The following is a 144,179-nucleotide window of genomic DNA, read 5'->3' on the forward strand; positions in this document are numbered from 1 at the left end:
TTTGAATGACCAGCTAAAAATTTGAGTTTCTACAACTCCATCCTCAGGTTTCAGGTTTGATAATTTATTATGGTGGCTCATAAGCTCAGGGAAACATTTTACTTTCATTGACTGGTTTATTATAAACAGTGTTTCAAAGGATACAGAAGAGGAGTCAGTAGGAGGAGATGTAAAGGGTAAGCCATTGGGAACAGGAACAGAGCTTCCATGCTCTTTCAGGGGCATTATCCTCCTGGATTTCCAAGTGTTCAGCAAGTTCTCTGAACACCATCCTTTAGGACTTTCATGGAGGCATCATTATGCAGGCACAGTCTAGTTTGCCACTTGCCACTGGCAGACAACTCAACTTCAGTTCCACTTCCTACACTGGAAGTAAGAGAGAGGAACTGCAAATTCCAATGCTTTAATCACAATGCTGGTTTCCTTGACAACAACAGCTCCCACCCTACTCTGAATCTACCAGGATTGCCTCTTCAGAACAAAAGATGTTCCAATCATTCAGACAATTCCAAGGGATTCAAGGGATTTAGGAACTATACGTCAGGAATCAAGATCATGATGAAATATTAGAATAAAAGATTCTCCTAGTGCCCGCATCTATAAATGTTTTAGGAGATCTATACTTGATCTGTACTTTATACAGGAAGTACACTTGCTGGTGTCTACTGGAGAAAAATATCTATATTTGTTACCAGCAGTCAAGGGGCATATATACATATGTGGGAAAGTGCCCTCAAATTTTAAATACATGTCTATTTATATAATAAGATATATATGAGATAAATATTTATTTTAAACCATAATATGGATATTGGATTTCTGGACAAATAGATACATATGAAAAATTTAAGGATTATCAGAGCCCTGCATTGGCTGGGAGGAGGGTAGTAAAGTTTATTTTTTAAAGGATCCAATTTTTTTCAGGTAACTGCATCATAGAGAATGTGCAACTGCCAAACAAATGCAAGGAAAAAAAAAGACTGACAGAGTGTTTATGGAATTCCAAAGAAGGAAAGAACAGAAAGCACAATGACAATAATAATAATAATAATAATAATAATAATAATAATAATAATAATAAACAAGTTGAAAGTGTACAAAAAAATAGTACATTTGGAGCCATGTACAAAGGTAATGATCTATCTTGAAAAAACACACCAAGTTCCACATCCAGTCTTTGCCATTTATTAACTGTTTGCTCTTTAATAAATGTCTTAACATTTCTAAGCATTAGATTTTCATCTGTAAAGCTGGGTATAATATTATCTATCCCACAGAGTGGCTGTGAGGTTTAAGGAGATAACAGATGCACAGTTTTTATCATCAGACACACAGAAAGTATTCAATAAATGGCAGGTCAGAATTTTATGTTTAGCAGGTACTCCAAAACAGGGTTTTTTTTTTCCCCTACCAGACCATTTTACAAATAATGAGAAATAAATAAAGAACATACCAAAATTGAAGGTCTTAAATTTTGGTGTAATGGAAGGGTAAACAGTCAAGTGAACAGAGTGAAGGAATGGGGCTGGTGAAACACAAAGTTGAAGTTGTACAGGAAAAGAAATGGAATCAGCAGGGGTAAGTAATTGGGAGGAAAAGACAGAAGAAGACTTGGTGGAATGAAGAACAGGTGGCAGGACAATTAGGGTATACATGAGCTGGAAGGAAAAATGATCTGAGCTTGGGAAATTATAGTTTAAGATGTCTTAAGTGGTTCAATGCTGAGAAATGAGGAGCTTCTTTGTGGGATCATGGAAAGGAACTGCAAAAAGGGAATAAAAGTCACCAAGGCCAAGGGTCCAAAGAATCCTATTTTTGCAAGAATCTTCTATTCAAATCCGCACAATTTATTTTAGCAAGCTGGAGATACAGTGCAAAATGAAGAAATTTGAACAATATAACTTGTTCAAATATTTTAACAAATATCAATTGTTCAGATATCTTGTACAGTGTCACATAGCTGCTGAAGGGCAGATACAGTATTCAAAATCAAATAGCCTGGTTTTAGATTTCTTATATTTTTTTACCATGGTGTTATTACTCTTTTGATTAAAATTTACCATTATTATTTCTTAAAAGCTACAAAATGATTTGAAAATTGCACACACACACATACACACAGCAATTACTTATTAAAATACCAATTTTAAGTGAATGTATTTTATTGAATAGTATTTTGTATAATATTGAAAGCATTGCACATATTCAATGTAATTTATGACTTAGCCAATCAGTAAAATGTCATCTTTCCCCAAAACTCTAAGAAAAATTTTTAAATTTTTACATCAGAAACAAAGATATATTGCTGAGAATATTTTTACGTCAGGAAAAGAAAAAAAATATACATCCATATTATAGTATTCAATACTTTCAAGCAAATCTGAAACATAATTTGCAAAATCATAAGATTATTTTCTATAAATTCGTATTTATTGTTCTACCTTTGGAAAAAATATCAGTTTCCTGTGAAATTCAGCTTGGTGAACAATTCTAGTGAAGAAAGACTCATTAAGTTCTTAAAAGTTTCTGAGGACAAGTTAAAAATGTCCTGGGAAAAGATCAGAACAGTAATATGACTTGCAGGACTGTTATTTTGCAAAATCCATCAGAAAAGTTATCCGTCATGTATGTTACAGTGCCAGGTTTGTATTCAAGGGGACAAAAGCCCTGCCATGTTTTTCATTCTCTGGCCTATTGCTCGCATTACAAATGATATAACAAAGCTGTTGCTTAGTGAGAGCATAAACCTAGGACATTACTCAGATTCAGAGGGAGAGATACTGCCTTTAGAGAAATAGAAAGAGAAATGGAAGAAACATTGTTTCTACATTAATACAAGCTCCTTCTGCAAATTTATTTTATATACAATGTCTTCATGTAGTTAGGGAGACAGGAACAGAAAATGATTTGAGTGACTTTAGTACCACCAATGCACTAAAGTCAAGAATGGTGTAGTATAATTAGGAAGAGAGCAGAGAATACAGACATACCTATACAAGATACAGATATACCTATCAAAAATATTTAAATGAAATTTTTTTTATAGAAATTTCTGGTGTTTACCTATACCATTTTTCTATTTCACAGGCAATTAGAGGAAGAGACCACCATCCTCTAGAAGGAAAGCAAAGAAACCATAATATAAGCTCTGGCCATTTTGCAATTAGCATTGCATGGGCATGGCTCTCTTTTCCCTTTCACTGCTGTGGGACAGAGAGACCTGCGTTTTCCAAGTTCAGGAAGGTAGTCAGCCTGCTATTCTATCAATCCAGCTCTCTGGAAGATTATATGGGGGAGAGAATTTTGGTTTTCCTATTAAGCCAATGAAATTGTCTTATTGTTATTATAGCATCATAGACTATCCTGAATGGTTCATTCATACCTTTTATCAGCAACATAAATTAATAAATTCAAAACATTTATACAATCAGCATATCATTTGTAATTTAATTTTAAATTTCTATCTAAATCGTACATGGGCTTGGTAAAAATCAAATAGCTAGGATAAGCTCCCAGTGAGAATAATGATTTAGTACATCAGTTTTTCTATCTGAATCTAACTGTCTGGAAAGAATCTCTTTCAATATTTACTGCTTTAAATTTTCTTGTAGTTTTATATGGCAAACACTATGTTTTTTTAAAAGTATTTTTTAGCTGTCGATGGACCTTTATTTTTGTTTATTTGTATGCAGTGCTGAGAATCAACCCCAGTGTGCCTCACATATGCTAGGCAAGCCCTCTACCATTGAACTCTAACCCCAGCAAACAATGTTTTTATCTCTCTTGGCTTGCAATTTTAAGTAACTTATATCGAACTCTATTACAGAAGATATATATATATATATATATATATATATATATATCTTGTGTTTTGGTAGCAAATACCTTATTACCTCTATTTTTTAACTTAGTTAATAAACGTTGAGAAGTGAAACCTTTTTATTTGTTGAAATTTCATGAGGTTGCCTCAGCTTTTCTCTATGTATTGATGATGTCATTAACATTCTACCGCTTTATGAGGACCTCTCAGCTTTTCTCTGTGTGTGATGAGGTCATTAATATTCTACCTCTTTTTTCTACCTTGTCATTTTTTTTATCAGATACAACTTTAGTTTCATGGTCAAATTTGCTCCAATGTATACTATCTTAAATCATGTTGAAATGTATACCAGTTCATACTCTTATACCATGAATTACATTTTCCAGGCATTTTATGTAAACCAATCTTAAATACAAAAGTCAACAAAAGGACAGTTTACGGTATGATGAGTCTATCAATATTATCCCCATCCCAGGTTCAAATAAGAGACAGTCTTCACCTTTTCTATATCCAATCTATAGCAAATATTGAAGTGAAACCTTGCCCTGATTCACCGCTGAAATCTTGTTTCTGTCATCCTGAAGAAAGGGCGTGAAATCTGTCATCCGCAGTTGATGTCATTCTCAATTCTTTTTGCTGTTCCTATTTATTCCTTTTCAAAATTTTTCAAATGACCTCAGCAGGATACTAGGAGAAATCATACATGGACTCGGTAAAAATCAAATAGCTAGGATAAGCTAAAAATTTAATGTCATATAGGTGTTAGAAATCTTCCACTGGAGTACCTACTTGGGGCCTGGATGAGGAGGGAGAATGTGTGGGGAAGTGCTAAGCAGTGGAGAGTTGAGAATGGAGGTATGTGGGTAATCCAACAGAACTGCTGCATGAAGGGAAAGGTGTCATTTAGGGTCCCCTGGGCCACTTGACTGAGAAGACTAAAACTAAATGATTTTTAACTACATTTAGATTTGCATCTGTAGAGGTAGGCATTCATTTTATGTTTCAAAGATCAATATCCTTTAGTGAATATTGCTTTTATGCTTTTAGCAACATCTCATTACTTCACCTGGTCTATATGAGCAACACTGCTAGAATGTCCCATTGATGATACTCAATGAACACTCCTGTACCTCCTCTCCCTATGCTTTTATTCTCTATATGCCTAATCACTCTTCTTCCCTTTAATTACAAGATTGTGTTCTTCAAGTAAATATTAAATTTACCTTGTTGTTTCCTCCTCTTTTTCCTTCAAATCGTCAATGCCAAACAATACATACTCAATTATCACCGTTTTCCAAATTTGTGGAATTTCTATTTTTTTTTCTATTTTCAATACGAATTTCTATTTTCAGAATACAAATTTCTTTGATATGGTGGGTGCATTAGTTTAATCTGGTTGCCATGAAGCAATACCACAAGTTGGGTGTCTTAAAAAACACAAGTTTATTTTTTCACACTGCTGGAGATTGGGAAACCTAAGGTCAAGTGCAGTTTCTCCCGAGGCCATTCTCCACAGCTTGTGTGTAGCTGCCTTCTCACTGTTTCTTCCCAAGGCCTTTCCTCTGTGTGCACCATGGAGTCTCTCAGCAGTAACATATCATCTTCTTATAAGGATGCCTGTCAGGTTGGATTAGCCCTATCCTAAAGAACTACTTTCAACTTAACATAGAAGATTGAACTTCAACATATGAATTTTAGGTATGCAGTTCATCCCATAACAGTAGCCATGTTTGAATATGTCCCACCCAAAATTTAGGTTCTGAAACATAATGGTCAACTGATAGCATTAAGAGAGGAGATTAGGCCACAAGGACTCTTCCCTAGTGAAGAGGATTATGATCCTCATAAAAGAAGCTGCACACAGCTAAACAGTCATCCAAGTTTCAGCTTTTGGCATGTTGAGGACACAATGTTCCTCCCCTCAGGGGATGCAGCCAGAGGACTCCAGTTAGCAGCAGAAAGAATGGGACCTCACCAGCTGGCATCTTGTTCTTGGACATCTGGCCTCCAGAACTGTAAGAATGAAGTCCTGTTCTTTGTAAATTATCCGATCTTAGGTTATAGCAGCACAAATGGACTAAAGTAGCATTTGAAATATGAGATTCCCTTTTCTTACTTGATTAAGTATATTATTGAGAAATTAGTAAAAATATATGATAATAGATTATACATGTGGCTTCCTCACATTTTGCAGGACAATCTGCAGCATTAATTGCTATATCTTTAGGAGTGAGCCAATTGGTTCTTTAAAAATGGCTTAAATGTGAGACATCTCAAATAAAGGAAACCACCATAACTACTAAGTTCAAGCCCCAGTTATTAGCCTTACAAAATATATCAAACTGTAAGTATAAACATGCATAATTTCTGCTAGAAATGAGACTGAGTGAAGTGTTGTATAAAACTGGTTCATTGCCCATGAAAATAGAAGCTTTTTTTGCTGTGGACCTCAGAAATAAGCCTTACAAAGAATGAGTGATCAGATAAATTCTCAGCAATACAAAATGACCAAGATAGCTCAACAACTTCTAAATTATTTGACAGAATCATTTGGTTCCAAAGAACAATTCCAAATGTTCAGTAAAAGATCTCAACAGAATAAAATGAGAATTGCCACATCAAAGCTTCTATGTTTGTAAAAGAAACAGCTGTGACTAAGAGGCCTGAGGGCAATGTATTAATATTCAAAGTCATTATTCTGAAATGGAGTTAAGAATTTGAATATGTTTGCAAAAATATAATAAGCTCACTCCTATTTGAAATGATCTTTACAGATGCCATGTAAATATGTACCAATCAGCTTTGCAATTAAACACTACATAATGAATTCAGCAACTTCATGCCAAAAGTATGTTGTAATTCCACTTGGTTTAAATTGTGCACCGTGGTAAATGAGAATGAATATTTCAGAATATTAACCCATTTAGCATGTTCCCTTATTTGAGTGTGCTTGCACATGTGTGTGCACGTGTACACACACACACACACACACACACACACACACAGAATAAAACAATGTGAATCTGGAAAAAATTATACCATCTCTTTATTGGCAAGCCCAAAGAAAAAGATCAGGAGAAAAATAGTTTTACATTTAGTTTCTCTTATGCACACAAGAAAAAAAAATGTTGGCAAAAAAATTGTTTCTTTGTATCATTTGTTACAAGCCTAAAATTGCTTACTCTACAATAATATGGCAGAGATGTCCAAATTTTATTCCTCTCTCTGTTTTACTAAATACAAGCATTTTGATTCCAGATGGTACATATTATGTAATATCATTTATCAAATGTCACATGACTCCAGGCACCTAAAACTCTTTTGCAGAGAAACATCAAGGCTCTGGGGTTTCTTTTTCTCTTTTCTCCCCCTATCTTTTTTGGGGGGTGTTGGAAATGGTATTCATTTCTGGCAGTGAACAAATTCCATTAAAAGTGTCCTTGAAAATAATAAATATTCAAAGACAATTAATCTTTTCTTCCTAGGTGGAAAGTCAGCCCCTTTACTCACAATTCTTTCACTAAGCATTTATTGATCTATAAACTTTCTCTAGATCAATGTGAAAGGCTTTGAAACATAGTAGCTAAAATAATCACCAATATGCCAAGGATAGTAAAGAAAGAAGTTGATCTAATTTGAATAGAAATTAGTATATCAAAAATTTGATGTCATATCTATATGAAATTTTAAAAAATAAAAAATTAGAACCTGAAGTGCTACTAGAATTCTGGATCCTAATAGATCAATTTCATGTAATCAATCAGCTTGTTGTCTGAGAGGATGATTTAGTCACTGAGGTTATAAATAAGATCAAGAAGAAAAATACTTTTAAAGAAAAAGTGTGGGGTTTTAATCACCTAATGTAAATTGTACAGTATGTAGATAATATTGTATGTACATACATATATAATACAAATTGACCAGAAAATAGTAGTAGCAGTTTTAACTTCATAAATAGCCCAATAAAATAATTATAAGTAGGACATTAAATATTGTTTCTAGTGTGAAAACAGACATAGAGATTGAAGAATAAGCTAAGGCAAAGAGGTTTCAGACACTTGAACATCTAGCTTATTTCACCTCCAGGGGACATGCTATAGTTGGTACCAATACAGCCACATCACTGATCTCTTACACAATTCCAAGCTACTGGATTTTAATTTTCTCATTTTAAAAATGTGATTAATAATCAGTTCTTTAGAGGAAATGGTCATTTGCCTATATCCAAAATTATTCTCCAGTTGCATTTTAAATTTCTCACTTCTCTATAGAGACTGCAAAGGCTAACTCCTTATTTTCAAATTCTGCCTTTGTCCTAATTCTATTATCCATAAATCAGATTTTGAGACAATTATTTGGGTGTGAGTAATTCATGGAAGTTATTCCAGAAAAAAAAAAAAAAACTAAAAAGTAAGTGAGGCAGGAAAGCCAATACATGATGTGGTAATGAACAAATTCCATTGTGGGCAACTGGGAATGAATTGCCATGGGGAATGTAAGAGAGTACAAGGTACATCTCATGGTAATTCTCAGGGAGGGGTGAGGAAGCTGAGGTTTCTGTATCACTCCTCCCACTTCTACAATTTAATGTTTCTTCTCTATAAAATGGGCAACTGAGCATTACTGCATCACAACCATTGGATATACAGGCATTGCTTGAAAATGTTGTGTTAAAATATGTCCTTATTCAGTTCTGTGATCTTTTTTTTTTTTTTTGTATCAGGAATTGAACTCAGGAGCACTTAACCACTGAGCCACATCCTCAGCTCAATTTTGTATTTTATTACAGACAGGGTCTCACTGAGTTGCTTAGCACCTCTCCGTTGTTGAGGCTGGCTTTGAACTCTCAATCCTCCCGTCTCAGCCTCCCAAATTTAACCTTGTATTTAAAAAACCCACAAAATTAGATTGGAAGATTTTTATCTCATCCTGGCCTTCCTAAGAGCTAATAGCAAAATGGAATAGTCTCTCTATCTTGGACTTAGAGTTTTGTCATTTGAGAAAGCTTGAATCATTGAAGAATCCAAATATTCTTCCAGTTCTAAGTTCCACGGGTCTTTAATTAAATATAATTTATGAGGTTTATAATAATTCTATTCTTATTTTCATTAGATCCTAAAAACTTAATGTCACATTGACTTTTTTATCATTAAGTAGAAAAGAGAGTGTCTTTCCAAGGTCAGAAAACCATCTGTAAAGTGAATAAATTAACATGGCTAAAATAAAATCTCTCAACGGGAGAAATCAAATGATCTGTTAAAGTGATTGGACAAAGCTCACACATTTTCATGATAGTGTATATAGTACCAGAATATTGCCTCCAGACTGGCAAAGAGGTTTGTCGATGCTTCTTTTTAAAAGAGAGAGAGTTGAAGGAAGGAATGACACCATGTGTAAGTAATAAAAATGCAATCCCAAACACACCAGATCCTCAAAAACCTTATGATCAAAATTGCTTCCCGAACTACCCTCTTATTGATGCCAGATGTTAATCATGAAAACAGAAGATAAAGAACTTATGCTGAGAGAAAGCCCCCTTTTAAACAGTAAAAAGTTAACTTAGGGAAAGAAAGAGACTGTGTACTTCTGGTTAGGCAATAAACCTTCCTTTGGAACCACGTTAAAACATTTTTCCATTGACGACCATAGTTTATATAGTTAAAATCCATTCTGCAAAATGAAATTCATAATTTTTGGATAAATTCTTAGACTGATAGAGGTTAGCAGCCATATGATTAAAGAAAAAAGCATTACATTTTAAAAGATCATTTTAAAAGATTTCTGAGAGCTTTTCCCTTTTGCATGTTTTATTTTTCTACTCTGAAATTAGTTCCATCTATGACCTCTAGCTACATTTCTAAATCCTGCCTCTCTCTCATAATCCAAAAGCACATTTTATAGATATTATAATATCTTGACCTAACTGCTACTTTAATACCCAAAGCTAAGTACACCCAAACCTAACTTCCTTTTCCTGAAAATTCTTTCCTCTGTTTTCTTTCAATCATTCCTTCATTAATTTAATCATCTGTTTACTCAATGGACATTTAAGAGTCTAACAGAAGACTGATGTATTGGATTGGAGCTAAAGTAGATACAAAGAAGAATACAACATAGAGCCTGGTCTTGAGGTTTCTAGCAAAGAAATGTCCTTTAGAGTGGGTGAAACACAGTGAAGACATGCTATCATTGGTGTTCATCAAACCCAGAGCTTTTCTCCCACTCCAAAAATTCCCAAGAAGGTGGTTCAAGTACAGTCACATGATTCAAATCCTGAAAATGTGTGAATGGTCCCAGGCCACAAAGTAAAGTCGTAATACAGCACAAGTAAAGTCAGAGATGAAAAAATGGGCGGTGCACCGTATCAAACTCTAGATCCATATTTCAGAGTCCATGTTCATTTATCCCCATTCTTTGTAAATTGAATATCTATTGTATTTTAATATATTAGACTACTCAGAAAAATATTATGATTTTACTTTAATGTCAGATATAATTTTAAATAAAGACAATTAAATATTGCTTTCTGCTTATCTCCACATTTATCATTTCTGGGGTTCAACATTTCTTCCTTCACTTTCAAATATTTCTTCATTCTGAAAACTTCTTTCACCACTTCTTACAGTAACATTCTACTGATCCCAAAACCCCTTTTGTATTTATTGATCTGTTTTTATTTTATCTTTATTTAAAAAAATTGTTTTGCTGGACATAAATTTCATAGTAAATATCCTTTCAGCACTTTAAAGATGTCACTTCAACACCAGCTAATCTCTATTGGTATTATGTCAGCTGTTACTTGGATTGCTTAATCCTTATAAGTAATGTATAATTTTTTTCCATCTATATTTTGGATACTTTTTAGCTTTGATGACCAACAGTTTTACTGTGCCCAAACTGTGCTTCTTCTTTGTATTTATCTTGCTTGAAGTTTGCTGAGAATGTCAAATATGTTTGTAGATCTCTGTTACCACATTTGGGAAAATTTGGGCCATTTATGTTAACTAGCTTTGGTTTCTTCAAACTTCATATGAAGAAGTTAACTTAGCTCCCAGTATAACTCACTTTGTAGAAAAGGTCTATGGATAATAAAGCTTAAGTGATGAAATAGTTTTGGATCCTTAATTCAATAGAAGCCAACTCCTAATGAAAGAGATACACCAGAGATCTCTCTCCCCCTATATGCATAGAGAAGAGGCCATGTGAGGACAAAGCATGAAGATGGCTTTCCATAGCCCAGAGGAGACGCCTCACCAGAAACCACCCCTGACAGTATCTTGATCTTGGACATCTAGTCTCTAAAATTGTGAGAAAATGAATTTCTGTTGTTCAAACCACCAATCTGGTATTCTGTTAAGGTAGCCCAACAAGTGTAACATACCCTCCAATTGTATAATATATGCCTGTTATTTCTATTATTTCTCTTTATCTTTATGGATTCTATTACATGTATCTTGGGTTTTTTGATATATTCTCTATGGTCACTGAGAATCTTTCTATTCTAGTTGAATATTTTCTTTTCATCTGTCCTCAAACTTACTTTACCATACGCAGGGACATTTTAATAGTAAATATTGTTTTTCTCAGTTGTAATATTTCCATTGAGTCATTTTATTTTTTATTTTTTATGTCAATCCATAACATTTTAGAGTTTTCATTTCTCTGCTGAAATTCCTTATCTGTCTATTCACTATGTATATGTTTTTTTTCCTAAAGAGTATTGATTTGTTATTCTCATAGGAATTAAATTGCATTGATTCAGATTCAAACTTATGGCTCCACTGAAGAGGAAATCAACTGAAACTATGCATCCCTCACAGTCTTCCGGATGTCACTTCTCACTGAGTTCTTTGAAGTTTCTCCTACCTAGGAAAAAATTATTTTAATGGTGTTTATGTAGAGATTTGGGGCTCTTCTTTCCACAATTTCCTCGTATAGAATCTCCTTACTATCCCCAACCTTGTAAAATTTTGGCTGTGTACTGACTTGAGTGCAGCACGAAATGAAAAGTAGATGCAGTTTCCTTCTTTGTGGGTTTACTCCATCTAGCTCCTGCCTGCTGTGGTCACTCTATTTTATCTGAATATTTTATCCAGGGTTTACAAAGTTGTTATCTGCATGAGGGTCAGTAATACACAAGTTACTCTGCCATTACTGGCATTAGGGTTTGTAGGAAGGTTTTTAATAATAGATTACATTGTATTTTAAATAGATATTGGACATATTAGATGCTCTGTTCCTTTCTCTCTCTGCCATCTTTTCTAAGATGTATTTTGTAAATATGTGTTCATTTCATAGCTTTTTGATACTTATTGGCACAGATCCTGGTCATTTAGTTATACTATTGAGCAACAGATCATAGATAATGGTATCTGCCTTATCTCTGGGCTCTTAGTTGTGAATTCTCTATTACTGTCTTAGCAACTATTTCTTTGTGTCTGAATTTTTTGTATTCCAAAGCCATTTTGATTAAATATTATAAATTTAATGGCTGGTATGAGTTAAATCACTAAGATCCAGTATTTGACATAATTCACTTTTTTTTACACATTGCCATCAAATCAATTCTTTCACATAAAAATAGCAATTTCCTTATTTCAAATGTTTCCATAACTAGCATTAATCTATACAGAATTATTCAAGTTATTGCCAAGTAACATGGGAAATAATATCAGGGTATGAATGGATAGAAGGGAAATATGAGCCTAAGACAGGAAACCAGGTCTGAGGAATAATGGAATCCGCTGTAGTACCCAGCCTCACAGAGATGGGAATTCCATTCTAAGCAGCTCTGGGTAGTTCAGTAATGAGCATTTTTAATGTGTTGTTTACTGTCTTCCAAACATCTGCTCTTCAGCCTTTTCCCAATCTATGTTCATAATAGCTTCTGCTTCCTCCTAAATTTGCTTTCCTTATGCTTCTTCACACCTTTCTTATGTTATGCACAGCCCCTGTCTTTGTTTATTTTAGGCTTCAGATACCTTTGCCTATTAATACATATACTCTGTTTAACTGAGATTCTGTTAATTACCGCTAATAAATATCAAAACAAATTAGTGTAAAGAGAAAACATAATTAGGTGATTTACAAAACTGATAATTAAGTTTACTATTGAATTTGGAAATGTTTTTTGCAGGCTTATAATATTTCCCTCCTGCCTCCCTCCCTCTCTCTCTCTCACTCCCCGTCTCTCCCTGTCTCTCAGACCAGCCTTTTCCAATTATGTGCCATAATGACATTATCAGTTCTCAAGTTACATCTCATCTTAACGATCTAATTGGAAGATAACATATATTCCAATAGGCCCAACATAATCCCTCCAAAGAGAACAGTGATGGCCTTTAATTGGAATAGTTTCATTAAAAGCCCGTTTCTACATTAATCTTTGTGTTTTACCTATGGCAGGAACAGTGCCAAGCTTTCTGAACTATGTCTAACAGGTTTTTCATAAATCAGATCATTCTGTTACTAGGTGAAGTGTGGAAAGAAGTACTGGTTATTAATACAAAGAAAAGTAGATAATTATATTCTGTAGCTCCTGGTTCAGATAATGACAAAGAGTATATTGTAATGCAGAGCATCTTCCTCTGAGCATTCTCATCCACTGGCATATATATATATATATATATATATATATATATATATATATATATATATATATATATATATATACTTTTCTGGGATGTAGCATTCAGTCATGGTCTAGCAGTCAGTGTTTATGTGTGCTATCACATTGTAAAACCTAACTGTAGAGGGTAGTCCAGTCATAAAAGTGCTCAGTGAAACACTTCCTTAAAAATGTCTCTGGGCTTGGCAGGAGTCATAATTATCACATCTAGCTACATAATTATTATTTCAAAATAAAGTTAGTTGGTTAGATTTCCTATATAAACTGTATATTTGTCATTATATTTAACATGACAATAAATCTGAGCCTTAACACTTATTACAATGGAAGATAAAAGAGGTTGGTATTTTTGTAATTTGGCAATATCATATATATACCTCTGTTTGATAAGGCTTAATTATTTAGATGGATTGGAGAAGCAAGATGAGAGTTGTAACCAACAAATGTTTCTATAGAGGAACTATTTAAAGCCTTGATTTAACTGTAATTCATTCTTTAAAATTAAACAATTCCAGAAGTTATAAATCATTATTGAAACCAAAGATAATATTTATGTAAGAATCACCAGTTAGACATCTAATATGACAAAATAAATCCCAACCAGAAGGGTGTCTATTTTACTAAAGCCCAATGTGCCCTGAAATTCTGAATGACCTCATAATTGCATATTTTACTGTTTATAAAAAAGTCAATATTTTAAAAAAATTAGCTAATATTTACTGGATACATAAATATCTTGAACCTAGTCCTGGGTACCATCACACAGTAGAAGAAAGGCACACAAAGAGTAAAAAGAAAAGGCAATATTTTATTATCTGCTTTTAATATAAGATAAGATACCAAGTGGGTATAATTGTGCTTCATACTTTCAAATACTTTCAGTCCAACAACGGGATAACAGATGACTTGAGTGTGAAGCCATATAAAAAGTAATATTATATTCAGAAAACAAAACACAAAACAGAGTGAATATTTCTTTCTGTCTCTAAGCCCAGGAAAGGCTTAAGTTTGAAATCTAAATTCTAAATTATATCTTTAATAATTCTAAATGTTTCCTAGTAAAATTAAAAGGAAATTCTTTATCCTTAACTAAAAATCCTTTTGCATTCCTCACGGTAAAGAGATATGACTGGACTGATCTACTTACTTATCACAAACACCTGTGTAAACACAGTATATTTCATAAAGTTCATAAAATGTGAACTCTACTTCCCAATCCTATTCCACATGTTAGAAGTATTCCATGTTTCTTACCTTCCTTGAGAAATAACCGCAGAGGAATCAAAGTGTCACTATAAATATTCTCCATAGTGCTTTTAATTTGGCTGTGTTTAGTACAAGTCTTTGAAAACAGCAGTAGCGCCAATTCTTAAGTATAATATTTGCAAAGTATTCATCTAAATTTTATGTATCATTCCCTTCCACAAATGAGAAATGAATAGTGATTATTGAATGGACCATGAGGCTCCCAACAGGTGGCCTCTGCTGTATTGGCAAACCCAAAGGTAACATCTGTGATATAAATGGTTTTTACTTTAGCCACGATCTTCAACTTCATTTTATTTTATAAGCCTAGTTTTAGAAATTAAGAAATATGAGATCTTCCAAATCTAGACAGGAATATCTGTGCATACATTAGTTTATATTCACTCATTTTATATTTTATATTTGTGAATGTATAAATGCATTTTTTGAGAATTTAGAAAAAATTAATTCAATACTTTATAAATAAATAAAATTAATAAAATATTGCTGGTTCATAAAATTGCGTAGTATTTAAAGCTCACCCTGTACTTCTGACCCTTTAGCTACTTTTTCCCTTATAGTGAGATTTCTTGAATATTTGTTCTTACTACCATGTCACTGCAACTTTTTGCCAGTTATCACCAGGAACATCTTTGTTGCTAGTTTCAGTCATTTACTTAACCCCCACATCCATGTTAATCTTATTCCCAATATCCACAGTCTACCTCTGTACTAACAGAATTGCAATTTTCTTTGATGTAGCAATGCCTTAGCCTAAACACACACACACACACACACACACACACACACACACACGAAATGCACACACACGTACACACCAAATTCCCTAGCATTCAAAGAAGCAAAGTTTGTTCTTGTGACATGACTGTCCAGTGAGACATAAATTAAAGATTACAGGAGATTTCAAATCATGTTTAGATTTATCCATATAATCATCGTATCCATCTTATTTTGTTGCCTCTTCTTCTTTCTGTTTGTAAAATCAACAGTTAGAGGTGGATAACTTTTTTATTTTCTATATTGACAAGAAGGGATTTTTTAGCATGTCATATAATATAACCAGTCCTTCACTGGTAGTACATCTTTGCTTTATTTATCTTTGATCATGTTATTTTTATGGAATCTTCATTTCTTTAGTTTTGCAACATGTTAATACTCCTCTATTGTTTTCATTCCTCTCTGTTCCTGCTTGCTGTTGGAGTATTTTCTTTTGCAGTGTCTTCATTCATGTACTGATATTATTTTATTTGTATTTTCCTGAGCTCTGATGAATCATGTGACAGATTTTCTGTTGTCTGTTTCTTCCTTCAGCACCCATAATTCTGCTTAGCTTTGTGAATTAAGTGGAATTAGGACAAAATACTACATTTTTAATTACTTAATCTCTCTAAGCCTTAGGTTTTTTTTATTTTTAAAATAGTAATAATGAAATACATTATAAGAGATTTAGAGAGAACTAAATATGTGAATACACTTATACAATTGTAGAAGTCAGGTTTTCTAGAGGAACAGAACCAATAGCCTGTGCAGGTAATTATAAGATGGGATGTACAAGACTGGTTTACAGGATCAGAGAGTGAAGAGACCCACAGTGGTCATCTGTTGGCTGAGAACTGGGGGAACCAGTAGCTGCTTGGTCCAAAGGGCTGGAGCCTGAGATAAAAGGGCACAAATGCCACAGCTCCTGTCTGAGGCTGAAGGTGTGGGAGCTCCCTGCAGAGGTGCTGCTGGTTCTTTGAGTCCCTGTGTTCAAAAGTTGAAGAATCTGATGTCCAATGTTCTGGGCAATGCAATAGCAAAAAAATCCCACTCACTTAAGAAGAGATCTTGTGTGGGGGTGAGCTTCAGTCTTCTTCTTCTGTCTGTTCTATGCAGGTCTCCAGAATGGTGGACTGTGTGGCCAAAATTCCTGGCCAGTCTCCCCCACCTGAGTTCCCTGATGTGTATGCAGTTGTCTCCAGAAACACCTTCATGGACACAACTAAAGGTGTGCTTTACCAATTTTCCAGGTGTGTCACTCCAGTCATGTTGACAACCAAGGTGCCATCTCAATCCAAATATTAGAAGGACTGGCACAAAATAGGCATTCAGGAAATGATATTTATTAGCACTTTATTAAGCTGATGGCTTCTTTCATATTTTAGATATTTTTATAGAAATATAATCAACAAGAGAAAATAATGTAGTGAAGACAAATTAAGACATAAGGTGTCTTCCTAAAGCTCAATTGGAGACAATGCAAGAAAGTTGAGGTAAAAGGGTCAGAGTTGTAACCCAGTCAGTGGATTAATTTCCTGATACAGATTAACTGAGTGATAACTGAAGACAAGTTGTGTGTGTGGCTGGAAGGGATAGGTCATTGGGGGCATGACTTTGGGGTTCATATTTTGCCCCTGATGAGTAGAGTGTGTTCTCTCTCTCTCTCTCTCTCTCTCTCTCTCTCCTGTTTGTCATGGCCTGAGCTTTTTTCTCTCCTCCATGTTCTTCTGCCATGATGTTCTGCCTCACCTTAGGCCCACAGAAATGGAGTCAGCTGTCTACCGACTGAGACCTTGGAAACCTTGAGTGCCAAATAAACTCTAAAATTGTTCTTGTCAGGTCTTTTTGTCTCACACAACAATGAGAAATCTGACTAAAACAAACCATTTGTATGTTTTCTTCAGGTTAAATTGTTTAGTCAGCTAATTTCCCTCTGAATGACTTTATATCCCATGGTTTTAGGCATGAAGTATTTTTCTATAACTGAGTTAAATTCTTTTCCCATTTTCATTTTATTCTTTTTTGATCTATGAGTTATTTAGAAATTTATTTCCTAGTTTCTAATTACCTTATAATATTTTTTATTGACTTGCAGCTTACTTCTTCTGGTCAACAAATATACTCCACACGATTTTATCCCTTTAAAATGTGTGGTGATGTATTTACAGCTCAAAAATAATCAATTTTTGTAAACATTACATATGAAATTAAAAATGACATGTAGGCTGCTGTTTTGGGGATACTGTATTTGTTCTGCATTTGTTGAGTTTATGGAAGACTTTGCAACAAGCCCCAATTCTCTGCATCTCCCTTGTTTCCATCTTTGCCATGACCTCATAATAGAGTGTATCTTTCGCCCATGTGATTTTCTTTGGTATATAGTACATGTGCATAACTGAGAATGTACAAGTTTGGAGGTTAGGTTTTTAGAAGTTTCCACTGGTTCTGTACACTTTTTCCATTGGCATAAGATGAACACAGAGCAGCTAAATGATTAATACCGGGTGAAACAGTCACTCTGGAGTTACTCCAGGTAACCACTGTTCCATGAGAATAAATAACTGATTCTAAAAGATCCTGAATTCTTGGTGGACAGCAATTTTGTCCACATCCTCTTTATTCCTATTAATATTTATCTTTTTTTCTTAATCAATTTACAAAAATGCATTTAGTCATTACAAAAATTAGCAATTTTTGTCAATCATTATAGATTTTGTGTTGACCCCCATATTACTTTTTATTACAAAGAATTCCAGATATACTGAAAAGTTCAAAGAATTTCACACTAAATATTCTTATACTCACCAGAATTATTTTAAAATTAACACTCTAATCTATTTTCAATTGTGAAATATTTATCAAATATACTTTCTAGCCATCCTTCAACCATTTTATTATTTAATACTTCTGAAAATAAATTGCAGATATAGTGTACTGCTATCAATATTTTATTAGTATATACATAATAATTTGTTGCATTCATAATAATACATATGTGTTATATATATTATAATAGTGTTGCCTAGAGTTCAATTTTTAGTTTTGTCTTTTGGCTAAAATTTGTTTATAGTGAAACACACATACCTGTGCATCAAATTCTTACCAAGATATATAGAATATTAATATTAGTCCAGAAAACGTATTTGTGTACTTCTGAGTCTTTCTTCTCAATCCTTTTTGACTCTCCACTCTTCTGAACCTTTTCAGGATTAATTTGTATTATAGTCTGAATGTGTCTTCCAAATTTAATGTGTGAAAACTTAATCACCAGTGTGGAAGTGCTGAGGTGGGGCCCTCATTGATGGCCCTCATGGATGGGATAAGTGACCTTGTAAAAAGGGATTCGGGTAGTAGATGCTACTCTCTACCTCCTCCCATCTTTTTTGCCATGGGACAAAGTGGCATTTGTCCCCCACCCTGGAGGCTAGAGGCCAGAATATACAATACCAAGACCTCATCTTGGAAGAAGTGACCAGAACCTCAGGGAAACCGGGATTTTGGACTTCCAGGCTCCAGACAGTGAGAAATAAATTTTTGTTGTTTATAGATTACCCAGTCTCAAGTATTTTGCTATAGCAGCACAAATATTAGTTTTCCTCTTCTAAAATTTGATATGAATAAATTCATAGAGTATATATCCTTTCTATAAGGCTTCTTTCATTCAGCATAATGACTTTTAGGTTCATCTACATTTCATGTCAATAATTTATTTTAATTATTATGCAGTATTGTCTTTTAAAAATATATCTATTTTGATCACTTCCACATTTGCTTATTATATGTTTAATCCACTAGCAATTTATGGAATGGTCAATATGCTTAGTTTTAGATCTAATCATTTTATTATTTATTTAGTTTTTGCTTCTCTGTTCTTTATTTTTTTATTGTTACTTTAGTATGTTTAAGATTTTTGTTTTAAGTTGAGTGCAGTGGCACATGCCTTTAATCCCAGCAACTCAGGAGGCTGAGGTAGGTAGCAAGGCCCTAAGCAACTCAGCGAGACTCTGTCTCTAATAAAGTTTAATAAATAAATAAATAAATATATTTTTAAAAATTTCTGTTTTATCTATTTATTTAGTTATATATATCTCCTCCTTGCAATGTTTAGGGGTTGCTCCAATGAATTAGAATATGCAACCTACAATTTTCTTCAATAATTCTGAGTTTATATTATATTTTCTCTATTTCAATAACTCATGTTTGAATTAAATATTTTCAGTTAGCCTAATTATTTGAAAGAGTTTTTTTCCAAAGGATGGGCCAATGTTATATTCCAAGTTGGTGGAGAATGTTTTTATACTCTAGATTTCTGTGTGTGAGAAGTTTATTAGCTCTTACTTCTCCAAAAATATTGAGGTCAGGAACTGGCATGCAACTCACAGTGATGTGAATAGTCTCTCATCTCCCCTTCGACTGATGTGCAGTGTGGGTTTTATGTATGATTTTCCATCTTCTTCTTCTCAAAACCAATCCAAACCCAAGGAAGTTCTCTCCTTCTCTATGAAGATTTTTTTTCAAACAACAGCCAGTTGTTTTCGAATCTTAGGATTATGCCATCTACTTAAAAATAAGCAGTGTTTATGGCTTTTTCATTGAACACTCAAATCACAGGTATATTAAATGATAATTTTCCTCATCCATATTAAAATAAATAATTCACTCTTCCAGTAATTCATTTCCTTTTTCTTTACCTATTTCATTTTCTTTATAGGACCAACTTGGAAGTGCACTCAATGACTGCCTCAACTGTGCCTGTACCACGGTGCATAAAACCATTTCTGACACTTTTGACAAGTTTGTTGTGATAATGGGAATTCAGAAAATACCTGTATAAAACTAACCTTTTCACCTACATAAAACTAGTTTTTCTTTAAAGTATGTTATGCTTCCAATTGGTTGAATGAGGTATAGGTTTAGACAGCTCACACAGATTTAAATTTTATTTTTAATATGTACACATGTGCACACACAATAACAGCATCCATGATTTCACAGAAATCATTATATATGTATATGTATTTGTATGTATATATGTGTATATATGTATATATATAGTTAAAGTTTTAGAATAATCAATTTGCATTTGATTCAATAAAATATTAAGAAGTAGTATGGTTTTATACAGATATGATATAAATCACTAAAATGGTTTGGGTATAATAACAGTTTGTCAAATTCTTCTTTGATTCATATATTTAAGCAAGACATCACTGGGTCACATCAGACTGGGTCTATAAAATGAAATGTTATTATACAAATTGCAAGACTCTGATCTCCTGCCTGCCCAGACATTCCTTTCCCAGCACTTCTGTTCCCAGATATTCCTGATTGAGATCTTTTCCTGCTGTCTTCCTCACTGAATAGGAGCTCATGCATCTCAACCAGGCAGAGCACAATTGTTGAAGTAGCAGGGTACAGGCAGGGGAAAGGAGGCAGATGTTCTCAGTACTCTCTTGTTTTAGTTGAATTTAGTTTCTTTTTAGTAGGGGTGGCAGGCTTAAGAAAGATAGGCAGAGATGAGATAGATTTTGAATAAATTCTAATTTTCTCTTTTTCCCCTGCTTTTCCTCATCCATAGGTTCTCTTTCCCCTGCTGGAACTGCTTCCAGACAGCTCTGTTAAAGGCATGTAATTAAAGCTCCCCTACACCTTACTCCATATTTCCTCCTCTCCCACTCCAAAAGATAAATTAAGTATATGAATGTTCACATTTCAGAATAACTGCTATGCTCCAATGACTTATTAATATGCCAGGAGATAGAGTAGTTAATAATGAAGTTGTACTTAAATTCTTACTTCTTAATGTTCCTTGTATGTGAAGCTCCCTTAGAAAACCTACCAGGAAGAGGAATATTGGTCAAGATAGAGTGTTAGCATTCCTAGGACATCTACCTAAATAACTCAGAGAGCAACAAAAATTTAAACACAAGTCTTTGTAAATTACAGAATAATAACAATACCTATCAATATTAACAAAACTATTATTTGACAAATACTCCCTGTGCATTGGAATCTGTGCTACATACTTTTTTATCCAATAGATCACTCAAATATTCAATCCTCATGTTCATCACAACAAGGGGTATTATTTTGTCTATTTTACAGAAAAAAAAGGTCTGAGATAAAAAGAAATTAAGTGAACTTTTCAAGATTTCATAATCAGGAACATTGAACTCAGAGGTCACCTAACTTCCTAGCAGAGGTTCTTCACCCTTTGTTAAGAATGATATGCTTTGAAACTTTCAAATGAATAGGAGTTAAAAAGGTTAACTTTATGTGTCAACTTGGTTGGATTGTGGTGCACAGTAGTTTTGACAAATAAGAGTTCTGATATTGTGGTGAAGGAGTTTTGTAGATGGAATTGACATCTATAGTCAATTGACTTTACATAAAGGAGATTACCTTCAATAATGTAGATAGGTTTTATCCAATCAGCTAATGAAAAACTCTGGTGTGCCAGGGAAAAGAGAATTCTGTCTCAAGACACTAATATAGAAATTCTGCTTGAGTTGCCAGCCTGCCAGCCTGCCCGAAAACTTTCAGACTTAAAGATGAACCAACTTCTGCCTGAATTTCCAGTTTACTAATCAGATCTAAAATTTTAAACTTGAAGCCCTCACAGTTGCATGAGACAATTCCTTAAAGTGAGTTTCTAAAGACTATATATGTACACACATATATTTCATTTGATTTGCTTCCCTGGAGAACAATTACTGGCATAAGGGGGCATTCACAACTACCCTCAGTTACATCATGTACTTAGCTACTTGTAAGGTATTATGTTGGTCATAAAGCTGCTCAAAATAGATTTAGCTGTAACAGAACCTACAAATGTCTTCCTGTGTTACACAGTGACCATGTGGACCATTATAAACTAAATTCTTCACATGCACTTTTCAGAAGTTCTAATTTCTTCTATGATTTAAAACTATACTTATCTTTAAATTTTAAGCAACATCAAGGATATCACCTTACGTTACAAAAGATTAGAACATTTCTCCCAGCCCACTGCTGGTCTCCAAAAGCTCCATGTTCCTGCTCTCAAATTCTCCTTGATAAAGTTAGATTTATTAGCTCTAATGAAAAAACTGCATACACCTTAAGAGGTATTTAGTACTACACATTTTACATTCTTCGTTGAAATGTAAATTCCCTATGACTGTAGAGTTTCCAAGATGCGACGTGCAATCTTGGTAAAATTTGTTGGTGTGCAAAATGATCCACTCTTCTTCTTTCCTGTTCAAATTCTGAATCAATTAGTGTTGGCAGTAAATTCCAAGATGCTCAGTTAACTTAAATGAATAATTCATTAGTGCAAATGTGTCCCAAATATTGCACAGAACATACAATCAAATAAATTGTCATTTATTTGTAGTATGAATTTTACTAGTTATGCTATATTCTATATGCTAAGACTGGAAATACTTAATAGTAATTATTGATAAATACAATTACATTGTATATAAAACAGGAGAGCAGAATATCACATTTGCTATTGATATGGTAGCCAGTAATATGGATGAAATAATTAATTCTTACCAGAGAGTTTTGGTTTTAACACTGAAATGAATAGCATAATAAATTCTCATAAAGATGATTTAAGAGCTCTGTTTTCCAGGTGGTACAATTGAATAGATAATTTATTCAGATATAGTGAGGGTTGACAGTCAATAACATTTTTAACTTAAGAACTAAATATTATTTTAAAATAAAAACTGTATAAAATAAATAAAAATGGTATTACATGTAATTAAAACACTTATAGATGAACATTATTGATATCTGGGTATATTTACTTCCAGCCTTCTTTGTAGTCTGTTTGTATATATATTTACACAGAATGAGATACATATATACATGTGCAGATTGAAGAATTGATATCTTATTCTCTCTGCTGCCTTCTGTCAATCTCTCCAGCTCTGAAGCTTATCATGTTCCTTTATTTTTGACCCCCTAATAATGATCATAACATGCCTGATATGTCAACATTCAGTAAAATCTTCTTGAGTGAAAGATGGATTATTATGAAATGATGAGTAGGAGGAAAAGTTAGTTAAACTTACTCACTCACTGAGTGGCTAGAATGGTACTTCATACAACCAAGTGTTCAGCAAATGGTACCAGCTTGAGGAATGACATAAGATGTACTGAATTAAAAAATAAAAAATACAGCAGGATACTATGAAGGAAAATAATAGGAAACCTATTTCGATTTTGAGGAGTCATGAAAGCTTCACTGAGACAAATGATTAATGGGAATATTTTTTTAAGAAGGAGAAGCGACACATAAAAACAAAGGGAAGGACACAAATGAAGAATGTGAGATGGAAAAGAATTTGTTCATTGGACTGGTGTGACTTGATATGTGTGGGAAATGAAGCATGTGACTGGTCAAGATGGAGTGGGCAGGGCAGGAGGCCATCACAGAAACATAACTATGGCTGCATTAAGGAGTTCATGTTTAAGTCTAAGTACAAGAAAGAATCAGTGCTTATTGTAAATGGCCAATGAACACCAATAGAAAACTTAAAAAATAACTATAGTATAAAATTATGCACTTCAGATAATTTAAGGAAGTTAAAACCATATGCAACACATTAAGTAAAAATATAAAATTTTATAATTCTTTTCAGTGAAAAGTTTCCCGGTTGTTATAAACTGAATGTCTAAATTTTCTCACATAAAGCAGAAGCACCTTTGATTCCTGAGATGTTTATTTGGTGACGTAAATTATAAGAAAGATGAAGTTGGTCTTTATATGTGGTATCTACATTAACCAAATTCCATACCCTCACTTTTTCAAATATTTTGTTAATTACTAATAAACCTAGTACATAAAATCACTTTCAAACTCCTTTTCTATGGTATATTTGTTTTTAATATGTAACTATAATTTTCATTAACAATTATGAGATGATATGATATTTTTAAAAATTGAAAGATTATTATAAGATTATTTATAAGATAAAATAAGGAGAGACCAAATTTATTAGCAACTTGTAAAAAAATATACTAAATATCATCTCAATTTACAAACTGAGTAAACTTAATAGATGAGGCATACAAAGTGTAAAGTTTAGATGTTTAGAATCTGGAGGTAAATAGTTTATTCACCTCCACCAGCAGTGAACACCATGCTGAAGATGTATCATTTTGTAAGCAAATCAATAAATTAACTTTAAAATTTAGAACAAATGTTTTAACCAAGTTAGACAGCATAAAGAACCTTCAGTTAAAAGAAGACCAGATATTAATTATAACAGAACCAACAGACATTGCAGTTAGAAAGCGTGGGAGTAAATCTTTAGGACTGTTGACATTTACATGCATGTGTAGACCTTGAAAGTCAGAAGTCAAAGAATATTCTGTAGCAAGAACATCATGAATGTACTCTGTGATACAGTTTTCCTGCTTTGGCACAAACCTCTTTTGATTTAAAATGTTTTCCTTAACAAGAAAAAAAATATTTGCTAAAGGATACAAAATTTATTGGGTTTATGCATAAGGCACACAGTGTGTGGTTATACTTGTGGACTAATGCAGAAACCCTACATTAACCAGAAGTAGTGACAGTGGGAGTCATAGTAACCTTAACAATCACTTCATAGTCTACCCTTAGCCCAGTATAATCCTTTATATATAATCTATGTTCTAACTCTACCCTGAAAGCTTCATGAGGGTTCGTGTCTCTAGTACAGTTCCTGTGATAACAGTAGGAACTTAAAAATAAAAGCAAATTAGTGAACAAATGAATACACTAATTTGTGTTTTTGATATAAAGTAATGATACTAAAAAAAATAGAAGTTTTAGACCTAGAAAAAATAAATCAGGTAATACTAAGATCCTCCTGAACATACTTCTCCTATTACTGCCTTGCTTTAGTATGGAACATTTGTTTTAATGAAGGAATCACTGTTACGAAGTCCTCTGTTTACGTTTCAATTCACTACTTTTGTTGTATCATTCTATGGGTTTTGACAAGGGCAGAATGTCCTGTATTCACCACTACAGTATTATATGTCCGTATCAATGTCTTAAAATCCCCTCTGCTTCACCTATTCATGCACAACCACCCTTTCCAAACTGTTGTTCTGGCAACTGTTGATATTTTACTGCGTCATAATTTTGCTTTTTCATAATATGATATGGTTGGAATCATATAATATGTAGACTTTTCAAAGTGGCTTTTCTTTATCAACGTGCATTTAATGTTTCTCTAAGTATTTGTGACTTGATTGCTAAATTTGGCTTTAATTTCTGAATAATTCTCTAACTACATAAAAATACTACTATTTATTCATTAACCTATTAAAGAATGTCTTGATTGCTTCTAGTCTTGGACAATATTGACTAAAACTGATAAAAAGAGTATTCCAAATTTCTTTCCCCATCCCTTATATCATTGATGTCATTCATTTAATTTATTTTTTTAATCTTTTAGTTGTTAATGGACCTTTATTTTATTTATTTTTATGTGGTGCTGAGAATCAAACCCAATGCCTCACACATGCTAGGCAGGTGCTCTGCCACTGAGCCACAGCTTTCATTTCATGTATTTATACAGTATAATCACCCAATATATTTTTGCTATCATTATTTTGAATAAACTATTTGTTAGATAAATTATGAGTAAGACAAATAATATTATTTTATCATCATTTATTCCTCCTTTAAGGATCCTTCTTCCAAACCGTTGTTCTGGCAACTGTTGATATTTTACTGTGTCATAATTTTGCTTTTTCATAATATGATATGGTTGGAATCATATAATATGTAGACTTTTCAAAGCTCTAAGTTTCTGACCTATGTCATTCTCTCTCTTTAAAGAACTTTTAAAATTTCTTGCAAGGCAGATTTATTAGGGGCACATTTCATCAATTTACAATTGTTTAAAAAAGTCTTTATTTTTTCATCACTTTTGAATGATAACATCAGTGAATACGTAAGTACATCTTGCCTAGTTTTTCAAACACAAAAAAAATGCTATCCTTAAAGGCAAGAAAAACCACTTTGAGGAGACAAATTAGGCATCAGAATAAGATTCAGGTATGACACATATTTTGAATTATTAAAGAGAGGATGTAAAACAATTATATTTAATTTGTGAAGAATGTTCATGGAAAAGTTGACATCATGCAAGCAGATTGATAATGGAAGGAAATTCTTAAAAAAAAAAAAGATATTTCCAGGAATCTAGGATTTGTGCTTCCCCCCAACACCAACAGGTTATATATTTTACTCTCTCCTTGCTTTTGTGGTTTCTATTTAAAAGTTTCATGCAATTCCTATTCTTAATCCTTTAAAGATAGGCTTCTTCACTGTTTAATTTTTTCAAGATCTTTCAAAGATTTTTTTTTGTCTTTGATTTTGTGCATATAAGATATACCTAGGTATAGACATTTTTGGTATTTATCCTACTTGATTGTCTGAGTTTCCTGGATATGCAGTTTGGCATCTGTCAATATTTTTTAAAAAACTGTAATTATTACTTCAAATATTTCTTCTCTTTCTTTCTATATTTCTTATATTTCTGGTATTTTAATTATTTATATGTTACATCTTTTATAATTGTTCTACTGTTTTTGGATAATCTATTCCTTTTTAATTCTTTCCCTCTATATATTTCACTTTTTAAAGTTTCTATTGATGGATCTTCAAGCTTGCTGATTATTTCCTTGGCCATATTCAGTCTACTGATGGGCCCATCAGACATATTTATTTCTACTACAGTGTCTTTGATTTCTAGAATGTCCTTCTATTACAAATATGTTGGTGCATGTTAGATACTTTTTTATTAGTGTTTCCAACATATTAACAATAATTGTTTTAAATTCTCTGATATTTGAAAATATGTGTTTCTGAGTTTTATTGGGATCCTAGTTTGTTTCTTCAAACTGTTCTTGATTTCTACAATGCCTTGTAATTTTTTGTTGAATATCAAAATTTTGGTATGATGTATTTAGTTATAGTCACTGAAATAGTCAAGCTTTCAGTGTAAGGCTTTATGTAAATCTGGTGAGGAGTTGGGCTATGTTTAGTGTTGGGTTTCCCTAAGAATCCCACATTAAATAGAGTCTGTCTGGAAGCTCTATCAATTGTAATCTCTTATTTTCATACCAAAGTCTTGTTGATGTTGGTGTTAGATGGTAAGGAGAGCAAGTACTCTATGTACACATGATTAAATCTCAGATTTTAGTACACCTAAGTTCCTAGGCTACAATCTCAGAGTATCCCCTAGACCTTTCTTTTTTCCCCTCCCCTTATGTGAGACAGGAAGGCTAGAGTGGACTGGTGTTGGCTGATTCTATTTCTTCCATGTCAGATAGGGCTCTGTTAGGGGTAGATTTTCATGGCGTGAAGCTTGTTGTTATTTTTTCTTGGACATATTTCAAAATGTTTACTAAATATAATAGAAGAATGAAAGGATCAAGAAAACCCAGAAAATAATTAAATTTCCTGGAGTGAAAAATCATGGCAATGAAAAAAAGGAAAACGAGTTTCAAGGATACTATTATTTCAGAAAAAAGATCATTTAAACACAAATAATAATTTAAAAGTATAATAGGAATTCACTGAAATTAAAAATAATAATATGCAAATAAAATGGAACTTTATTCTTTAGAAGAAACTTATAAGAAAAATAAAGGCCAAGTAATCAATTGGTGATGTTATCAAAGTTAGAGTTCTCAAAAACACCTTATGAGGCAGAGGAAAAACAAATATCTTAAACAGTGGAAAACAATTAGCAGGACTTTAGAAATTTTCAGTCCAGAACTGCCAGTAGACAATGAAGCAATGTCTCCCAATGTTCTAAGGAAAATGTGAGTCAAGAATATCCTACCAAACAATTTGTCCTTAGAATAAAAAGGTCACAGATATTTTGAACATGCAGGGACTCAGAAAATAGCACATAAGAGTTTGGTAAAATCTGGAAATAAAAAGAGCTAAAAAAAAAAAAAGAAAAGTCTCAAAATTATACTGAGCTTATGTGGAAAAAAATCAATATTAAATATCACTGGGCCCATATCTAAAGTCAAAAATCAATGACACAGTATTGTATAATGGGACAAAGATAATGGTATAGATCCACAGCCAGAGTTTTATACTATAATTTAAATTATGAAACATTGTAGTTATGTAATCTTGAAGAAACTAACAACTTTTACACATTATATACAGTTATTGTGAAGATTAAAGGTGTCAAAACAGCCACACACTAGACTTTAAAAAGCCTCAAAATATTTCAAAGCACATAAACAGTGTTCATCCAGATATAGGAAAAAAACTGTCATCAATCCCTGCAAACTAAAAATATAACAAAAATTGAAAATAGGATGAATACAAATGTAAATAAGTACTTCTAAATATGAAATACTTAAAAATAGTTTCACTTTTCCTTAAAAAATTTAAAGGGATATTTTTGAACTAACATTTTTGTGATGAAGTATCTATGTGATTTTCATCACTTTCTTCAGTTAATTAAAATTCAACATTTTAAGTAAAATAACATATCATATTTTATAATGTTTTGTAAAATTAATCTGGCTGTCAGCATTATGTCTCTTTTACCTATAAATATGCAGACATAATATTCTGGGTGCATTTACATAGTGATTACTTCCTTTTACCAAAACAATTAAAATACTTGAATTTTTATAATGAGAATTATATAAAAACAAGAGTTTTTTTTTTTAACTGCAACATAACAAAATTAAAAAGGAACATTTTGAAACAAAATCATACTGGTAAAGTGAGCATTGATGAGAGATTACAATAATTGTCATTTTATTTATTAATAAAGCATGAATAATATAAAATGTTATATGGAAAATATAATGTACCATAAGCTAACCATGAAGCAGAACTTTCAGCAAAAGAGACAATAGCTCAGCCAAAATAGCTTCCAGATAGCATCTGTGATCAGGTGCAAAGAGCTATTTCACTCCAGATTCTTTGGCTCTTTTTTTCTATTCCCTGCTGTGAGTTGCTCTCCATTCTTTATTCAGTCCACTGAAGATTATGGAATAAAAGCTTTTGGCCTAAGCCCTGAAGCAGTTTATTTATTTGAAAATATTTTTTTTTATTGAATGCCTTCACTGTATTGTAGGCTGGCACTACAGCATTTATCAAAATCAAGTAAAATAAGTTTTCATGGAGATAACATTTGGATGAAGGAGATAACTGATAATTTGTGCAATGATGTCAGATAGTTTTAGATGTTATAAAGAAGTCAGTCCTATTTTAAATAGAATGGCAGGGATTAAGTAAGAAGAGGTCCCACCTAAGTAGAGCTTGGAATGAGGTGGGATGTCAGCCAATTAGAACATTAAGTTCTACCAATGCCTTTTATAAAAAAAGAAAATTTCAGTGATGTGTATGTGGTTTGTTTAGAACCAGTAACATAAAGGGAAATATTTGGAGGGTGTCTAGAATGAAGACTGTCCCTTTTTCCTGGTGGATTTTAACTTGAAAATATGTCAGACATAGAACAGCTGTAGCCATCTATTCCACTTGGAAGCTAAGCTCTGGGTAGTACCAAGGAAGATCCATGGAAAGAGAAGCCTCTGCTTTACTGTTATTTAGGAGAATGAATTCCCCTTTTCCTTACCCAATTTTATGTTTGGTTTTCTTTACTTTTAACCAGAAGGAGAAGTAAATGGTAAAGAAACATCACAAGTCCATGTCATTTATCTTTGTATATAACACACACACACACACACACACACACACACACACACACACACACACACACACAAAGACTTAGCAGCAAATAAAAGTAAAGACTTTCTTCAAGAAATCCATAATCAATAGCTTGCAAAGTATCTCTGGACAGCTTGACAGTTAGTTAGAACAGAAAAATATTCATTAAATACAAACAGAAAAAGTAATTTTAGTCAAGTACTTTAGTCAAGAACCAGCTATTGCTACTTAAGTAAAGGTAACCCTTTGTAGCCCAAGAAATTTATAGCTGTGATTAAGTAATCATTTACTAACTCATTAATGGAGCCAAGCATTTATTGATAGATCAATTCAAAGAACCCCGAGCATGGATTGTGACTCAAAGACTATTTTGGGCACTAAGGACACAACTGTGAATTTGACCAATAAGATTTATATATTATGGAGTTTCTGTCCACTTTGGATAGACCTGTGCTATATACAAACAGAGAAAGATAGGCACAGACTGTGGCAAGTACTATGAGGAAACAAATGTGATGTGAAGGGAGAGGGTCTCTTTGCATGTACATGCTCTGGTTAAGCCTCTTTACGGTGATATTTATGCAAAAACTTACTTAGATTTAGAAGTGAGGCAGTCATTACAAAATAAAGAAGAAATACTTAAATTTACCCTGCTAAGAAAGCAATGATCTGTCATTATTCCTAAACAGAAAGAGCATCTATAAGTCTGCGGCCCAGCAATGGAGGCAGAGGCGCCTGATCTCAGCTTGAAATAGAAGGCAGGTCAAAGCAGCAAGGGACCTCTTCAGATCATGGCTCAGTAATCTTAATTTAACAAAAAGAAGTATGAAATAATTGAACATTTTTTTTTAAAAAATTAGTTTTTGTGTATTTACATTTTCATAAATTCTCTGGATGGTATTTGGATAATGCATGATAGAAACACAGGAGGAGGAGCAGACAGTTGCAGTAATATGTTTTCATTGTTATTGTTTGGATATTCCAGATGGGAGATGGTGGTGGAAAGAGATGCATTTGTAGTAGAACTGATTTATTTTGACGGATTGAATGAGGGAGGAAATTAATAATAACTTTTTGCTTTGGGATAGAGCCAACTAGGCAGATGTGATATCACTTAAAATGCAAAAGGCAGGAGAAGAACCAAGTTCAGGATGAGGCATTTCAGGCACATTGTGATTTTCCAATCAGATGTTGCTATGGTTTGAATGTCCGTGTTGAAATTTAACCCTCACTGGGAACCATGAAGAGGGTGGAAATTTAATCTGAGTATAGCCTTTGGAGGTGAGACCTTTGGGAGGTAATCAAGGTTAAATGAGAACAAAAGACTGGTTCCCTATATAATGGGACCCTGGCTTTATAAGGAACAGATAAACCTGAATTAAGACTTTTTGTCTTGCCATGTGATTCTCTAGACCACAGTGGTCCAGGGAATAGGGTCCCAACCAGCACAAAGGACCTCACTAAACTGGGGACATTAGTGCCTGTCTGTAATTCCAGCTATCTGAAAGGCTGAGAGGGTCACAGTGAGCCTGGGCATCTTAGTGAGACTGTCTCACAATAAAATAAAAGGGATTGAGAGTAAATAACATGTCAGTGGTAGAGTGCACCTGGGTATCCCTAGTACTGAAAAATTAAAAACAAAAGTTTTCAAAAGCACACTCCATTTTCTCAAACATGCCTGTTTTCAGAATATGAACTTTATAACCTTTTCTTCTTTATAAATAACTTAGTTGGTGGTATTCTACTATAGCAGCAGAAAATAGATTAAGACAATGAATATCCCAGTGAAGATACCAAATTCCAAGTAGTCAATGGTATAGAGGAGTCTGCGGTTGAGAGTGCAATATGGGGACAGGGATGTAAATATGGAAGATTTAAACAGAAAATGACAGTTTGGTGCTGTGGTTAAGAACCTCAGCTCTGCTGCCAGACGGTCTCAGCTTTGATTTTGGCTCCATCTCTAACTTGTTGAAATCACTTAATTTCCCTAGACCTTAGTTTCCTCTTGCATAAATGAGGCTAATAAACAGTGACAGGCTCATAGTAAGTATTCAAAATGTTAGTTTTCATTAACACAGTAATTGTTTTTGCTATAATTATACCATGGAATCAAATGAGATCACCCAAGAAGAAAGGATAAACAGAAAAGATTAATCAAAAGACTAAAACCTGAGGCACTCTAAAATTCAGAAGCCAGATAATGGAGATGGCAAATGAAGGAAGTGAGAAGGCATAGCCAATGAGGTAAGGAAAAAAAAAATTAAAGCCAACATAGGCATCTGAGACACTAAGACAAACCAAGGAACTTCAGAGGGATGAAGGGGAAATGGAATCACAGGAGGGGAAACAGCCTATGAACAGCACTTATTGGGAATTTTTTTTTTCTGTAAAAGGAGACACAGACATAGTATAGTTGTAGAATAAAAATTTGGAGTCAAAGAACATTATTTAAAAAAAATGCATAATTCCAGAAGCCAAAATCATTTAATGATTTGGAGGCTAAACCAAGTCAATAGAGAACATTTTAAAAATACTACTGTGTTTTAAAATAATTTGATTTTAAATTCCTTTAGATTTAGTATGTGATTCTGCTTCTACCATGTTCTATTGACCCGGGGTCAGTTCACTTGTTTTACATAGTGACAGGAGTACACCAGACCCTGAGCCCAAAAGAATATATCTGATTTCACAGAACTGATCTAGTGGAGGGGGGAATACTGAGAAAGAGGAGACCCTGAGAAAATGAAAGAGAATAAAATCCCAAGCATCATTTGGAGAATAAATATTTTTAAATTTCTGCACAAGTACAGAAGGGAAGTCAAAGAAGAGGCATATTTAGTGAAGGTGGTTTGAGTAGTAGAAAGTCAACTGTTTCTTTGATGGCTTCTCCATTTTTAGTGTTGAGGGCAAAACTCAAGTCATAAAATAGTCATCTTTGTGTTAGGGAATCAACATCAGAAACAAAGTAGATCTACCACAATATGAAGCTTATCTCCAAGAATTTAAAATGAAACCATCCACTACTATGTGTGAATTTCACCATTAATATAAATAGCTTCTCAGATGTAGGAGGGAAGAAAATTGAGAGTTGCATTCAGTCAAGACTGAGGTTTTCCCAAGTGAGTAGGACTGAAGGAAAAAGAAGAAAGGGCAGCAAGTGTTTGGCAGCGTCTATGAAGTGAAGATCTCCTGAGATAGAAAAAGGAACAGTTTCAGCACCACCTTAGTAAGGTTGTGGAATGCCTGGTAAGGATACTCTAGAGGGTGTGGCAATGAAGGCAGGTAGCAAAATAGAAATGTGCTAATTTCACCATACATGAAAGATAGAAGACCCTGGCCACCATAATGGATAGATCATGCACTTGGAGTGTCTCATCACTGGGGAGAATAGAAGCTGTGTTTGTAGAGGGGATGAATGAGCAGGGTCCAAGTATCATCAACAAGAAGAAGGCTTGTCAAACAGAGGCCAAACAGCCAATGACAGGGATGACACTGGGGGTAACAAAGCCACATTTCATGACTTCCAAGATGACTTCACTCTTCCAAGATGACTTCCAAGAGTAAAGAGAAGATATCCCTTGGAAGAGAAAATATTGAGAAGAAAAATCTCCACATGCTTGAGCTAGGTGAATGAGAAGGAGCAAACAGACACAGCTTTAAAAGAAGTGCAGAGGAAAGTTTTTGTCAGGAGGCAGCCAGATTCTCTCAAAGTCAAGGAAGTGCAGTAATGATTTCCTAAAGAAACTGAGGACAAGGTGAGTTTTTTGATTGCATACCAGGTTTGAATGATTCCAGGAGGAGATGACTGGGTTAAATGAAGTGGCACAGGCCACACAGCACATGTGGGTTTGCAGTGATGATGGAGGCCTGGAGGTTTGGGCCACCTGGTGAGTGGGCCTCCAAGGTAAAATGGAGTCACCCTAAAAGTCTCTTTAAGAAGGAAAATGAACATTGCAAGCAGCCATTTTATTACTTATCATCATTAGGGTGGGATTTGTCTACACCTCCTGCAGTTCTAAATGATGTGGTGTTTTGGGGGCAGGGACAAGGGCAGGAAGAAGTTGGCTCTCTCAGCATGACTGTTGCTCTTTGCTCATCCCTGCTCCAGAAGAGAAAGAAGAATCATTAGCAGAAAACTGTTCTGTTTACAATTAATTTTGTTGCAGCAAATGAGACAGTTTTACAGGAATTTTGTAAAGAGGTGCAACCAAAAGATTTTGTAAAACATTTGGGAACTTAAAAGGAAAATAATAAATAAAAAGAGACAAGAAAACCATAGATAATACTACTAGTCATAATAACTGATCCCCTGAGGGTTTTCATAACCATGCTTGGGCTCTAGTAAGAAAATTATCATGTGAAGGGAAGATATTTACCAGGGACAAAATAAGCTGGAACTTGTCATTAATCCTTCTTTACCACTCAGTAGAGATGAGGTCCTCATGAGATTGTTGGAACCTTGAGCTCTCCCAGTTCAAAATAGATTTTAAAATGTTGGAGAGAGCCCAAGTAAGACCAAGAGAAATGATGTAAGAAGTTATCATTTTGCATAAAGAAAGGTGAAAGTCTTATTTAGTTGGAAGAACAAAAGTTTGAAGAATTATAATTTGTTTTCATCTTTTAATAAGACAAGTAGTTTGACTTTTAAATTGACATGAAAATGGGACGTCAACTTCATTAGTAGATAGTGTTTCAAAGCCTAAGGAAGACATCATTTCAACACCAAAAATTCAACAAAGGATAGTAGGAAATATTTCTGGAAATAATTTTATAGGATAAACTAGAGCCTTGCAAAAAGCAAATGGGACATGTCATATATCCCACTTCTCTGTCACCTGAAAGTATGCATAAAGAATTAGATTAGTGAAAGAGGAAAGAAAAATAAGTGTCAGGTATTTCAGGGATATTCTATTAGATGTTTTTATTATAAACTATCAAAAACTCCTAAAAGCTAGTGACAGGTAAACAAGCCTTGAAATAGAATCCAAGAAGCCAAGAGCTACCAGAACCTTTATTAGTCACCATATCCCTCATATGGGGATTCAACCCACAGAAAACTCAACTTGGCTTTTACATTGTGTCACATGTAATTCTGGATCATTTAAAATCAGAGTCTCAGTTTTACAATCTGTGAATAGTGATTCTGCTTAAGAATGTGTTGAGAAAAATAACAATAATATATGAAGTCACTTAACTCAATGTGAGAGCTTGTTGTTACTTAGAACTGGCTAATTTAGGAACACAGATTTAGGGCTCTTTCCAGCAATGCTTCTAACAGTGGCTTGTGTATGATGTGGTGAGAACTTAAAAATGTCAGGATGAAGTCCCTGCCTCCAGGACCTCCTTGTTACTTTTTTGAGATGTCTGGTAAGCCTCAAGCCCTATTCACTATCACTAGTTTCCATTCTAAATAAAATTGGTCCCCCAAACACTAATGCACACTGAGAACTGATCATTTGGAAGCAGGATTCATTGATGGGTATCAATGAATCAGAGTGTTAGAATAGACCAAATAGATAAAGATGTTTTGGGGACATGAAAAGTTGGAAGAGAAGTAGAAAAGGGAGTGAGAGAATCCAGAAGACCAACTTTTTCTCACCCAACACTTTGTGGAGAACCAAACTTGCTTTCAAAATTCAATGTACTTACTCATTGTGGTCCTGGGGGAATGATTCTTGATGCACAGTAAGTACCTGAATCCTAGATTTATATAAAATACACCAGAATATATGATACAGATTTCATTTTTCTCTAGAACAGTGTAAAAGTGAACAATAGAAATGCAATACACATTTTTCCTTCTCCATAACTGTAATAAAACTCAGTTTCACAAACCACAGTAGGTATCAAGAACCTATAACAAGTCTTGAATTCAGAGAGGAAATTTTTTTATGTAATTTGATTTGTTTGGCTCTGGTAGATAAAAGAGTGAAGAAAAAAGAGCCTTTCTTTCCCCTCAGAACACTGGGATCATATTTAGCCTTTATTTCTACACATTTTGAGAATTTTATGCAAAAGGTTCATTGTTCATTGCTATCAAAGCATTCCAGGCAATCAAACTAATTTAGATTATCTTTTTTTACATACCCAAAATTAAACAGGTAAAGCTTTTGTAACATTTACTGAATTTCAACTAACATTAATGAAAAGTGAAGAAGGTAACTGAAAACATGCAAGGTTTAAGAAAATTATTTCTCATTAGAACATTTATGAAATGCTTATCTATAGTACCCCTACATATATTAACTTCCTTTCATAATTGTTGAATTCGTTATAGATGAGACATATTAAAACCAACGTTTTCCACTTAAATTTTAAAAGGTAAAACATGGGCATTATAACTTAATTAGCATAATTTTGGGAGCTTTATATACTATGTAATTTGGATTCTGCTGCTTAGTTTGGGTGACTATAAACTAATTTGGGGTTTTTAAAGACTGAGAGGGATTTCTCAAGGTTAGCTTTTCCAAACAGAAAGTTGAGTGTTATATTCCACCTCCCACAGACCAGAATTCACATCCATTGGTCAGGGGCAAATACCACTGGCTCTACATCTTCAGTCACTCTGCCATTTCACCAAGTGGGAGCCAAAGGTAAGTTTTCACACTTGCTTTCTTCTTGAGTTAGAGACTTTTTCCCCTTGCTATAACAACCTTTAAAAAATAATTAACCTTGTTTTAATATCTCCTTGTAAACTCTGATCCAATGAATATGGTTTTGTTTTGCTGTTGATGTTATATTTATATTATTCTTGGAAAATCCAAAATTATGAATTAGGTTAGGAATTAATAACATGGGGAAAATTGTTTACCTTAATACTTATAACAGATGCCAATAAAATTCTAGTAGTTTCCAATGTATGCCTTAAATCAAGAGCTCTGACATAGACCACAACTTTTGGCAGTAGATACAGGCACTATTGATTAATATTGATTGAAATATTATGCAAAGGGAGAAAGCAATGATAATTCAGGTGTTGAAGATATTCTTGTGATCATATAGCATTATGTATTTAGAATGACTTTTTAAATTAAATATTCTAAATCTTTAAATAAGCATAGATTTTCAAATTAGTCTGGAATGGTTCAAATTGAACAACAAATTCAAATTTCCAACTAAGAAACTACATTAAGTATTAATGTAGTTTTTAAAATAAACAAATAGATGCCCTTCACATATTTAAGGTTCACCCAGATAGCCTTATTGCTGATAGTTTTATGAGACAGATGAAATGCAAGTAAACTCTGATATTCAGCCTTTTATAATTACACATAGAGTATGAAATGATATCAGTAAGTGCATGATTTCTTTGAACAATGGAAGTTGCCAGAAATATACAAGGAAAATATTGTTTCAGGTTAGTGGCTACTATTAGTGCTTCCTACTTGAATACTAGAGAAGAGTTCATGGAAGATTTGTAAATCATACTGTTTTATTAAGTAGGACTTTGTTGGTAATCACTGAACAGTGCCAAATCTGCAATCCTGCAAAAGCCAGTGAAATAGAGGCTGAGTTTATCCAGTGTGAGTAAAAAAAAAAATATTTGAAGAAAGTATAGGAGGGATAAAAAGGAGCTCCTTGTACTGCTTCTTATTCTCAGAGGAATTTCATATCCTTCTGCCTAAACCTGCTTCATAAAGACTTTCTTTCAAGTCACTGAAGGTCAATTTGTCTGCCAATGCATTCAAGTTTAAAAGTAATATTTATCATGAATTCCCTTTTATATGCATGCATGGTACTAACACCACATGCACTGTTCTCACAGTGAACTCAAGAAGTGTATCCAAAATACAAACTCTTTAAAACTAAGACATGACTGAAAAAAGTTTTACAATATTTTGCCTGCTGAATAATTGATCATAGGTAACATGTTTGATAGACCCAACTGAAATGTTTAAAATGAAGCCTGAACTAAATGCATTCAAAGGACTACATACAGAACTAAAATAATTAAAATTATTAAATCTTGATTGAATCCCCCTGAAAAAAATTTTAACATTCATGTTATCATGGAAGATAAAAATAGTGCTTACTAAAGAATTTTAAAAAGGATTTTTCTAATCCTATGTGTGTGCAGATCCTTCTCTAAGGGAATGTTGCCAAATAGTGCATTTAGACATGTATTCCAATTGATTCCACATTTAAACCTTTGATAGCTACTAAGAATTTAAATAAAATACTAAGGACAGCAGGAAAAAATAATTTTCTGCTCCATTTAGTTAAGAACATTTTGAAAGCTATTGCATTAAATATTAATTTATGTATTTAGATACGCAGAATCAACAGAGAATAAGTGAAAGTTTTCTTACTATTTTGTTTTGGAGCAAGATTTAGACTCAAATGTACAAGAAAGAGTTCTTCATTGTATATCTGTAGACTACTATGCCTCATTTTCCTCAACTGTCAATGATGTGACCATTGTAGTCATCATCATTATCTTCATCATCAACTCTATATCCCAGAGTTGAGGAGTCTTAATGCTTATGAAATTATAAAACTCTTGAGATACTGTAAAGTATTTAATGAATAAGTGTCTCACAATCTTTCTCCATCCTATTTTCTCCATATCTTAAAATCAGTTTTTCTAAAATTGAAAAAATCTACTGTGAAAATGTAATTTTTTGAATTAATTTGAACAGCTGGTACCAGTGGTCCTCCAAAGCCATCCAATTTCATGTATTATGTTTATAAATTGTTTATAAATTATCCATATAAAGAAAGCAACCAGCTTGAGCTCCTTGATGCTGACATTGATTTATCATTTCTATTTGGTAAAAAACCCTTTCAAAGCTATTATCAATTAAATATTTATGCATTTTAATATTTTATGACTAGGAAAATTTAAAAGATGAAAATGTTAGCAAGATTTGTTCTGGGACTTGTCATCTTTGATGTTGCTGTGCCTGCCCCAACTCCAGAGCCCATCAACTATGACTCAGAAACCTATGATGCCACTTTGGAAGACCTGGAAACCTCATACAATTATGAACACCTTCCTATTGATCAAGTAGAGGTAATTGATTGTTCCCACCCTTGAGACTTGTAAAGGCATCAAATGAGGGATGATTGAGTTTTGTTCTCTTCAAATAGATTTGTGCTAATTTTTAAGTGGAGAAGTTTTATCTTAATAATTTCATAGGAATATTTTCTACAGAATATATTCACTCTTTTAGGATTAGCACTGGGACAGTCTTATTTTCTTGCAATTTACTCTCTTTTCTTCAAATCTTCTCACTAAATATTTTTTAAAAAGGAGTTTCTGTCACATTATAACAGAACAAATTGGAAGAAAAGATAGTAAGCCAGGGTAAGAAGGGTTACAATAACATACATGCAGTTTAGAGGATAGTTTGGAGCAAAGAAGTTGTGAGACTAAAACAAATGAGAAAATAAAAAGAAAACAGAGAAAGGCCCATGGTTTGGAACTACACTGCCTCCCAGGAGTATGTGCTTCCCTGAATGACTGACCATCTCCCCCCAAATCTTGTAGGTACTAGCTAGGCTGCAACCCACTGTGCAAATCTGATGTGACATGTTATAATTAAATTCTGGACTTTTTGCATAACTGAAGGATACAGGATAATTATTGTGAATCAGAAAGCAAACAGACCTTGAAATCCTGGAGTATGATTAATGTACAGCATTGACAAAAACTATCATTAAACAACAAGGAAAATTACATTACCTTTAAAGAATCATAACACAATGTGGGCAGTTTTTCAAGTGTACATCTTAGAAAAATTACTTTTAATAACATGGGATAAAATATTTTTTAAAAATCATCATGTTTAACTTACACAGAACTTAGATTTATCTTTATAAAAGAGATAATACGGATTTTCAACATTGTTTATATTGCCTTGTAAAGTGAGTCAGATTTTCACAATATGATGATCTTATGAGTCATCTTATTTTTCTTTTCTCTCCCTCTCTCTCTTTCTCTTCCTCCTTCTCTGTTCCTTTCATTCTGATTATTATTGCTCCTACCCAATCTTTATCTCTTAGGTCTGTTTCCTCTTCTTAATAAAACTTTACATTCAAAAATAGATCAATTTTCATCTGTATATTTGATTGTGATTCTTTTTTTCCCCTAAATATTTATTAATACTCCTCCCTGTTGAATTCACTTCACCATTTGGTTTCTCTTATGTCAATGTGCTTTATGAGATTTATGGTCATTACCACCAATCTTTCTCTATGTGGCTTCTATATCTCTAATCTAAGACATCAATGTGGAGTCAATGTAGTCAACTCATCTGTTTTGCTCCTTTATAATTATTCATTTAAAAAACCCTTCAGTGCATGTATGCATTTATTGACCACATTAAATATTTTACTTCCAATTTATTTACCATTCTATAGAAAAAGTAAGCAATAAGTTCAAAGTGGTTTGTTTGATGGTTACTATTAATGGATCCTTTGAGTAGAGATGAGAAGTGGATTCAAGGTTTCTATTTGTTTGTTTCAGTAGACCAAATGCACAATAGAAGAAATACTGCTTGGGACCAAAGTTTTCTAGTCAAAATTGGGGAGCAGTTGAGCTTTGCCTTTAGAACTTTTTAACCCGTTCCTTGCCTTGCTATCAAGATCAATTTTATTGCCCATGAAGCCTCAGATATTCTCAGGAGGTACTGTTGTTTTTGTTGCTATCAAAAAATTGAAGCTAATAAACATATCTATACAAAGAAAATTATTATAGGCCTTTTCCTTGGAATTTGCATATTCTGAAATAACAAATTCCTGCAGGATACTAAATATGTGGCAGTGTATCATTATATGCCCCAGCCAATACCCTGTACAAACATTCCTAAATTGGCACAGAATTCTTCCTAGAAAATCCTAGCTCTAGTAAAATTTAGTATCCTTAATAGTTGAGGGCTCCAGACCGTCATAATAATTTCTATGGCTAAACAAAATATATTATTTATTCTTGACTTAATCCCTTATGGTGAATTCATCAACAGAAAACTTGTTTATAGAAAAATGATGACCTAGATCTAGATATGAATATACAAATACTATAATAAAAAATAATGTATTTTTTAAAAAAAACTATACATAAGTTTTTAAATGGAAACTCGAATTTTAAAAATCTTGCAAAAAGTAACCAAACCTCTCACCCACTACCTATGGAAAACAATAGAAAAGCAATATGTCAGAGGTACGTAAATGACTTGCAGAACAAAATTTAGAACTTCAGTTTATATATTGACAAAGTATTAATATATATTGTTTTGTAGGCAAAGAGCTAGTATAAAATTCCATATGGAAGACTGTGAAATAAAGCCAATGTATGTAATCATATGGATAGATTCTAGAACCTAGAATTCCTATCATGAATTTCTTGAATCTAGTCTTAGAAATCCATTTTTCTGTCTCCCAGAAAGCTAATTTATCTCATCTTTAGGAATTAAGGCTATTTGTTTCACATATTCTTGATCCTATACGAAACTTCTGCCTCAATATGACAATATGCCCATATTCGGTACAGTTGGTGAAGAAAGTCATGGTAAATAAAGCACATGGGAAATGATGGGATTATCATATTGTTTTGTTTTTATCCTCAATGTCAAAGGTATATTTCTGCCTATTTTAGCCTTGAATTTATCTTATCTATAGAAAATGAACCTTATGTGCTAAAATTGTTAATGGGATAACTAAAAAATGCTTCTAAAATATATTCCAGTTTTTTTCTTATACATTATAAGACTTGATATCTCAGGCCAAAGTAGTAGGTAGGCCCTTTGGTTTAGGCATTGGCTGATTAATCTTTAAGACCTTTGAAATATATCATAGGCAGAATTCTAAGATGTCCCTTAAGAAAGCACATCCTATGGTGTGTCTATTCCTTATATAGTACTTAGCATCATGGAAACATTGAGATTTACAACTTGTAATTAGGATATGTTCATGTTGGAGTTGAATTTAAGAAACAGAGATTACCTAGGTGGGCCTGACATATCCATGAGCCCTTTAAGCAAGCACCTGATATCAGGGACAAAATCCAAAGCACAAAAAGACATTATTTCTGGCTTTGGAGATGGATAGATTGAGGATAAAAGGTAAGGAGAGCAGAAGGCTTTTAGATGTTTGAATAAAATTGATACGCAGCCAACTTATCTAGACCATAGTTCTAGAGATAGAGGAAAGATAGAGAATTCGACATATCATCCCAGCCATGGACATCAAGTTAATTTGGGCCTTTTGAGATCCTGAACAGGCCAGCCCTAGACTTCTGACCCATAGAAATTGTGAGCTAAAAAAATGGATATAGTTGTATGTTGCTGAATTTATAGCAATTTGTTATGCAGTAGTAGAAAATTAATATACCATATAATAACTTAAATTTTTCTCAAAATCAAATTTTAATTATACTGCTCCAAGTTTGTTGTTTGAGAGCCCAGTAATTTAAACTAGTCAATAGGACAAAAACCTATTAGCACCAAAGAACCACTGTTAGAATCTCAATTGAGGTTTTCTGATTTCTGCTGGTAGTGGTATATTCATTACCATATCAGTTGGCAGGAAAAGCCAGTTAAGTATTACATTCTTTAAAAATTGTATGCAGCAATAGTATGCAGACTACTTAATGATTTCTAATAAAATCATGGATCCATTGAATTATTGGTTAAATTCCAGCTTTAGAATCAACAATTCCATTATAGTGCTGTATACTACCCAGTGGATAAATTTACTGGTATGCAGGAATTGGTTACAGATGATATGATCAAAATATGAACTTTTTTTCTGACAAACAATCCTGAGTGAACATTTATTACGTGTTAGGTACTATTGGGCATTTGCATGTTATCTCATTTATTTATCACATAAAATTAATAGTGCTGCCATTATTCCCTTAGAATGAGGATATTTAAAATAAGAGGAATTAAGTAACTTAACTAAGATTAAACATAAATGATATACAGTCATGATGATACAGCCTTCTTATATCAAAGCATAATTTCCCAGCAGGGTAATGAAAGCTGCATTATCCTCCCTCCAATTTCTACCATTTCAAATTGCTCTTTTAACTTGAAATTTTTTTTAATTGAACTGAATGCCATGTAGTCTAACATTCCTTAAAAGAGAAAGAAGAGCATTCTGCTTCTGCTCTGTGTGTATAATATGAACTAGAAGTAACCTTTTCAGATAACTGACACTATTATCTAATTATTATAAGGAGGAATGACTTAAGACTACTTCATTATGAATAATTATGAATAATTCTCCAAGATACATTTAAGTTCTGGAAAATGGCCTAAGTGATCTAAGGAAACACTATTTTTTTCTATTTGTCTTAAGGGGTTTGTCAAAAGTCATATTTTTCAAAAGTCAATAATCTTTGAGTGGTTTAAGTTGAGATTGTGCTTTTGATGGAGGAGATTCTCTGCTGATTCCATTTTTTTTTTCGTTTAGCTTATGGGATGTTGATAGTCTATTTCTCTTAGGTTGGAGATGGCTCCAAATTGTTTACTAAGAAAACCACTGGATGTGCCCATGAGTAGTGTCTTTTCCCAGCAGTGTGCTCAATGCCAATATTAAAACTTATGAAGCTCTTCTGAGAGATGTGCACTAACATTTCTCCAGAACAATTTCCTTGACTCCATACAATGAAACTTCTCCTCAACCATACTACATTAACCTAGCCTTATATAGTTACTTTTACTTAATTTCACCTATAGTATTCCTACATCTTCAATAAATATCAAGAAATGTTCTACTATGGAGCCCTATGGAGCACTCAATTATATGCATGGTAATGGAGGTAGAGGATGTTTGTTTTGGGGGCTCTGTATTATGTAACTGATTGTGCTTGTCGTTTTACCTTGCCTTTTCAGGAATCTGGAGCCCAATTTTTACTTCATTCTTTCCTGGTTTCATACAAAGTCCTCCACTTTTGTTTTCTTACCACCCTCAGTTCTCATGAATAGTTTTTGAAGTATTATCTTAAGTTATTTTATAACTGATGCATGTACTTCCTAGAATGTGATAGGGTATGCATTCACAAGTAAATAACAATAATGATATATAAAGGAACTTTAATAAAAAAATTGCTATAGGAAATTTATTGCATGAGGGATGTTTTTCTGGCTGATACCCCTCCACTGATCTTCAAATTGAGGCCAAAGTTTCTTCTTCATGAAGAGAACAAGTGAATAGATTGTGTAAAACTGTCCTTATAAAAAAATTACATTTGAAAAAATACCACTGGGATATGATGAAGCTATGCAAGTTTCTTCAAAGGGATGCAAATGAATTTGACACAGTTTTAAGAATGGGAGAGAACTCAATGAAATCCATTGTACAACCAACAACTGAGAAATGGTCCCTTTTTTTTTCCTGTGATCATTGTAATGTGGTATCACTGAAATGATCTTATTGGTTCACTGTAATACCAGAAATTGCTTAAGAAGAATCAAGCTAATTCTGGAATATTTATAATTACAAAGTTCATTTTACATGATTACATATAAAAGGATCTTCACTCGAGATTTTATGAATGTAATAAATTCATATAGAGCTTTATTAAAATTAAATCACAATATCAACACTTATCTCTATGCTTTAAGAACAGAAGTACTTAAATAACTAATATTTCTACTATTTTTTCCTGGGTGACAAAGGTTATATAGTACTTTTATTTAGAATTATATCTCACTTTGGCCAGTGTGTACAGTGTATTTTAATATCAAAATATGGTTTGCATGTCAGGCACCTCGTAATGGAGGGAGAAATTTTAACTCTTATCAATCTGTATTAAATATTGTTTTCTGAATACAGTGAAAAATAAAAGCTAATCTCTCATCATTAAAGATACTGTGGAGGGGGCTGGGGATGTGGCTCAAGCGGTAGCGCGCTCGCCTGGCATGCGTGCGGCCCGGGTTCGATCCTCAGCACCGCATACCAACAAAGATGTTGTGTCCGCCAAGAACTAAAAAATAAATATTAAAAATTCTCTCTCTCTCTCTCTCTCTCTCCCCTCTCACACTCTCTCTTTAAAAAAAAAAAAAGATACTGTGGAGGAAGTGAGAAAAGAATTTTGTTGATGCACTTTTTTTTTTTTTTAAAGAGAGAGGGAGAGAAGGAGAGAGAGAGAATTTTTTAATATTTTTTTTTTTTTTTTTTTTTTTTAGTTTTCGGCAGACACAACATCTTTGTTTGTATGTGGTGCTGAGGATTGAACCCTGGCCGCACGCATGCCAGGCGAGCTCTATACTTCTTGAGCCACATCCCCAGCCCCTGTTGATGCACTTTTAATGTTGCTTTCTGATAGACCTTCCATGTGACTGTTTTAAAACCATTTGATTCTTATTTTAAACTATTTGAAAACTCTAAAATGAAGCAACAAAGAGCATACTATAATGAGGGCCCATTGGGAGGGACACTGAAAACTTTTTCAGTGACCTCTTTGTATTTGTATTATATGTTATTTATGAGAAAATAATCATAAGTGAATTCACACTAACCCTGGAAAGAAGATATTATTTACCCAGTTATTAAGAATGAATGAGGACCATAACTTTATTCAAGGTTATTCAGCTAGTCAGTTTCACAGTAAAATTTAGGCCAGATATTTTTTTTTTTCACTCCAAAGCAGACTTTGACATTTAAAGCCTCCGTTATTTTTCTGCCTTTCTTTCCTGTAATTTTGACATCTCTTAACTGTCTCTAATATTAAGATTTATTTTCTCTGAAATTATGCAATATAATTTCTAGCAATCAGAAAACAGCAATTTTCAAGTGATTTTAATTGATACAATATGGAAAGATCCTTTAGCTGTCAGACTATTTGAGAGGTAAGATGGTCATTCAAAACTTTGTGGTTTTGTCAGAAATAGGGCACAATCTTTGCCAAACACATTCTTTTCCTCCATTTTCAAGATAAAATAGAAAATAAAATACAACTTTTATGGCTAGGTGTTCATGGCCACATACTTTTAAATCGCTAATATAGATCACTCAAATAAATTTGAGCACCACTTTCATGTTTAAAGCAGAATTCCATGTGCTTAACATAATTACATGCCACATGCAAAACTCATAAGAGTACACCTTTAGTAACCTTGGCTGAATAGTATAGAGCCTTTTAACAGCTTCAAAGCCAATTGTTGATACAATGGTAACAATGAGGAATAGTTTCGAGACTTATTCAACTGGGTAAAACAATTTGGAAAAACAGTTAAATTCAAAATTTCATTACTTTAAGAAAAACCTTGGTCTGTACTTAAGTTAACCTGCAAATGATACAAAGGGTTTCAAATACTTTCTCCCCAATAATAAATAAATACAATGGAAAACAGACCTCTAATTTATTTATTTAAGTACTTATTTATTTATTCATTTTTTTAATGTTACCTGCTAAAGACTTGAGCATACTGGTCAGGAATTTTACTGGCATGATGGTTGTCCTCAACTAAATAAGTAGGTGAAGATATTTGTTTCTAAATCTGACTTTGCCTGGGCAAGCAGACTGTTAACGTGTACAATGTACAGAATGGCAGGAAAAACAATCGCATTGGGGTGTAATCCATTTCTTTGTTGGAAATCTTCTGTCACAGTGCTGAGTAACACAGGCTCTGGAATCAGAGTCCATAAATGTGGGTCCAAGCGGATCACACCAACCATGTGACCTCAGACAAGTCATACAACCACTTTGAGCCTTCGCTTCCTATTTATAACACACTTTTTAAGGATTAAATAAGATAAGCATGCTAGCTGTTTAATATAGGGCTTGCTTTAATATGTAAGTAACTTTCCAGAGGAATCATTCAATTAACAGCCACTGAAGCTTACACACTGGTGATGACAAATGCCTTAATGGATGGGGTGGGATTTTAGCCACCATGAAAGAGAACCTCCCTTTGTGTTTAGGTTCAGTTTAGAATTTAGCAATCTCCTGCTGAGAGCCAGGATTTGGGGTGGATTCATTAGATCAAGTCCCTCTTATTATTCTCTACTCTCAGTCTATTAGTCTTTGTTTTAATACAATGGAGGAAATGGGAAAATGATACATGTAAAATGCACATATACAAGCAAGATATAATTATGTATTGGAATGTTTATAAGGGTTCACTCAAAATATGCATGCTGGGGAATTGTGTCCCTGAATCTCTCATTAGTCAAAGACATGATATCTAATCTGAGACATGAAGAATTTTGCTTGTGTGTTTATCTCCCACCTTCTCTAAATATAGCATTCAAGGGCACTTTGCAGAAACACATTTTGTAATATATACACATATACATAAAGATAAAAATATAAATATGAATGCAATGGATCTATTACAAAAACAACAGAGAAAGTATAATACTATAGACCATATTGTATTATATCTCAAAAATATAATAATTTACATTATATATTACATGTTATATCACTTCATGATGACAAAAAAGAAATTAATTATGAAAGAAAAGCAAGGGAAAATAAAATTTGGGACTATAACATGAAGCCAATAGTCAGGCACATATTAAAATGCATACTGTTTTATATTGTGACCCATAGATATATATATATAATATTGAAGTTTTTCTAAGAAATAAGTGTTAGACTTTAAGGGACACACTTCAGCTATGCCTTGCCTCATTTCAGGATTGTTTGAGATGAATGAAACTTAGACAAATAGATCTCAAAATATACCCCTTAATATTGATAAAGGCTAGCTTGAAATATATGACATAAGTGCAAAGCAAGTATGGACTTCTCAATAGAAATCTCCAAGAAATCAAACTCTCATCAGTGGGAGAAAGTGTTGAGCAACCTGGGTCTCAGGACAAAACCTGTCCCAGTAAATCTACTACATGGGATGTGTTCTTGGCAGGCAGGCAATTTGCCCAAAAAGGAAGATGAACAGAATAATCATTCTTTTTCCTTGATGCCCTATTCTCCAGGACAATGTTTTATCAAGGCATTAGGCTCAGCCACTAAGTCCAGAGGGGCTTTCCCTTCCAAAAGAGGAAATCAGACCATTTTTAGGATAGTCATGTTCCCACATTCATTGACCTAGGCCCATACCCATCACAATTCTTAAGTATGTACATTTTGATTCCAGAAGATTTTGAAATAGATCACAGAACATGTCAATGAATCTATCTCAAAGTCCTCTCTGTCCACAAAATTGAGATTTCACTCTTTCAGTGTAAGTTCTACATACAATTATATTGAGACAAAAAGAGCCCATGAGAAGTTCTGCAATGAAGTAAAATGCTAAACAACGATTTTTCATTATAATTTCAGAAATGGAAAGATAACACAAATTTATAAATTAACCCCTACCTCTATGAAGTTTTTGAGGAGAGACTAAAGACTACAGATTAATGCCTGTCATGGTTTGAGTGTATCCTCAAAAGAGTTCCTGTGTTGATAGCTGCATGAGACACTTTAAAGAGGTGAGGCCCAGAGGAGGACAGTTAGATCACTGAAGGTGCTGCCCTCAGAAGGAACTGATCCAGTCCTTGTGAGATCTTGGTTAGTTGTCACAAGAAAATTTTTATAAAAATGCATGATATGTTCCTTCGTGGTCTCTCTGGCTTCCTGACTCACCATGTGATCTCTTTCTTTTGCACATGCTCCAAGTTCAGTACCATTCAACCTCCTGGACTTCACCAGAGATTAAGGATAAAGGGTCTCTTATTCTTGAACTTTCAACCTCCAAAACTGTGAACTAAATAAACCTTGCTTCTTTAATATCACTCAACCTCAAGTATTTTGTTATAGCAATGAAAAATAGACTAATACATCTTGCAAATATACTAATTTTGTACAAATCTTAAAGGATTTGGGCAAAAAATTAGATTTCTTGCCTTATACTTCTTGCTTATATAATTCCTCTTCCTCAATTCCTTTGCTTCATCTCAGTTGGATGGATCCTTAGTGCTTAGGTCAAGCTGGATTCTTTTAGTAACTACTATCTGAGTAGATTCCTACAGTTATAGTTTATTCAATGGTACACAAATTGTATTACTTCATTACCAAGTTGTCTATAACCTTCATATTTGAAGCCTTAACCATACACACAATATTACCATAACATGAACCCTACCCTCATCATTATAAAGGACAAATTATTCTTTATTCCCTAAAATAGTTATATTTAGGCAAAATTATATTCCCAGAAACCAGTAGATAGTATAGCCAGAGAATCAAGAAGAGACTTTATGAAACCTGAAGAAAGTCAGAAGACACACACAAAAAATCTCAGTTTAGCTTCATTCAGATGTTGATAAGTTCATATCCATTGCCTTTGTCCACAACCCATACACTCAGGAAACTTTGGTTAAATACAATGTCATCATTTATTTTGACTTTCCCAAAGTTTGTTGAGTGTATGGGTTTTGGACAGAGGCAATGCTCTTTAAGTGTCATCCTTGACCAGGAAGACCTGCATTACCTGAGAGCTAGTTAGGAGTGCCAAAACTCAGGTCCCACTGCAGACCAAGGAATGAAGCTGGAGATGGTACCCAGTGACCAGCGATTTACCAAGGGCTCCAGGTCTTTTTGATCAACCCTAATTGAAAAACACTGAACTAGGAACCCCTATCCTGATTTGACAACATTATTTCTCTTCTTTTAGAGTAGCACTCGAGATCTTCCTGATTTCTAACAGTGTATAAATATATAATGGTGACAATCCAGTCACCAGATCTTACCTGAAGATTCTTTTTCTTTCTGCACATCCCAAGTCTTTGAATTCCCAATTTCCTGGTAAGTCCTGTGTTTCTGGCACCTGAGGCTGCATTGAGTGTGTATTCTATCAGGTGACAGACTCATGGTCAAGAACTTTCAGCCAAGAGCATTCTCTAGATGGACATGATGGCTTTCACACTTGCCTCCTGTGATGGAACTCAAGAATTCTACCTACCAAAAATGTACTCCATTTTTCATGTTTTCTTTTTCTTTTTTTTTTCAGCTAGGGATTCAACCTCAGTAGATTCCTGAATAAAGATGCTGTTGGTATTTCTAAAGCCAGTGCCTTGGGGAGAACAATGAAAAACAACCCTCTACCACATTCTCATCAAGTCTTTTCTAAGAATTTCTATGTCCCAACATTTAATTAGCATTTCTACCTCCCCCCCCCATCCTATTCTGTAGAATAAGTCACTTCTCTGTTGTAATTATTCTCTTCCTTGGCTACATATTTGAATCACTTTTAGAGCATTTAGGAATATGAAGGCCTAATCCACATCCCAGAACACTGAAACCAGAATATTTCTGGATGAGACCCAGGTTTGTGTTTGATTTCCTACAGTTGTTCTTTTAGTGTCACTTAACTGGACTTTTACAAATTCCTAAGATGCATCTTAATTCAGACATTTACTTTTCTAGTACTGTTTGCTAGGTAGGAGCCTTCCTTTCTTTCATTTTCTCTTGTGTTGTTGGCCAACACCTTTGTTCTTCTAATAAAGTCCTTTAGATGTTGTCTTGTGGCACCTTCTCTAGAGAAAGTATAGTTGAGAATATGCCAAAAGTTTTGTTATTAAAAAATAGGAAATTCTTATATCCCTAAGTAAGATAATTCTTCTCCTATGTATTTTCTCATTGGTCTAATTTCTAGTCCAGGATTGGACTACCATTGTCCTGCCTAGTCCTCCATTAATCTGAGCAATTTCCATTGAATCTGCCTTATTCACCAAATTCTTCTTCTTACATCCCTAGGGCAAGTTCTAGTAAATCTTGCCTTGAGTTTCCTAAAGACAGTGAGACTTATCCTGTGTTGTTTAAGATTCACATCTTTACAAAGGTATTGAAATAACTCAAAAAATTATTGCTTGGTGATGGTTTTTATCTCTCAAGTTGTATAATTTTTGGATTGTAATATCAAGATGGCCAATGAGAGATGCAGAAGGGTGAACCAAAAAAGAAAATAACAGTGCTATCATACTAATCTCCCTTTTAATGTTCAAGGTGGGTTATAAAGAGTTAAAAGGTATTCATGCAAATATATAGTATATACTCCATTCCTTGACACATTTCACACACAAACACAAAACAAAACAAAACAACAAAAACCCAACAAAATAAAAACAAGGAACATGCATCTAAAAGGTAGTAAGAAGGGTAGATGAATCCTTTCAAATGTATTCTCCTTGGAGTTATGATATAAAACTCTGATTAAAGACATAAACTGAAAACAAATCAAGGCTAATGCATTAAGGATATTTAAAAAAAATATCTTCCAGTATAACTACATTGAATCTGAAACAAATATAGAGAGAAAATAGAGAATAAAGGGATTAGTAAATTTAGGTACCAGAAAGAAAAATGGAAGGTCTCAGAGGCTAATGTTGTCAAAGCCAATAAATCACTATTCAGCAATCTTCATTCATTGGTAGGATGATTTCTTTCATGCTAACGACTGCAAAAATTTCTAATAGTCAATAAATGAGGAGATTCTGATCCCTTTGTAAAATAACCCTTCTTTTGCCTCATGGTATCATAGGACTGATTATTATCTAGAGTACCTTCTTTGTTCTGTTATACTTAGTGCCTCAGTAAAGGCTATGTCAGGAGGAACAATTTGCTTTGTGTTAGAGTTGGAAAGATTGAAACTTAAAATGTTTTTAAATTACACCATCAGAAATAAGAGTTGAAGTTTGGAAATTTCCAAATACATTGGTTTTTCAGTCCAACTTTTTGTTTTTAATTACTGTGACTGACTCCTTCCTTTACCCCTATCTTAATGAGGTTACTGATTTTAGCCTACAATAAATTGTCTAAATTGTCCTTTTGGCATCCTTACTTGAGGAACAAGGGCAGTAAGGGGACAAGGGAATATGATCTACCTCTACTATTAGATAATTTTTCTAAAGCATTTGCCAAAGTGCCCTACTGATATTCTTTGGAGACATTCAATTAGAAATAGATAATATAATTTGAGAAAACTAAGATATTAGTAACATTTTAAATTTCTAGAGCCTAAAGAGATGATGGTGAATGGAGTGTTGAAAAATCTGGGATTAAAGTGAAGTTGAAAATGTTCTGGGCAATTAAAAATGGAATATTGCCATTTTCTGACAGCAATGAAAAGGAATAAGAAACACACACACACACACACACACACACACACACACACACACACACAATACTGAGGTCCCAAAGAGATCAAAATTAGAGGATATGAGTAAATGAAACCTTTAAGTGAGCTATTATTTCTGAATTGAATTTTTCACTCAAACACCACATTTAATACAAAGAAGTATTACATTTTATATTTACAAATTTATGAAGAATATCCATAAATTAAGATAGATTGAAGAAAAAACTAAAAAGAAATCATTTGTGTGTCCTAAATACATGATAATGCTAGGAAGTCAGCATCAAATATTATAATGATTTTATTCTATTTGATGTAAACAAAATCTATTAACTAATTTTTATATTCAACTTGCAGACATTTACTTTATAACTTCACTAATTTTAACTTAAGAATAATATTAATCATAAATGATAAGATTTAAGAACTAAGTTAAAATAATGGTGACTTCAACTTTATGGTATAGTATTTCAGTTAATACTACTCCAAATAGCTAGTATCATAGAACAGTACTTATAGATGAGAAATCAGAGAAGATATAGAAAAAAGAGGTACATTTGTTTTTTTCTACTGTGAATGATATATACTACATAATTCAACCCATAAAATATTAAAAATTATTCTTTCAATGTAAATAGGAGTTGGATAAGAAAAGAAAAATTAGAAGTGTCTATATTCAGACAAGTTACATTAGCACCTGTAATAACTACAAGATACCAGTGACTTACTATAATAAAATTTTATATCTTTCTAAATCATGATTATCCAGGGAAAGAAAACAGCTTTACTTTGCTTCATGTAGGCATTCAGAGATCTAAACTCCTTTTATGGTATAACTTGACGATCTTCAACTTCAGATTTCATGGTCCACTTGAAGTCCAATGGTCTAAGGGTATCTTTCACCAACAGATTTAGGGAAGGGAAGTAATGTAGAAAAAGTAAATTTGCTCTTCACTGACTTGTACCAGATATGCCATATCATTTCCTCTTTCATTCAGTTGGTTAGAACTAGCCAAATGACCTAACCTAGATTTAAAGAAAGCAGAACCTGTAATTTAGCTGAATTCTAAGATGGAATGGAATTCTCTCACCCATCACATTGAACCAAGTTGCAGTTCCATTCTGAGACAATATTCATTTCTCCTAAAAATAAGATAAAGTCATTATAGATTCTGATTGTATTTTGTAATCATCCTGGGTCAACATTAAAACATATTTTTATCATACTTTTCAATTTCAGGGAACAACCAAGTGCCTAGTGTACCATACTCCAGGGCTACATGGCCTTGGTAGGGTTTTTAGCTTTCAGGTTTAGCAACTGAATTCTATGCACACAATCAATTGTGACTGGATAAGATTGTAGGTTTATGAATAGTAACAACCAAGAATAATATTAATCATAAAATATAAACAGTAAAGTCCACTTGTGAATTTATCATGTGAATAGGCATTTCCCAAATAGGACAATGTTCACTTGTTCTCAGAATGAAGAGATATGAAAAGCTGGATTATTCAGTAGAATTTTACTTGGCTGAGTACAGAATGAATTTCAGTGAAGCCTTTCTTCTCTGTGTCAGAGACGATATCCTTAGTATATTGTTCATGTTCAATAGATTTCATATTTCTTTCCTCCAGACAGTGCTGGCCACAGTAACAAACTACTTTTCCATAAGCCAATTTTTCTAGGCTTCATTCTCTTCAGTTTACTTTTTCTTTCTTCAGCTGTGTTATCATCACTAATGCCCTAGAGACAAGCATTAAGAAATAGCTTCCAAGGGCCTGGCAAGGGTCATTTCCTTTCATGGTGTAACTCTGAGATCAATTTTCCATCATAAGAACAACTTAAATTAACTTCAGATTCTTCGGTTAGGGATGTTGGGGTGACTCTATTCTTGATCTTAAGTGTATCTACATTAAAACATACAGTATATTTCCTACTCTGATAGGAACAATTATATCCTCATTAATCAACAAATATCAAAGAATTAACAAGATTTTGGTGTATACATGATTTAATGTTCTCTGTCTTTAGGAGCTATCTGGATTGTCTAGTTTTCCAATTGTACGTACAAGCAAAGGAAAGATTAAAAGAATATTTACCATTTATGACTAAAAAAGTCAAAATTATGGGAATATGGTTGAGACAAAGAGAATATGAAGAAAACAAAGAGAAACATAGGGAAAGACTGTTAATGGGGGTATGGAGTTAGTAGGTGCTAAGGTGTCCTAAGTTGGGGTCATTACCTTAGGACATATTATACAAGTCCATTGTACCAATCCAGGGGAACATCCTTTATGTAGAAAACCTCATGAATGATGCCTCTTACAGTTGCACAATGGAGTGATTCTAATCCTAGATGTATAGTTCCATCTTTCCCTCAAAAATGCAATATACCTAATCAATATTGTTGGATCTACAGTGCATTGAAAACTAATTTTATCAAAGGAAGTCAAAGCACACCTCTAATTTGCATATGCAATGTTTGTACCTGCAATTAAGGTTCATTGGCAAATGTGGAGACACCTGAATCATAACTAATCTATTTTCACACCTGCTCTTTCATGTTCCTTTAGTTATAATATTTTCTTACTCTGATTGCAAGCAACCTTTTAACGTATTAAAAATTACATTATTTTCTGTACTGATAAGGCAATACTTATCAGGAAGTCTATAATTGCTAGGTATATTGGACTAAGAGCTGAGAATTTAATGATGAAATAGAAAAAAAATATCATATTTACCTTCTTGGAGAGATAAATGTTAATTAAATAATCACATATATATATATTATATATTCATACATATACATATATATGTATATATAGATTCTTTAACAATTAAATTTTACTGTATAACAAATAATTCTAAATTTTATTGTCTTAAAATAATTACTTAGTTCCCATTTCTATAGTTCAGCTATTCAGGCTCTTCTGTGCTTCTGGTTTTGTGGTTGCACCAAGCTCACTCATGTTTCTGCAGTCAGCTGCTGGGTGGATTCAGGGCCTGATGGACTGAGTTATCGCCCTCTGGGATATCTTTTCTCTCTATCACACCTTTTCTCACCTTCCAATATTCAGCTTTACCTTATTTCTGTGATAAATGGGAAGAAAGCAAATGGAAATTTGCAATGTTTCAAGAGGTCTCCCCTCAAAACTATCATGACTTCAATATATTCTGTTGATGAAAACAAGGATGTAAAGTAATTTTCCCAACATCTCAGAGATTAGGCTAGATTCAAATTTACTTAGTCTGTATCCTTCCTCTGAACCAAGATGTGATAGTGGTTATGCAAGGTCATTGTCACTTGTGATTATTAAGAAAAATAAAAAGGCACTGAACAATTTGCAGTGGGGTTGACATGGTCAGTTTTGTCTTTATACAGCTACATTCTCAATGTACATGGAAGAATATCCTACCTTGGTGGAAGTCACTGTTGCTGCATTCCAGGCAAGAAAGGTGGTAATTTAGATTATGGTGATACTGGCAAATGAGGTGAAGAAGAATAATGCTATTAGCATTTAGAAAATAGTAACAACAAGTAACATGGGTAATTGGTAGTTACTTAGGCATAGAGCTTTCCATAGATATTGTCTGGTTGATTAGATAATTATAAAGACAGGCAAACTTTCCATAATGTACAAATTCACTTATATATTCATAATTGTAGGAATCAAATTGGCTAACTTGAATTCCTTCTTAGTATTTTTTATCATACATACATATTGCATTTCACTGAGATCCTCACTGGGCACTGAGGTAGCGCTGCACATTAGCAGCTGAGATGAAAAAAATCAATAAAATAAGCCACATTGAGTTTTATTAATTCAAACACAATACTGAATGGCACAAGCTGTGATTGTCAATATAGGGCTTTGGTCCAACAGGAAGTCTATGTTGCAGGGACTTTCGTGAACAAAGCAGTCAGGACGAGGTGCTATTACTGCATGTGTTAGTTTTGCATAGTTTCATTCTAAAATTAAGACAAATAAATTAAGTAGGCTTATTGGTAGTGATGGGATTATGTGGATGATTTAGACATGATTTTTGCTGAGGGATAAATGGAGCCAATCAAGTTATTTTTAAACTAAAGTAATTCTAAATATTATTGTCACAAATGGTGCTGAGTACTTTTATAGGGATTCTTCTACAGAAAACATTGATTATTTAAAAAATGAAATTCTTAAATACTTTTCAGTAATATTGGTAAGAACATAAATATTGCTGATACAAATTGTGGTAGAATATGACACAAGAAATGTAACTGGATTATTTTCTATGGAAAAGTTTGTTTCTTTAGAGGACAGAAATGCAGTCTAAGACACTTCAGGGTCTTTTCAGCTTCCTTTACTGAAGATTGATCTGAGGTGTTGGACTACCTATGTGGAGTCCCAGCTGTGCATGGTACAAAAGCTGGAGGTGGGTGATGTGGGGGGCGTGGGGAGACTGAGGACTTCTTTTCTTGGCAATTAGTTCACTAGGCTTATATTTGCTGAGATCTCACTTTGCCCAGGTCACTCTCTCTGGGCTATAAGTTTCTTATTTCATGAACACATAATGTGCTCCTAAACATTCTACCCCATGACATGAATTACGTTTCTAAAGCCTGGTAAATAAGAAACTAGGAATACAACAATTTGCTGCAAACCACAAACAAATCAAACATACCTTGAGGATACCAAGTCTAATCTACAGGTGCATATTAAAGTCATATGTAGTAAGAACCTTTTTGTATGATATTTCTAAAGTTCAGAGAAATATAATGGACAGATTAAAAAGTCAATTGCATTGAAGCAATTCAGAATAAAATAAAGAGGTAAAGAAAAGAAGATAAGGAAAAGCTCAACCAATCATGATAATTTATATAAGAGGGTTAATTCTACATATATTTGAGAATTTACAATTGTAGCTTCAGAAAAAAAGGGTGGAGATGTTTTATGGTCATTTGTTTTGTGTTCAGATTTAGGTGTCTGCATAAAACAGTGTAAGCATAAAAATATGCCACATGGACAGACAGGTGGCCATGATTCCTTGGCCTGATTTGCTTTCATTGCTTCACAACTCATGTCATAGTATGAAGATTGTTAAAAGGGGAAAAGGCAGAAGCCCAAATAACTTCTATTTCATAGTAAGAATAAATGTTTCTGCAAAGCAAAAGACTCTCTAGGCACAGTACAATGGGGTTACAGTTCTGCAATTTTGCCGAACTGAAAACACATTCTTTTTCCTTGGTTTTAAAGGTTCACTTTATTTTCAAGCAAGCATGAACAGAACAGTTTCTGATAAACACAAAAGCTGTGTAGCCTCATTATGTTGGATGACAAATGAGATCTTACAGCTTCCCATCAAATCAGTGGAAAAACAATTATCTGTAGAAAGTATGTGCAAACGTTTTTCCCTACAAAGTTAAAGATTCAAGGCAACGTGTCTGGAATGTGCTTCTCCCTTTAGGCTGCCTCCACTCCTTCAAACATCTGTCTCAATTTCCGCCCTTGCTGGAGCCTCCTTTTGGTCTCTCTGCAAATCCATTCCTTCTGAATATGCCTCATCCTGACCCTGCTGATGGAAACCATGTGTCTCTGTTTAAGGAGAAGCGCCCAGTCTTCTCAGCTGGAGATTTTTGGCCAAGTTTTAGACTATCTTCATTTATGGTGTCCAAAGTATCAAATACAGCATAGTCTGCTTTTGGTTTGATTTTGTGCTTTAAATGTTTAAAAGTAACCATTCACACATTTATTGCTTTTTCTCAGCAAAATCTCTAAAGTTAAGCATAGAGCTTTGAATTAAATATATCTTGGATAAGAAATTCTTTAGAGGGCTGGGGATGTGGCTCAAGCGGTAGCACGCTCGCCTGGCATGCGTGCAGCCCGGGTTCAATCCTCAGCACCACATACAAACAAAGATGTTGTGTCCGCCGAGAACTAAAAATAAATATTAAAAATTCTCTCTATCTCTCTCTCTCCTCTCTCACTCTCTCTTAAAAAAAAATAAAATTCTTTAGAAAAATATACCTCAGTAAGTGCTTGTTGATTGCCTATCATGCTACAGCCTATAGGTACAAAGAATAAAGACACCTCAAGAGTTTGCCAGTTAGACACTCAGATATCATAAAACTGGTGGAACCATTACAATACAGGGTAGGGAAAGCTGAAATAGATTCTATGAAAGCACAAAAGGATGTTTAGTGTTTCTTTAAAAGTATTAGATTTGCCCATGTTTACAACCTCCTCCTAGTGGAAGACTTGTATTAAGAAGCCAAAGGAATAGACATCAAGATAAGTGTGTGGGGCTAGGGATGTGGCTCAAGCAGTAACGCGCTCGCCTGGCATGCGTGCGACCCGGGTTCGATCCTCAGCACCACATACCAACAAAGATGTTGTGTCCGCCGAGAACTAAAAAAATAAAAATATTAAAAATTCTCTCTCTCTCTCTCTCTCTCTCCTCTCTCACTCTATCTTTAAAAAAAAAAAAGATAAGTGTGTGTTGCTGGAAGTGAAGATTTATTCTCAATACAAACACTATTCTTTTTTTTAATTATCCTTGAGAGTAGAATGTATTTTGGCAGCATATACATAAATAAAGCATAACTTACTCTATTAGGTTCCCACGCTTGTAGTCATACATAATGTATATATATACCCCTGCCGTGTATACAAATACAATGTTAGGAAAGTTATGACCAATTAATTCTACTGTCCTTCGTATTCCCCTCCTCTCTCCTCTCCCTCTGTTACCCACTGTCCAGTTCAATCTATTTCTATTATTCCCCTCCCCAACTTCCCCTGTTTTGGGTTAGCATTGAGAAATCAGAGAAAAAATTCTGCCTTTGGTTTTAAGGGCTTGACTTATTTCACTTAGCATGATATTCCCCAGTTCCATCCATTTACTAGCAAATGCCATAATTTCATTCTTCTTTATGGCTGAGTAATATTCCATCAGGTATATGTACCACATTTTCTTTGTTCATTGATCCATTGAAGGACATCCAAGTTGTTTCCTTAGCTTGGCTATTGTGAGTTGAGCTGCTAAAAACTTAACACCAGAAAAATAAACAACCCAATCAATAAATGGGCAAAAGACTGAACAAACACTTCACAGAAGAAGAAATATGAATGGTCAAAAATATATAAAAATATAACATCTACAATATATTAAAAATATATAAAAATATAACATCTACAATAATTAGAGAAGTGCAAATTAGAACTACACTGCAATTCTCTTTAATTCCAGTTAGAATGGCAGTTATAAAGAATAACAACTAACAAATAATAATAAATAATAAATAAATGGTGAGGATGTGGGGAGAAAGGTTCACTCATGCATTGCTAGAGGAACTGCAAATTGGTGCAACCACTGTGAAAAGCAGTATAGAGATTCCTCAGGTAACAGAATGGAATCACCATTTGACCCAGTTATCCTACTCCTAGGTTTATACCCAAAGGACTTAAAATCAGCATACTATAATGGATCAGCCACATCAATGTTTATAGCAGTTCAACCTAGGCATCCTTCAACAGAGGAATGGATAAAACAAACACTATTCTTACCTGCAAGAATTCATTGCATAAAATATTCCAGTAAAGAAGGAAGTAAATAAAGCAAGTGTAATGTGAACAAAATCTAAATATTTTTGCAATTTTATACATGATGACAATTGTCAAAGATCTAAGAAAGTTCAAGTTTAATATAATAATGTTGTTTGCAGTATCTGTTATTAAAATAATATAAGGAATGTGAGAAACAGCATATCACAATCAAATCATATAGCTTTCTTGTCACTATACATTTTATTTTAGAGGAAAGAATGTTTTTAGTAAAATGTCATCAGAGGAAATATAAATTGTTAGTGAGAAAGAAAATATTTGAATCTAGGAATCGAAGAACTAAAAGGAGAAAAATATATCTCAATTTCTTATTAGGTATTATCTTCTAGAGAGTAGAATTAGGGCTGGAGAAAGAAGTGGGACTTTTGAATTTTACTTTGCACACTTCTGTATTAATCTGAATCATTCACAAGAATAATTCATTCTCATAATGCTATGTATTATTAGAAAACAAGGAAATGAGTTTTTTAAACCTACCCAATGAACAAATATAAGATATTAAAAGAAAAGAAAGAGTATGAAGAACAACAACAAAGAAAGGTATTGGAAATAATTTCTAGAATTTAAGGAACAAAATTAATTAAAAACAACACCTAGCAAAACCAAATGTGCTCTCCCAAGGAGATGGCTGGGCACAAGGCACTGAACCCCAGGACACCAGTGACATCTGGTGGCAAGGATAGACAAATCTGAAATCTGGGTCTGCATCAGGGGTGACTGGTTGCCTGATAAAATTCTGCTTTTTCACAGATTGAAAGAGTCACAGTGATGCCATCTGGGAGCAAAGAGCTCCTTACTCCGGCCCCACAGCCAGGAGAGTTCCAGGAGGAGGAAGGAGAGGAGGAATCCACCCCCAGGCTGATTGATGGCTCTTCCCCACAGGAGCCGGAGTTCACAGGGGTTCTGGGCCCTCATACCAATGAAGGTTGGGTATATCAATGCTGAATTATAATTGAGAACACTTTATCATCTCTCAAAACTGCCGAGATCCAACTTCACAGGGAGCCTGGAAGACCCAAGGACAAAGCCTGAGATAGACCAAGTTTGAAGCAAGAGTTATACATGTATTTCCTATTCAAATATAAAATATTTTTTTTATCATTCATCTCTAGCCTGAAGGAAAGGATCAAATAACAAAACACTTGGGATGGAAATATTTGTCTGGCATCATAAGTGAAAAACCTTTGTTGTGGAATGCATTTCTAAGAGTACTGGGTTAGCAAGATGAAACCTATGACTCTGAGATTAAAGTCAATGCAGTTCAGAGTGATAAGGTCACTATGATGGTGGTGATAAAAACTATAATAATAACGTTTTGCACTAATTGAACACATGTTTTCTGTAGGCCATGATGCTCAGCACTTCATATTGTCCCATTTGACTATTACTGCCTCTGTGGACATGCTGGCATAACTTATTTGAAGAAATAAGAAACTGGTAACTCAGGATAGTAACTTGCCACATGCCCCCTAGCTCTTGGTATGCTGTGTTTAAAGCCAGACTGTTGGAATTCTTTACTATTGGAAAAGAGGCTTTTTCTCCTCACTCAGTTCTAGGAAAAGACAGTGAAACATTCCATAACATGAGACACCACTTACAATGACATGGAGGTGGAACCAGACACTTTTAGTTAATGAGAAGGTTTTCCTCAAGAGAACTCACACCAGAAAGATTTTACGCAGAATTGTGTAGTGAGGGACTGTGGGAAAAAATGAGAAAGGGTTGAGGGTTTCTGTACATTAATTTTAAATGGCCACTGTTCTCACATATATGTCTGTCTAGTACAGGGAGACAAACATAAATGCTATCAAGTCTCACAAGTGTTTTGAGAAAAGCCAGTATCAAGTACACTGGGAGATGAAACGAGGGGAGGACATAATGACATAAGGCAAGATTCAAAGCAGTGCACTGAGAGTGTCTTGGAGAAATAGAATGGCCAGGTTATATGCATTCAAACCCCAGTCCTGCAACTTGTTCTATATCCAGTCTTGAGCAAGGCATTCAGTGTTTTTATGCCTTAGTTTTCTCAGTTAAAAATGGTTTAATAATAGAATTGACCTTATAGAGTTGAAGACTCTGATATATCCAGCAGTTATTAACAATATTCTTTTATTGATAGAGGGGTAGATTCATTTTTTAACTGTTAATGAATTTCTCAGTGTACAATATGGTGCTGTTAAGTACAGGTACTAGACACACAGCATATCTCTACACTTACTAATCCTATGTAAGTAAACCTTACAGCTGTTGAAAAGCTCCTCATTCCCCTCCCCTCTCCCATCAATCCCTGGTAACTACTGTACTACTCTCTGCCTCTACAAGTTTTTAACTCCTAAACACTACTTCACCAAGAATATAAAAAGTGACCATTTATCAAATGCTTCCTATATGTCAGCCACTTAAGGTGTTTTATGTACATGATCTCTTTGAAGATTTTCAGAAACACTATTTACTAGTGAATATTTAGAACATAAAAAATCTAAATATATTTTACTATTAATAATTTCTATGGTAATATTTTAAATCCATATAGGCTGAAACTGTGAGTGGAAAGACCAAAATTAAGTTATAACAGGTGTGACTATATATGAATTACCCTCAGCATTTCTTGATAAATTAGCAAGGCCAAGAAATATTTAAAAAAATCAAATGCCGTACTTTAAAAAACATGTGGTAAGTGGAAAATGTTAATGTATAATGATTGGAGAAATTAGTAGGTATCAAATATTTTACAGCTCCCCCTTGAAGGAATTTGTTCTGACTTTCCATTGTTAATTTTTTTTTAATTCCTGAGGTTATTATAAGATGTTTTTCTACCTTAAGATTACAATTCCTTCTCTTCTTGCAGGTTTCAAGCTCCATGGGGTTTCTGTCTGATGATTTATAATCTCCAGGACAACATCTGTGTAGCCTACCTCCCTCTACTCCTAGTAGAACTGAGCACCTGTCTATCCTCCCACAGTGGGAGATCTTCCCACTGTACTTTCAATACCATTCCCACTTCTCCCTCAGGATCCCTTTGATATTCCACTTCTGCTCTTTGGGAACTTTTCCTTGTAGTCCCTCCCACTTTGATCACTTCCCTGCATCCAAAGAAGCTCAAATATTTCTTACATCTACTCTCATTCCTCATCCTATACCACCATAAACATCAAGAGCATTATCTACAGTTGCTGTCACTTTTCTCTTCCCTCCAACGTCCACCTGAACAAACTACAATCTTCTTTCCAACCTCATCACTCAACATATTTTATAAAGTCTCTCATAACTACTGTAACAGCTCATCCAAGAACAATTCTCAGTCCTTAACTAAATGACATCTCAGCAGCCTTAGACTCTTGATGATTTCATTTACTTCAAACATATGTCCAGGGGGCCCCATATAGTGCCCTTCCCCAAGTTTCATCCATCCAGCTTGTCATACTTCTCTATTTCCTTAAGAAGTGAGGCCTTCTCTACACAGCTACTAAACAAACAGTGGAGGAGGGGAGACAGTGAGAGAGACAGATAGAGATAGAGATAGGTAGGCAGAGAGGGAGAGACAGACAGACATATATTGGCCAGTGTGTTGAGATATAACACAACCTAGCCATCTTCGGGTCTGTTTCCGTCCTTATAGTCACTCTTCTAAGCTACCGTCATGTTTTGTGTAGAATACAACTCTGCTCACTCTCCCATCTGCTGTGCTTCAGTCTTCCACCACACTTTCATGTAGAATGATCTCTAAACATGCAAATCAGTTTGCATAATGCCCCTGATCACCCTTAATATAAGGAATAAAACCTGCAACACAACCTACCAGGCCCCTGCATATTATGGCCTACCTATTCCCTTATTCTCTGAGCTGTGCCTACATGGACCATTTTTCAGTCTTTCCAAAGTAGAAGGACTTGGCACATGATGCTTCCTTTGCCTGGCATACTCTTCCCTCCCTTCCTGCACAGCCAATTCCTTCTCTTCCTGCAGGTTTCAAGTCAATTATCATTCCTCCAAGACCTCCTTCCATTACTCCCCACTAGGGCAAATCATCCTAGGTTTTGTTCATACATTTCATCCCATTCATTGCCATTATAATCTTGCTTGTTTGTATGATTAACATTCATCTCACATAGCAGATATAAAATAGAACTATGTCTGTGCTTACCACTATTTCACCAGCTAGAACAGTGCCACTTACACAAAAAGGATTCAATAATATGTATTGAATGAATAAATATTAATTATTATATCTTTTTTGCAGCATGTTTGTTTCAATGGGATACTTAAATATGGAATTCAAACTCTAATACAAATATTATATGTGATTTTAACTTTGTAAACTATAATCTTTATATTTTGAAGATAGAATTTCTAATAAATATAAAATTCACTGTAATTTAAAGAAATAAAAAAATAGAACATAATCATTTCCTACTCACAGCTAGAAAAGTGGACAATAAGACTTTTGGTATTCTATAAGAGAGGTCTTTAAATTTAATTTCACAAATAGTAAATATTTGGCAAATGCCCACTACCTAAAAAATACTCTTCAAAAACTCATAATTTAAAATATACTTTAAATATGTTGGGCACAGCTTTAATTGATATACTTGACTTTAATATTCCCTTTATAGAAAATTATGAGAGAAAATATAAAATGGAACATAATGGTCTGTGTGAGATTCTAATCTTGTTTACTAAATATAATTAACCACATTATTGGGGAAAAAATAGTTACTTTCATATAATTATTTACCTTTACCTTTTAGACTTTCCAACCTGCCTTCTGTGTACCTGTATAAGCACCACAGTGTACTGTGATGACCATGAACTTGATGCTATTCCTCCACTGCCCAGGAAGACTGCCTATTTCTACTCTCGATTTAACAGAATTAAAAAGATCAACAAAAATGACTTTGCAAGCCTAAGTATGGATGACAGCATTAATGTCCTTCTTTTCTTTTCAGACTTCCCTGATGATTTTGATAATATCAAATGTAGGCATGGAGAATGAAAGTTGAATGCCAAAATATGACTCATAGTCAATTATTTTTCCCATTTAAATATTTGAGAGATTAATAATGATAATAAAAATGAATAACTAATGGCTATTATAAAACTATATAGTTGTTAATATTTTCAAGTGAGCCATTTTCAACTAAATATAAATCATGAGTAATCATATTTATGTGCTAGAATGTATTTCATTGTGACATTAAAATAAAATGTCATGGCTGTGTATTTACGAAGATTTGGTGGTTTTGGCAAAGCTTCCATAAAAGCATAGTAGTGATGAATGCAAGCCAAAATTCTGACTTTACGGTTGTTGCCAACTTAGAAGAATTTCCGTACTTGTCGTTGTAAAACATTTTAATCACTTGAAGATTTTTTTCAATGCCTGTATTTTTGGCTATTAGAATATCTGATACTCTTCACTGAGAAAAACATCATTAGTAGTAAAATCCAAAGTTTTTGAAGAGTAAAGATATAGAAAAGTTATTTTAAATATAACATGTAAATCTCATTGCTAAAGTTAAAATTTCTTATAAGCACATGAATACACATTGTGTTTGGAGGAAACAAACAAGTTTTATAAAATAAGTAGAGAGATAATTATGTTTTTAACTCTCTATTACTAATTAAATTCACATTTACATTTTGGGGGGCGGGTGCTGGGGGTTGAACTCAGGGACATTTAATCACTGAGTTACATCCCCAGCCCTGTTTTGTATTTTATTTAGTGATGGGGTCTCACTGAGTTACTTAGAGCCTCACTTATGCTAAGGCTGGTTTTGAATTTGAAAACCTTCTCCTGCCTCAGGCTCTGGAGCCGCTGGGATTAGATGCCTGCACCACCGTGATCAGCTCATATTTACATTTTTAATATGTGGGAAATTTTACATTCATATTTTACTTGAGGAAAATATATTCAAGATAATTTGATTACTTCCTTCTTTCTTTTCATCTAGATGATTTAAAAAGGATTGATCTAACATCAAATTTAATATCTGAGATTGATGAAGATGCATTCCGAAAGCTGCCTCAACTGAGAGAACTTGTCCTGCGTGACAACAAAATAAGGCAGCTCCCAGAACTGCCAACCACTTTGACATTTATTGATATTAGCAACAATAGACTTGGAAGGAAAGGGATCAAGCAAGAAGCATTTAAAGTAAGTTTTAGGTTTCATATGAAGAACTTTTATTTTCCCAACTCATTTGCTGTCAATTAATATCTTTTTTATTCCTATAAGAGTTGAAATCAGTTGGCCTGTGTGGTGGTGCCTCAGCTCTTCAAGGGTGTTTGGCTGGAGGAGATGAAATATTGTCTAAGTTTTGGGCTTGTGTTGGAGAGAAATGCTATTTCTCCATGCCTATAAAATCAAGACAAGTCTTTCTGTGTCTCAAAGTCTTACTGTAGAATGTCTTCCATGGGAATCACTACCTTGCTTAAATTGAGAAAAGCAGACAACAGAGAGAGGTTCTTCCTAGAGATAGAGAAACACTTTCAATTTTCATAAAGAAATCTTTGCTCACAGCCAATTTTTCTAAAATTTGACTGGATCTCCTACCACCTCAGCTAACAAGGCCTGAATAGGCAAAATGCTATTTTAGCAACAGTTGCCTGGAGAGGGAATGAAGGGTACAGCTGTGACACTATTAATTTCTACTAAGTCTCTTTGTTTGGACTGTTTTCAGGATATGTATGAACTCCACCATCTCTACCTCACTGATAACAACTTGGACCACATTCCTCTACCACTTCCAGAAAACCTGCGAGCCCTTCATCTCCAGGTAGGCTTCTGACAGTAAGGTGAGCCTCAAAGCTCCATGGAGAAAATCAAATAGAAGGAAGTCAGGACACAAAAATCTGTCCCAAATGGCCTGTTGACATACTCTGATGATTTTTTTTAACTATTTTTTTTTCTAGAGAGCACAATTAGAGAAAAAAAGTGTGTCCTACATCTGAACACAAAGTATTTATACATCCATGGTCCTATCTATCCCATTTGATTTCTATGTGGTCCTACTGCTGCTCCTTCTTCTCCTCCTCCTCTTTCTTTTTCCCCAGTACTAAAGCTTGAACCCAAGGATATTTTATCACTGAGCTAAATCTCAGCCTTTTGTTGTTGTTATTATTATTATTTTAAATTTTGAGACAAGGTCTCATTACATTGCTGAGGTTGACCTTGAACAAAGAAATGTGTAAGGATTAGATATGGAAGAGAAAAGAGAGAAAGAAAAATTGAACCTGACTTCTATTTTTCAGGAAAAATGTGAACTTTAGCTTTTAAGTTTAATATCTTATATTAAATACAATCCTGAGGCATTCCCACACACTCAGAAATCACAAACATCCATTTCTCTGCATAAAAAAGAATAGTTGGTTCTTTTCTTTCATTTTTAACTAACGTAATTAAAAGTTTGGATTATTTTTACTCCCATTAAGTTATATTTGATCTTTGAAGGGATGAGTGAAAACACATTTTTAAAACATTATGATCTAATAGTTTCTAAATATATTTCATTTTCATCTAAGTGATTAAAATTTTCTATAATGAAACATTTTTGGTTAAAAATAAATTATTTCTTATTCACATATGACTTCTACTCTACAGTATAATCAACACTCTTTCATAATTTCATCTGTTCCATAGGATAAATGTGCAGAGGAGACATCCATTAAGTGCTCAAATAAATGTCATAGTCCAATATTATAAATTTTTAGCACAAAAAGCATAAACCACTCCAAGTAGAGATTTTGCTATGCAAGAATAAGTGTCTAGTTCTTGTGTTTTACTCTATGGATTCTATAAATATTTACTTCCATTTCTTTCTTTTTTTCCTATTAATGAATGTTATATATTATATATGTGTGTTATATATCATATACATATATACTTACATAATCTTTCCACATTTTAGGGTATTTGTGCATATCTGTCTTGGTATTCTATATTTTTCTCTTTTGTCAGTTTGTCTAATAATTTTCTTCTGAAATTTATATCATTTAATGTATATTCTTTCTTGCCCTCATTCTGTTTCTGGATGACTGTACTTTCTTTCTTTCCTTCTTGAAAGGTGTATTTCTGTATATATTAAGAGTTCTTGCTTTGTGATAAAATGTATGATTTTTCAAGGGAAGCCTCAAAATAAATTTTGAATTTTATTTTCCAATTATTAATTAAATATTATTGCTATTGTCTGAGATGATAATGACCCTATAAAGTAATCAAAATCTCTAATGTTATATTTGAATTTAGTGTGCTTATATGTACAAGATGATATGAAGTTTTAAACTATTAGTATTTACTTTCACATTCTTATGTTTGGAAAGGTAAAAGTACACATTTTAAAATATTTCACTATAAAGACTACTTCAGCAACATCAAGAATATAGCTGTTTTTAATTTAGATTACTCTTGTGTCCAATCTACATGCACTTTTAATACTCATAAAAATTATCATTTGATGCATTTGGAAATGTTTGGTTAGCTGAAAGCATAGTAATTAAAGGTGAAGTTTCTGGCAAAAACATATTTTCTGGGTTGAATTTCAAGTACTAATACTATCTAATATCTGAATTTCTCTGCCTCTGAGTTTTGTTATCTGAAATAGAGATAATATATTGTGTAGGAAGGCTGGGTGGATTAGATAAGATAAAGTTTATAAATTGAGTATTGCAATTACTGGTACATGATTAAAACTTAAATGTGAGGCATAAGTTTTACTTACAACATGTCTATAACCTATCAAAGGGAACAGTAGAACTAACAGACACTAAATCTGTATTATTAGTCATAAATACATTATAACACAAAGTGGTTATACTAAGAAGGTATGATGAATCACACATTCACCTAACAAAAGAACCCTAAAATTCATCAAATGATATCTATCAGAAATGAAGACACAAATAGATACTTCAATATTCTACTTTCAACAATGGTAAAACCAACTATCTAGAAGATCAGTAATAAATAGAAGACTTAAGCAACACTAAAAATCAATATGACTAACAGACATTTACAGAACATTCCACCCCATAATATGCATTCTTTTAATGAGGACAAGGAATATATCCTGGGATAAAATACTAACAGACCACAAAATGAGTCTCAATGAATTGAAAAGAATTAAAAATAACACAAAGTATATTTTCTGATTCCAAAGAGTTACATTAAAAACCAATCTCATAGATAACTTGAGAATTTCAGACATCTGGATATGAAATAATATTTTCCTTAAACAATGTTTCAAAAAAGAAATCCTTAGGAAGTTAGGAAAATATCTGAGAAAATAAAAACATAAAAACAACATATTAGAACTTATGGAATGAAGTTAAAGCAGTGCATAAAGGAAAATGTTTAGCCTTGAATTATTATTAAGAAAAACCATCTCTTCCATCTGGAATAAGTAGAGGGAACTGGTCAAAAAAGATGAAAATAACAAGAATTAGAGCAGAAATAAATAAAAAACAGAAAAATAATAGAGAAAATAAACAAAACTAAAAGTTGGAAATGTTTGGTCAGCTGAAAGCATAGTAATTAAAAGTGAAGTTTCTGGCAAAAACATATTTTCTGGGTTGAATTTCAAGTACCAGTACTATCTAATATCTGAACTACAATTATCAAGAAAAATATCTCAAATTAATAAAGTTAGGAATGTAAAAGGAGACACTACTACCAATCTTACAGAAATAGAATAATAGGGAATACTATGAACAACTATAAATGTCAACAGATTGTATCAATAAAATGGAAAAACTCAAAAAAGACACAGAATTGACTAGAGAATAAACAGCAATTCTGAATCAATATATAAAAAGCAAACTATATGAACGCAGCTATTTGTGAAGATTTTCTGAGAAAAGTCCAATCACATATGATTCTGCTGATTAATTGTATCAAGTGCTTAAATAATTAATACCAATATTTTACAAACTATTCCAAATTATAAAAATGAAGAAACATTTCCTGACCCATTCTATGAGGCCAGAGTTACCTGAACAACAAAATCAGTCAAAGATATAATTGGAAAAGAAAAATATAGGCCTATATACCTTATAAATATAATACAAATATCCTCAGTAAAATATAACAAACAGAATCCACCAAGTGATAAAAATGAATACACAACAAAACTAAGTGGAATGCAAAGTAGTTTTTAAAAATGGAACTATGTAATATACCATATTGATAGAATAAAGGATAAAAGGCACATAATTATTTCAATATATGCATAAAAACCACTTGATAAACTACAGCACCCTTTTATTACAAAATCATTAAAAAACTTCTAGGAATAGAACTTCCTCAATTAAATAAAGAACATCTGTAAAAAAAATCCCACAGCTAACATTATATTTGATGGAGAAATACTGAATATATCTCCCCTAAGATTAGAAACAAGAGAAGTTTAAAATACTGTTTAATCTCTCTACTTCTATTCAACATGTACCTCGAACATGGGCTAGACCAATGAAGAAAAACATATACAAGAAATGAGTAAAATGCCATTCATATTAGAAATGAAATAGTTTTGCTATTTTCAAATAACATGACCTTTTACACAGAAAATCCTAAGGAATCCAATAAAAATTGAACTAGAAAATGAGTTCAGTAGAGTGGCAAGTTATGAGATCAACATAAAATATCAATTGTTTTTCTGTAGAGAAGCAATAAATAATCTGAAAGTGAAATTAAGAAACATCTGTTTATAATAACCACAATTTTAATTACCTAAAAATAAATATAAAAAAGAAGTACAAACCATGTCATGTTAAAATTATAACACATTGTTGGAAGTAAAATGATTCAAGTATAAATGGGCCTATATTGGTGGATCAGAGGATTTAATATTAAGATGAAAATGCTCCCCAAATTGGGCAACAGATTTTGAATTCAACAAATCCTTATAAATCTACTAAACCTTTGACAAATAAAGTATTTCTGCAACACGTTTTAAAATCTACACATACACACACACACACATACACACACACACACACACACACACATTTATTTTTAAATCTTGAAAATGTTTTTAAATTTGTTTGAAGTGGTGGTTGTGAAACTTTGTGAATATATTAAAGATCATACAAGTGAACATTTTAAGTGTAGATAATATGAAATACATTCAATAAAACTATTTTAAAAACTCAGTCCTGGGCCCTAAGCATCCTCCTGTTATTTTCTTTCCCATTCCTTTACTTACCTTCAGCCCAGCTGACTTAAAGGTAAAATGCTAAGAATAACATTCCATGCTGCCTCCTCAGGATTTTGAACTTCATATTCTCTTGAATTTCCTTTGCTTGGTTCCTCCTGTGTCTGCTAGTCATTCTATTCTCAGTTCAATTGATACTTCTGAGAATATATTTTTCTCCTTTCTTCATAGTACTCATCATTTTGGGAAAAAAACCTTTTATTTAAAAATTTGCTCTTACCTACTTATAGCATCCTTTTTAAAGTATAAGTTCCATGAGGACAAGAGAATATCTCCTTTGTTATTTGATGCATCCTCATTCCTTAGAAAGTGCTTGTATATAGTAACTGTATAATATGTACATTTTACTGAGGGAAGGAACAGAATAAAAACAAAGGTGAGGTAAAATAGACTATGATATCAATCAATACTAATAATATGCAATATATTATTTTATTTTCATCTTTTTAGAATAATAACATTCTGGAGATGCATGAAGATACCTTCTGCAATGTTAAAAATCTGACTTACACTCGTAAGGCACTAGAGGACATTCGGTTGGATGGAAACCCTATCAACCTGAGCAGAACTCCTCAGGCATACATGTGTCTACCTCGTTTGCCCATCGGGAGCCTTGTGTGATTTCAGATAATCATTATGATGCTCACCACAACAAAATATTTTTTTCTGCTTTCTTCAGAAACAAAGCTCAGCATGAAACTTTCAAATTGCATTCCAAAAGCTGATATGATTACACAAAATGCAACTCAAAGTGTTAATAAATATATGATGAAAATTTAGTAATTTAAGAAAACATCAGATAAGGAATAAACCTACAAACTATTCAGAAAGAGCAAAACTAAATGACGGAACCAATTTTATAGATATTCTTAAAAATCAATTATAACTTGCAAGTGTTAGGAATGCATATGTTAATTCAAAATTAAGTATATAATAAAGAAAATTTTTAAATTGAACATTAGCTATTTAGCTAGAATTTAGATGTTTTTTCATTAAACTCTTCTATTCCTTTTTTAGTTTTCACTAACACATACTTTCTCCTATTTTGTTAAAGAGCATAAAGAAAAATAATAAATATGTTTGAAAATTACAGTGGCCTTGTGGGAAAATAGCTGTTGTACTCCAATTATATACATAAATAATACATATAACTCCAGTTTTTGAATGATGATATTTTCATTCAAATTTTCTGTTAAGTCCTTTTAGACTTTTGCCCACATGACTGGTTATTTGGTCTATTTCTGTGTCTGCAAAAAAGTAAAATATAGAAAATGAAAAAGAGATGATAATCACACCAGGAAATAAGGAATACTTTATGAGTTGAGCTTCCATAAAATGTAGAATATAGGAACCTGTATCTGAAACACAACAAAAGGATATCTATAAAGTGTGAGCTTCCTTTCAGCTGCAAAATACTAAGTTCCACTCACTGAAAATAATGTCTTCTTGATTCCTTATAAAGTTTTCCCTGAGAAACAAAAACTTATATAGGAGTAATATCTTCATTTGTACACAAATAGATATGTGTATGTGCCACTTGAATATACATATATCCACGGCACATGTGTGTGTATGTGTGTGTGTGTGTGTGTGTGTGTGTGTGTATGAAAGCATGCATTTAAAGTACAAGAGATACTAACTACTAACTATTCTGAACCTTGTTATTTTCATTTTAAAATAGTTCTTGGTGATATTTCCATATCAGCAGGACTCTACTGATTCTGAAAACTATACATAATTCCATTACAGAAATATATGTATTTGCACTTAAAACAATCAAAACTGTCAAAATTCTCTTTGCTTAAACATAAATGATGCCGAATGCCAATGTCTTGGCTTGGCACAGAATCACCAGCCACCACACACCTTTGTAGGTTCAAACAGCTTTATTCCCACTCTCACACTGCCTCCACACAGGTCCAGGGGCAATCCCCTTCTGCTGTCTGCCCGCACAATTCACCTACTCCAGGAGGCTATCTCCAAATCCCATTTTAATCTCAATGGGAACAAGCAGCAGGAACACCCTAATCCCAGCAATAATCTTCAACCTCCAACTTCCCTAAAACCCCTTGTCTTAAACTGGCAACGCCTTAAACTCAAGGAGCCGGTTACTTCCTCAAACCTGATCAGCTCTAAACCCGGATCTGCCTTGGTCCTTGAGCAAGGTCACCTTATTAAAGCATGCATGCAATGTCCCATCAAATGTCCTCTAAGCAGCATGGGGTACTCTTGGCAAGGAAATTTCGATGCGTCATTCCTACTTGACAATGGCCCTCAGCAAATAATTTTGTGTACATGTAAGAATACATAAAGTAGAATTTGGAGTCAAATATTATTATCTTACATTTTAACAAGTGTTACTAAATTTCCTTTAAAATATTACACCCACATTTTCATCTACAGTGTGGGAATGATACCTGATTCTGTACTACCTTACTATAATAGTTTAATATCAAACTATTCTACCACTGCATAATCTATTTCTGAATTAATACATTATAGTTAAAATGAGATAATTATCAGTACCTTCAAACATTTAAAAATACCCTATTTTTTTCAATTATCTCTTTTTCAATCAATTACTTTTCAAAATCTAAATTATCTGAATTTTTTCTTATTGCTCAACATCATTTGTTGTATGTCATTATTTATAGTTACTGGAGCTAAATCCAAAATTTCTATAATGTAACAATTAGAGAATACTCCTCTAACATACATCCACTTTAGGTATATAGATATTTTTTTGATTCACTCTAAAAGTATGGTACCAATATGTGTCTAATAATGAAAAAGTATGTGATAAATTTTCTTGAGCCCTAGGGAGGAAAAGTAATCATAACTTTTTTTTAAAGAGAGAGAGAGAGAGAGAGAAGAGAGAGAGAGAATTTTTTAATATTTATTTTTCAGTTTGCGGTGGACACACATCTTTCTTTTATTTATTTTTATGTGGTGTTGAGGATCAAACCCAGCGCCTCGTGCATGCCAGGCAAGCACGTTACCGCTTGAGCCACATCCCCAGCCCAATCATGACTTTAATCAGACTTTGAATACCCCCCAAACTGAACATCTTAACCATCCAAACATCAAGTACCACAAACCAGTGACATTTAAAAACTGATTTTTTGCTTTTAGATACACATCCTCATAGCTACATTACTATGAACCATACTAAAAGGGAATTTATTTTAAATTCCGTCAAGAATTATAAATAGCAAAATTATATATATGTTATATGTTATATAACAAAAAGTACAACAAAACTCTTGGCTTAAACTACACCCATTTATTATCTGACACTTCTCTTGATTGAAGTTCCATATGACTTGCATAAGTTCTCTACTTGGGAATTTATCACACAGAAATGCAAGTGTCCTTGGCTGAGCTCTTACTTGAAGATATGGAATCAATCCACATCCAAACTCATTTAAAAGGCTGGAAGAATTTGTTCCTGTGGTTGTAGGACTGAGGTTCCTAATTCCTGGCTATCAGCCAAAGGCACTTCCCATCTTCTAGAGGACACACCCATCCCTCATTACAAGGTAACTTCCATCTTCAAAATCTAATAATAGCACTTTGAATCTTACTTGGCTTTCTAATCTCTCTGATTTGTTCTTCTTTTCTATTCAAAGACAAAATCTTTCTTTAAAGTTCTCATTTGTTAGGGTCACACCTACCTGTTTAACCTTCATACTTAAGGTCAACTGCTTTGGGACTTTATATCTGCAAAAAAAATTTTAAGAATACTTTGATGAATGTTTGAATATCAGAGTCAGGAATCCTAAATAGCCATCTTTAAAATTTTGCTTATCATATCTCCAATCCTAGTAGTAGTAGTAAGCAAATGGTAACTCCCCATGGGTGATGACTTCTTTCTCTATCCTTAAATCTTCCTAGAAATGCACAGAAAATATCAGTGGTAGCAATGTCAATAATAAGGAACATTGGTAACATTTAATGAATCAAGTTTATGTCTCTGAAGAGGAAATAGTTATTCTTTAGTCATGTCTCCATGTGGACAAGAAAACAGACAATATCACAGACTTCTAGATGGGTTGTGCCAGTGAGGGAGCCACATGGGTGATTAGATTTTGACTAATTTGCTAATGTTTAAGAAAAAGAATTACAATGATCCTTAGAAAAATAGTTACTTTAAACATATACATAAATTTTAACCAGAACTGTCTTACATGTTATTTTTGCTTGCATATATGGGAAATGCTGAGGAAAGTAATACAGGAGAAAGAAAAATCATCTGCTAGATTTAATTCATGCATTTTCATGAGTTAAATGATTAACACTGCCAGTGGTTAATAGTTTACAAGATGTCCATAGAGCTGTTATGACAACTTTGTATGATGTTATATAAAATACTAAGAGCCACAGCACATCATTACTATAAAATAGAAGATGGTAAAATACAAGAGACCATAAAAGTGATACATATTTCAGTGAATAGTGACAGAAAATCACTTTTAGATCTAGAGTTTAACTCTGAAGGATACTAAATGTTGTTTTAAAGTTAGTGCCTCTTGACCCACATTGTTATAATAGCAATCAATTATCAGATTCAACTACACGCCAGGCATTCTGCTTAAGTGTTCATCCTAAGGGTTGGGGAAAATCAAATCACAGATCAAATAAGTGTCCTGGGTCATGGTGTTACCCTTGTTTACCAGTGAGTCCTTGCTTCCCCAATGTTGAAGTATAACACCAGAGAAGCACGCAGAGGTAAGTATAGAGTGGAAAGTAGAAGCTTTATTAAGGACAGCTGAAAAGACTTCTCCTGGAGGAAGCAGGGGACCCAAGAAGTGGAATCCATGGAAAGGGGATGTCGCCCCTCTTTTATAGCTAAGGTCTTCTTTCAGCTTTCCCACATTCCTGTCCTCCTTCTGTTATCTTTCAGTGATGGAATGTAGGTGGGAAGGCCCAAAGGATGGGGCACAGGTGGGCCAAAGGAGTAATCTGGGCAGGAAGGACTTTTGGATTAGCATCTCGGCTTTTGCTGGGAACTGTTTCATTAACATTTCTTTGGGATGGGCTCTGGGCCTTGGGGATATTAACATTCCAAGAGTTGTTCTGCTTTTCCTGGACTCCATTCTCAGCATGGCCTTCATTTTACTTTGATATTAGACCCGATTTACCTAACTACACTGACTACCTGTATTTAAATCTGGCTTCAATGGGAAGCCCCCTAAATTCTGTCCGACTCCATCCCATTGTTGTGCTTAAAAACTATAGTCTCACCTTTGTCCTGTTTTATAATATTAGAAAATGGTGTACAGATTGGATGGAGCTACAAATATCAGCATGGTCTTTCTTTGTGAATGGTGACTTCCAAATTACCAAAAGCTTCCTTTGAAGCTTTTTCACAATGGAAAAACCATTTCTGGGAGCCACAGTAGTTGTGTATAATGCTGACTTCCAGAAAATCAGTAGGAAGATGGATTAACATCTTCCAGGCTCAGAGGAAGCATCTAGAAGCCTTCGTTAGCTTATTCTTTAGGCACAGTAGTACAATAGCTCACAGTAATTTCAGGGGAACAATGGAGATGTTCAATATTTTTAAAGCAAAAAGAGAACATGGAAATAATTATATTATTGTTATATATAATAATTTAATTTGGATTATACACTTTATAATAATAAACAATAAAATATATAATTATTTTATTATTTTTATAAAGGAAGAAGCCCATGGAAATCATAATGAGGCTTGGCCTGCAAAAACATTACTGATGATATCAGGTCTTCCCCCAAATGCTGCAGAATATGTTTCTATCCTCATAGCCTCATCAGTATGATATTATTACAAGATCAAGGGGATTTGTACCAAAAAATAAAATACTGGTATAAAAAGGACATTCTTATGTAAACATGACAGTGCTAGTTGACATTTACACAGGCACTGTGATTACACACTCACAAGGCTACTTTGCAGTTGCTGTTTACCAAGAACTGTAGAAGGGAGAAGTGCTTATTTAAAGCCTTGAAATGAAATGACTATATTTTAGCAATCTTTCTAACTAATCATATTTAAGTGGCCATTTCAAACATATCACATTGTTCCTTGACAGCTCTAACTTTACAACTGACCTCTAAGCAAACCACAATGTATGTGTCTTAATAATACTATTTCTTGCCCTAAATTGCTACATGTCAGTTTTCCTTTATACATTGCAGACTTTTTTCCCAAGGGGAGGAGGTGCATTCTACAGCTCTGGAATATTTTATACTTTAAAATTAAGCAAACTTGTCCAGGTTACAATTCCTATCTAATCATTACTGAGTACACGTGGTTTGAGGTGTTATAACTAGTGTAATTTTTGACAGTTCTCTGAAAATCTTGAGTGGCTGTAGGCTTACTAATATCAGAAGGTGCCAGCAAATAGTACCTACACACAGTAATATGATGAGTTTAAAATTGACCTCTTCATTTTTCTTTAAAGGTGTCAAAACACACTCTTTGTAATTATCACAAAGTTAACTTTCTCTTCAAAATTTTCTTAAAATGATTTGATGTTTCATTAGTGGGAAATATCATAATAGTGTTCCCTGATAGAAAAAACACTTCATAGTATTGCAAACTAGCCCCTCTACTTCCCAAATTAACAAGAGAAAGAAATGGGAAATTTTGAAATTCCTTAGCTTACCTTTGAAAAGCTAGAAAAACTTACTATCTTGCACCTAGTCTCTGTGACCACAAGATGGGGCCAGCTTTTTTGAAATTCCTGTATGGGGTTGTCTTTGCAGAGGAAAAAGGTAAGCCTCTGACCATGCATAATATGCTCTAATCACTTATTTATATTTGTTTCACATAGAGCAGCATTAGTTGCATAGATTGATCTAAAAATTATTTATCGAATTTCATTATCTAACAAAATATATCACTTATACCAAATTTCTTTCTGAAGAATTAGTTTCTTTCAAAGTCAAATTTAAAATGCATAAATCTAATAGGTATACCCAATTCCACTTTGCCGTAAGAATGATGATTAGTATTGTTCATATAGAATATTTAAAAAATGGAATTTGTGATAAAATTTTTCAGTGAGGAGTTCACTTCTCATAGTTTGCTTTGGGTATGATGCTTACAGACTAAATTTTGACTGAGCTACTACTGCCACCAAGTGTTTGAATTTTTTCAAGTCACATAAATGAAAAAAAAAAAGAAAAGAAAGAAAGAAAGAAAAAAAGAAAGTAAGACCACACCAAGATTATAATGTTTTTAACTTATATGAACTTAATGCTCTCTTTTGCATATCATAAAGCCTAGTATAACCTATATCAACATATAGCATTTACTGGAATTTCACAATGCCAACATTATTAAAAGTTTCCAAATAAATTGCTGATTGGGAGCTATAAAGGATATATTTTAGACATTTTACTGGATTTACTTTACATATATGGCAAACTGACTAGAAGTTCCCCCCTAATAATTTTCTGCTTTCCAGTGTTTATAACTTTGTGTTTCCCAGCAATCACCCATCCCACCTTTTGTGCTGGATTCTCTGAGCCTTCTTTTGAACCAAAAGAATGGTAAAGATGATGAATGGCATAAATGTCACATCCATGATTATGATAAACACATACACAGTATCTATGTGTGCATCTCCATCTGACGAAGAACAACTAGGGAAATACTCTTTCTGGGCTTGATGTAGTACATCTGTGTTAAAGAAGCCTATGGAAAGGAACTATGGGCAATATCAAGAATCTAACTTTGATCTCTTGTAGGTGGCCTCTGCATCTTAAAGGTGGCTTTCAGCCAACAGACAGCAAAAAGGAAGGGCCCTCATCATAGATCCACAAGTAAATGAATTCTCCTTTAACATGAATGATCTTGGGAGTAGATTTTCCCAAACTGTGCCTCTGGAAGAGAACCTGAAATAGCCAACACCTTGATTACAGCTTGTATGAGATCCTGAGTAGAGGGCTTGGCTAAGCTATTCTTGGTCCTCTGGGAAGGAAGAGATAAACAATGAATGTTGTTTTAAGCAACTAAGTTTATGGTAATTTTTAACGCAGCAACAGAAAACTAATACATAATATATATATAAAAATATAGGTCAATTAAAAGTGTGTCTTTAAAAATTCTTCAATTGGATTTCTGTTATATTTAACATACTCTGGTGGTAAACTGTGGTATAGCAGAGCATTAAAAAAAATCTGTAGTATAATCCCAATCTTACAAAAATGTAAAAACTATAAATCACATCTGATTCACATAAGAAGAGTTGAGTAAGACAATATTGATTTTAATAGGTAAAATGAATAAGAAAGATAAGCCAATATTGCATGTAGAAAAGTCAGCTGAGCAAAACATGATGCACTTAATCATCTGTAAAATCAATCATAATTGTTTTAATATTTTGTAGTTGTCAATGGATCTTTTATTTTATTTATTTAACTATCTATTTATCTATCTTTCTATTTATATTTATATGTAGGGCTGAGGATTGAACCCAGGGCCTCACACATGCCAGGCAAGCTTTCTACCACTAAGCCACAACTCCAGGCACCTAATCATCATTTTTAAAAAACAAAAAGAGAATAATGAGAATTTCATTACAGTAATATGGTCAATTTCTTAAAGGTCTCAATTAAAACTCCTATAGTATGACATATGTCCTTAGAAAAATAAGCCCAGAAACCACAATTCATTTTGAGGTAAGTAGAGCAGGTATGAGTCTGCATTTAGAAGGGGTCGCTGGAGACTACCAATGTCAGCACTCTGTATTTTGAGTCAAGAAGTTTTATCTTCAGCAAACCAAAGAGCAAGTGCAATTGAGTGAAGCCTGTGGAGTCCAGAGGTCCCAAGGTAACTCTGGACTCCTGATCCATGAACCCCCATACTGTTCTAAGTTTCCAGCCAGCAATTCATAAATAACCTTTGCAAGCTTCAGGACTTTCACATTTTGCTTCCCTGGGATTTAATGGGTAGAAGTAATCAGTTTTCTATTTTTCACGATTTTATACACTACAGAAAAGTAATAAAGGGAAGTAAATACTCTGGGTTGGTTTTCTCTAGGATTACAATTAGTGAGCCTTGATATTTCTACAAAGTGGGACAAGAAAAGAACACAGGGTGGTAGGGATGCCTATTGTTACATCATCCACAAAAATACATGTTCTTACATATACTGAAGTAGCCCTGAAGTAGTTAAGTATAGTAATGATGATAACTAAGTAATGAAGTATTTATGGATTATACGAAGTTCTTTAACGAAATACCTTATTTAATCCTTCACACAATCCTGTTAATATAACAGAACCAGACTAATGGTATGGGTAAAGAACCTGAGCCTTAGGAAGGTGAGCTGAAGTTGAATTACATCTAGCTAAATCAAAACTCATATGCTTAACGATAATACTTCTAAAGCTCCCAAAGTATGCTATAAGATCAGTGAAGAGACAAACGGAAAAGACATAATCAGAATATTCCTATTCTCAAGAACAAACCCATGAGGTAACAATGTTTCTTTAGTCAACGTATGCATATGGTATGTTACAATTAGCAAAATACTTTCCAGTACGTTTTACATTTACTTTCACAAGAATCCTATTTAAGTTGGGTTGGTAGTATAGCCATGTCATTAAGAACTCCGAGTTAAATTTAGTCTTAAATACTATCCCTGAAGTTCATTAGCCCCACAACCTGGGTAAAATACCCCTCAGTTCCCTAATCTTTGAAATGTGGTAACAATGTATCAGAAGACAAGAAGATTAAGTGCCATAAGCACACCTGCACTCAGTTCACACACTCAGTACATGTTTGTAATCTGTTCAAATATGATGAATCCCGAACCCCCAAAAGATGTAAAAATATTTATTTGTCTATACCCGAGTTCTCCCACCCTTGCCCAGGTTCAGTTGAAAGTCCATCTTCCACATCCCTGATCCGCAAGATGATACAAAAGGATCAAACAAACTCCCTAAAGTGTTGCTTGGGTTGGGCAGCATAAAACCAGTCCCAGCCTCTCTCCCCACACCCCTCAAAAACTGCGTCACAAGCCCCTTGCGAATGTTCAAGGCACACCTAGTCCAGGCCGGAACCCCGCCTCCACACGCAGGGATGGCCCTCTCGATCCCGATTGGCTGTCGTCCTGGGCAACCGAGGACGCGGTGGGCACGTGAGGGCCCCCCAGCCGGTATTTAAAGGCTGGGGCTGGCTGTGGCCTCTCAGTCCGGCCAGGACCGCGACGGTGAAGCACCTGGGTTGAGAGGGAGTGGCAAGGTAACGCGCAACCACTAGCTCCCCCGTCCCCAGCCCAGGCCTCTGCTGAGGCGGGTGTGTGTTGGGACCCGGGAGCAGCTCTCACTGCGTGTCGCCAACCAACACCTTCCTCCCCCACCATCCTTACCCAGCCCCAGTCCCACTCAACCCACCTGGGCAAGACAACCCAGGTGCGAAGGACAAGAGATATCTACGAGCAAGCGGTGAAGAGGGGGGGCCTCCTGGAAAGAGACGAAGGCAGGATTCCAGCCACAGGCATGTGGTCATCCTCAGACACAAGCTGAGGAGGTTCTTCAAACCATCGGATCTGGCCAAACTTGACAGCTTCTAGGACGCTACTATTTAGACCTCTTGGGGGCTCCCTGAACCATGACCCAGACCCTCTACAACAAGGAGGACCCTCTTAATCTGGGCGGCGGCTGGTCATCCTCTGCCCCCTTACACACCTGGTCATCCTGCCATGGAAGGCGCCGAGGCGCTCCGATTTACAAGCGGCGGTACCGCTATGGCCCCAAGGCCGAGTATGAGCCTCCCAGGAAAAAGCCCAAGCAGCACTACGGTCCAGGCCCGTGGTTCCAACCTCCCCGACGGCCCTGCTGGGCCGTGTACTCCAACTGGGGGCGTTGCGGAGGGCCCTGGTGCCCACCTCCCGCAGGATTCCGGAAGCCCCCCTACCAGATGCACATGATCCGGGTGTATGGTCTGCACCCACTCTGCCCTTGCTGCTGCTCTTGCTGGCGTGGGCCCTGGAATCCAGGCTGGGCAAGGCCTCCAGGCAGGAAGAAGCGCTGGGGCCGCAGGGGCCGCGGCCTACGCCGCCACCCTCGCCGCTCCTCCCCAAAGAGCCCGCCGGCCGATGCGAGCACTTTGCTGCGGCCTGTCAACCTGTATGGGTGGCGCGCGCCAGGTATGAGAGCGCCACGGAACACCACCCAGTTCATTATGAACCAGATCTACGAGGACATGCGGCAGCAAGAGAAGATGAAGCGCCAGCAGGAGGCGCTACGAGTGCAGCAAGCCCAGGCTGAAGGCTTGGCGTCCCCGGCCGGCTCCACCGGAAATGACGCGCCCCCTAGCGGCGGTGAGGAGGACTTGGAGCTGCAGGAAACTTTGTATAGCTTCATGCAGAATCCCTCTCTAGTCTTCAGTCCTGCCCCAGAGGAGGAAAAGCAGTCTCCCAACGCGCAGCTGGTGGAGGAAGAGGAAGAGGAAAAAATTGAGGATGAGGAGAAAATTGAGGATGAGGAGGAGTGTGATGAGGAGCTGTGTGATGGAAAGGAGGAGGAGGGTAGTGAAGAGGAGGAAGAGGAAGAGGAGGCGGAGAATGGAGAGACAGAAGAAGAGGTGGATGAGGAGGAGGTGGATGAGGCTGAACAAGGAGAGGAGGATGAAGAGGGAATGGAAGAGGAGGGCCTGGAGGAGGAGGAAGAGCAGAGAGAGGATGAAAATCACTTGCCTCTGGAAATGCCTTTGTCAATCCTAGTAGGGGAAGAAGAAGAAAGAAAGAATTTTATAGACTATACTTATTTAAGCACAGAACAGATTATTCCCAAAGTGCCACAGGAAGCTCTCTTCACGGTACAAGACATTAACCACTAGACATCTGGAAGGGAATTGAGGAATGGGATGGAACTAAATTTTGAGGCTAAGATCGATTAGCAACTTTTTAAAAACTAATTTAAAAGTGAGTTCCATTAATAAACATATCTATGTAAACCCCTTCTTTGGCCACTATAAAATGCTTAAACATTGGTGTGTTGGTGTATGACTATGGGTGGGGGTGGGGAGCTTTCAAATATTTTATTGCAAGTGATTAAAGGCCAAATATTTTATTGCTACAGTTTGAATAGTTTCATTTGCTCTTTTCTCCTCTAGACAATTGTGCTTTTGTTATGGCAATGCTGATCTGATTCATGTAATTTAATGACCTTGGTATCAACAGATATTTCGACTGTTATGTGGTTAAGCACATAAGATGGCTATTGAATGTCTACTTGTGCTCTTAAAAGACATTTTACCCTATTTTTCTACCTTCAGAGTTCACTTTTGAGGGTTGTATTTTGGTAACCCCATTTTCAGTCATTTGTGGCATTGCTCATTTATATTCCTTATTCCACAGTGCTATGGATCTTCCTCAGAAGAACATGAAGTTGCTTCTGTGGAACTGGTTATCTGCCATGGCCTCAACAATCCATAATCCATGCAGGGAGAGGATTCCCCATGGTCAGAAGTCAACTTGCACATCTAGTTAAAATCCAAGGTAACTGCAAACAATGGAACATAGCTTTGGTTTTGAAACCTTGTTCCTGGATATATTCCTTGCCTAAGTCCAGAGGAATCATAAAACTAGTTTTGTGCAGAATGGATTTATAAGAAAAGATTATTGACCTTTTGGGGGTGGAATACCTTATTTTGTTTCCCAGTTTAAAAAAAATGATGTGTAAAATGAGACTTGTATGAGCTAGATTCTGATATCTAACAATTACTTGTGAAGAATATATCATAAAGATATCTTTAGCCCAAACACTTGTAGGAAGTAACACATTTCTTCTTAGACACTTAATAAAATGTTCTATCCATAGCATATTTCCAGAATATCCCTTGATGAAGAATTTGAACCTGCCTTCTCCAAAATACCATGATGAACTATGCTGCTTAGTTGGAACCACATTTAATTGCTGGTTAAAGAGAAGACTACATTGATATTTACCAAATGTTGATTTTCATTCATATATTTCACTTTTTTGCAGCTTTCAAGATAACAAAGTAAGCTGTTGAATAAAAATAAAGTACATATTCTCATTTATTTTATCAAAAATCTATGTAGCAGTGCTTCGGTATCCAACAGGATGAACAAAAGAAATGAAATTAAAATAGGAATTTTACAATTGCACTAAATATTCCAAATTAAAGCAGTTGATGACCAGTTATATTTTCCAATGTTCAGTTTTTCAATGACAATCAAAGGTGCCTTTCTATTACTGTTAAAATATATACAAATAGAGGCAATCCAAGAATGATGCTACTGATAATACTGGTCAATAAATCCTAACAAATATTCAAAACACCAAAATAATCACTAGGTTAAATGTAAGTATGTTCTTATGAAGCCCTTTCATTTATGATTGAATTTCTTTTTCTTAACAGTCACATGTAGACAATTCAGTTTCTTTTGGCAAAAGATTCCACTTTAAAAAATGTAAAAATATAACAAAGCATTTTCGTTATTCGTTGTAAGGGATATAAACATTAACAATGCCGCAGGATTTTACACTTTTTACCATTGACCATGATTGACATATATGGAACTGCTAGGGACCAAGTACTATGAATAGTGATAAGGAAAAACGGTAAAACAACAAAATTCCTCAGGTTTTAATAAAAAGGAGAGACATTAAAATAAGACAAATTGGCTTTTGCAATAATTCTGAAGCAAACCACTATGAAAGCATAAATCACAGGGAATCCAACAATGCGTCTGGGATGTCTACTTTGTGGGAAGAGGGAGCACTGAATCTAAAGGTCAAGAGCTGGGGGAGAGTGGGGGGCATTGAGGAATTGAAGACAGAAAGACTAGAGTCTCTGGAAGGAGCAGCCAATGAAAAGAGGTAGGCAGAAGCCATATCTTCTCATTCCTGTGCTACTCATGCCTTCTGAAATAGACACTCGCAAAAATTAAAGAAATCATTGATATTGTTATGGTCCCTTTCCTGATCCTATGGAGTATGAAATGATTAAATCATGTTGAAGGGTTAAGAGTGTTTTAATCAATTTTGCATCTTTGTGATCAAAATACCTGACAAGAACAACTTGGAGGAGGAAAAGTTTATTTTGGTTCATGGCTTCAGAAGTCTCATTTCACGGTTTTTAGTTCTAAGGCAGAAGCATCATGGCAAAAGGACACCACAGAGGAAAGCTTCTCGGCTCCTGATAGCTGGGAAGCAGAGAATCTCCAAGGCCACACCTTCAGTGACCTACCTCCTCAGCCAAGACCCGCTTGCCTATAGTTTTTAAATCTCCCAGTTAATCCATTTAATTTACTAATCCATCAAATGGATTGACCTAGTGATGAGGTCAGAGCAGAGCACTCACAACTGAGTAATTTCACCTCTGAATATTGCTGCATTGCACAGCACATGAGCTTTGGGAGCACATTCCAGATCCAAATCAGAACATAGGAACTGGCATTTTAGTATCCCCATCATTACCCTTCTCAGTTACTTTCTCTCCCACTATCTTTAGGGATCCTAGGGTTTGTTGCTTAGCATGATTGGAACACTTAGTTCTTAGCTCCTAGTGAGAACTCTGCAAAGCTTATTTGGTACAAATAAGTATTAGTATGGGTTCAGGATAAACCCAGTCTTTAGTTTTAGAGGTAAGTATCCTCTTGAAGAAAGTTTTCCAAAAGAATCTTATTATTCTTAAAGTCATTCAAAAGTCGATGGTGTGGATACAGTAATACAGAGGTACCACTTAAAAAAATTATTTGTCAAATATCAAAAAATAAGGTTTAGAAGGCCTAAAATAGATAAGCAGTTTTGCTACTTATCTGAGGGTTTTTGTTTTCTTGTGACTGACAGCATTTTTTTTAAAAAAAATTTACCTTCTTTACTTTGTCTCCACAGTAACTTGCATTTTTTTTTCTGTGAAAATATTAACTCTCTAAAGATGGTAAATATAGTTGACATTTAGAGATCAAAATTGATCTCTAAATATGATTTCATAAAATTTTATAACATCTGTAAATAAAGAAGACAGTATTTCTATCTTATTTAGTGCCATTAAAATAACCTAGTCTCTTGCCAGCTATACTAACTGGCAAGAGACTCTACAAATCTGGGAAATAGATGATATAAACTTCACCTCAAAGGTAATTTTGAGTCAGACTAAGTAAGATGAAGGAAACAGTTTCCTTAAATGTTTTATGCTGTTTTAGTAGTGCATTCAGCTATGTTGTTGGATATCACACAGATTTGTATTAATGTAAAACAATTTTAATGCTTCTGAATCTCTTAGGCCTTGATTTTCAGTGTATTATCAAAATCAAAGTGTGGCTGTGTTTTAGCTACTTTGGTAATAGCATTTTTCCCCCTGTATTTCCTTAGTTTTAGATAGTTGAAAGTTCAATATCAAGGTTGGCTGATGGAAGAGAAGGATTTGATCATGTGATAGGAAGACCAGGATGTGTATTGCACTGCTGACCAAGTGCCCTGTGGCAGTAGCCAATTGCCTTAAGTCTGTTTCCTCTCACGTAACAACACTTCATTATCACTTGGGTCTGTGTCAAGACCAGATACCCAATATTGATGAAGAACTGTACTACTGACTATAAATCAGTGTTAATCATTATTTTCTGAATTGCATTTTATAATAAATTATCCCAATTAAATTTTGAGAACAAGATCAATTTAGATTCAATAACTCTGCCTAGGAAATCTCATCTCATTGCAATTCTATTGGACTGAAATATTCAGATATTTTTGTGAAAACCCTGAACTAAGCATGAACCCTGAAATTTAGTTTTATTTCTGGTAAAATTGTACAAATGCAGTCAGGGTCCTATGCTTTGATGCTTAAAGGTAAGATCCACAAACCAGCAGAATTTGTACCACCTGAGAAATTACTGAAGTTTAGGTTCACCAGACCTATTGCATTAGGATATGATTTGTAACTGTCTCTAAGAGACAGGCATGCCACTGAAGATCTAAAAAACATGATTTACAGTTAAATCTATTATAGAAATCTCATGAGAATTTAATGATTAAGATGGTAGTTTGTGCATTCAAGATTCTGTCATTTACAACCTGTGTGACCTCAAGGATATTACCCCAATTCTTTTCTTTGCATTTTGTTTTCATCTAATGTAGTATCTACAACATGAGAATAAATGAGATTATAAAAACTAAATGAGCAGATACTTACCAAGGACTCAGAAGAATAAATGAGATTATAAAAACTAAATGAGCAGATACTTACCAAGGACTCAGAAGAGTGATATTCAAGAGTTATTAGTTAAAAGTATTCAGTAAATGCACAATGATATGTGGTGCCTAAATGTTATTTGTTAGTGACTATAAATGACTATATAGCAACTATAAATGAGAAATCTCTCAAAATAATTAACACCATTACTTATGAACTCTACTGGGATAATTGCAGTCAGATACATCATTTTGAGCTACATCAAACCATGAGAAACAATTAAATTTCTAGAGCTGGACTCTTTTATGTCTTTTAAAACACCCCATCATTCTTGCCTTCAGGTCAATTAAGTGTCCTTTATTCTTTTTTTTTTTTTTAAGAGAAAGTGAGAGAGAGAGAGAGAGAGAGAGAGAGAGAGAGAGAGAGAGAGAGAGAGAGAGAGAGAAGTGTCCTTTATTCTTATAGCTGACAGCTGACATTAATGTCCTAATGGCTGGTGCTAAGAGTTATAATTTTCCCAAAATGAGCAGTGAATACTAGAATTTAGTTTTTCAAAATTGAAATGCATGCATCTATCTGTAATACTTAAAGAAATCATGTATTAGAGGTTTATATGTGCAAGTCCTAAGAAGACAATCATTGATTAATATTTATGTATATGTGTATCAATATACATATATTTGGTTGATAAAAATTCCTAAGTGGAATAAATTGGTTTAATTGTGGTACTTGTCATATATTAAAAAAAGTAAAATCAGAATTTTACGTTAGGGAAGTAATGATAAGAATTTATAGGCAATTTATAAATGCATAACTGGATATGATTAATATTACAAATTAATTAAAAATTATAATAAGATAATTATAAACATATACATATAAAGGCAAAATGATGTTAAATACCTGCCATAAGTCATCTATAGAACACTTTAAACTGTCAGAACACAGACCTTGGATTTCAAAAAAACCTCTGAGCATATACAACAAGCTTTTTGCCATACATTAACATTTTTGAAATGTATAATCACTCTGAGAACTAACTCCTTATTTACCTTTTACAAATGAAGGTTGTGGAATTTGAAGACAACTGTTTCATGACCCAAGTTCTCTATTTTTATGTCAAGGTTATAGGTTCACCATGTCATTTGAACATATCTTCCTCTGGTCTTTCTTACATAAAACAGCCTATCCAGAAAAAAAAAAAACTTCATTTATATTTGACCGGAATTCCAAGTAAGATAGAACAAGATTGTGATCCCTTCAATGTGAAATTTATAAAAGGCACTGAAAAAAGAGATACTGAAGTCCCTGTGTCATAATTCACATGCTCATATGTAAAGTTACCTCACTCTTGCCAGGCTGCTTATTTGGGATCAAATGTCTTAAAATGGGAATAGTTTTTAATGGGTGAAGAGGAGCTAAAAGTAATTTATTTGCAGCAAGCAAGACCCACAAATACAGCTTAGGATGTATTATTCTCTTTATTCATGGTTCCATTGTAATATGTAGTTGTTCTATTACTGGGGACAGGGAAGGAGTATTGGAGACCATTGCATTCCTGAAACAAACTACATTCCAATAATTTTTTAGAAATGCTGCACATGAAGAATACTTGCACTGACAAATACTTTCTATATAATAATTACATAATTTAACTTTCAGTGGCCAACTATTTTAGAAAATCTACTTACTACTTACATCTATGTATAAATACAGGTACACAGTAGAGTTCCTCCAAAAGAAAAACCCTATAGTCACAAGGATGCCCCACAGGAGGAAATGAGAGTTGCCCTCCTTGAGTAATGGGCTGATAACAGCCGATTATTCTTACCTAGAACCTATGTTCTAGGTAAGAATAGTTAGAATTTGGACCCCTAGTGCTTTTAAAGAATTTTCTAGGGCCATCTCTCCACTTGTAGAATGAATCTACATTAGTATGAGAACTGATGTCCAACTTGAAGATCATGAAAGTATTTCTAACTCTGAATTCCAACTACTGTAGAATATTAAATAAAAAAATAACTTTAAATCAAAGACTTGAAAACTTTGTATTGAAACATCATTTTATGGAAACAATATGTTAATATTTCATATGTGAAGATTCCATGTAGAAATATTTTTTACATGCTGAAAATACATGGTCCTATTTCCAGCATGAGAATTCCAATTTTAAAATTTATCAAAAATGGGCCCTTGACTACCAATTAATTCTAGTTTTTCTTTATGGGAAAATAAAGGTACTATATTTCAAACATAGGACAGAGAAGCTATGGAACTTCCTTTTGCTGAAGCACTTTTATTTATACCATTACTTCTCTTACTTGGTTTTGTACATACAATCATGCTAGGCTACTTCATTCTAAATCCTTTTTTTCTTATAATTGCTTTTTAGATTATTCTAAATTTATGTCTCCAGTCCCAGACTATAAACTCACACCTCTCCTATTTTTGATTCTTTATTTCTATTCAGCTGTGTTAAACTATAAAGCCCGTGCTATAGAAATTCAGTACTGTTATTTTTAAAACTGCAATACAATACCTAAGAGAGTTAGTACCAAAGATTGTACAAAAATTTAATGATTGCTGCCATGTTCTTTTATTTTTGTATTTCTTTGAAATTATTTTTATGGTATTTAATATCTAGAGGTGTATATTTTTCTTTAAAATTTTTGGTTGACATTAACTGGAATTTTTATCTATTATTTCTTATTAATACTGACATCTTAGATGTTTTCCAGTGACATTTGGATTTTTATTATTTACAATTCTGTTATTACACATTCATCAATGAAAATGTTTAGATTTTTAGCATGACACTTTTGGTTCTAGTAATTTAAGACTTTGAGCTGGTATTAACTTATTTCTTACAAAAACCCATTATAGATTATCTTTTCAAGTGACATTTGCCACTAAATGGTACTAATTAAACCAAAATTTTATTCCTGCCATGTATAATTTCAGGTTTTAATTTTTTTGCTGATTTTTTTATTCATTGTAGAAATTTCTTGATCTGGGACATTATAATATAGAATGAAAAGCTAAGTAAAGATTGATTTTATATGTCCTCTTCTCCACCTCTGTTTTACAAAGTCAGTGTTCATCTTTTAAAAAATTAAAATAGAATATGCAATGTTTTTATTTTCTCTTTAAAGTTCTGCACAAATATCTAAATATAAAACAAAGTAGCAAAACTACTACTAATTTCTCTTTTTTTTTGCCTTATTAATATCTAGATGCCACCTAGTGGCAAAGATAAAAAACATTTAAATGTGAAATCATAATGGCTGTGTCTGTGTTATATTTACAGTTACATTTTGGGGGGAATAAGTACACATTATTACATGTGAAAGTCTATTATGATTGTAGTGGCACAAAGAACTACAGTAAGATAATTACTTATTTATATGAATGTGTTGATATACAGCTCTCTGTTTAAAATACAGATTTTAATGACCCACAGGCCTGAGTCATAAATATAAACTGTCAAAGCATATAAAGAGGAAAAGATAGTCCCCCCTCCAAAGTCTTTGGATGTCTTTGGATTATACTATTAATTATATTTTATCTTAATGCACACCTACAACACCTACAATATTTTGAGTTCCTCTTGCCATTAATACCTCTATCCACATGGACAATATATTTAATTTGCTTTTACTAGTGACAGTACAGAAGAAAATTTGCAAATCTGTGATTTATGTTCTTAAATTTTAAATTTAAATTTTAAATTCAAATTGCTACACTAAATAATACTTAATACTTTAATCTTGAGAAACAAAAATGAGAGTGTGTATTCATTGGCCTCCATTTAAGAACAGGAGATGTGATAGCTCTGGGACTTAAACATCATTTAATTTATTAATGCCCAAAGTCATTAATTAGAGCAACAATTTATTAGGGAAAGAAACAAACCTGCTTTTTTGTGGGTCTGGGATCTAGAGAATAATTAATATTTCGATTACTGTCCTATTTCCAGATCTTTCCAGCTGCTCACCCACTAAAAATGCAAAAAACATTGGTAAAGATGGGCTCCTCCTTAACTTGAGAGGCAATTTCTGCATTTACAATTTTCTTAGTAATGCTTTCATCATAACACCTCTAGAAAGAACAGTTACTCCTACTTTGTACTTACTTAACACTTCAATTTATTGATACTATCATTATCCTTTTAAAATTATAGTTGTCTGTGATTCTTTTCTGCCTAGAAAAGTCTACAAAGAACAGTTCATCTATTTCCTGTACTGAGTCATGTACACAAGAAACTCTCCATAATTTCAATATTACAAAAAAATGAATAAAACAAAATCTATGATATAAATGGTGGTTGTTAGGTAGTTCTAACAGGATCCTATGGACTTATCCCTGTGTACTTTTCTGAAGGAATGGTTAGGGAAGAGTAGGAATGTCATATCTCTCGCACTCTGTAGTCAGGTCCTTGTGGATAGACAGCTCATCATAGAACTGAACACAGATGTCTTTAATATGACAAGCAGCTCTTGTCTCCACAGTCTTGGTCATTTCGAGGCCACAGACTCACCTTGAGTATGAACAATCTCACATAAATCTTCCTCCTTTCAAAGTATATCTTTAGCATTATTGTCTTCTACAATTTAAAGAAACTTGTTTAGAAATTTGAAACAAGCAACATTTTTTTTTCCTGTGTTCACCTTTGCTGAACTATTACCCCATTCCAGGTTCTATACTAAGCACATGTTCTTAGGTAAGTGAAAAAATGGAGACCTAGAGCTCTCCAGTAACTTGCTCAAGGTCCAGAACTAACAGATGTTGGGTTGGAAACTACACAGTATGTTTCTTTGTAATATGAACTCTGTTCTGAAATGAAGAGAGCAGGATGAAATCTTTAATTTGTTCAGATTATTCAAGGACATAATTCTGAGTCTATAATCAAAGCCAAGCTTTCATAGTCATCCTGCAAATTGAAATAGTGTCCTGAGAAAAGTGCTGAGCCTCAGTAATTGATGTCCAAAAGTTTTGTGATAAATTATTTATAGATGAGATACTTTAAACAGAGAAAAGAGGCAGAGTGCAAAACTGATAGAATATTCATATCATTAGAACAATTTTCTGGCCCCTTTCCCTTTCCTTCTAAGGTAAAAGTATAAAGGTGAGTCTGATTATAGAAATCTTCATTCTCTAAATTAGGAATCAGCTGTCATTAATGGAAGTGGACAGAGACAGAAAATTGCTGTATACTGATAGGAGAGGATCCTAAGGGCTGCCACATGGCAATCACAGTTAGAAAAAAATATGTAGTATAAAGAATAGAAGTCATAGCTACTATTCAGAGGTTGGTAGGAAAATGATGATATAGTGAAGAGTCAAAATGTAAAAGCTGAGAACGTTCTGACATAAGGAAAGCATCAAGAGTTACAGAGTAGGAAAATATAGATGACTTAAGAATTTAACTAGTAATAACTTTAAGTAAAATATATCTCCAGTATCCCCAAGGTTACCTTCATTCCCAGCAATAAGTACTGGTAAAAGACAGTTTAAATTTGGTCAGGTCTTTTTTTTTTTTTAATAGTTATTTATTGGTGCCAGGGATTGAACCTGGGGACTCTTAACCACTTAGCCACATCCCCAGTCCTTTTGGTTTGTTTGTTTGTTTCTGATACCGGGTCTTGCTGAGTTGCTCTGGGCCTTGTTAAATTGGGCCTCGTTAAATTGCTGAGGCTGAATCTGAAATCTTGATCCTCCCACCTCTAGAGCCACTGGGGATTACAGTTGTATACCACTGGGCCCAGCTACAAATTTTGCAGATCTTAATGTCCTTCTTTCTTCTTCTCATGGCCAATGGCATACCATTCTTTTAGTTCAAGATTTTGTTTATTTTGTCACTATTAGATTTAATACTTATCAAGAGAAATTAATGTCCAATGAGTATATTAGCATGAATTAATTTATCTAGTTTAACAAAGTTGTTGACCTAGAGGTAAAGAGGGACTTTAAGAAACAGAATAAGATAAAATTTGATAGAGATCTGGGTGTGAGGCCACACTGCTGACAGGAGTTGGAGAAAGGAAGATGGCTGGTCCAGGCAATGGACAGGAGGGACATCCTCTCAGATTCTGGTAAACTCTTTGAGCCAATGTATTTCAGAATGCAGAGTTTTTCAGCATTTAGGGTGTTCATTATTAGCCATTTTATGCAACTATAGAGCACTAAAGTTAAGACTTGTAGTACATCTTTATCCATCTTGAACACTAAAGATAATCAGTGCTTACTAAATTTGGCATGTTAAAGATGGACTGCAATGTAATTCAAATTGCTTTCCCAGACAGTGATGAAATGTCAGATTTACTTATTCAAGTACATAGATTCATTTCAATTCATCTAATCTTCTCTATTCCATGGCCTAAAATTTTATACAGAGAGAGAGAGAGAGAGAGAGAGAGAGAGAGAGAGAGAGAGAGAGATTAAACACAGGGGCTAGCGTATAGCTCAGAGGTGCAGCACTTGCCTAGCATGTGTGAGGTCCAGCCCGAGCACCCCCCCGCCACACACACACATACTGAGTAAACACAACCTATAGAATTCTTTGACAAATAATTCATGAAGTTTTTTTCTTCTCATGTAGATTTAGATTTTCCCCTATTCCATAATTCTTGATGCATAAAAATTTCACAATTCTGAGACATCTATTTAACCCAAAATTGTTATATTTGGAACAAATTATTTCATTTTTTTACTGACAAAATGTTAATTTAAACCCATGTAGAGATTTGTTGCTTTCTGTAAAGTTCCTATGTCTGTAACACAGCATGTAAAGATTACATAGATCATATTTCATGTGAAATATGCTTTCTGACAATGCAATGATTCTCTAAGATATTTATCAAAACATCAGAAATGAAAGCAAAGAAAAATAGCCTATTTTTAACTGAGTCAGCCAACTAAATTATCTTTCACTGTACCTCATTTTATTTGGAAACATAGTCAAGAATTCTTAAAAACAAATAATAGAGTTTAAGAGGAAATAATTTTGTTAATTTCTAAGACTTCATTCAGCTAGAAATTCTTCTACCTGTTATATTTTGGGGGGTGCTAAATTTTGGGAGGTGTTAAATAAAAGCAGTGATTGTTTTTTAAGTTAAAAAGTTGATAAAATATAAGTTTTTTAATCTCATGCTAAAATATATGTCTATTTTCTAAAAATATCTATTTCTAAAACATTTTCTAGCTGTGTAGGAAGAAAAGTAGAAGTCAATCCCTAATGCATAAACAAAGCTATATGCAGGTTTAATGTTAGGAATAAAATTGAACTATGTACAAATAACACTTTCTAGTTCCAGTAGGTAGTTTATCTTCCTCAGTAGCCCAACTCATTTGCTGAAAGTTGAACACAGTTTGTGTGTTTGTCTTCTTAAACAGGTCATTAGATTTAATGCAGAAAGTGTGGAACATTGCAGATGCTGCATGGACACCTCTCAATTTCCCCTAGGTGGCGATCTTTTCAAAGAAGCCAGGCAGGGCTCCTTTGCCTAAGAGAATTGAGCTCATAAATAAACCCTATTCTAGTTACATTTTTTAATCTCCCCAGCAGAGGAAACTTCAATTTTGAGACACAATATGATTTTAAGGTCTGTTCCCAAAGTTTTCAAAAACTGGAGAGATGGATGTTATCTACTTTAAATACTTAAATATATATTTGAGGAAAGGTATTTCAAAATCATTAGTTTGGGAATTTTGTTAATTATGGAAGCAGCTGTGAAACATTATACTCAAAAGTTAGTTTCTGGGTTAATTTTCCATAGCTCCTTTTGTAAAACCGTGAAAATGTTATTTAATGAAAATCTTCATTAGTCTATTTAGACCGACAATCACTTTTTTTTATGCTGAATCTAGCTGCTCTTTTGTAACATCTGTTACATGGGGAAGTTTCATTAGAAAATGAGGAGAGGTGACTGGGGAGGGCTGAGCCCACATACTTCTCACACTTAACTATAATATATTGAAAGAAGGAGACAGTAACAAAGAATATCAGACTACTTAGATGTAGATGAATGATACGGATTGAAAACTACCATAACAATTCAGAAATATCAGACCTTTCTTCCTTTTCCATAGTCTTCTTATTCCAACATGTAAGTCTCCTAAGATATTCACCCATACAAACCTGATATTTATATATATGTATATAAACTTAGGCTTTCTCTTTGGGACTTCACCTTTTGCTTTTTCTTTGTTTTTAAACTTTCCATTGCTTCACTCTAAGGTTTTAACCTGACAAAGACAAAGCATGATGGCAGCTTCTTTCCTAAGTGCACATAGAGAGTATTTCAAGGCATCCTATAAATACTTGAAAAGGAAAAAAAATCAAATTAAAGTAAAAATATTAATGCAGCTATTTGCAAAGAAATTTCACATTAATTATGTACTTGGTATGCACCTTGAAGCTTTCAAAGACCCTAAGCACTCGGAAAGCAGGAATTACAATTATCCCCATTTTACATATAGACCTCAAAGACACTAAGGTCTTTCATCAGGGTTAAAAAAATTCATCAGTGGAAAGGAAGATTTAAAGACTTTTCTTTTTTTTTTCTTTTGAATGATTTTTTTTTTTTTTTTTTTTTTTTTTACATATATAACTTCAAAATGAGACCCACGGCGGGCATGGTGGTGCCTGCCTACAATCTCAGGGCAGGAGGATCAGGAGCTCAAAGTCAGCTTCAGCAAAAGCAATTTAGTGACTCTGTCTCTAAATAAAATACAAAATAGGGCTGTGGATGTGGCCCTGTGATCGAATACCCCTGAGTTTAATCTCCGTCACAAAAAGAAAAAAAAAAATGAGACCCAATACTTAGTCTCCATTGCCTTGCCTTGGCCTCTACCTGCACACTCATACCAGGAGGTTTCTACTCAATTCAAAATTAGGAGCCATTTCAAATTTGAAGTAAAGTTTCTATAAATAGCTCCTTGAAAATGATTTATTGAGCCAACTTATGACAACTGATCAATTTTCTATTTGGTACCCTGAGCAGAGGCCCTCAGCAATAAAGTTAATCACTGGAGTTCAGGGCATTCACTAAAACTTTGGCCAGATTTCCATTTGGATCTTTGACAGGCTAACCTCTTTGTCTCTCACAAATGTATCCTTGGCCGCTTCTCAAAATGTGAAATTCCTCATCTCATTATCTCCCCTCCACACACATTTTCCCCTAACTTTTCACTGATGTCCTGGCTAATGGCTCACCCTCAGCCTCCTTCAATATTCCTTCTGCTCAAACCTTTGGACATCTCCAGTCAGGACTATAGCAATATAATCTATGGGTCCCAGGGCAAAAATGACAATGAAGATTTCTTTGTACAAACAACAGGGCAGAAAGCTTTGTCCTTCCTTCTGTGATTTCTCTCTAAACAATTTATGATGTTTATTTTTTTTTAAATTCCATGTTCCCTTGGGTATGGAGATATGCATCAGGTAAATACAGGCCCTCATGTCTACTTGAGTTTCACCCACAAATTCAACTGAGAGGCTTACATCCTGAGCCCATCCTTCCCCATGCCCAAGACAGAAGCAAGTAGCTGAGATTTTGTCCTGGGAAGGAGGCAAGGCAAGAGCACATGTGGGCCAAGGCTTGAGCATTGGCACATCTCCAGCATGGCTTCAGATGTCATCACTTACAAAACAAATTCAAAACAAAATTGTTTAGATTTTCAAGACAATGTTCATGGAGCATGAAGCCCCAAGTTGAGGGTCCCTTATGAAACTGAGGTCCTAGTGGAATACATTGAGAACTCAGTCCTGACTCTGGGCCAGCCCTCTTCTATGTGCTTCACCAGCCCTCACCAACGTGCTTCACCTAAGATCAGAACTGTGTCCTCATGAAATGTGGAGCTCCTAGAGGGACTTGGCTGCCTTTGAAGCTGGCTGAGCATACTCTGTTTACTTTTCATGCTCATAAGAACTAGGGTGGGAGTTGGAGGTACAATTCCTAGCTCCACAATCCCGCCTTACTTAGAAGGCATTACACAATCTCCTATAAATGATGTGTATATCATGCTTGGGGCTTCCCTACTCTTCCCATCTGTCAGTCCCTGTAGACTACCCACCTTCTATTGATGATTTTTACCATCTCTGGAGTAAAACCCTCATCTTTATCCTCAAACGATATCATCCTCTAGGCGTGTTAACTACCCATATAGCAATCTCTCTCACAGGCCCATAACTCAACCCCACTGGTTCTCAATTCCATGTAGATCCCTCCATGTTGTGGGCATGTCCTGGGCCTTTCCATAACCAGAAGCCACTAGAACAATGAAATCTTAAGTTTTGACTAGGCATTCTTTAGCATTTTCCCATTATTCTATTCTCTAACCCCCTTATAAAGTTTAACATTACCTTTTAGGGTAGAAAAATGGATTCTTTGGATGCAGTAGACATCGTTTTTATTTTCTCTTGGGGATTTTAAATTGTCACATACAAATTGTCCAATGTTGCATGCTTCGCAACTTTCACAGTTAATTTCATACACTTTTGATCGAATTATCACATTTCCAACAATTTTATATACACAAAGCACATGCACACACATATGTACTCTTCCATTCTGGGAATCTGATGCCCGGGAGAACCATCTTTCTTTTCCACTCTTTATCCTGCCAAACTTCATGTAAGCTCACTACATATTTTTCTTTAACTTCACTGAAATTATCATCCTCGAACACTCATTTTTCTTTTTCTCTGCTAAATCTTTTCTGGCTTCACTGTAATCAGTAATCTGTCTAAATTTCATGATCTATTACTAGAACTGCTTTCTTGAAAATATCTTACTAACCCTCCTCTTTCATTTGAAACAGCCCAGAAAACTATAACCCCTAGAGGTAAAAAATAATGATAAAAAAGAATACCAAACATAGTTTATTTCATATATTTCATTGTAGTTATATCTAATTTAATCTTCACAATGACTTGACTATGTAAATATAATTTATACAGTTTACATATAAAGAAAGTGAAGGTCAACATGATTCAATAATTTGTTTGCATTATTTCTTAAGTTAGAATCTGTGGTTCTCACAATTTAGTGTGTAAAAATAATCATCCAGAGATCTTTAATAAGATTTCTGGGTCAACCCCAAACATTCTGATTTGGGAAGGATTACATTTGGCACAGTTAAACAAATTCTCCAGATGACTATGAAAGCAAGAGACACTTGAGATTTCTATAGCCATCCTTTTATTTGTTCTTTATTCAAACTTCCCCTGCTAGAGGAGGGACTCTCTAAAAGGAGAAGGCAACTTGGAGAATCTATTTTATTTTAGGGGGGTCTGTTGCTCACACATAATTAACAAGACAGAAATATCACAGGCTATTTAAAAAAATATATGAGTTATTCCTACTAGTGATGTGCTTAACATATATGTTTATTTATAAGGTTTTTATATAAGACTTTGTTGTAAGAAGATTCATGTTAATCTGTTACTATTGTCATTTGACAAGCAAAGTAAGATTAGACTTACTTGTTCCAAAACCAAAGTGAATTTGAAAAATAAATCACAAAATGAATAATGTAAAATATCGGATTATACAGTTATATGAAGTAATTTTATTTAAGTTAGTGACTCAGTTTGAAAGCACAGTATCAGTTATTAGCAAGTCTAATGCTTTTTCTTATTTCTTTAGTTTTGACCACTGAAATCTTCAATAAAAATTTTTAAGTGAGCAACAGTACTGACAATACTTTTTAGTACTACACATGAACAAGAGGCACACATAGAGACAGGCACTGATTACTCTCTATAATTATTCACATTATGAGTACGAATTAGAGCACCAAGATGTCAACTCTTGTTACAAATAAAATCCTACATAAAAAATCTTACAAACAAAACAAGATTAAATATGTCACTAAATATGTTTTGTAATCCGTGATTTTTCTGGATGGTTAATTGTGATGTAGACAGTATTGCCTTTGAAAATCTGGGATCCTATGTGCCTTACAGGGACTTTCATTCTTCCATGATTTTACATTTGCATGTTAACCAGATTTAACTGCATTCATATTATTCAGAAGTCCTCAGTGTGTCTGACGAACCTCTGAAATGTTATATTCCATTCCTTTTCATTCCCTTATGTCAGTGGCTGCTTTATTAGACAGAGACAGCTGGGATAGCATATGTTTCTTTAAAAGAAACCTTTAAATTTAAAAATTGGAGAGCATATTTTAAAAATCCACCAAGATAAATTTTCTTATGAGACTTTGAGCTATCTGGAAGGATTCAGATGTCATCAAATAAGGGACTTCACGCTACACTTGAGAGTACACTGCATTAGGAGCTAAGTCCAGAGATGTTTTCACTATCTTCTGATGCAATTTGATATAAATTATTCTAATTAATGGTATGATATTTTCTCATTTAGAATTAATATTAATACTGCTTTCCCTGTTACATTAGAGTAAGATTTTAAAGACAACATGAAGCGACAAAAATAAAAGTACATTCAAATACAAGCAAGAGACAAGAGGATGTAGTGTTTACTGGGTCTTTCTTATGTTCTAGATAGGTCAAACATATCACATTTCCTATTCAGTTCTCACAATCTGCTCAGTAGAAAAGAGATACTGCCCTTATTTAAAAAAAAAAAGATACAAAAGATCTATGAAATTAAGGAGTTTTCTTGAGGCCAAGTAGAAAGTTGTGAAGCCTTGATTATCAAATTCTGTTGATTCCATCTTCCTTGTGTATCCAGGATCTAACCACTTCTAGTTGCCATCCTGAAATAAACTACCACCAGTTTTTGTCTGGACTATTGCAGTGATTTCGCTCTTACCCTATTTTTGCCTTTGTCTCACTACAGTCTGTTCTTAATACATAAGGGGGAGCTTTAAACACGTGGCAGATCATTCACACCTCTCTTCAAAACCCTCAAATGAATTCCTAACTCATTCAGAATAAATGTCAAAGTCCTTAATGTGATTTAGAGCCTCTGCTCTCTCTGGACTTCTGTCGTTGACTTTATTATTATCCTGTCCTTTGCAGGCTGTGATCCAGCCACACTGGCCAGCTGCCCCTTCTGCAATGCATCATTGGTGCTTTTGCATGATGCTGCTTTGTCCACCCAAAGTTGTCTTGCTCTAGATGTTCTCATGTATCTCCTCATCTCTTTCAAATCTTTGCTCAAAATCCACACTTATTGAAGATATCTTTAAATTGTACCATATCTTACCCTTACTCTTGAAACTTCCTCTCCTCTGCTTTAATTTTCTCTTTATGTCACCATCTGCCACAGAAATAATAGTAAAGTATTGATAGTTCTTCCTATTTCCTTACTGCTTTTGTGAGCATCATGAGGATAGGTACTCATGTATTTGTATATAACTGTACCCAATGATGATACATAGTTGAGTCCCTTTTCTGTAATTACCCTTGTCCAAAGGGGATTTGTCTCACCAAGGTGAGTTTCCTAGGAGAGATTCCATTCAGAAGTTGGTGAATGGAAGTATGAAAGTCCTGACGCCTTGCCACAATTTGAGGCAACTCTGAAGAGCCACTGAGCTCAAGAATTTCCCCAGAGATGTACTGAAGACTCTTTTCTACTGAATTATTCTTCAGCTTCTCTTGTGGCCCAGTTCTGCTTCTTTCAATTACTCCCTAATGTTCCTGTGAGCACAACTCTATGAACTTCTTACGGGCAAATCTTTACCTCATACTTTGTTACCTGGGGAACCCAGTTGAAGCTTCAACACCAGAAGAAAACATGGCACTCAGTGGTTGTTTTAATAAATGCCTTTGGGGGCTGGGGCTCAGTGGCAGAGCACTTGCCTGGCATATAGGAGACACTGAGTTCGATCCTCAGCACTGCATATAAATAAAAAATAAAGGTACATCAACTAAACTAAAAGTTAAAAATAAATAAATGCCTTTTGAAAAATGGGAGAGTGGAATGATTGAATGAATACAATAAAATAATTGTTCAAAAGAAGATAGTCCAAATGATCTGTTTTGGAATCCCCATTCTCCCTCTTACTTTTTGTGACTTAGAACAATAAACAATCAATTTTTCTAATCCATGAAAGATGTTATATTACCTTTCTCAGACAGAGTTTTTGGGGGGAATGAAGTGAGATAAATCATGAAAGCCCTTTCATACGGTTTGAAATTTAAGTTCTTAATAATATTGTTACTTTTGATGCAGATATGTGATAAAGTTTTCTATATCTAGGGTTCTTTCTTTCTTGTAGCTTAATTCAAATCTATCATCAGGTGAGAATAAGGAAGAGGAAATAAATGGATACACTTCATCATTCCTAGGAAAATATATATGAAAATAGTCATGGTAGACCCAATTTAAATAGATCAAACACAACTATTCTTACAGACTTCTGCATCAGAAGATACTAATAATGAAATTTGCTAACAAGCATTATCATTCTGGTAAAGTTAACGAGCAACAAACCCAGGCCCCAGTGTCTAGGCTGAATTTAAGCATTAAGCTCAAAGCAATTTACCATCCAAATGACTAATAGATATGAATACAGGAATGCTTCAAGATCCCCCACTGAAATTTATTCTAGTGTTTTGTCACTTGTTAAAATCAGGATATTCTCCTTTAAGAATATTTTAATCTATTTCTAGAATTCTATTTTTTTTTATCCAGTTTTGGCCAGTACACTAAAGGAGGACTACTGATCTCTGTCCTTTGAGACTTAATTTAAGTACTTTAATTAATCAAAAAGTGTTTTATTGAGCCTCACGCCAAGTGTTGGGTTGGGCTTGATGACAAGTTTTAATTCACGATCCTCCTTGGTGTTCTCTGACCTCCCTGGAGTCCCCAAGTCCCTTTCATCTTTTCTAATAGTCTTATTTTCATTTTTGTTGCTCTTCTTTGAATGAATTCCAATTTCTCCACAACTTTCATAAATACTTCAGAAAAGGCTTAATTATTGCCAAATATGGAAGAAAGATTATTGCTTATGATAAGGTAGTCAAACTCCTATTAATACATTCCAAAATATTGTTAGCTTTTAAAATAATAACTTTATGCTGCTGAATCATCTGATTTGTTTTATATTATTAGTTTAAAGCATTTCCCCTTTCCATATTTGAGCATACAACTTCTTTCTTAAAACAATTGAACTGGACTTTGTACCTCATTGGATTCTTTCATCTAAAATATATTCATCTTTCATCTAAAATATATTCAGTTCCAGTTTTGTGAAAGTCTGTTTTATTGTTTGTTTTTTAGAAATTGGAATCAAATTTTCATTCTTTTTTAAGTGAGTGATTTTTCCTATATTCCCTTCCTAGTTCAGTTCAATTTAGTTCAGTTCAATTCACTACAATATTTTGCACCTACTATGAAACAGAAATTGTGCCAGATTTTTAGGCTGTTAAATGGTAAATTCAGCCTTATTAATATAGAAGTGACAGAAAATGTGTTGAATCATATGTGCTCAGATAGAGGAACATATTAATTCAAAGGACTTTCCTGGGTCAGGCGAAGATAGGCTTCTGGTGGAGATGATGCTAAATTGAACTACATGGATTAAATGGAAATTCCAGAGAGGAAGATAGGAGGTACTGCTTCTAGGCAGAAGGAACTATTCGATTAAAGTTTTAGAGACATTTAAGAGTAAATGTATGTTGAGAAACTAAAGAATTATATTAATACATCTGAAAAATGCAAGCTGAAAAATAGTGAGAAATTTAATAAACACCATTTTCACTTCACTAAAGAACTAATATTACATAATCTTTGGTTGTCTGGTTGAAGTGTTCTTAGTACAGTCAATCCTCATTATTCATAGATTTCATATTTGCAGATTTTTCTAAATGCTAAAATTTATTTTTAATCCCCCAAACAATACTCTCTGCAATTTTGTGTCATTCACAGAAATGCAGAGAGCAGTGAAAAATTTGATCACTCAACCTGCACATTCTGCCTCTTTGCTTCAGTTTTCTTATGGTAAACAAATATCTTTTTAGACACTTATTTATTGCCATCTTTTATTTTTCTTTTTTGTATTTTTGTATTTTTTCATCAATGATTTTTGAGCTTAAAAGGGCACCTAATAGTTCTAACATGCTGTATTATGTTAATAAGCACAAGAAGGTAATGATTTTCTTTATGGAGAAAATGTTAATGCAAGATAGGCTTGTCTTATGCAAATGTTAAAGTGCAGTGCAATGTGAGTACAATGTACATTAAATAAGGTATCTTTGAACAGTGACACACACAGCATAAGGTTATGTACTGATTGGCTGCCAAAAATGCTCTAACCAGATTTGCAGAAAATTAACTAGGAGCAATGGTTAAGCTTTTACTAATTCAGTATTTTGGGTAAATTTATTGAACATAACTACCATGAATAATGAAAATCAACCACATATTGTGCAATATGCCAGCTGGTAAACAAGAAAGCAATTCAAAATGCTAGACTAACAAGAAGTGAGCTGCATCTCCAAACAAAAGCATGATACGATCTAAGCTTCCAAATTATCGATATGAGGGGTAATAGAAGAAGTGATTAAAATGCATTGTCAGTATTTCCAAGCCATACTTTATTTTAACCATTTTAGCTAATGAAGTTTTAACAAAAATGTTATTGTCTGCACACTGAATCTGTGCCTACTACATACATGTCTACCAAATGGGGCCTATCTTGCATTTGTTAGTAGTTGTTGAATCTTTACAGATGATGAATACAGTGGTGGTTGTGCAGGCAGAAATTTGCTTGTGCACTCTCATCTGTAATGGAGCAGCTGCAACTTAAGCTGAAAGAATACATAGGGCACATCCAGTTCAATTTAATCCAATCTTTGTTCAAAGACTTCTGCATGCATGGTTTTGGTTTGGTGTGGATAATATAGGCCCTGCCCACAAGAAATTTACAGTCCAGTAATTTTTTTGAGGTTAAGATAATTATTTAACATGATATAAATTAAATAATGAGGTGTAAAAAAGAAGAGATTAAAGTTTTTAGGGTTTTAGTGGTGATTGAAATCATACTTGGTGATAGGGAGAAGAGAATCAGCAAAACTTCATAGAAATATACTGTACTAACAGATTTGGAAAGGCCATGCCCAAAGTTAAGAAAATAAGATACTTATTAAAAAAGAGAGCATTCATTTTGATTTCATTATAAACTTTGGGAAGACTAGAGGCAGAAAAAGTGTATAGAAAAACTATGTTGTACCCTTCAATGCAATTGGAAGTTTTTGAGCAAGGGAATAATATGAACAACACTCTAGGAAGTTTCATTTTATGGCAATATGCAGGAGGAGAAACATAGAACACTTAATGATTTTGGATACAGTTACTGAGAGAGTTTTCAGGCCCATGAAAAGTTGCAGAAGGAAAAATGGAAACCAGGACAGATGTGAAACTATGCAGAGGTTGCATACATAGGAATCTAAGTCTTCCAGTCTGTGTTATCTGAAGAATAAGTGTGCCTCTCCTGGTCAGGAAATTCAGTTGCAACTGAGTTCCATTTTATCCAAGTTGAATTTAATGTGCCAACAGACATTTAAGAAGAAATATAAAAATAAGTCATTGATAAATTAGGAATGCATTATATGACTAGAATAGAGTCAGTGGAAAATCTTCCTCTTGCAAATTATTCTTAAATTCCACAGAGTGAATGCAATTGAACTATACATTATTTCTTTGATTTGGATCTCAAATGTCCCCCAAAGATCCATGTGTTAAAGGCTTGGGAACCAGCCTATGGCATCACTGGGAAATGGTGGAACCTTTAGGAAATGTGCTCTAGTGAAAGGAAGCAATGCCATTGGAAGTGGTCCTGGAATCTGGTAATGGGACTCCAACCTCTTCTTCTCTTTTTGCTTCCTGGTCACCAGGAGGCAAGTAGCTGTACTCCACCACATGCTCCCTGAATATTATGTTTTTCCTTGCCACAGGCTCAAAACAATGGAGCCAAGTGATCATGAACTGAAACCATGAGCTAAAATGAACTCCTTCCTCCCTTTAAGTTGATTTCTCTCTGATATTGTTACAACCATAGGCTGGCCGAAAATAGGGATATAATAAAGAATAAAGGAAATACATGTTACTATAAATGCATTTCAATGTGTGTTTTATTGAATGCTTAGTGTAATCTGGTACACATATCAGCAGCACAGAACTTAGAAGAGGGAAAACAATCTTTCCTTTAGAAGTCAAGAAAGGAAAAATAAAATATAAACTTTTAAAAATTTAAAAGCAACCCCTCTCCCAAAACACATGAATGGAAAGGATGGAAATGGGCATGGAGGGTGACAGAAATAATTTAAATTTCAAAGTATCTTTCCCTACTTTTCCCTTAAATCAAGTGTCTATTAATTCTTACTGCAATTGTACAGGATTCTGATTTACTGCCTTCCAGTTCATCAGTGCTCCATTCATTTGCAAGCCTGATCTTTTAAAACTTAAATTGTAACCTTTTATATCTCCATTTAAACACTTCCAGTGGTCCTAACTTTCTTGCAACATTAAAGTCCACTCTGATTGCTTTCTCACCACGCAGGGCTCCAAGTTCACTCTAGAGCATATGGCATTTCCCACTTTAGCAACCTAAGTTCAGGTCTGTGGAACTTTTCTGGTACTACTATTGCTGCCTACAAACCTAACTCTTCTGCAATACTCCAAACAAAATCTTAATTAGTGTTCCATTCTCAATCAAAGTTTATCCCCTGAGATCCTTTTCTGATTCCTATTCCTTACTGTGATGTTCAGTCCTGTTTTTCCCAAATAACACCCCACCACCACCCCAGAATGCAGGATCATGGTGGATTAATAACTTCAGATGAATCTTTGTTTTCAGTACTGATTCTTTTGAGGGTGAGTCATAAAAGCAAACATATGTGCTAACTCTGTTTTTGCTTGTTTGATTTTGTTTTTGAGAAAGTATTGGTATATTTACAAATTTGAAGCCATATCTTCATCAGTGCCATAGAGAAGATTGAAACTTACACTAAGTTTATGTGAAATTTAAAGAAGTGCAACCACTGTTTGTGCATTCACTTCTACACTGAATTAGTCAGACATGAAGAGAGCCATTGAAGAATGGAAGCATAAAGAAATGCTTGCTACAAACTGGGATCTTCTTTAAAGTGTATTGAAGAAAAGATAATATAATCTTTTAATCCGACCCTCTTCTAAAGGTTATACAGAGATTTCTTTACATACAATGAAGTTACTTTCTGATAAACCATGAGATAAATTCAAAATATCCTATTGAATATGCACTCAACACACATAACCTACTAAATATAATAGTTTAGCAACATCATAGTATATAGAGAGTGATAGTTGTTCACCCTGGTGATAACATGGCTCATACAGAGTTGCTACCCTCCACTACTGTTGGGCTTCATAAGAGTATTTTACCAAATATTGCTAGCTCGAGGAAAAAAAAATATCAAAATCCCATATTCAAAGTACAGCTTCTACTGAATGTGCATATTTGTGCACCACCATAAAATAAAAATTCCTAAGTTGAACCATTGTAAGTCAGACACTATTATATTTGAATTTAAAACAAAGATGTAAATGATTTTATGGGATAATAATAGCATCTGTTTTAATCTTTTGGGGTTTGAATTAAATATATGGTGTCAGAACATAAAATGAACTTTTCATTATCATTCACTCAGTGGGTGTGATTGTAAAGCCAGTTGGCTAGATGCTTACCAAATGAATTCCCTAAACTGATAAAAAGAATCTTATATTAATGAAGATATATCAGAGACAAGAAAACAATTCCAGGAGTTCAAGCCATTAAAATTACCTTTTACTTTCTACCTTTTTAATGTTTGTATGAACTCCATCCAGCATGCACCCTTTCATGTCGGTCAAATGATACTCCAGGCTCTATACTTTTATGTTCTAGCAAAGTATAATACAAATACATATAAAATAGTTACATTATTGAACACTATTTTTGAAACTTTATAGGAATTTTTCCAATTTTATAATTTTTGTCATTGCTGCTGTTGTTATTGTTATTGAACTGGGAACAATTAAATAAATTTGATCATTTGGGAAATCTGTGCAGAAAAGAAGCTAGTGAAAATATTGATGAACACTGAAGAAATTTTGATAACCATTATTTCTGCATTGGTAAAAGATTACAATGACAAACACGAATAGAAATTCTATTTCATCTTTTGGTCTTGATAATATTCCAACACCGCCTCCATCTCTACCCCTAAACACCCATCTTCCCCATTCCACCTCCCTTTCCTATTCCCTGCACTGTGCGTGGGAACATTTCAGTCATCCCTGAGATAACTATTGCTTTTGTGTCCACCTCCATGCTTTCTCAATTCTATTATGAAGATAAGTGGCTCCAATTATAACCCTGCTACATAACCCATTCTGCATGCTTTGCTTCATCTCTTTCCTATTCTCTATGCTCCTTTATGGGTGGACAAAGTCTCAGTTATTCCAAAGATTCTTTCTTTTCACATCTTCCCTGTATTATTTTTTATCTATTTTGAAGGTAGATTAATTTGTCCTATTTCTTCTCCAATGTCAAATTAAAGTACCTAGTGGGTCAACTTTCTTTACCATTTTCCAGTACACCAAATATACCATTTTATATATATATACATATATATATGTATATATATACATACACATATATAAAATACATATATATACACACAAACATGTAAGCACTGTATGTGCATATATATGTTTAATATATATTCATTTATCAGATAAAATCTATCTTTTTTTTTATTCTTTAGAATCAGTATTGACAGCATCCCTCACTTACATGTTTACTCCTCAGCCTGTTTGTGGCATTAACTTTATACATTTTAACACCCAATTTCAATAAGACTGCTTAACTCCCACAGAAGTGGGAGTTCACGGCACATCATGCTGGAAGAAACTGTCACAAAGTGTTGTGTCTTCCTTGAGATCATGAGCTCAGCACCTTGTCTCTTCAACCACAGGTGACTTTCAATTTAATGATCCCACTCAGCTGCTCTTTTACTTCATAAACAAAAATATAATTAAAATATTTAGAGTCACACGATATAACAGTTAGAGGTCTCTGCATCAGTAACTCTTTAACTTTCTTAAACTCTGGGGTCAATTACTTCAATATAAGCACTATCAATCGTCCTCATTTCCTGATTCATTCCAAGTGGCATCAATCCCAAACCAGGATTCCGTCCACTTAACTTCTTCTGCTTTCCTAACAAGTTGTCTTAGTTAGGGATACTACAACAAATTAACACAGAACGAGTGGCTTAAATATTAAATATTTCTCCCAGTTGTGAAGGCTGGGAAGTCTAACATCAAGGAGCTGGCAGACCTGGTGTCCAGTGTGGGCCCTCCTCCGGGTTTCCAGATAGTGTCTTCTCACTACATCCTTACATGGTAGAGAGTAGGAGCAGAAGCCTATCCTTTCCTGTCTCCTGTCTCCTATAAGACCATAAATCTTATTATAAAGACTCCACCCTCCTGTCTTAATTACCTCCTAAAGGCCCCACCTCCTAATACCATCCCACTGGCAGTTAGGATCTTACCATATGTATTTGGGGGAGACTTAAGCCCATGGCATAATCCTTACGAAAGATACAACGTATAGAGGAACTAAACAATATAGATTCTAGATTTTCATTTTCAAGTGGAGTTGTCACTGACTGATAGTGTTTTTCTTCCTGTTTTATTAATTCCCTGGTGAATTTTCCATACTTGCCTTTCTGTCTGTTGAAGGGCCACGGGAAGTTCTCCTTTTCATGACTCCTTCAATCCTTGTAGTGGACATTTAGATCTATATTATAGAAATGCAATTATTTGTCATGTGCAATCAATACTATAGCTGGAGACACTACCATATAACACCACAGAAGTTCCCACCAGAAGGTTCTAATGCATGAGCCAATTGTGGACAACAAAGTTCATGACCAGAGTACAATCCATGAAAGGGAAAGAACTTCAGAATGTTCAGCTCAAGGAATAAGATAGTCAAAGTCATCCTGGCCATCAGTTTAGGAAAAGAGGTTGGAAGGGTAATAGTTCTACACTGAAGGACTTGGTAGGAATAGTAAATCCATCTAAGAGGTCCTGAGTAAAGTGTTTTGGCGGAAGAAGTCTAGAGCTAATCAGTTGCAGGATTCAGGGGGTAAACTAGATCCACAATAGCAGTAGAAATAATCCTGTGATGGGAGCAAACAGGAGAGATGATAAAGGGTGAAGGAGTCCAGAATGTGAGTCAAACTGCATCTTGGCTCACTTTGCTTTATTTCCCCTCCCTGATATCTACTTCAAATTTGTCTTCAGATTCATAAGAGGAATGTTCTACACAGGTAAGCACTTAATATATTTTATAACATGGATGAGCTTTGGCCTTTGAAAAGTCTGTGAAGATTTCCTGAAATAATTTCTTTGCTTAACAGCTGTGTCTTACACTGGCATGAACTCATAATGATTGCATCTACTCACACATGGAATTTTAAGGGTCAAATATTATAAAGATGACAATCAAGAATTACAGAGCACAGTATTTTAAAATTATCATATCCATCTAGGAAGAGTGAATGATGATCTAAATTTAGATTCATTAATAGCTCTTCTCTTGAGAATATTTATGATTTTATATAAGTCCATCTTTTATTTATTTGCTTTTCAATACTGGAAACTGTTTACTTAGGTGAGCATATCAGAATTATTTAGAAAAATAAAGATGCTTATTGCAAAGTAATTACTAATTTAAAAAGGATATAAATTATAAGATGTTGTTTCAACCCAGCAACTGAGGCTTAACACCCTAATGAATACTATATGAATCTTTATTTGCATGAATCAATATTGTATTAAGAAAAAAAGAGTTGGCTATTCCACCTGGATTGCAAACAATCTCTTTTTAATTCCTTTTAGAAACTTATTCTCACAGTAGTCTTTAGGACAGTCACATGGGTCACTGTCTGACTTCAATTTTCATCTCTGTCCATCTATACAATCAATTGAAAATCCTTCTTGATGCTGCTTCCAATGCAACTTTCTTCTTGCTTTCCCCTGGTAACTATTAAGTAATTTACCTGATATAATCAGAAAAACCTTGACCAATATACAAGTCCTTTGGATCTCAATCTTTGATATAATTACTTGGCTATTGATTTCTAAATCCCTTGTGACAAAGTTCTATAATTCTAAAATATAATTTTTAAAAGAGCTATAATTTTAGACAATTTATAGAACCAAAGATTACATAGGATATACCCTTTATTGTACAAGGAAGGAATTAATTATCACTTAGGATACACTACATATTTGAATAATGCAGTGTTTCCTCATTCATTAGTGATTTTTCAATTCTTAACATCTTCATAACATACAAATTACTGCATAGGGATCAGTATCTAAAATTTTTGAGGAAATCAGGCCTAATTATATAAGTATATGTAGTCCAATATTACTCTGTCAATACCTATATGTTTGCCCACTGTATTTGACATTTAATATACTCATTAATTGTTACATAGATGTTTCAGTTTTAGTTATGGCAACATATATAGTGACTATTATGATAGTAATGGGTGTAAACCATTTTGACTTATATATCTAGATTTCTGAATAGAACAGAGGACCAAAGACTGTCATAAAAATATCCAACATGTGTACAATATATTATGTGTCAGGCACTGCTATAGCCACTTTATATAAATCAACTCATTCACTCCTTACAACTTCCAAGGTACCTACATTAGAGAAGAATAACTGGAGGCTCAAAGAAATCTAACAACTTTCCCAAAGTAGGTAAAAAAATTAGAATTGAAATCCAGGCCATAATTTTGCTTTAAATAATGCTTCTTTCACTTCTTACCAAGATCTTCTTTATCTATTAATCTCTCAGGTTTGGTCATCTTTTATTTGATTCATGCACTGTCTCTCTCCTTACAAAACCAAGAAGTTTGTTTGAGATACCAGGGAGAGATAGCCTTTATCATCATCTCCAGGAACAGATTTCAGGAGAGAATGTGGTCAGTTCAGCTTAATCCTGGTTGCCCAGAAAAATGTGGTACTGTGGTTGGCTAGAATTCAACTACAGTGTCTCTAACAAGTGGTGGGTGATCTGTTCACTAAAACCATTTCAAGATAGGTATTAAGGTGTGTCAACGTTTTTAGGTAAAATCTGGATTGGGCTAAATGGAAATTGAGAAATAATTTAGAACAATTCATTGGATATTTTGTAGACTTTTTTTGATGAATCTAATTAAAATAAAAATTTAAAGAACTGAAGATAAACCCAATCAGGTATCTTAGTTTCTTTGCTGGAAGCTCTTTAGGCCTATATTAATGATTAATATAGCCTTATGGTCTATAATCTTTTATAGTCTCAAGAGAAAATATCAGTTCATGCCCCTGAAAATTATTGAGAAATGAAAAGATTTATGGTATGTCTGGTGAGCTATTGTCACATTTTTAGTCTGTTAAGGAAAAAAAATCTAGTAAATAGTTATATTGCCAGGCATGATGTCACATGCCTGTAATCCCAGAGGCTCAGGAGCCTGAGGCAGGAGGATTGGAAGCTCAAAGCCAGCCTCAGCAAGGGCATGGCACTAAGTGAGATCTTATCTCTGGATAAAATACAAAACAGAGCTGGCTTAGTGGTTGAGTACCCTGAGTTCAATCCCTGGTACCCTCCCCCCTGCAAAAAAAAAAAAAAAAAAGAGTTTTGTTTTCTCTAGTTGTTCTAAAAATCAAACTAATGTTTCTCTGAATGGAATATGATAGAAAGATAAACATGATTGCATGATTTAGGGGCTGTATACATTTTATTTATATAACCCATAGGCTACTGAAATATGTGTGCTAAAATTAGTGTATCTATTATTCTAAATAAAGAACCTGGAATATTTTAAGTATATAATATTTTGAAGGATTATATATATATATATATATATAGCCATGTTACTTATTTAATTTACTATGTTGTACTTTATTCTTATAGTGTATATTTCTTGCACTTAAAAAATATATATTTAAATATATATATTTAAATATATATATATTTTAGCTCCTTTTTATCTTCTATAAGATTAGAGATGGATGGACAATGGCCGAATCAGGCATCAGAATTGTCTCTCTTTTTTTCATTTTCTAACTTTATATATGTCAACATCTTTTTTACCAAAGTTTTCAAAATTGGTATGTCCAACATGATGTGCAGGCCCGTGGTTTACAAAATGTGAATTCTCAGACAAGTAACATTAGCATTACCTAGAAGTTTAAAAATATATGTTCTGAATCTCCAGTTCAAATTCTGAATGAGAAACCCTGGTGACAGTGCCCAGCATATGTGTCTTGACAAACCCTCTGCTGTCTTGACAGCAGCACTGGTGCATGCTGACATTAAGAACTGTAGGTATAGAGAATAACTTTTTTTTTTTTTTTTTGCAGGGCCACCTGATCTGGACAAGGGAATAAGGGACTGCAATCTTTACTAATTAGTATCTAGGCAGAGATTTATATCAATTATTTAACATAATCAATCCCATATGATTCTCATCCCATAGCATGTATCTCTGACTCTAACTCCTTAACACAGAGTCAGAAAAGTATATGTTGACTTAGTTGTTCCCCCATGTTTTGCTCATGGTACATGTCCATCCCTTTGGAAAATGCTGTTTTCTGCTTTGGTAACTTGTCTGTAAATTCACTGCTATGCTTTTTTACAATTTGATTTTTTATTAGGAGAAGCTCCTAGAGTATCTTCTGCTACTCAGACAAAATACAGACACTAAAATATTCCAACAAATTAGTGAGCATAATTTTTAGTGAACTCTCTGGAATACCCTATGAAGACACTATTTATCAATTTTTTCTGAAAATTTGTTCTAGCACATTATTAATAAATATTTAATTGACTTGCACAGACTAAAAATCTCCTCATAGATAATAAAAGGTGCTTTGTTATTTTTTTGGTACCAATCAGCTAAAACATCATTAATAAACACTCTTACATTTCTCCATTGAAGCCATATACCCTAAAGTTCCATGACAGACAGATTTCACTGACGTAGGTAAGGTAAGCTTGGTTCTAAGAGCAGAAGTGGTGTATCACCATGCAATTGATCTGTAGTTTTAAGCTCAAAACAAACTTACCTGTGGAACTTAACAGGTTGATAATTTACTTGTAAGTTTTTCAACATTATAGTTGTTCTGTAATTGACAAACATAAGCCTCCTATTTGCACTAGATCTATACAACTAGGTCTACCTAAATTCAGTTACTATGGTTGTTAATCATTCTTAGTGGAGTCAGAGCAAAAACAAAAACAAAAACAAAACAAAAACAAAACAATACAGTTTAAGTTCAGCATGGTATACATTTTATATTGTTTGAGCTAAGATGCCTTAGTATTATTTTATCCATCAAAAGATTTTGGAAAATTTTCTTTCAGCCATTTCCTTTGCATCTTAGGTCTCTGTTAATCTTACATTTTATAAAAACTCGCTTTTGGTCACTTAATTATGTTCCAGGCATGCATTTTAGACCTGAGAAGATACTGTGGAGAAGTATCCCATAGCAAAATCAGAGGTGGCTTGGATTCAGCTTGAAGTGCAGGTAGTTTAAAGTCTAAAAACATTGATATCATTCTCTTTCATACAGAGACTAGGCAGTCCTCTAATGTTCTACAGAGCTCCTGGATACAAAAATTACTCCTCATAACTTGTGCCTTCTATGCCTCACATTCATTAATATTTTTTTCTCCAAGTTTGGGGCTCTTGGAATTTAGGCTTTTATTCTTGGTCTTCTTTTCTTCTCAGAGTGCTTTAGGCTTTCTATATGCACTCCGTTTTTTACCTCTCCATACAAAACCTCTCTTCTTTATTTTACTGTGATTTTTTTTTTTCTGGCAATAAGGTGGAACCTATTTACCCATCCAAACTTGAATGCCAATGACAGTCATGTGCTATATAACAATAAAGGACCACATATGCAATGGTGGTCCTGTAAGATTAAAATGGAGCTGAAAATTCCTATTGCTTAGTGCATTGATAGCTATTGTAAACTTGTAGAGCAGTACATTACATGTTTGTGGTGATGATAATATGAACAAACCCACAGCAAGCCAATTTTGTAAAATACAGCAATGTGGTTATATGTAATGCATAATACTTGACAATGATAATAAACACCATGTTAGTTATTTAATTTACTATGTTGTACTTTATTCTTATAGTATGTATTTCTTGCACTTAAAAAAAACGTTTACTATATATACAGTGTGCTGTATATTATTGCCAGCAGCAGCCTCGTAATTGTGTGTTTACCATGTATTGGTTACATAAATAAACCGCATCAAGTGATCAATCTATACTGTCTATATTTGTGTAATAAATACACTCTACCAAGCTTGCACAATAACAAAATCGCCTAAGGCCATACTTGTCAGAACTTATCCCGCTGGTTAAGTGACACATGGTTATATTAGCGGCACCTCCTCCTCTATTCCCACTAGAGGGCAGTGAGAGCTTAGAATTCCTGAAGACAATTGGTTGGTGTTCATGGGATAGACATGGGCCTATGCAGTGACTTCAAATCATAGTTACTCTAGAAAGGGATTCAGAAAAGGTGAGGGTGTTTGGTTAGGGAATAGGAAACAAATGTAATAAACTTCCTGCCAGTTTGAAGAAATAATTTATTCCTAAGACGCAGCTAATGCTCTTCTCTACTTACAGTGTCCAGTGCATGCACAAAGGAAGCCATGGATGGCCTGAACGTGCTATCAAAGGGTTCTGAGTGGATGGAAACTCCAGCTGGATGCTGCCTAACTGCTAACTGCAGCACCTTCCTAACCACACCCATTTTAAAAAACAATCTATGACAGCATTGGTTGCCCACGCTGTTATGTAACAAATGGCCCCTTCACTATAGGTTGGCCTGGCAACAGCCACCTCTGTGGAATGACTAGAACAGAGGACTCAAAGTTCTCAAATTCTTGCTTGTATCTACAGAAATTTAGAATAAGAAACAAATCAGATGTCTTCTACTTAGAATCATGAGTTTAAAGTCAAAAGTTCTGACATAGATAAAGGCCCAAAGAGGACATGTAGAACCTGAAGTTTTGAGAGAGCAGAAAATAAAGAAGCAAAGAAGATACACCCTAGGAAGGAGTGGATGGTTGATCCCTTGCTGAGCTGTACTTCCTACAGATTTTCTACGGATGGTGTAGTCACACATTACTACCAGGATAATTATCCTCAATCAGTTTTAATGAAATTAATTCAATTTTAAAACATATTTTAAAGTCATTTAGTCCTTCTTGAGTCATCCTCTACCAGGATTCTCTTAATCTTTTTCCCCACAGTATTTTTATACTTATGAATATTCTCATCCTGCCAAATGCCTTCTTCTCATGATAATCAGAATTAAAGTCTTCTGAGGACCGTTTCTTTTTCTTTTTTTTTCAATTCTGGTGACAGCACACCTTCCCAGCACTCTGTTGATGAATCTTGTCAAATGCCTCCTCAACACAAGTTGGAGAGACTCCTTAAACCACAGAGATCAGAGGATTTGGTGGGACTCACTAAAGACGATCCCCCTAACTGACAATTCTTCATCTGGGAAGCTTTTATTTCCTGTTCATGTTTGCTCCAGGATCATGGTCTTCTCTTTAAGACTGACTTTCTCTGAGAAGTAATTTAGCAAACCAACACTCTTCTTAGACCCTTCATGACCTCATAGACATTTCACTTCATTTTCATAAAATGCTGACTACTGCAGATTCAAGATTAACATCATGTCCCTACTTCCTTAAATTTAACTATACTAGCCAGGATTAATAGTCCCTGAGGAATTTCTGTCACTTGTGTGCTTCAAACTACTTTGTGCTTCACTATAGAGAAACTACCTACAGACAGCACCCAGGCATAGATCAACTTCTCCATATCCTCTCTCCTGAAGATCCAGTATAAGTAGTTCAATCTTCCTCATTAATGCAGAAACTTTAAACTAAAACAGTAGTGTGTATACTTTGTAATTCTATGCTTTTCACTTAATTACAACATGTTTGTGTATTTGCAGTTTACATTGAATACTGGGAGTTATATGTTGTCAATTGGTCTCATCCGTTTCTTTCAGATTTACTGTGTATTATCAGAGATATAAGATGAAGGAAAACACTGTAACTGCTAGAGGGCGCCACGGTAAACACACACAGAACTCTGTATTGAAATAAGGAATAGTTCACATGATTAGTGAAACCTCAAGTCAGGGGTACATTGAAAGGAGACAAGGTAATTTGAAATAAAGAAATTTGAATTTAGAGAAGGAAATATCTTGGACCATCTGTAAATCTTCATTATGGATTTCCTTCTTTAGCAACAAGTCATTTTATAAGAAAGCTCCCTACACCATTTTAATAGTTTTCTACCTGATTTATTTGCATTCCATGATTCATATACTTTCATAATATTCCATTTTCTACTAAAACATAGATCATATAAAATCAGTTTTCCCTTCCGAAACCTGAAGTGGTTTTCCTTTGTCAACAAGTTCATCACAAACATACAAGATCAATTCGTACATTTCAATTAATCCATTCTGTAGACTGTTTTTTACCAGATCTCTTTAAAATGCAAACCACATTGCATATTCCTGGTTTCAGCTAACCCCTTAGCAACTGCCAGCACCTACTGGATGAAGTAGAGGTCCATGCAAAATTATCTGCAACCTGAACTGCCTCAGGGCTCTCTTCACGAATAGATTTTTAAAATTTATTTCAATTTTCAAAATAGTAAATTGGGAAAATTATAATTGTGTACATATAGGGGGTATAAAGTAGTGTTAAGATTATTGAATACAATCTAGAATAATTAGATGCAGCTAATGAACACATCTATAACTTCACATATTTGTCATTCTTGTGGTTCAGACATTTGAAAACATTATGATAAAAGAAATAAGCCAGGCACCAAAATATAAATGCCACATGTTGTCACTTACATGTGGAATTTAAAACAATGGAACTCAAAAACACAGCGAGTAGCTACCAGAGGAGGGGTGGGGGAACGAGGAGATGATGAACATAGGGTATAAAGGCTCAGATACATAGAAGGGATAAGTTTTTTTTTCTCTTGAGACAAATTGCACAGCAAGGTAAATGTCATCAATAATAATATATGGCACATTCCAAAATAACGAAGAGAGTATATTTCACCATATAGAAATTTTGCTCTCTCTTTTTTATGGTGATCTTTTGTCTGGAATATTTTTTCCTTTTCTTCTTGGATCATTTCTTCTCATTTCTCAATACTCAGCTCAAGAGGGCCCTTCCCTGGGTGTTTTCTTTAAGCATGATTATGAGGTGGCAAAACGATGTATGTCTTCTTCCTAAAGCCCCTGAAGATTTTACCCATCTTTGTGTGTCCAGCGGAGTGCCCTGCATATTATTCTGAACACAGTGGTTCATGGAAGGACTTGTACTGAAAAAGGAGAGGAAAGTAGTGTTCAGCTCTCAGCAACTTTCAAGTATTGACTCACTATAGAAAACCACCTCTACAAAGATTATGCCTGTTGCAGGGGTTCCCTATGAAGTGATATCCAACAAAAGGATACAAAAACCTGGCTATCTTGCTCAAGTTGGGACAACTGTAAAGAATGATATAGCTCTAGAGCTTCCTGAGGGATTGTTTGAGGTTGTCTTTGGGCATGCAATGCTTCTTGACTTCTCTTTCTGCCTAATCCTTCATTTTGGCCCTCTTTCTTATAGGCATTGTTAACAAGGTGTAATGCCTAATGATCTTCATAAAACACTTTTGTAGACTCTTCCTATTTGGAAACTTGCCCTGTAATAGCTGGTAGCTGGGGCAATCCAGGGAAGCAGATGATACATAGGGGTTTGGAAACTGAATCATTCATTACTCAAGTAGCATTAGATCCCCAGTACTGGTTTTTGATGAGCACAAGTAGCTTCTGCAACAAATTTATAGTCTATTGCTAAAACTTCCACTACTGTGCCTGGAACTGTGTGTACACAATACATAGAATTGTATATTAGTATGGTAGTGCACTGACTGGTGCATTGTGTCAATAGTTTGAGAAATATGGGACAAATTGTTAATTAAAAGTCAATGGAATAGAGTGGTTCTTGCTAAGCGTAATTGACTTTCTAAAAAATGATAGTAAGTGGAGAGTGAATAATTACCAATTGAAAGCTAATATAAATGTCTCTTTAGTAGCATACAAGAAGCTCTCACCCTCTAAAGAGAAAAGAAATTGAATCCTGAGGACTAGCCTAGGGACTTCATCATTAGAATAACTGAGCTAGAAAAAAAAAAGTTTAAACTCCTCAAAAATTCAGGTCTATGATGAAGGTTATAGTCTTTATGGGAAAAGGATGGTCTTAGAATATATGAGTTAGAGTCATCTGGGTTGATGACCTGCCTAAATGTTGAATCCCTAGATTCCCAATCATTTATGAGCCTGAGAAAATAGTTCATCTCTCTTGACAAAGGCTAGATCTCCCTACCTCCTTGAAGACAGAGTTTCATCTATACAAGATCTTAGTACATCTTACCCCATGATAGGTTTTCTTCCACCTCCTTTCTTCACTGTTCAGTCTACTAGTGTGAAATCAGAATAATTAAGCAAGGAATCTGTTGTTTGGGGCCTGTTAGAGGAGGAAAGAAACGACATACCAAAGACTTTCAAAACCTTCAAGGAGATGGACTCTGCCAAGGTCTCGGCTTGGCACCAGAATCACGAGCCACCACACACCTTTGTAGGTTCAAAGAGCAATTCTTTATTCCCGCTCTCACACCGCCTCCACACAGGTCCAGGGGCAATCCCGTTCTGCCGTCTGCCTGCACAATTCACCTACTCCACGAGGCTATCTCCAAATCCCATTTTAATCTCACGAGAACTCAACGGGAACAAGCAGCAGGAAGACCCTAATCCCCGCAATAATCTTCAACCTCCAACTTCCCTAAAACCCATTGTCTTAAACTGGCAACGCCTTAAACTCAAGGAGCCGGTTACTTCCTCAAACCTGATCAGCTCTAAACCTGGATCCGCCTTGGTCCTTGAGCAAGGTCACCTTATTAAAGCATGCATGCAATGTCCCATCGAATGTCCTCTAAGCAGCATGGGGTACGCTTGGCAAGGAAATTTCGATGCGTCATTCCTACTTGGTAATGGCCCTCAGCAGGACTCGATATTTGGGATGTTTGATCAAGAGAGCTGGAACCTAGTTTGATAAAGGAGAGTTTATGATTTGGGAATGTTTGCCTCAGGTGCATGAATTACGACCTTAGAAACCCAGGAGGTTGTGCAAACCCATTGGTAGGATGGCTACTAGAAACATGGAAAAAGTGATGGGCTACCCAAAAAAATGTTGAATGCCAAAATTGCCCTAGAATACCATAGAAGAAGGGACAAAAATTCTCAGGGAAGTGGGCATTTAACAATGGACATAATATTCAAGTATTAAAAAAAAAGCCCACCAGATGATTATGAATGCCCCGGGAATATACAATATGACATGACCATGAGGAATTCTGTGACAAGTGAGGCATAGGCATCACTCAAAAGTTCAGAAACAGTTCTCTGTAGAGCAGGGCTGGTGCAGAAAAGCCTGCTACAGACCTAGATTTTTTTTTAGAAATGAGAATGACAGAACCCCAATCACAGAAGCCAGGTGATAGCATATAAGTATCAAAAACCAAAATGGATGCAATTATTGTAATGAGTGGTAAGGTTAGAAGGTTAAGCTACATACCCGAATCACAAAAGGTTATGGAGATTGTCAGTAGCATATGCAGTCCCACAGGAAGGAAAACTAGATAGCCAACAGATGTATTACTCATTTTGTACCCTCAAGAGAAATTACAGTCAAAAGTCTAAAAAGTGTTGTTCCAGTTAAACTGATGATCCTGTTCTATATTATGTTCCTTTTACTGTTGTAATAAATTGATACAAATTTAGAAGCTTAAAACAACACATATTTACTATCTCACAGTTCTGAAGGTCAGAAATCTGGGTACAACATGGTTTAGCTGGGTCCTTTGCTGAGAGTCTCAGAAGACCAAGCTTAAGTGTTGACAGGGTCACATTATTTCCAGGGCCTGTGCTAGTCAATCTGTTTCCAAACTCATTCAGGCTGTTGGCCAAATCTAGTTCTTTGGAATTAGAGAGCTAAAGTTGTCATTTATGTTCTCTTAGCTGAGGTCACGCTTCTCTACTAAAGCCCACTCTCTGGTCCTTCCATGTGGGCTATTACAGTTCAGAGTCAGCAGCAGTGCACTGAGTCCTTCTTGAAGTTGGAATCTCTTGGACTTCTTCTTCTTTTTTTTTTTTTTAATTTTCCCCTTTTTCTTCATATACATCTTTCTGACTCTGAGAAAATTCTTTCCATATAATGTCTCATATGAGAAGTTTGGGCCCACTCAGATAATCCAAGATCATGCACAATTTAAGGATAATTAACCGTAATTACATGGATAATGTTCTTTATTCCATATACCATAATAAGTTAGAAGTTCCAAAAATTAGGGGGTGGTCATTTTTGGTAGATTAGTGTGTGTAGCACACTAACCCAGTTTCTGTACCTAAGCCAGTTTTCAGACTTGATCTTACTGAATGAAGAAGCAGCAGCATTCCCAAGAGAAATCATTTTGCAGTACCTTGATAAATGAACATAGTAAGAATATTTCCCATCTATTCTAAAAAGAAACTGTGGCCATTTACTCAGGCAATGGCATTGTGAAAGAGCAATATTTGTACATTCAGAGGCCTATTGGACATATCAATCATAGCTCTCCTGTTTGAGTGTGGGCATAGCAGGCCAGGTAATAAATGGAATTCTGACTAAGATCCAGGCCAAAGACCATAATAGAGACCTCTAGGATTCTGGAACAAGATCATTCCACCTGCACTGGAGAAGTGTAAACCATTTGAAAATCAATACCTGGAGTGCTACTGAGCTCTGGTAAGGATGAAATATCTGGTTGCAAAATAACAGATGACTATGAGTTACATTGTTTCAGATCAACCAAGTCCTAGTTTAGGAAGATCCAGTAATAATCATTCATTTGAAGAATGGATGTGATAGTTCTGAGGTCAAGTATAAGTAAGAAAAAATCGAAAGCACACTACCTGGATAGCCATTTTATTCAGCACCATTACATCAATACCTTTTCCTTAGCTTAAACATGCATCCTTATGGGGACTGTTATATTAGCAGATGATGGTGCCAGAAAAATGCTCATGTTAGTTTATTGATGAGTAGGCTAAGTGATTAGGTACTTGATAAAAATGAATAGTTCAATAGGAGCTAATGATAGCACAGTAAAATATTTCCAATTGATAGTATTTTAGATGATAACCCAATCCTCTACTGTGTATGGGAAGGGAACCTACCTTGGACTCATGAGAACTGGTTTATTATTTGGCAGGCTGGCCATCATCTGGAAGACTAAAGATTGCAAGGTAAGAGTCAGGAAGGGCTAGAAGCAAAGGCAAGAGGAAGAATATGTGATTGTGGCCACAAAGTTGTTTTGTTATTTAATGCTGCATTATAATTCCTCCAAAGAGAATCCACCACTGAGATAGTGTGACAATATAGTAGATGAAGTATATGACCAAATAATATCAAATTAATTATCAGCAACATAGATCTGACATGATTCATTTCCATTTCTGGCCATAGTGGTAATGATGGAAGTTGTGTTGTGACCCAAAAGAATGGGCTCCTACTCATGCATGAGTATCTAGTAAATGATGTCACCCAATGTCAACCTTCTAGCAATTACAGAAATTAATGCTGAACACAGGGTGTAACACTATCCCTCAAGGAAATCAACCAACCACATTGCAGTAATTGATAAAATTTTGCTTTTTTACTGTGAAAGCCCACCGATTCATTCTAACACAAATAGTCTTAAAATTGGATGTATGGATTATAGAAACATTTATAGAATGTTATTCATACAAATAACATTATTTATTTATTTATTTATTTATTTATTTATTTATTTATTTATTTATTTATTTATAGAAACTCAGCCAAATATACTCACAGAATGTTTGATTAATAAACCATCAAATGTTCCTATATATCATTATATCAGATCAGAGCAATCAAAGAACAATCTTGAATGAGCCTATGACTGTTGGAAATACCGTACTCATATACCAGACAATGTAGAAACTTCAGCCAAACAGATCATTGGAGAAGACTGTCAAGTCACAGCTGAAGTTCAGCTTCCACAGGAATAAATTCCAGGAGATTCACCAGTAACCATCTTGTGCTCTCAACTTCCTTTTAGCATCTGTCTTTTGGAAAAATCAGGTCACATCATGTTTTATTTGAGCAACTTTTGAATACACATAGCTGAAGTTTCCTCATAATTTGGTGCTGATATACTCTGCAGTGGACACTATGTTTGACTCGGGAGTATGCAATTCTTCCAGAAGATTGAATAATCAGAGTTTGTCCATTCCTTTGGCTAGGAGCCAGACCTGGCACTATTTTTATTAATTTCAAAATACATTCCCTGTCCAAAAACTTCTTGGGAAGCAGGCTCACTGTACACTGGTAATTTCAAGAGAGGGTAGTAAACACCTCTCTCACCACATCTTGAGCTGTGTCATGTTATATAACTTGCATTAGTTTATTAAGACAGGTCATTCACAATATAAGTTACTTATAGATAGAGAACAAGAAACAGAAGAAGCCTAGGATTTATGGGGAGTCCATCTCCCCACACTCAGGAAAGTTGCTCAAGGAAGGTAGGATCTCATTTGCATGAACCTCACTTGCACTGCTAATCAGACACCCTGGATAGCAGCCTGCCTTGGGACTTGAATTTTAGGGAAACATGACACATAGAACTGAAGTGTGGTAGAAATCCTGCTTGAAGGGGGACTCAACAGCATCTGGGCTGTCTGGTCTGTTCCTCAGTATTTCAGGATACCCCATTCTCAGCACGTTCTGCAGTTAGTTTTGAGAACTTCAAGTGAGTGAGAGCTGAGAACTAGCTTGTTACTAAGCCAACCACAGAACTATCTAGCACTTCTGATCTTCACCACTGTCACCCTACTCCAAGCCATGCTGTTCTTTTTCCTATACTCCTGCTCCTAATCTATTATCTCTACTTCTGAAACTGACTTTTGCTGTCTATTTTTTATTGGAAGAATGCTTCTTTTTAGTATGTAAATCAGGTCATAGCACAATTGTCTTCAAAACCATTCTATACCTTCCTATCTCTAGGAAAAACTCAATGTTTTTACGAATGCCTCAAAGACCCTTCATGATATGCCACTATTGCTGTTGGACTTCACCTCCTTACTTAGTCTACTTTTGTCTTCTGTTCTAGCCTCTTGACTTTCCACAATGTTTCTTGAACTTGCCAAACTCTTTATTAGAGCAACACTTCAGACTTACTCTTCTCTCTGCATAGACACAGCTTCCTTCAGATATTCACATGGCTTCCTCCCTCATATTTACCCAAGTCTCTCCTTAAAAGTCAGAGACTCCTTCTATAGCCATGCACTCTATTCACCCCCCCACAGTGTTACACCTATTATTTATCTCTTATTATACTTTGTTTTGTTCATTGAACTTGTCATATTATGACATTGTATGAGTTTGATAATGTGCGCAGTTTCCCCAACTAAAATATAAGCTCCATCAAAGCAAGGGATTTATTTGTTCTAATGCTTTGATTTTTAAAATGACTATAACAGTGTTTTATACACTACATGATCACTCAATATTTGTTTAATGAATGAGCCACTCAGGAATTCTGATTTCCCTTCTGAGTGTGGAAGTGATTTAAGTGTGTTCTGAGAAAGCTTCATCATCATCCTTCTTAGGCCCACAAGAAGAAGCAAGAACCTCTCTCTGCTTCTGGATGTGGTGTTGTAGGAAATGTGAGGTCTGGAACTACAGCAGTCACCTTTGAACCCTGAGGAGGAAACATGCCAAGTTTGAAGGAAGTGGACTGGAAAAGAACCGAGGTGCATAATGACATCAATGAGCTGTGACTCACCTGAGCCATCCCCTCTACGGAAACATAACTAGGAGATGGAGTAAATGTCTAATTGCTCAGGCCAGTGTTCTGTGGGATATTATTCCATTCATGTTTTCATTTCTCACAACCACAGTAATCTGACAAATGTACCATGTCTAGCCATTCCTGCTGCACTTCATTCTTCAGGTGCATTACAAGTCCAGATGCCCAGCTAACTGTTCATGCATGTGTGGCTCAACCTTTTGCTTCAGCACATATAAAATTCTAGTAGATCATACTGCTTCCTCTTTCATAGTCTGACTCACAAATTTCTTTCCTTGCCAGCTTTCCTGACAAACTTTCCTGCTACATTATAATCTCCCTGTCTGCTATATTCCTACAACTCATAGCTTATCTTCTTCTGGGTTTAAATTATTTAAGTAAGTATACAAGGTGAAATTCACCCTTAATTCTGTCTTTCAAGAAAATCATAATCCCAGAATATGATTTTATAAATTCTCAGATAAAACTTTTGCCTTCTATTTTCCATTGTGATTTTTTTTTCCCGAGAGAGAGAATTTAAAAAAATATTTATTTATTTATTTATTTTAGTTTTTTGGTGGACACCACATCTTTATTTTATTTTATTTTTTATGTGGTGCTGAGGATCGAACCCAGCGCCCCACACATGCCAGGCGAGCACACTACTGCATGAGCCACATCCCCAGCCCCACTATTGTGATTTTATATCAAACCATTACTTTGGATATTTCAATGATCCAACTCCTACACTGTTAGGCTTTCTCCCTGGAGCTGTCCATGTGATACAGCTGTGGCCAATAAAAGGTCACAGGAAGCAAACTGGATGTATTATTCTGCTTTTCTGGGTAAGTGGCCCTTGCTCCTTGGCTCCGAGCTCTTTTAGGCAGATACTTATTCTGGATATTGCTGAATTGGAGAAGCATTACCCATAGTTGATGACTTCCAAATTTCACAGGATATGTAGAAACACAGACCTTTATTTAAGGTTTTATTAGTCGCATATTCTATGATTGCGACTGAAACATTTCTGATACAAATGTGCTAGACTCTAACCTTGATCATTTTATTCTGATTTATTATCATTCTTCCTTGGATATATCCTCACTTCCATCTGACAATCTTTTTATTCCATGACAAGGAATTAAATAGTAAGGGGAAATATTTAAACTTTATGTTTATTAAGCATACTTGTCCTGTTTCTTGAGGTATGATTTCTAAATTTGCATTTATTAAAATATTTTGTTTTCTTTATTTCTACAAAGAAATAAGTATCATGTTTGCTTTATTTTTTATAGGTGTAGAATTGTAGATTTACTCCTAGAATGATATGTATGATTTCATTCTCTTTCAAAGTTTTATAGATTGAATTGGAGTTGGGAAAAACTGATCTCTAGAACTAATGAAAATTTGCTTCAAGTTTTATTATTATTTCTTGAATAATGCTACTTTCATACAAACTATTGTTCAGTGAGAATTATTGAGTCAAGAAAGGAACAAGGGATATGAGTCATTTTTCCTATTCCTACTCAAAATATGAATCTCCATGTTTAGCATCATGGTTTGGTTTCCCCAACACACTGACCTTTTAGGGTCTTTTTAAAATATATATTTACACTTGAAAACAAATCATCTGTTATAACATTTAGAACTAATGAAAAATATGCCCAGATGTGTCAGATTTAATTATTTTATTTCTCTCTATATTAGAAATTGTTGCTAATAAAGATTACTAAAATAAAACAACTTGAACACATTTTTGAATTCTATATTTGTTAACTAAAGAGAAAAATATAAAGATGAGAGACTAATGTAGCAATCAGAAATTTGAAGGTCAAACTCTTTCTTTTTTTAAAGTAACCTTAGACAAATGGGTTCACCCTCTGTTTAACTTGTGTTACACATAGCCCTTTATTTGTCTCCTACCCGATGTACTCCTTCAAAGATTAAATTATTTCTAACCAAGAAAAACACTATGCCAGACTCTGTAGAAAACTATATATATATAATTATACGACACATTCATGCTTCTTTTAGATTATTTTTTGCAATATAGCTGAATAAACAACGTATGTATAAGACAGCCTATGCTATGTTTCATGAGTATAACATACCAAAATATCTATAGGAAATCATAAAGAACCTTCTAGTCAGATGATCAGAAACGATTTCATGGAGGGGTTGTGATTTGTAAACTGACTTTAATGGCTTTGAGGTCATTAAGAGAATAAATTCTAAAGTGAGATTGTTTCTGTCCAAACTTCAGCTCAGCTGTTATATGCCTTTATATTTGTAGACATAAAAAAATCCCTACTTTATAGATCTGATGAAAAATGCAAAATAGTACGTAGAAAGACCTAGAGCAATGTCTCATGTATTTTATGCACTTAAAAATGTTAACTATCATTTTAATAGGTGGTTTGTTTGGTGAGCTTCCCATCCAGGAAGCCCATCTCAAGCCAGGAATATCTGTAAGAGCAGATATCTTCAGAAAGATTCATTTGACCTAACATATTAGTTTCCTAAAGCTGCAATAACATATTTCTACAAACCACATGACTTAAAACAAGAGGTGTTTATTCTCTCACGGTTTCTACAAGCTGTAAATCTTTTTTTTTTTTTTAAAGAGAAAGAGAGGAGAAAGAGAGAGAGAATTTTTAATATTTATTTTTTAGTTCTCGGCGGACACAACATCTTTGTTGGTATGTGGTGCTGAGGATCGAACCCCGGCCGCACGCATGCCAGGCGAGCGCGCTACCGCTTGAGCCACATCCCCAGCCCCTGTAAATCTTGAATCAAGTGTCAGCAGGGGCTCACTCCCTCCAAAGGCTTTAGGGAAGAATCTTTCCTTGCCACTTCCAGGGCTCCTGGTATTCCATGGCTTGGAAAACACCAGTCTCTGCCTCCAGCTTGATTGGCTTTCTCCTGTGTCTTTTCCCATTCTCTTCTCCTATAAGGACACCTGTTACTAAATTTAGTGTTCAACATAATCCATAATGATTTCATTCAAGATCCTTCATTTAATTATATCTACAAAGATCTACAAAAATTTCTTTTTCAAAGAATGTCATCTTCACAGGTTCCATGTAAACAGAACTTTTCAGATGCTGCTATTCAACCTAATAAACTTATTTTGGGAATTAAAAAATGTGCATAGAGGAGAGCTTTGAAATCGAGGTAGAAAAAAAGAAATGGCTTCAAATAACTTGGCACACGGTTAATAAATTTATTTTATAGATGCTGGTAAGCCATTAAAATTTGTTTTAAATATTTTTTATTAGTTGTTAATGGACGTTTATTTTATTTATTTATATGTGATGCTGAGAATCAAACCCAGTGCCACACACATGCTGGGCAAGCACTCTACCACTGAGCCACAACCCCAGCCCAGCCATTAAAATTTTGAGTGGCAAAATAAAGACTATGATTTAGAAAGGTGAATCTGTTGGTGAAGTGGAAGTTTTGCTGAATAGGGAAGAAAATGGAGATAGAAGATCAGCTACAAAATATGTGTGGAAGCCCACACAGAAGATAAGACTTGATCTGATGCCATGATTCTGGATATCAGAAAAATATTACAAATAAAAGATTTAAAGTACATAGGGAAGTCAAATGCAGTGGTACACACCTGTAATCCCAGTGGCTTGGGAGACTGAGACATGAGGGACAGCCTCAGCAACTTAGAGACCCAAAGCACTTAGTGAGACCCTGTCCCAAAATAAAAAATAAAACAGGCTGGGGGGTGTAGCTCAGTGGGTAAGCACCCCTGGGTTCAATTCCTGCCACACATACAAAAAAGAACATAGTGATCAAAAACTAGATGTGTGGGAGTGTTTAAGAATATGGAACAGGTTAAGAGCACCTCTCAGGTTCTGTGCATTAATTGTTCAAAGAATGCTAATAATATTTTCAAAAGCATATAGAGTCCAGAGTGGAGCTGTTTGTGGTGGAGAATGTGTTGATATTTTTTTGAGACATACTGAATTTGTGTTGGGGATTCAAGACAATATCTCAGGAAACCACAAGGACCTAAAGATTTGAGAGGTCTTTTTATATAATTATGATACTTGAAACAACAAGAGTAAATAATGTTGCTAAAAGAGTTTATAGCCAAAGACTTTGAGATGTTGTATCCAGAGATGGCCCTAAAGATGCCACATATGGTAATGTTCCTAACAAGTAGGGAAACTGGCAGTTAACTCATTTGACCATTTAGCCAAGAGTCATCCATATAAGATTAAAGAGATAAAATAACTTGCCTCCCTTTCCTTATATAGATCTCAAATGGCCTCACTTCAACTGGCTTTTGTTTCTTAGCTAAAATTACTTCAGTGACTGGTATCTGCTTATCTGGGCATAGAATTCTGTCAACATTTTGGGTCATTTCAATTCATCATCTTGGTATGGGTCAAACTGGACCAAAAAGAAGAAAAAAAAGTTTTTTCTGTTCTTTTCATCAATATACTTGCTCTTTGTTTCTGGAAGTGAGAAAATATTGATGTGCCATATTAATTACAGCTAAAACCAACTTTAGAACCCATTTCAGAATTAATATCATGGAAACATGCTTTGCTGATAGCATATACTTCTTTTTTTAAAATAATTTTTAGTTGTTGATGGACCTTTATTTTATTTGTATGTGGTGTTGAGAATCAAACCCAATGCCTCACACATGCTAGGAAAGTGCTCCACCACTGCACCACAACCTCAGTCCCAGAATACTTCTTTTAATAAGAAAAATCTACTCTTCCATCTGTAACATTGTTGTCAAAAGCTGTGATCAGGGACAAAAAAATAAAACATAGTATACAGGAAAGAATGACAAATAATAATGACAAATAATATATTGCTAACTAAAATAATTTCAGCAGGTTTGCAAAAGAGGGAAAAAGGAAACTTGGTTGAAGGTTAGCAAAAAGAGATATAGATGCAAGAAGTTTAGCATGAAGGACATTCTACTAGCAGGACTAGAGTCAGAAAGTTAGTGTTTCTCAAAGTGTGATTCTTGGACACCCATTAACAAAATCAATTGTAGAGCTCTGTTTAAAGTAGACACCCCAACTTGGAGGCTGGAGGTCATTTTTTTCCCCCAAGACTCCTTTATTTATTTTTGTCACTTTAGAAAATCTTCTGAGTAGGTGCTGGGATTACGGCTCAGTGGTGGAGTGCCTGACTAGCATGTGTGAGGCACTGGGTTTAAATCTCAGCACCACATATAAATAAATAAAATTAAAGGTCCATTGATAACTAAAATAATATATATTGTAAAAAAGACTACAAGAGTAGACTGGGGGTGAGAAGTGATCTGAAACATCATCAAACAGTAAAGAATGCCCTGCATCTTTTCAGGAGGCAGATCTTAGGCAGAATAATGGAGACATCAAAGATGAAGAGCAATCTCTTGTCTGAACTCTGGACCCTTAACTGGAACAAGGCTCAGAGCTGTTAAAAATTTGGAGTTGGGGCTGTAGCTTAGTGGCAGAGCGCTTGCCTAGCATGTATAAGGCACTGGGTTTGAACCTTAAGCACCACATAAAAATAAATACATAAAGGCATTCTGTTCAACTACAAAAAATTAAAATATATTGATCAACTGGTTGAGACACATGAATGGAAGTGAAGAAGCAAGGATAGAATTTGATAGAACTAATGTGCTCAATGAAATCTGCATAAGCTATATAAAATAAATCTAGTTGATAATGAGATCCATTTTATTTTTAGAACTGAGTTATGTAATAAAAAGTTTGAAGAAAAAAATGATTTTTCTTTTTTTTACTGAGTAATGCGGATGATTGTAGTGTACATGGAGAAAGAAACAGAAGACTCTCACTTCCCATATATATATATATATATTCATTTTTTATAATACCTTTTAATTTCTGTCATTATTTTATATAACTATTTGATTCTTCAAAATTTATTAAAAATGTATGTGTGTGTGTGTATATATATATATATATATATATATATATATATATATATATATATATATATATGACAGCAGAATGCATTTTGATTCATTATGCACAATTTCAGCACAACTTTTCATTTCTCTGTACATGATGTAGCATTGCACTGTATGTGCAGTCATACATGTACTTAGGGTAATAATGTCCATCTCATTCCATCATTTTTCCTGCCTACATAACCCCTCTTTTCCCCTCCCTCCCCTTTGCCCAATCAAAGTTCCTCTAATTTTGGCATGACCCCTCCATTAAGAATCAGCATCCATTTATCAGAACAAACATTTGGCCTTTGATTTTTTGGGATTGGCTTACTTTGCCTCACATAATATTCTCCAACTTCATCAATTTACCTACAAATGCCATAATTTTATTCTCTTTTAATACTGAGTAATATTCCATGTGTATATATATACCACAGTTTCTTTATTCATTCATCTATTGAAGGGCATATAGGTTGCTTCCACAGTTAAGCTATTGTGAATCAAGCTGCTATAAACATTGATGTGGCTGCTTTACTACAGAATGCTTATTTTAAGTCCTTTGAGTATAGACTGAGATGTGGGATAGCTGGGTCAAGTTGGTTCTATCCCAAATTTTCTAAGGAATCTCCATACTGCTTTCCAGATTGGTTGCATCAATTTGCAGTCCCACCAGCAATGTATGAGTGTGCCTTTCCCCCACATCTTTGACAACAATTATTGTTGTTTGTATTCTTGATAATTGCCATTCCACATGGCATGAGATAAAATTTTAATGTAGTTTTTATTTGCATTTCTCCAATTACCAGAGATGTTGAACATTTTTTACATATCGTTGATCAATTGTGTATCTTCTTCTGAGAAGTGTCTGCTAAGCTCCTTAGCTCATTTATTGATTGGGTTTTTTTTTATTGTTAAGTTTTTTGCATTCTTTATATATCCTGAAGATTAGTGCTCTGAGGTGCATGTGGCAAAAATTTCTCCCAAAATGTAAGCTTTCTCTATACCTCATTGATTGTTTCTTTTGCTGAGAAGAAGCTTTTTAGCTTGAATTCATCCCATTTATTAATTCTTAATTTTATTTTCTACATGTCTATTTTGGTGCCAATACCATACTGTTTTGTTACTCTGGCTTTGTAGTATAGTTTAAGGTCTGGTATTGTGATTCTTTTGGGGGAATAGCAATAAACATCAAGATATCTGTTCTAGGGATGTTTGTTGGAAGTAAGGTATCATTTTTAGGTATTTTTTAGCTGAGAGAGCTAGGAAATATATATATTTATACTAATTTGTATATAGGCACATATCTATAAATATTTTCATATGTGATGATCAGTATCTATATTGAGCTAAACCTGGGTTCTTGCTGATGTCTCCAACTCATCATCTGGGTCATTCTCTCCTTTCTTACATGTAAATTTCTATGCCAACTGCGAGAAACTGAGCTCCCACCAGCCACCAGCCTGTTAGTTTTTCACCCCCAACATACAAGTATAATATTAAAATTCTTAACTGTTTTCCTATCTGACATTTTCTTAGCAAACTTTTTAAGTGCTGCTTGTTTACATCAAGATGATTCAATGGGTCAAGTACCATGAATAAGAAATATCCGAATTTTATCATTTTTTTCTATTTTTATAAGATTCAGGTGTCTGTCTTTTAAATTTGAATCACAGCATTCTACTTTTTAAAATATTTAATATTAAGTAATGAAATTAAATATAGTTTATATTAAAAACTTTAATTATAAGACTCATCACTAGTAAAAAAGAAAATAACTAACCCCAATAAAAGTTACAATGATTTTTTCCTGCATTTTGTCTCTTTTTATTAATAATGATTGATAGATTTCTTACTTTGGAAATAATTAGGTAATTACTTTTGCAGGCTCTTTTTATTAATAAGAATAAATTTAATTTGTTAGGAAATGTAAAATGTGACTAAATCACTGCTTAACAGAGGAAATACTTAGTTGGGTTGAACCTTAGGATTTAGCTAGCAGTGACCTACATATACTAGCCTAAGGAGAAAGGAAAGGTTTAGACTAGAGCTGTCTAGTGAGTTCACAAGGGAGGAAGAGAAGTGGCAGAAGCATGCTGGAAAGATGAACTGCTAAGCCATCTTGACTTTTGTTTTTATATTTCTGCTTTGTTCTAGGCACATTTTTGCTTTTCTCTCTTAGCCCCTCTGGTTCACATAGTTGAGAGAAGATGGTCATTCTAAGCTTCCTGTTCACCACCCCCAAACAAAGATCTTTTCTTTCTATGTATTCTCAGAGATTCTGATTGGCCTCTGATTTATTCTGTCAAGGCTATGGGAAAAGTATGCATTGACATGAATGGTTGCCAAGGTAGTTGTGACTGGGTAGTGTCTACAAAAGTGTCTGTTACAAAGTTTAACAAGACATTGAATATGGAGTATTGTTCATCAATAAGGAATATGTCCATTGAAGTCAGGATGACTGGATAATTTCCACCTTCTGAAGGTTAGAAAGTCTATAACCTGAAGTATTTCTCTGGCATATTATTTTATTCAATCCCTGTAATACCACATTCATTCATACTCTCTCTCTCTCTTTATCTCTCTCTCTCTATCTATCTCTATCTCTATATCTTCATTTAAGTAATCTTTACTTTTAAAAGAAGTTTAGGTTCACAGGTGTATTGACCAGAAGATATAGGAGTTTTCCATATTCTCCTTGCATACATACACAGCCTTCCCCACTATCAACATCCCACTGTAGAGTGAAGATGTTGATGAACCTATCTTGACACATCATTATTACTCAAAGTCTATAGTATTAATGTTCATTTATGATGCTGTACATTTTATTGGCTTGGAAAATGCAAAATGACATGTACCTTACTGGAAATACATACAAAATAATTTCACTTCCTTAAAAATTTTGTTGCACCTATTCATCCCTTCTTTGCTTTAACTCCCAGCAACCAGTTATCTTAAATATACTTAATATTCATCCATATCATTTTATGGCAGTTTAGCCCATTTATATTTATCACTGAATAAAATCCCCATTCATTTATTCTTGTTCAGTCAGAAACAGAATCAACCTTTCCATATTAACTAAACATTGCTTCTCAGATATGTATCTGAGAATGAGAACTGTTACTCTCAGTATTGCTGTAGACTCACATTTAAGTGTGATTCATCATGGATACCTCAGATAAACATCTCAGCTCTCCTCTGATTCTCAAAACCCACATGTCTATCCCTAAACATTTACAGGTGATTAAATTGCCATTATTCTAATATCTGATCCAGAAAGCCCAACTGAACTCTGCATACCTATACAGAATAGAATAAAGGTTAGCACAAACTGTACAGCACCTATGCAAATACACCTTTAAAATTGCTTTTCACACTTGAGGCAATGTTTTATAATTGAATCCCTAAAGTGAGAGAAGAATTAGCTAGAGAGGTTTACAAGTTAAAGTATACATTGCAGGAGTTAATGAAATCTGAAGAGCACCTATAATATTCCCAAAAAAATTATTGAAAAACACCCTTTTACTGTTCTATCACACGATAATGGAAACTTATCATTTTATCTCCCCCTTGATTTTAAAAAAATGAATGCTGTAGAAGTTATATAATGTGCCCTTATATGCTTAAAAATGAAATCACACTTTTGCCACCTTTTCTTTAATTTCTGAAGTTTATCTGATTTCCAGCAGTGAATGAGATGGCACATGTACTAGCAAACAACCGAGCAGTATTATTAAACTGCAGATGCTTGGGTTCCTGATGTCAGATATGCAACACACGGTGATACACTCATGAAGAACACTTTAAACGGTGTTTTAAAGGAAGCACCTCAAGTTTGCTAACTCTTGTTGATTTTTGGATTTCATCAACACTTATCCATTTAATATTAAGTTAATTATTAATTCCATAATTAATTTTTTTAAAGTTAGGTAACTCTTTTCATAAATTTATTTTATTCATTTATTTTTCTGTGGTGTTGAGGATTGAACTCAGGGCCTCACATGTGCTAGGCAAGCACTCTACCACTGAGACAACCCCAGGCCATAAATTCATTCTTAAAGGCAAGGCTACCCAAGGATAATGTTCCCCTGAGACAAGTATTTTATATGTGTGTGTGTGTGTGTGTGTGTGTGTGTGTGTGGTGTGTGTAGATAGATAGAGAGACAGATAGAAAGAGAAAGAGTTATTCTTGAAAACGTATTATACATAATCACAAAAATTGAACAAATTAATACCAACTGGAAACTTACCATAAAGATAGAGACAGAGAAAAAAATAGATGTGAAGAGACAGAGAGAGACAAAGAAGAGACAACCACAATTTCTTTACTGAAAAAAGTTCAAAATCTGTAGAGCTGCATGCACATGGAATATATTACTTATATCCATTGTTACATCTGAAGATTGTGAATCATATGGATGAATGGTTTTGCTGTCTGCATAATAGAGATAACCTAAAGGAAGCAAGTATATGTTAAATATTAGGTCCTAGAGGAATATTGTAATAATCACCTATAAGCACTAGCTCTGAGAATGTTACAATGATGGCAAAAGCAATATTAATTTCTTTAATTAATATTATTAATTAAACATATTTATGAAAATTTTTATGTGGAAGCCAAAATAAACATACTAATAAAAAGAAATAAAGACACCATATTTCTAACTGTATTTATAGGGTTGCTGAGAATTACAGAAATGGAAGGTGGTGAAAAGTGGGGAAATCTCTATTTTAGACTATATGAATATATTATGTAACTCCTACAGCACTCAAAATTTCAATTTGCATACGGTGTCACTTGCCAGAAGCAGATATTTTATGCATAACCACAGATGGAAGTTGTTAGCTGGGATTCAGTCTTCAGTTGATCATCATTAGACATTAATTGCAATGGATTGTTACCTTCCTGCAGGCTTTCAGAAGAAGAGAAAAGGCAAAACTAATCAGCTTGAAGATCACAGTTCAGCAGGAAATAAGGACAGCATCACAAATTACTAGAATTATTTGAAATATGCTTTTCACAATTAAATTTTTTATACTTGACTAATTGAGGAGTGTTTAAAAGAAAATCTGATACATTAAGACCAAGTTGGGAATTTAGAAGAGCTAAGAGTTCACCATACTCTTGTATCAATTCTGGGATAGTATTGCTGAAAACACATTAAAATAGTCAAGATATAAAATTGGTTACAACATTTCAAAAACAGTTTCTTTGAATTTTAGCAAACTTAGAAAGGTTTGTATTAATGGAATTCACAAGTGTTATTTACCAAGTTATTATTCACATTTCAGCAGGTAGAATGCCCAATACTCATTTTATTTGTACAATGAAGGGCCTGATGCTTTTTTTTCCCTTAATGCCTGCTAATGTCTCAGTTTTTATTTTCAGAAAGTTTAGTGTTTTAGTATTTATTATCTTAGCAAATGATCCCAATAAAATGAGAGGCAGGTTTAAAGACAATTAAAAAAAAAACAGACAATTTGGAAGCAAAAAGAGGACATATTACTATTATTTGACTTCAGGTTTTACAATTATTTTGAGGAATTTGCTTCAGGGGTCTGTATTCTGGTCTCAGGGAGTTGCTCAGTTACTCCATACTCCATTTCTTCACGCTGTGCCAATGAGGGACTAAATTTTATATTTACTTCACAAGGATCTTAGGGGGATGCAATGAGACTCTGAAGCACCAGATTATAAGCTTAAAAGTCATTCCTGGAGCTTTGTGCAAGTGGAGGGAAAGAGAGAGTGAAAAGATCTCCTGAGAATGAAAACTGCTCCAGATTAATCGAAGGGAAAGAAGAGGTGAAATTAAGAATGAACACAGATGCCCATCAAACTGCCATTTTCCCTATCAGCTCTCCCATCCTTTCTTCTCCTGGGAGGGATAGGCAAGCCAAGGATTTGCAAGCAAAGCTTCATTCATTCATTCTTTGATGTAAATATAACTAAAGGTAATTCTTAGATAAGGAATAAAGGGATGGCGGAGGCCTAAGAGCCTAGGTTCTTCACAACTATTTCTTGTAATCTTTGCATGTCTCCTTCACTATTGCCTTGCTGTGGGCTTATTTTACCTAACTTAATAAACTTCAGGACACCAAAATGGAATGCACAACCTCCAGTCCAGTTGAAACCAGATCTGAGCACGTGCAATAGAGCAAAAAGCAGCACTCCTCCTGAGCAATGACATCAGTTACAATGCTAAAGTCTCCACACTGCAGAATGTGAGTGACAGTTCCAGAAAACTTGAAAACATACTGTAAGTTACAATGCATCTCCTGTCCTGTCCCTTTTCCCTCAGGAGTAGCCCAAGACCCTCCACCCTCGACCAACTCAAAATACCCATGGAGAACTTGTCCATGGAGAATTTGGAAACTTTTGACCAGGAGATAGCCTGTGCTCAGGAACCTAGAAAACTTGTTTCTTTCTCTTTGACCGGAATTCATGATTGGAGTTTCCCTTGGTATACAGCTGAGACAGAGACCCAGAAGCCTACGGGCCAATAGGCAGAAAAGTGTGATCCACATATTAGAAAGCTCCTCTATCACATCTCCCTACTGGCAGGAAGCAATGGAATGTATAGATAGTTCTATACACTTCTGGAAAATTAGTTCTTTGGTAAAGCAGTGGTTGCTTGAAACAATTGCTTCTCAAGCCTAAGCTTTTAAACATTGGCTTTATTAAGAGATCCCACAAGCATCAAAATTTTTTTGGGGGGGGGCAGGATAACGGGATTGAACCCAGGAGGGCTTAATGACTGATCCACATCCCCAGCCCTTTTTAAAAATACTCATCTAGAGACAGGATCTTAGAGTTGCTTAGTGCCTCACTAATATGCAGGGCTGGCTTTGAACTTGCAATTTTCCTGTTTCAGCCTCCAGAGCCACTGGGATTATAGATATGCACCACTACACCTAGCTCAAATATGTTCTTAATATTTTTAGTCAATAAATGAGAGACTTATGGAGATTAAATACAAATATTTTATTGAAGTATTTGCAATTTGGTATAGAAAACAATATATTAATATAAACAATAACCAAAAAAGTCTCTCTCTCTCTCTCTCTCTCTCTCACACACACACACACACACAAACACACACACACACACACATACACATTCTTTAGTTATTCCTTTTCAAGCATCAAGTTATATGATAGTTTACATGTTATAGTTGATACTTCTTCTGGATTTTTGATGGGCCCCCTTCATGCGGGAGAAAAAACTAAAGATGTTATAGCTCATTGCTTACAAAATTTTGCCACTGTGGGCATTCCAAAACAGTTAAAAACAGATAATGCCCCTGGTTATACTTCTACCTCTTTTAAACAATTTTGCTCATCATTTGGCATTACTCATATAACAGGAATCCCATACAATCCACAGGGACAAGGCATAGTTGAAAGAGCTCATCAAACTATTAAAATGTACTTATTAAAGCAAAAAAACGGAATTGGGAAGGGGTATATATTCCCCAAAGATAAACTTAAAATAACCCTTTTTACTCTAAACTTTTTAAATTTGGATTCATCAGGACTTAGTGCTGCAGAAAGGCATATGTGTCCAAAAAATGTACATAAGCCCAAGGTACTTTGGAAAGATATTCTAACAGGACAATGGAAAGGTCCTGACCCAGTAATTGTCTGGAATCAGGGGTCTGTTTGTGTGTTTCCACAGGGAGAACAGCAGCCGATTTGGATTCCAGAGAGATTAACCAAGGTTCTGACCCAGTGATTGTCTGGAGTCGGGGGCCTGTTTGTGTGTTTCCACAGGGAGAACAGCAGCCGATTTGGATTCCAGAGAGATTAACGAAAGCGATTTCTACAGACCAAAAAGAAGATGGTTTGGCTCAAATCCATAACAGCTGATATCCAAAACTCCAATTTGGCTATCCTTACATCTGCGACAGAACCAGGATGCTTTTTTCAATATCTGTTTTATTATTGCCCTTTCCCATATCATGAAGTTCAATTTTGTTTTTTGAGCTCATACAGACCTAGGTTAATGATTTGCTGATCAGTTCTATTTTTTTTTGACTATAGAGTTTTTAAACATTGCAATGGAGATTTCACCTGTAAAAAGTTATAAGGCCTTTACTATTATGTTATGTGTTGTATGTATTATATTATGTGTGCACACTTGTGTTTTGTGTTATATGTTTGAATGTACGTATGTCCATATATCATATATGATGAGCGCTCATGAAAAAATGGATCCAAATATTTTTTGTTTTTATTCACGTGATTTAAATGGTTTAATTTAAATTGGGTAAATAACTGTTAAGGATTGTTTTAATATGTAAACAAAAAAGGAGGTTAACAGATCTGTTTGTTTACTTTCACCTTTCCTTTTCATTATATTTAATAATTCTCTTCAAGATAATGTAAATTGTTAAGAAAATTGTTTTCTTTTAGTGCCTTCTGGAATGTTACACAATTTTTTCTTTAGTCATTATTACCAGAATTCCTATCTTCATCCCAGTGCTCGTGAAGACAATGTAAATTGTTAAGAAAATTGTTTTCTTTTAGTGCCTTCTGGAATGTTACATAATTTTTCTTTAGTCATTATTGCCAAAATTTCTATCTTCATCCTAGTGCCAGTGAAGACAAAGATAAAACTAATTTACAGCTTCTGCAATAGCCATCACTGAACTGCTTACAGAACTTGCCTAGACTATGTGTCACTTGTATGCATTGTGAACTCACTTGTATGCATTGTGAACTATCTGTTGGTGCATCAACTTGTGATAGTGTTGGGGTATTTTTGCTAATGATGTTATCGGTGGTACAACTTTCCCAAAAGGAGCCGTCAATTGGCTTGGTATATCTTCCTCCCATCTGCTTGTCACGATTGTTCAGCTAAAATTTGGGGGCCAACAGAGGTGAGGCAAAGAACCTCACCCCCACCCCCCCCCCACCCCCAGCTGGTACAAAGACCTCTCCACAGGTGTGGCTGTATACTGGACCGGTAGTCAATGACCGGTAAGATCCAATTACAATGGTACCAACCTAAGACAGGAGGCTGACGCCCTGAGGTCAGCTCATCTGAAGACGGGTAAGGACCATATGTAGTATTGGACAACCTAAGGCAGGCACAATCCCCAAGCCACATGCTTGTTGTTTAAACAGAGAGGGGGAGATGTTGAGAGCCACAGCCAAAGGGGCCCCAGCAAACTTCCAGCTGCCAGCTGATGATTGGCTCACAGCGGCCCCAGCAACATCTAGCTGATTGGCTCCTCTGCAGTGATGTTCATTGGGCTGTTTCCCTGCCCTTCAGACTGCCAGCTGATGATTGGCTCACAGCGGCCCAGCAACATCTAGCTGATTGGCTCCTCCATGGAGCTGCTCATTGGGGGACTTCTTTGGCTCTTCCCACGCAACCCAGCCAATCGGCCTCAAGAGCAGGAGGATTGTGGGAGGTGGAGGGGCTGGTGTGGGGGTGAGAGGCTTGTGGAAGCCGGTGGTGGCAGTTGGGCTCTGAGGGTTTTTTCCTGAGGAGCTGTTTTGTTTGGCGTTTGTAGTTCTAAAAATAAAGTTAGTTTCTTTTGACAAGTGGCTCCTGAATTGTGCCCAGACAGACTGAGGCACTTATGGAGAATAAATACAAATATTTTATTGAAGTATTTGCAATTTGGTATAGAAAACAATATATTAATATAAACAATAACCAAAAAAGTCTCTCTCTCTCTCTCTCTCTCTCTCTCTCTCTCTCTCTCTCTCTCATACACACACACACACACACACACACACACATATTCTTTAGATAGTTATTCCTTTTCAAGCACCAAGTTATATGATAGTGGGTATGAAATGCTATATGAAATCTAAAAGAAAAAAGGAAAGCAAAACACAATGTAGTCACATACTACATTGTGTAAAACAAGTAAGAAAATTAAAAATCATCTATGTATAAAACCATCAAACTTATAATGTGCCTAAAGTTAGAAGTGATAACAGAACTGGAATCTTAATTTTCAAATCCTAATAATCTTACATTAAGCAAAATTTTACTTTGGCAATAGAGGATGGACAGACTTTGGATGTTATTGGGAATGAATATAAATAGTTTTAGGACTGATAATCCCTTTTACAGTAATAGATCTATTATGCAAATTGGTTTACTTCTTTATATGATCCTCACAGGAAAAAAAGATCTTTGTATAACACATTATAGAATCACCAAATAAATACTTACTGAATTAAAAAATATGAAATGATGTATGTAAAAGAAACTATTTTATAATTTAGTCCTTTACAACCCTTGAAGAGTACTACTAGTCCTGTCTTATCTTCTTGTCTTTTTCTCCCTCCCTGCCTCCCCTCCCTTTCTCTCATGGAGGATTTAATTCAGGGGTGCTTTACCACTGAGCTATGTCCCAGTTCTTTTTATTCTTTTTATTTTGAGACAGGATTTATTTAAGTTGTTGAGGGACTCACTAAATTTCTAAGGCTGACCTTGAGTTTGCGATCCCCCTGCTTCAATCTCCTGAGTTACTGGGATAACAAGCATGTGTCACAAGAGCAGTCATAATCCTCCAAGAGTAGATGATAGAAACATTAGGCTAACAATGTTTTTGACTAGGAAAGAACGATCAGGAATTTAATGTGTAGAGACTGAATTTCCAGTTCACTTTCAACCTAAAATTAGGTTTAAATACATATCTTTTGTTATGGTTTGGATGTGAGGTGTTCCCCAAAAGCTCATATGTGAGACAATGCAATAAGGTTCAGAGGAGAAATGATCAGGTTGTAAGAGTCTTAACCCAACCAGTGATTTAATCCCCTGATGGGATTAAGTATATTGTAACTCAAGTGGTAGGGTATGGCTAGAAGAGGTGGGAATGGAGGTGTAGCTTTGGTTATATATTTGTATCTGGTGAATGTAATCTATCTCTCTGCTTTCTGATCATGTTGTGAGCTGCTTCCCTCTGCCATCCTCTCCTGCCATGATGTTCACCCTTACCTAGATCCCTGAGGAATGGAGCTGGCCTGCTTTGGACTAAGACCTTTGAAACTGTGAGCCCTCAAACTTTTCCTCCTCTACAGGTGTGCTGGTTGGGTCGTTTAGTCACAGCAGTGAAAAAGCTGAGTACAACACCTTTATATTCTCATCTGAAAAGGAGAAGTAGGTAATTGCAGATATCCTTTCTGAGTCATTAGATTTTATGAATGAAAATTTGTTTGCATGCTTGAGAAACGTCATTTGTGAGCTAATATTTGCAGAAAGAGCATTGCGATGTAAGTCTTAAAAGCTTATTTTATGTTCATAAGACTAGATTTTTCCTTAATTTTTAATCGGGCAAAATTCTGATCCTTTTTTATTGATTTTTTATTTACTGAGAAAAGATTTATTTAGGATATCCTCTAGATCAAACACTAAGATGGGTACTGAATATATAGAAATGAAAGGCATCTCTTTTGCTAAATAGATAATGAAGATACAAAGCAATAAGACATCTTCTAGGGTCTAGTATATTCAAGGTACTGCAAATATATTATTCAATTTATTTCCCCTAAAAATCTATAAACTATAATTCTATGAATGGTAAAGAAATTAAAAAATTGCCCATTATAGAATAAAACACTCAAAAAGTTAAGTAGAAAAGAATGTACAGCATCTTCTTTAAAAAATCAAGTATAAAATAATTTTACATTTTTATAAAAAGTAATTTGGAAAAGTAGTCTTAATTTTCCCATCTTTGAATTTTGCATATAGAATTTGCAGATGCCATTTAAATACAAATTTTAAATTTTCAAAAAATTCATTGAAAATGTTTCACAAACTAAAGCACTTACAGTTAAATGAATTATCCAAAAATAAGAAAAAAGTGCATTGTACATATTCTCCAAATTATTTTTAGAGAGACTTCTCCTTGGGTAAGTGATTTAGCTTTTACATTTCAATGAATATATGTAAATTGCTCATTTATATATTTTAAAAACACAAAAGGGAACAGAATAATGACTGAGAGTTTAATTAGCACAAAAGCTATTTAGCTTTTATTCCTGTGCTCTGACTGGCAAATTCAGTCATTCTTTTAGCCCTCTTCCAAATTTCCCTCTTATTCAATTATCAAAACCTTTTATTATGAGTCATAAGTACTCTTAGATGCTGATGAAAGATAAGAAGTTACTGATCTATTAAAGAGACAGACATCAAGGAAATAATGAAAATATAACAAAGTTGCTTAAGGTCTATATATGGTCAGAGGGAATAAAGGAACTATTAATTTTCTGAGCCCTAAGGTTTAGTTTAAGGACATAGTAACTTAAACAGCTGTTTGAAGGTATGGATGACATGGAGAGGCATCACCCAAGCCCCACAGAGAACTTCTGCAGATAGCTTGGTCAGCAGATAGCTTGGTCAGCAGATAGCTTCTAGCTGTGAGCTCTTTCAAGGTTGGTACCAATGGCCATAGACCAATTCACCCACGGCACAGACCCAGGTGCAGATCACATTTTGTGACAGGGCTAAGCCTGATTATAAAGCTAAGCCACTTTAACCCAATGTAGAACAACTTTTGTAGTCAATAGTCACTCCAGATCTCCCTAGCAGATTGGCTGAAACCTTTTTGGGTATGCAAAATAGTTTGACTTTTCATTTTTCCATCTCTTGCTTCTTCCACCCTCCTTCTGACTAGATCCCTAACACACATCTTGCATTGTGAAGAAGTTCACAGTGTCTGATTCTGGAAATCCCAACTGGAGAGACGGAGTAGGGAATTCAAAGACAGGGAAGTTGCCACAAAAAAATCTAGGAGCCACACCAAGCCTGGCTTTGTGTCTTTCTCTTCCAATGGAATGTCCTAACAAAAACTGTTACTATCTTCCTAGTTGCTGAAATCAGTGACCTCCTTTCATACCTTTATCTGCAGGAATTGATTATGTTAAGTACTCCCCCTTCTCAGATCTGTTTCTTGACTTATCCAGATGGTGATTAAGTGCCTAGATTGTGAACTCAGAATCAAATTTCAGCTCTACTAGAAATTGGTTGTGTGACTTTGGGCAAGCCTCTTTGTGCCTCAGTTTCCATTCTGTAAAATAATGCTAATCATTGTATCTAATTTGTGAGATTGGCACCATGATTTAGTGTGTATATAGAAACAGACACATAATGTGCTTAGAATAGCTCCTTTTTCCTATGAGTCTATTTTAGCTTCTTTTTTTTTTCTAGATCTCTACAAGTTCTTTTTTTCTTTCTTTTTCTTTTCTTTTTTTTTTTTTTTGTACTAGGGATTTATTGAGAGACAGGGTCTCTCTAGGTTTCTTAAGTCCTCACTAAGTTGTTGGGGCTGGCTTTGAATTTGTGATCATCCTGCCTCAGCCTCCCAAGCTGCTAGAATACAGGTGTGTGCCATCTTGCCCAGCTATCTAAAAGTTCCTTCTCAGACTATTTACATTATCTTTCTTTGGACCCAAACCGATGCCTTAAACCTTGATGTTATCTTTCCTTGACCATTTTTCTTGTATGTCTTTATAACAACTGACAAATATCTAGCTTTTCCTAAGTAGCATGTTCATATTTTCAATTTTCTACTGAATCTCTACATCTTAATATTTGATAGGCACCAAACTGAAGGTATCTTAATATTGATTATTTTCTCGCCCCATCCCTAAAACAACAACAGAAATGCAGTGAATGCAACTAATGAAGTCATTTACATTTAATTACCCTAATCAAAAGTATGGAGTATATTCCTAACATCTTCCTCACAGATATTTGTCATGTCCATGGAGCACAGAGAGTTACCTATTTTCTGAAAACCCTTTGGATTTCTTAGCTCCTATCTACACACTTTGAAGTGGCTCCCACAGAAGAGGTAGAATATAATTCTTCTTTTGAATCTGAATATATACATGTCATCTGGCTTGGCTAGTTATTAGGTAGAAATGATAGAAGTTTAGCTTTGTGACTGTGACTTCAATGGTCTCATGTTCCCACATTTCCTCTTGCACTGTTGCTATCACCAAGAATAGTTGGGCCCAGAAGAGGAGGATTAATGTCTTCATCTAGGCATTTTTTGGTTTTTTTAGCATTATCAGTACCATCCCTTAACCGGTCATCTTTTTTTCA

At 34.6% G+C, this 144,179-nt stretch overlaps 2 protein-coding genes and 1 long non-coding RNA gene across 3 annotated transcripts; 2 read left to right on the plus strand and 1 right to left on the minus strand.

Moving 5' to 3' along the window:
* Positions 1–1,169: 1,169 nt before the first annotated feature.
* On the minus strand, positions 1,170–75,178 carry LOC120888153 (uncharacterized). Its single transcript, XR_013440405.1, has 3 exons — positions 74,692–75,178; positions 71,238–71,364; positions 1,170–4,507 (listed from the first exon to the last, which is right to left on the minus strand). It is a non-coding gene; the product is annotated as an uncharacterized LOC120888153 (long non-coding RNA).
* Positions 36,660–71,973, plus strand: Epyc (epiphycan). The gene is made up of 7 exons (XM_005324431.5): positions 36,660–36,767; positions 39,010–39,187; positions 60,564–60,738; positions 64,562–64,720; positions 65,762–65,964; positions 66,491–66,586; positions 71,468–71,973. Exons 2-7 carry the CDS (start codon positions 39,023–39,025, stop codon positions 71,636–71,638), a joined length of 969 nt encoding a protein of 322 aa, XP_005324488.2. The 5' UTR covers positions 36,660–36,767; positions 39,010–39,022; the 3' UTR covers positions 71,639–71,973.
* Positions 75,179–81,255: 6,077 nt separating the features above from the next.
* Ccer1 (coiled-coil glutamate rich protein 1) lies at positions 81,256–82,875 on the plus strand. Its single transcript, XM_005324430.4, has one exon. It carries the CDS (start codon positions 81,624–81,626, stop codon positions 82,851–82,853), a length of 1,230 nt encoding a protein of 409 aa, XP_005324487.2. The 5' UTR covers positions 81,256–81,623; the 3' UTR covers positions 82,854–82,875.
* The last annotated feature ends 61,304 nt before the right edge of the window (positions 82,876–144,179 follow it).

The sequence above is a fragment of the Ictidomys tridecemlineatus genome, chromosome 6 (assembly GCF_052094955.1).
Source record: "Ictidomys tridecemlineatus isolate mIctTri1 chromosome 6, mIctTri1.hap1, whole genome shotgun sequence".
Lineage (NCBI taxonomy): Eukaryota > Metazoa > Chordata > Mammalia > Rodentia > Sciuridae > Ictidomys > Ictidomys tridecemlineatus.

What these genes read in the sequence shown, in the direction of transcription:
- Ccer1 (XM_005324430.4), top strand. Translation starts at nt 81,624, where the DNA reads ATGACCCAGACCCTCTACAACAAGGAGGACCCTCTTAATCTGGGCGGC.
- Epyc (XM_005324431.5), top strand. Translation starts at nt 39,023, where the DNA reads ATGAAAATGTTAGCAAGATTTGTTCTGGGACTTGTCATCTTTGATGTT. An exon ending in AAATGACTTTGCAAGCCTAA is followed by an intron (nt 64,721 to 65,761) that starts GTATGGATGACA and finishes CTTTTCATCTAG; the next exon opens with ATGATTTAAAAAGGATTGAT. An exon ending in TGCGAGCCCTTCATCTCCAG is followed by an intron (nt 66,587 to 71,467) that starts GTAGGCTTCTGA and finishes TCATCTTTTTAG; the next exon opens with AATAATAACATTCTGGAGAT.